Source organism: Callithrix jacchus, chromosome 20 (assembly GCF_049354715.1).
Source record: "Callithrix jacchus isolate 240 chromosome 20, calJac240_pri, whole genome shotgun sequence".
Taxonomy (NCBI): Eukaryota; Metazoa; Chordata; class Mammalia; order Primates; family Cebidae; genus Callithrix; species Callithrix jacchus.
The window spans coordinates 39,541,268-39,685,446 of record NC_133521.1 but is presented as its reverse complement, the minus strand read 5'-3'; the positions used below and the strand labels follow the sequence as shown (position 1 = coordinate 39,685,446).

The window sequence follows — 144,179 nt, the reverse complement described above, 5'->3', positions numbered from 1 at the left end:
TTTATTTGAAGTTTTTCTACTTTTTTGATGTAGGCACTTATCAAAAGAAGCTGTCACCTTCCCACTTAGTACTGCTTTTTCTATATCCAGTAGGTTTTGGCATGTTGTGATTCTATTTTAACTCGTTTCAAGAAATGTTTCAATTGTCTTCTAAATTTTTTAATTGGCCCATTGGTCATTCAGGAGCATATTGTTTAATTTCCATATGTTTGTATAGTTTCCGAAATTCCTCTTGTTGAATTCTAGTTTCATTCCATTGTGGTCAGAGAATATACTTAATATTATTTCAATTGTTTTAAATATTTTAAGACTTTTTTTTGGCCTAACATATATTCTATCCTTTAGAATAATCCATGTGCTGAGAAGAAGAATGAGTTTTCTGAAGCTGTTGGATAACATGTTCTATGAATATTTATCAGGTCCATTTGGTACATAATGCTGATTTAGCCTAATGTTTCTTTGATGATTTTCTGCCTGGATGATTTATCCAATATTTAAAACAGGGTGTTGAAGTCTCCAACTATTATTGCATTGTGGGGGGGTCCATCTCTCTCTTTAGCTCTAATGATATTTGTTTTATATATCTGGATGCTCCAGTGTTGGGTACATATATATTTACAATTGCTATTTCCTCTTGCTGAATTGACCCGTTCCTCATCATATAATGGCTTTCTTTGTTTCTTCTTACAGTTTTGGTCTTAAAATCTATTTTTTCTGACATAAGTATAGTCTGCCTCTGATTTTTTTGTTTCCTTTTTCATGGAATATTTTGTTCTATCCCTTCATTTTCAGTCTATTTGAGTCTTTATAGGTGAAGTGTGTTTCTTGTAGGCAACAGATTATTGGAACTTGCTTTTTTAAGGATTCAGCCACTCTGTGTATTTCAACTGGATCATTGAGTCTATTTGCATTCAAACTCATTATTGTTAAGTAACGACTTAACCCCTTCCATTTTGCTATTTGCTTTCTGTTTGTTTTGTGGTCTTCTCTTTCTTCTTTTTCCCTTCCTGTCTTTCTTTAGTGAAGATGACTTTCTCTGGTGATATGTCTTAATTTCTTGCTTTTTATTTTTTATGTATTTGTTTTATGTTTTTAAATTTGAGGTTATCATAGGACTTTCAAATAATATCTTTTAACCTGTTATTTTAGACTGAAGATAATTTAATACTGATTGCATAAACTCACAAAGAAGCAAAGAGAAGTCTAATAAAAACTCTTACACTTTAATTTCATCCCTTGCTTTTTAACTTTTTTTTCTCTTGAGATGGAGTCTCACTCTGTCACCCAGGCTGGAGTGCAGTGGCACAATCTTGGCTCACCACAACCACCACTTCCTGAGTTCAAGTGATTCTCCTGCCTCAGCCTCCCCTGTAGCTGGGATTACAGGCACCTGCCACTAATGCCCAGCTATTTTTTTGTATTTTTAGTAGAGATAAGGTTTCACCATGTTTCCCAGGTTGGTCTCAAACTTCTGACCTAAGGTCATCCACCTGCCTTGGCCTCCCAAAGTGCTGGAATTACAGGCGTGAGCCACCACGCCCAGGCTTTGACTTTTTATTGTTTCTATTTATGTCTTATTTTACTGTCTATGCCTTAAAAAGTTATTATGGTTATTATTTTTGATAGGTTGTCATAACAAAAATATATTACTTTATACACCACAATTACAGTGTTATAATATTGTGCTTCTCTGTAAGTACTATTAACAGTGGGTTTTGTACCTTCACATGGCTTTTTTTTTTTTGGAGATGGAGTTTCACTCTTGTTCCCCAGGCTGGAGTGCAATGGCGCGATCTCGGCTCACCACAACCTCCGCCTCCTGGGTTCAGGCAATTCTCCTGCCTCAGCCTCCTTCACATGGCTTTTTATTGCTCACAAACATCCTTTTCTTTCAGACTGAAGATCTCTCTTTAGCATTTCTTTTAAGACAGATCAGGTGTTGATGAAATGTCTTAGCTTTTGGTTTCTGGGGGAGTCTTTATTTCTTTTCTTTTCTTTTTTTTTTTTTTTTTGAGAAGGAGTCTTGCTCTGTTGCCCAGGCTGAAGTGCAATGGTACAATCTCAGCTCACTGCAACCTCCGCCTCCTGGGTTCAAGCAATTCTCCTGCCTCAGCCTCCCAAGTAGCTGGGATTACAGGTGTCCGCCACCACACCCAGCTAATTTTTGTATTTTTGGTAGAGATGGGGTTTTGCCATGTTGGCCAGACTGATCTCAAACCCCTGACCTCAGGTGATCCACCCACCTCAGCCTCCCAAAGTGCTGGGATTACAGGCGTGAGCAAACACTCCCGACCCTTCTTTTTCATATTTGAAGGATAGCTCTATTGGATATACTATTCTAGGATAAAAGGGTTTTTTCCATCAGCACGTTAAACATGTCATGCCTCTCTCTCCTGGACTGTCAGGTTTTCACTGAGAAGTCTGCTGCCAAAATATGTTGGAGCTCCTTTGTATGTTTCTTTTCTCTTGCTGATTTTAGGATCCTTCTTTATGCTTCACCTTAGGGGTTTTGATTATTAAATGCTATAAGATAGTCTTCTTTTGGTTAAATCAAATCTGCTTGGTATTCTATAACCTTCTTGTACCAGAATACTAATATCTTTCTCTAGATTTGGAAAGTTCTCTGACATTATTCTTTTGAATAAATTCCTATGCCAGTCTCTATCTCTACCTTCTCTTTAAGACCAATAACTCTGCTATTTGCTGTTTGAATCTGTCTTCTGGATCATATAGACATGCTTCTTTCTTTTTTATACTTAAATCTTCTTACTGTGTATTTTCAAATAGCCTGTCTTAAAGCTCACTAATTCTTCCATTATTATTATTATTATTTTATACTTTAAGTTCTGGGATATATGTGCAGAAGATGAAGGCTTGTTACATAGGTATACACATGCCATGGTGGTTACTGCACCCATCAACCCATCATCTACATTAGGTATGTGTCCTAATGCTATCCCCTCCCAGCTCCCCACCTCCCAACAGGCCCCAGTGTGTGATGTTGCACTCCCTGTCTCCATATGTGCTCATTGTTTACCTCCCACTTATAAGTGAAAACATGTGGTGTTTGGTTTTCTGTTCTTGTTTTAGTTTGCTGAGAATGGTATTTTCCAGCTTCATCCATGTCTGTGCAAATGACATGAACTCATCTTTCTGTATGGCTGCATAGTATTCCATCATGTATATGTGCCACATTTTCTTTATCCAGTCTGTCATTGATGGGCATTTGGGTTGGTTCCAAGTCTTTGCTATTGTGAACAGTGCTGCAATAAACACACGTATGCATGTGTCTTTATAGTAGAATCATTTATAATCCTTTAAGCATATGCCCAATAATGGGATTGCTAATTCTTTCTTTTTCTTGATTAATTCTGGTATTCAGAGACTCTGAAGCATTCTTCAGTTTGTCAGTTGCTTTTTTCAGCTCTAGGATTTCCTTTATTCTTTTTTTTATTTTTATTTTTGTTTGTTGGTTTATTTTTATTTCTTCATTGTCAGCTCTGGGATTTCTGCTTGATTCTCTTTAATTATTTTAATACCTTTGTTTAATTTATCACATAGGATTCACAATTCCTTCACTGTATATCTTGAATTTCACTGAGCTTCCTCAAAACAACTTTTTGAATTCTCTGCCTGAAAGGTCGCATATCTCTGTCTCTCTGGGATTAGTCACTGGTATCTTATTTAGTTCCTTTGGTGAGGTCATGTTTTCCTGAATGGCCTTGATGCTTGTGGATGTCTGTTGGTGTCTGGGCATTGAGAAGTTGGGTAGTTATTGTAGTCTTTGCAGTCCAGGCTTGTTTGTACCTATTCAACTTGAGAAAGTGTTCCTGTTGAAGGGACGTGGGTTTTGTGATCTATGTCTTTGGTCACTGCAGCCATATTTGCTTTAGGGGACACCCCAAGCCCAGTAACACTTTGTCTCTTGCAGACTCATAGAGGTAGCACCTTGATGGTCTTAGGTAAGATCTGGGAGAATTTCCTAGATTACCAGGCAAAGACTCTTGTTCTCTTCCCTTACTTTCCCCTAAGCATAGCCCCCTTCTCTCTCTCTCTCTTTCTTTCTCTCTCTCTCTGCATGCTGAGATGCTTGGAACTAAGAGAGGGGTGACATAAGTACCCCTGTGACCACTACCACTTGAACTGCCCTGGGTCAGACCCAAAGCCAGCACAGCACTTGGTCTCATCCAAGGCCCACCGTGACCATTGCCTAGCTTCTGCCTATGTTTACTCAAAGCCCAAGGACTCTACTATCAACAGGTGGCACATCCAGCCGGGCTTATGTCCTCTTCATGATGACAAGTTTCCCTAGTCCTGGGTGGGTTCAGAGATTCTATACAAGAGCCAGGTCCCAGAGTTGAGAACGTAATTAAGAATCTACCTGGTACTCTAGTCTAGTATAGCTGAGCTGTCACCCAAGCCTCAAGACAAAGCCCTTCCCACTCTTCCCTCCCCTTTCCCTAAACAGAGGGAGTCTCTCTCCATTTCCAGCACTACCCCAAGCCTGCAGCAGGTACTTCCTGGCTGATGTTCGCTCAAAGCCCAACCACTCTTCAGTCAGGTTGCGGTGAATACCTCCAGTCCTGAGTCTCTCTTCAGGGCATTTACCTCCCCTTTGGTGCACAGCAAGTCCAGAATGCCATCCAGGCATCAAGGCCTGCAATCAGGGACTGCGGAAGCCTACTTTGTGCTCTACCCACCTAGCCGAGCTGGTACCCATGCTGCAAGACAAAGTCACCTTTACTATTCTTTTTCCTTTCCTCAAGCAGAAGGGATCTCTTCCATACCCACCACAGCTGGGAATTTGCTGGATCACATCTGAAGCCAGCACAGCTCTGAGTATCACCCAAGACCTGTGGCAAATAATGCCTGGCTACCATTGCTGATTATTCAGAGCCCAAGCGCTCTTTAAACAGCAGGTAGTAAATTCTTCCAGGACTGGATCCTTCCCTTCAAGGTAACAGGTTCTCTTCTGGCTGAGGATGTGTTTAGAAATGTCTTCCAGGAGTTAGGGCCTGGCTGGACCTCAGAACTCTACCTGGTGCCCTACTTTACTGTAGTTGAGCTGCTATCCGAGTTGCAAGACAAAGTCATCTTTATTCTTCTCTCCCCTGTCCTCAAGCAGAAGGAAGGAGTCTTTCCTAAAGCTGTGAGCTGCACTTCCTAGGGTTGGGGGATAAGTGGTTCAAGCACTCACTTGGCCACTCTGGCTGGTGTCTCACTAGGTAAAGTGCCCCCAAACCCACTGGCTCTGAGTATAGCACAGCACCAGGACTTGCCCAGGAATGGCAGTTTTTGTGGCCTAGACTGGCTTTAAAGTTTATTTAGAACCCAAGAGCACTTAAGTCAGTAGTGGTGGTGGTTACCAGAAGTCAGGTTCCCGTTACCAGGATGGGCGATTTGCTTCTGTGTAGGGCTGATCTAAATGTTCCCTCCATGGGTGCCAGCTGAGTTCTGCCCTGCATTGCTTTCCACTGTGACAGGGCAGCCCTGAGTTCCAGTGCAGCATCCTATAATTACCACACTCTCCCTCCCTCAAGTGCACAGATTCTCTCTTTGCCACACAGTCACTGCCAGGGGTAGAGGGAAGGGTGGTGTAGGCAATTCTAGACTATCTTTCCTACCCTCTTTGGTGTCTCTTTCCTTAATAAACCAGATACTGTAGTAACCTGATTTTTGGTTGTTAGGAAAACGCTTTTTGTATGGATAGTTGTTAAATTTGATGTTTCTGTCAGGGACGGGGAATGATCACTGGAGGCTTCTGCTGGCTATCTTCTATGGTAAGTGTTTTTTAGAAAAGTTCAAATAATTACCATTTGCGCTCCAAACTTTTCTTTATGTAGTCTGTCAGTTTTTAAATGGGCATGAGAATAACAGAATGGGCCACAATACAGCCAAATGGAGCACCATAAAACCTAGCATGCTTTAACTTTCGAGAATCCCATTCCATTTCTAATTAATCCCCCAAGAGCAAAGCAAATCCTACAGATCCCGCCAGAGAATGTAGGGAGTTTGGCCCAGTGTTGTAAATGGTGACAACCACCCTACTAGCTTTTCACTAGCTATCCTGCACCCACCATTTAGACTGCTTGTTCTTGCCTTTGGAAGATTTGTAGACACAAGCAAGGGAAAAGAGCCAAATCATTTACAGACATACATAACCAAACCGAAATGAGAACAAGACCAGAGTACTCAAAAACATTTTTAACGCAGGCATACAGGTCAAACAAATGTTAAATAGGAACATAAAAAGAACCAAAAGTAAATTTGCCAGAGAGGACATGCTTCGCAGACAGACGTAAATTCTATAGAAACCAGAATACTGAAACCAGAAGGACACTTATCTTTATGCAAGAAAGGACATGCCGGAAAAGACAAAATGTCTTTTATAATCCCAGGAGTATTGTAAGGTCCTTGTAACTAAAGCAAATCCAAAATGAAGCCAAACAATCTCTACCAAAAAGAGGGAAGCTTGGCATGAAAGAAGACTCACCAGGGCAGGAGAGGCCAGCCATGAAGGGCAAACCATGGAAGTGGAACTCAAAGGGCTCGGCGACTGCTGAGTACTGACTCCACGAATTGCTAGTTCCTCCTGATAGTGACATTTCTTCAGATCCCACTTCCAACACCGCGTATGTCAACCTAAATCATTAACAGATGATTAGCCTCCCTACAGTAAAATTATATTTATTTGGAAATTGAGTGTTGCAATGGAAATAGGTATGTCATAGTAAACTATGAAGTTGGTGTGCAAAACTAATTCAAATTAATGGCAAAAACTGCGATTACTTTTGCATCAACCTAGTAATGTGTATATTCAGGGAGGAGAAGGAAGATAGATGTTTTTAAAGGAAAAATCAAGAGGATTACATAATTCTTTTGAGATAATTACTCTTGGCTAAAAGGATTAATAACAAGGGTGGTGCCAGTTCAGGACTGGGCAGGCAGTTGCTGGGTAGATGTCCTCACAAAAGGTTTTCTTTTGTTGTTGTTGTTGTTGTTGTAAGGTTTTTGCAAGGTTGCAATGGCCTTTGTGGAAGATTGTGGCTTTTTTACCAAGTGTTTTGTGATTGTTTATGCATGAGAACCTCCCTTCATGGCTTTTTAAAGCTCCACTTGTCAGATTTTTTGTTTTTTAACACAAGTGACTTTATATTTATTTACTATTTTATTCTGTTTTAATTTTTGAGACAAGGTCTCACTCTGTCACCCAGGCTGGAGTGCAGTGCTGTGATCTCGGCTAACTGCAACCTCCTCAGGTTCAAGCAATTCTCCTGAAGCCTCCTGAGAAGCTGGGACTACAGGCGCACACCACCATGCCCAGATAAGTTTTACAGTTTTAGTGGAGATAGGGTTTTGCCATACTGACCAGGCTTGTCTGGAACTCCTCAGCCCAAGCAATCCTCCTGCCAAAGTGCTAAGATTACAGGCATGAGCGGCCAGGTCTGGCCAAGTGATTATCTATCTATCTATCTATCTATCTATCTATCTATCTATCTATCTATCTATTTATTTATTCCAAGATGGAGTCTCACTCTGTCACCAGGCTGGAGTGCAATGGCTTGATCTGGGCTCATAGCAACCTCTGCCTACCGGGTTTAAGCAATTTTCCTGCGTTAGCCTCCAGCATAGCTGGGACTACAGGTGCGTGCCATTATGCCCATCTAATTTTTGTATTTTTAGTAGAGACTGGATTTCACCATGTTGGCCCCGATAGTCTTGATCTCTTGACCTCATGATCTACCTGCCTCAGCCTCCCAAAGTGCTGGATTACAGGTGTGAGGCACTGCACCTGGCCAACTTTATTTTTACACTGACAACTCTAACAGTACTGTCTTTATTGTAAAATTCTAATTTATCTTAGTTTAAAGAATCTAATGTTGCCTAGTTTACTCTTTATTTTCTTGCTGAAAAGTAAACAGAAAAATAAAGAAATGAATGGAAAAGGGAGGAAGACAGGAAGAAAGAAAAGAAGAAAGGGAGTGGAAGGAGGGAATAACAAAAATAAACCAAAAGAAAGAAAGGAGGAAGGAGCCATCAGAAGGAACAAAGAGGTTCTCATCCCTAATGTGCCCTCTCTAAATATCTGATCCACAGACTCATAGATGGCCAGAGACTTAACCTTTTCTGGGAATAGCCCTCAACCAATTACCAACCCAACTGGTAACAATACATCCCATCAGGTGGAGCAATTCTGAGATGTGTGTTTAACACCATTTCATAGGATTTTCCTAGCGATTAAGCTGCAGTTGCCCTCAGTGCTGACCTGCTTGATAAGGCAGCTTATAAGACTGCTTTCTATCCTCGTTACTCCCTTCCAGATTTTTCCTACACCTCCGTATAAACTGGTGACACTTAAATCCTCATCTCAGGGTCTGCTTCTTGGGGAACTCAAATCAAGACAGCAACTCTCAACCAGACATTTGAATAATTGTTATTGGGAATGTAAGAATGGATAGACAGACAGACAGATCAATAGACAAGTAAAAGCATGGACAGATGGATGAATAAATGGATGGATATTGGGGATGGATGATTAATACATGAAATCAAGAAGAGAATCATTGGAAAGGGGAAATATTACAGACATTTTTATCTGGAAGTTCAGATTAATAAAATTCATATTTTCTTACTGAATGCTTTAAAATTGCTTTTAATATTTAAAAATATATATCATTGAAAATTTTAAACCTGTAAAATAGTAGAAAAACTACTAGTATCATAAATTTCCATATATCCATTTTCTAGGCTTCAAAAATTACCTACTCATCTTCATCTTGTTACATTTCTACCTCCACCCACATATCCCACTCCATATTATTTTAAATAAAATCCCAGATGTCATATGGTTTTATCTGAAAATATTTTACTATATATGTCTAAAAGAGAAGGGCTCCTAAATAATCATCACAGTATTATTATCACATCTAAAGTAATTAACAATTTCTTATTATCAAAAAATATCCAATAAGCATGAATTTTTTTAATTATCTAACTTATTTATCAAATAAAGAAATACATAATAAAGAAAGAATGTTATTTCTTTACAGTTTTTTAAAATCATGATGCAAATAAGGTCTCTGCATTGTGACTGGTTGATGTTTCTTTTAATTCTCTTTTAATCTATGTATCTCTGCTCCATCTCTCTTTTTGTTCTTGTAGTACATTTCTTGAATAATTACTTGATATATTTTAATTTAACAAAAACTTGGCTGAATCAAATGCAAATTACATTTTTGTTTCCTATGAGTCATGCAATTTATAACCCAGGGTGAAGCCAGTGCTTTGACTTTATTTCTTACTGTCTGAAGACTAATAGTGGAAATTGTTATTTATATTGTGGAAAGCATTCTTGAAATGTAAATGCTTAGAGGCTGTGGAAACAGACATATGTATATGAAAGTAAAATTAGGGATTCTCAGAAGCTGGATAATTAAAGAGAATGAGAAAGCCAGCAGTAAATGCCAAATTACTGTGCTTTATAAATCTGGAAATTGATCATGCCATTTCTCTGCTTAAAATATTTCTGTGGGTTTCCATTACACTGAGAAGAAACTCCAAACTCCTCATCCTGACCCTGTGTGATCCTGGCCTGTCTCCCCATCTACAAGCTCTCCCTCTCCCTGACTATACTACAATCACATGGCCTTCTTTTAAAACCTTTGATAGCATATTGTTGTATCCTCGGCCTGGATAGTGTTGCTTCTAATTCTAAAAATACCTGCTCACAATGGAGAACTAAAAATGTGCAGAATACGTCTCAAGTTTAAAAATGTATAGCCAAATCTGAAAGCAACAGACAAGTGGCCATGGGGGATTTTAGCCATAGGAGTAAGCAGAAATAAAAATCTTGTGGACCATGTGAGTATCTAGACAAGTAAATCCTTTAGGAGCTGGACCTTGAACCCATGTTTTGAAATGGAATCACCCTTGATGATAGTTCATTTGGGTATAGAATTCTGGGTTGAAAGTTGTTTTCACAAACGCAGAGACCAAGACCTGTGACTCTTCACAGACTGTTTCTGTAAGAAGTATTAAAGAGTGGGCCTAGGAAAATTAAGACAGTCATGTCATGTAGGAAGCATTACTGAGAACAGAAACCAGCAAATATTGGTTGGAAAATCTAAATATACATCGATTGTAAATTGTGTAATTATTTGGAAAATCTAAATATGCATTGATTATAAACACTGTAATTATTTGGTTTTAAAAATAATACCAGAAAAAAATTGGAAGACAAGAGGGGAGCATTTTAAGGGGTTAAATTGTGCTAAGGTCCTCATTTTATTTAAGGGGAGACCTAAAATATATGTTTATGTAGATATAATTTTTAAAAATATAACATTAAGTGTACATGTTAAAATTTTGAGTGACCACTAAAGGAATTGAAATAGATTATGGTTAAATTAAAAGTAGAAGGTCAAAGAAAACTTAATTCATCCAATAAAAGAAAAAGAGGAAAAAATAAATAAATAAAAGCATATAGCATGGCATAGAATAGACAAATAGATAAATGGAATATTACGAGTCCAGAAATGCAACCACATGTATATGGTCAGTAATTTTTTAAAAAAGGTATCGCAGCAATTTGGCAGGTAAGTCTTTTTAACGAATGGTTCAGGAACAACTGAGTACCCTTATCTTAAAAAACAGTGAACCTTGACCCCTACTCTCACTTATGTAGGCCAGGCAGGTCTAAGCATTTCTCAAAACTTATTTAGCGATATGCTTAAAATGTGTGTGTGTGTATGTGTGTGTGTGTGTGTGTGTGTGTGTGTGTGTGTATTGTATCTAAAATATTACTTAATTTTTTTTAGATGGAGTCTTGCTCTGTTGCCCAGGCTAGAGTGCAGTGGCATGACCTTGGCTAACTACAACCTCTGCCTCCCGGGTTCAAGTGATTCTCCTGCCTCAGCCTCCCGAGTAGCTGGAATTACAGGTGCATGTCACCATGCCCAGATAATTTTTGTATTTTTAGTAGAGACAGAGTTTCACCATGTTGGCCAGGCTGGTCTCGAACTCCTGATCTCATGATCTGCCTGCCTCAGCCTCTCAAAGTGCTGAGATTACAGGTGTAAGCCACCACATCCAGCCAATATTACTTAATTTTAAAAATCTTTATTAGAAATGGTTACATCTGATTTCTTATCAACCTTTGTTCTCAGCCTAAATGTTACTTCCTCAAAGAGGTCCTCCACAACCATTCATGGTAGGTTAAATTTTAGGCCAGTTCTTTACCCCCTCCCTACCTCCACATCCTTGCTATGGGTGGAACTTACTTTCCTGTCTCTGGATTGGGGATTGGCCACATGACATGCTTTGGCTAATGGAATCTAGGTGGAAGTGACAGTGTGCAGGTTCTAACTTTAAGTCTTAGGAGGCATCATGTGTTTTCACTTTCCTTTTGTACTTATGCTCTTCCCATGAGAAGAGCTTCTGCTGGGTAGCCACTACACCTTTAGCCTACTCCCCAGAAGGAATCATAGGTGAGTGAAGCCACCCCAAACCCAATGAGCCCAACCCACAGCTTAAAGCAGAACTGCCAGACTGAACACATCCGCAACAACAGATATGCAGATATGTGAGAATAAATGGTTGTTTTTGAAGCTATTAAATTTTGGAATGGTTTGTCACACAGCATCGTGAAGGTCATAGGTACCCAACACACTACTCTAAACAAGCAAGTCTTCTTAGATTCTTTCTCATGTTTTCTGGTTTATTTCTTTGCCAGCAATTATTGAAAATGGTATGTACTTGTTAGTGTATTTGTTTCCTGTTTTACTGAGTATTCCCCTCTAGCCTGTAGACTCAAAAAGGGCAGAGACCTAGTCATTCTTATTCATTGTTTTATCATTCATGTAGAGCCTAGTTCCCAGCACATAGTAGATTCTCAGTGAACATTTATTATGCTGAATAGAACACTGCTCTTTCTAGGCTGGTGGAGGGAATGGCATCCACGGAAGTTTGTTTTACAGTGGGAGACCTGAGCATGTTTCAAGGTCGAGAGGCAGAATCCTATCATAACGGAAAGCCTGAAAAGTTAGTGAGAGATAAAGATAGAGATAGGGATGGAGATAGAGATAAAAACAGAGACACAGAGCTAGAAAGAGATAGCTAGGGATCGAGATACAGTCATGTACATGATAATAACGTTTTTGGTGAATAATGAACCCAAATATGACAATGGTCCCATAAGATCGCATTGAATCTGAAAAGTTCCTACTGCCTAATGATGTCATAGCTGTTGTAAAGTTGTAACGCGTTACCTTTTCTATGTTTAGATGCACAAATACTGACCAATGTATTACAGTTGCCCATAGTATTCAGTGTAGCAACATTCTGTACAGGTTTGTAGCTTAGCAGCAGCTGGCTATCCCATCCAGCCTAAGAATCTAGTTGGCTATTCCACCGAGGTTTGGGTAAGTGTACTCTACAATGTTTGCACAATAAAAAAGCCTAATGATGCATTTTTCAGAACATGTCCCTGTCATTAAGGGACTCATGACTGTATGTCAATAGCTGGCTGAATATTATCTCAGTGTCAGGAGTTTCCTGTCCTTTTCCTGGGTGTTTCATGAAACTCCGTTGCTTCCCACAACTTCAATATTCAAAGCTCTCGGGCTTAAGCCTAACTCCCTAACATGGCTTTCAAGCCTTTCATGGTATGACCTTTGCCAATCTCACACTTACCTCCTTAAATTCCAAGTTCCACCAAGCAATTTGTGGCTTACAACACACCAAAGCTTGTGTCTGAGGCTTTCCACACATGCTGTACCCTCAGCTTCCCTCTTCTCTTGCCCAGTAGCCTTCGTGCAGCTGGCACCTGTTCTTGCTTCAAGAGTCCCTCTATATTCACCTCCAGGAAGCCATCTCTGACTCACTGGTTGGATTAGATGGCCTGCCGCTTGCCACATCTTAGCACTGATTGCATTCTTAATAATAACTACCATGTACACGAGGCAGGCTCTGTTCTAACAATTTTACACGCATGCACTCATTTAAGATTTGTAACAGCTTTTATTATAAGGCAGGTATATTATAATTCAATTCTTCAGATAAGAACAATGAAGCACAGAGGGACTGAGTAACTTGCCTGAGATCACACAGCCAGCAAGCGGAACAACCAAGACTTAAAGCTTATCTCTGGGCAGTCTGGATTCAGAGTGTGGGCTTTTCACTGCTATGCTTACTGCCACACTGCATTGTCGAAGTTCTAGTACATTACTGTTCACTAGAAATATACCGTGAGCCACACATGTCATTTAAAATTTTCAAGTAGCCACAGATTTAAAAAGGAACAAGTGAAATTAATTTTGATAATATATTTCATTTAGCCCAATATATCCAAGATGCTGGCATTTCAATGAGCATGTGATGATAATTGGTGTATCATTATATTGAATTTTCAATATAAAAAGTTATTGAGCATTTTACGTCCTTCTTTATTTTTGTACTAAGTCAACCAAATCCAGGTTGTATTTTAGACTTTACAGCATATGTTAGTCTGCACCAGCCACACTGGAAGTGCCTCACAGCCACATGCAGCTGGTGGTTACTCTATCGGACAGTGCAGGTGTTGTTACTTACGTCTGCTATAATCCCTGAGAGTAAGGACTGTATCTAGTTAATTGTTATGACCTGTCCCCCACACCACCTTCCCAGCATTGTAACTAGCACATAGTGGGTTCTTTAAAATTTCAAATCAAATAAGTCATTATAGGAAAAAGGCACTTGCACACCCATGCTTATAGCAGCACAGTTTGCAATTGCAAAAATATGGAACCAGCCCAAATGCCTGTCACTCAAGTGGATGAAGAAAATGTGATATCTACGTGTGTGTGTGTGTGTATGTGTGTGTGTATGTGTGTGTATGTGTGTGTGTGTGTGTATGTGTGTGTGTGTATGTGTGTGTGTATGTGTGTGTGTGTCTGTGTGTGTGTATGTGTGTGTCTGTGTGTGTGTGTATGTGTGTGTATGTGTGTGTATGTGTGTGTGTATGTGTGTGTGTGTGTGTGTGTGTGTGTAATGGAATACTACTCAGCTATAAAAAAAATGATGACATTCACAGCAACCTGGAAGGAACTGGAGATCATTATTCTAAGTGAAGTAACTCGGGAATGGAAAACCAAACATTGTACGTTCTCACTTATAAGTGGGTAAACTGTGAGGATGTAAAGGCCTAAGAATGATACACCCACTACCCAACGTGTAATGTTTTATTCCTCACCTTCCTCCCACCTTTCCCTCTGACTTCGGGGACTCAGGGGGAAAGGTGGAAGGAGGATAAGTAATAAAATATTACACATTGGGTAAGGGATGCAGCAAAATCTCAGAAAAGCACCACTTATATGGAGAATTTATCCATATAAACAAACACCACTTGTTCCCAAAAATCTATTAAAATAAAAAATAATATAAAATAAAATTTCAAATCAATTCATTAGTGATGTGGGCCTCCTCACTGGCAAATGCTTGGGCTACTGACTAATCTCCACACCTTCAATTCCAAAATGCCATCATGTCTTTCCTTTCCTTTATTTCCTTCTCATTCAGGCCAAGTAACCTGCTGGGGCCACATGTGGGATAACTCCCCAAACCAGCAGGAAAACATTGAAGAACTTACAGAAATAGCCCTTGATTCCCTAAACCTATTTAGGGAATAGGTACTATTTAGGTACTATTGCCAAGGAGTTTATTGTCATAATGTCGGGAAGCTATCGAACGATGTGGTCACTCATTTGGCAAAGTGCCCATTCAGGAATTTCATTCTCTAAGCCATAGGAAAGTCAACCCACTAAACAATGGTAGACTGATTGAATTAGCCACCCCAGTTCTTCATCTTTCGCTGCATACATGCCCTTTGCCATGTGGTTTTGCAGCTCCTGTCACTGAAGAGGCAGAGTGTCTCTTGACTTGCTTTGAACAATAGAATATGATGATCATCTGGGAGTGCTGGCTGTCAGCCTAGACCCCAAGAGGCCTTGCATGAATCCACTTGTTCTCCCTCATGCCTCTGCCATTGCCATGATGTAATGCCCAGGCTGGACTTCTGGAAAATAAGAGCTATGAGAAGCAATACTGAGTCATCCCAGTTGTTCCCGCTGAGGCCAACCTGCCTCAGCCAACAACCAGTCTACCCTAGATATGCCAGTGAACCCAGCCAAGACCAACAGAGCCACCTAGCTGCCTAACCCCACAGACCTGTGAGCAGATGAGGCTTACTGTTGTGTGTTTGTTAGGAAGAAATAGTGTGTCAGTTGACAACCTAGTCAGCAGGAGAAGAAAATCACATTGATTAAGTGCCTGTGACATGCTGGACACTCTGAATGGATGCTTTCAATGTTTTCTCATTCAGTCCTCTGTCTTTTGTAGAGGAAGAGGTTTTGCAAACATTATTTGCCCCCGATCCACAGTTAATACATAGCCCAGCCAGATCTGAGCCTATATCTATCACCAAAGCTCAGACTTTTTATTTAGAAAAATCTACTGAGCACTGATCAGAAGTGCTCTCTTAAGATCAAGTTATTTGGTGTTTGAGGAAGTGTCCCCACACAAATGCACATGGACCCATATCCTGTGGATGTGACCTTATTTGGAAATGGGATCGTTGCAGATATAATTAAGTTAAAACGAAGGCATACTGGAGTAGGGTGGGTGTTAATCCAGTGATTGGACACAGAGCGGGGAAATCTGGACACAAAGACACACAGACACAGAGGAAAGAACATAATGTGAAAGCAGAGGTGGAGGCCGGGCATGGTGGCTCACACCTGTCATTACAGAACTTTGGGAGGCGGAGGCTGACGGATCACGTGAGGCCAGGAGTTCAAGACCAGCCTGGCCAACATGACAAAACTCTGTCTCTACTAAAAATACAAAAATTAACTGGGCGTCGTGGCACATGCCTGTAATCCTAGCTACTCAGGAGGCTGAGGCAGAGAATCATTGAGCCTGGAAGGCAGAGACTGCAGTGAGCTGAGATGTCCCGCTGCACTCCACCCTGGGAGACAGAGCGAGACTCCATCTCAAAAAAATAGAAAAAAAGAAAGAAAGCAGAGGTGGAGATTGGATAGATGCCACCGCAAGTCCGGGAATGACAAGGATGGCCAGTGTCCACCGCAGCTGGGTGGCAAGGAAGGATCCCACCCTAGAGATTTCCGATGGTGTGGCCCTGAGGACACCTTTATTTCAGACTTCTAACCTCCAGAAATAAATTTCTGTTGTTTTGAACCACCGGGTTTGTGGTGCTTTATTACAGCAGTCCTGGGAAACTGAGTGTCTTCAAAACTAGTAGCTTTAACACTTCCTTTTTTGTTTTGTTTTGTTTTGGTTTTGGTTTTTGACAGTTACCAATGGTAAGAAATATAAACAGTTGCAAAGAGGCAGAATAACAGAGTTGCTAAGAGCATGGTTCCGGCTCCAGAGATCTCTTGGGCTCAAATTTCAACTTCCCCACTTATTAATTATGTGACCTAAGGCAAGATACACAATCTCTTTGTGCCTCGATTTTCCTCACCATGAAATGGGACTGATGCAACAAATTGGATGAATCTCTAAGTATTCATGCTGAGCGAAAAATGCCAGTCCCATAGGCTCAGATACTCGATTGATTCCATTAATATAATATTCCAGAACTGATACAATTCTAAAACTGGAGGACAGATGAGTGGTTGCCAGGGCTAGAGACACAGAAACATGGTTGGTGTGAGTATAAAAGACCCTGAGGGATCCTTGTAGTGATGGAAATGTTCTATATCTTGATTGTATAAGTGCCAATTTCCTGGATGTGAGACTGTGCAGAGTTTTGCAAGACATTACCATTGGGGGAACTGCATCCTGGGCACAAGGGATCTCTCTGTATTATATTAAACTGCATGTGATCTGCACTGATTCCAAAGTAAGTACTTTACTTTTAAAAATAGGGCTAATTATAAAGTATCCACTTTATACTTTGTGTTAGTTTGTATCCTGACGAGTGAATGCGTTAATACATGAAAAACTGGTTGGACAGGGCCCTGCAGAAGTGCTCATGAGTCTTTACTATTATCAGTTATTGTTCAGTACCATGTCCTGTTTCAGAACCGTTTCAGTCTTGCATCTTGAAATGTACCTGTGCTTGTGACACCTGGGTTCAGTCTCTGTGTTCTCATTGCCCGGAGGCAATCTGAGTAAATGGCCATCCATACCAGTGAGTCAGACGTTATGACAATTGTCTACAGTGCATATGAGCCTTTCAAGTATCATTACATCTATGCAACTCTGGAACTCACACAGTGAGAAATCCAGCAGCCATGCGTGGATACTTGCAGCAAACAGTGAAGGGTACGTCAGCGTGGGCATGAACACACTTGACTCTCTTAGGTGTGAGATGGGGACACCCACCGCCTACCTCCTGGAGAGGCCCATGGGCTTACTGAGCCCAGAGCTTTGCAGGCAGCACATGGCACATGCCCTGTTAATGGCATTAGGAGTATTTAAGGCAATCTTCCAAGAATGGAAACACAGTTGTAGTTTGAGACGTTCCTTTTCTGCATTCATACAACCGTGTACATCCTTCTCTTTTCCCCTCCCCACTCCCAGCCCCAGTGTCTGAAAACTCTTTACACTTTAGGAGTATCCATATTACTGGCTGACCAAATCCGAGTGGGTTGGTGATATCTGAACTCAGCACTTGCTTATAATAGAGAACTAAGTCAAAATCTCCACTGGGGAAACAGATCTGATAATATTGCTGTCATGTCAGCACAGAGACCCTGAAAGTTTTAAATTCCATGAAATTCTATGGCCAGTGATTCCCTCCTTTATAAACCTTTTATTGAAGTATGTTAATCATAGTGTAAGCATCAATGAATTTTCACAAAGCAAGCACACTGGTGTAACCAACGTCTGTATTTGGAACAAAAAAAAAAAACCAGAACATGGCCAGCCTTCCTGAGACCCCCTCAAGTCTGCTTCTACTGAAGATTCCCCCCACCCAAAGTAACTACTGTTCTGACATTTATTTGTTTATTTATTTACTTACTTATTTATTTATTTGAGATGGAGTCTTGCTCTGTCACCCAAGTTGGAGCTCAGCGGCGCAATCTCAGGTTTAAGTGATTCTCCTGACTCAGCGTCCCATGTAGCTGGGGTTACAGGCATAGCAAAGTCATGAAATGCTTCATCCCTTAGCATTTATTTTGGCTGGTATGAGTATAGCTATGCCAATTTTTTTTCCTTTTTTTCAATTTTTCCTTTGTTTTCAATATTTATTTTAGGTTTGGGGATACATGTGAAGGTTTTACATAGATAAACACATGTCACGGTACATATTATTATATCACCCAGATATTAAGCTCAGTACCCAATAGCTATCTTGCTGCTCCTCTCCCTTCTCGCCCCCTCCCCCTCAAGTAGACCCCAGTGTCTGTTGTTTCCTTCCTTGTGTTTATAAGTTCTTACCAGCTAGCTCCCACTTATCAGTGAGAACATGCAGCCTTTGGTTTTCTGTTCCTACGTTAGTTTACTAAAGACGATAGCCCAGAATGATTTGCAACATGACAACAACAACAAAAAGAGAAAGACCATTTTGGTGAGCAAATATTGTGTGTACATATCCCCATCAAAATAAAGAAGTAATGAAGGCAAAGTACAAATAGGAACTTTTTTAAAATGAGTTTTGCATGGTATATCTTTTTAAAAACCTTTTTACCTCCAATCTTGGGATGTTTCCCTTGTTGACACGCACTTGTTCTCACTGTCGTAGTGGACACTGATCCTCAGGAGTTTGAGGAAAGTGCATTCCTGTCCACTACAGAGTGAGTTCTGGGAGGAAGGGATGGTGTTGTCTTTGTCCTGAACCCACTCTGACCTTCCCGAGTGTCTCACCCAGTGCTGCTGCTCTATGATTTACCCAAGTGGGGCTGTCTCCCATCTTTAACCAAGGCAGGAATGTCACTCTCAATTACAATGAAGCAGAAGTCACAGGACAGCATGATATAGGGATGGGTCAGGACATTGTACTCTTCTTTTCCTGTGCAGCAATTATGATGCCAGGTGTTATCTGCTCTGCCTCTTTGTGCTTTTCTTCGACTGCCCATTCTCTGCTGTCCTAAGAGGGAGAATGTTCTGTCCCTTTTATCATTTCACCCAGGGTAGAAAGAAAAGATTCATGATGACACTGAATTAGTGTACTTTTACCTTATTTAAAACACTGATGAACCATCTTTTCTCCAATTTTTCAGAAACATATAAATGTACACAGTAATTTTCAAACAGGAAAATTTGACAATTTCAACATTGCATTATTATAAGAAAGAGCATCTCAACAAAAGGCATTGACACACCACTTACGTCTTCTGCCTTTTGGCAGATGAACATGCCTTTATTAGAAGGGGCACACTGACCTTGCAAATTTAGGAAATTTTCTTACTTAGAAAATTTGATAAATGTGGCACCAGGAGGTTTTGTGATCCTTCTCAGGAGGAAAGACTTTCTGACACCTCCCAATAGATTTCAGTAAAGCTTGGTGCATAGTACATACCAATGAATACCTTGGAATGAATGGAGGATAATTTCTTCGCCTTGGTTCTCATCTTCCCATTTTTTCTTCAATAACGGGTCATTTACTGGGTGGATGGACCATATATCTCTACAAGGTCACTAGCAGCACCCGATGTAACTAAGAATAAATCTTGCCTCTCCTCCTGCTATGGTTTGGTTGTGTCGCCACCCAAATCTCACCTTGAATTGTAGCTCCCAAGATTCTCAAGTGTTGTGGGAAGAACCTAGTGGAGGATAACTGAATCATGGTGGTAGTTTCCCCCATGCTGTTGGTAGTGAGTAAGTTTCACGAGATGTGATGGTCTTATAAAGGGTTTCCCCTTTTGCTTGACTTTTATCTCTCTTCTTGCCTGCCAGCATGTTAGACATCCCTTTGCTCTTCCTTCATCTTCTGCCATGATTGTGAGGCCTCCCCAGCCATGTGGAACTGTGAGTTTATTGAACTCCTCTTTTTTTTTTTTTTTGAGACGAAGTTTCACTCTTGTTACCCGGGCTGGAGTGCAATGGCGCGATCTCGGCTCACCACAACCTCCTCCGCCTCCTGGGTTCAGGCAATTCTCCTGCCTCAGCCTCCTGAGTAGCTGGGATTACAGGCACGCGCCACCATGCCCAGCTAATTTTTTTGTATTTTTAGTAGAGACGGGGTTTCACCATGTTGACCAGGATGGTCTCTATCTCTTGACCTTGTGATCCACCCGCCTTGGCCTCCCAAAGTACTGGGATTACAGGCTGAACTTCTTTACCTTATAAATTATTCAGTCTCGGGCATGTTTTTATTAGCAGTCTGACTAATACACCTTCGAAGCTCCTCACACATTTAACATCAACCCCCTACACTTTTTAATTAAAAGAACCCATCAGCATGTGAGATAAAGGGCTCTGAAATCATGCAGCTTATATACGAAATCCTGACTTTGAAAGAGTGAACTTCCTTCTAGGATAGAAAAGAGAGAGCTCCCTTTGACCTCTGGCTGTTCTTCAACGAGAGCTGATGCTTCTGTTGGTCTTTTCTGATGGCTACGTTGGAGCTCTGACAGAGTCATCAGAATAGCCTCAGCCAGCCGTGAAAGAAGCTCTCTGGCACATGCACATGTATGTTTATTGTGGCACTGTTCACAGTAGCAAAGACTTGGAACCAGCCCAAATGCCCATCAATGATAGCCTGGATAAAGAAAATGTGGCACATATACACCATGGAATACTATGCAGCCATAAGAAAGGATTAGTTCACGTCCCTTGCAGGAACATGGATAAAGCTGGAAATCATCATTCTCAGCAAACTGACACAGAAACAGAAAACCAAACACTCCATGTTCTCACTCATAAGTGAGTGTTGAACAATGAGAACACATGGACACAGCGAGGGGCTGGGGAGCTAGCGGGGGAGAAAGCAGGGGGTGGAGGAATAGGGGAGGGAGAGCATTAGGAGAAATACCTAATGCAGATGACGGGGTGATGGATGCAGCAAACCGCTATGGCACGTGTATACTTATGTAACCTGCATGTTCTGCACATGTAACCCAGAACTTAAAGTATAATATAAATAAATAAATAAACAAACAAACAAACAAATAAAAAAAGCTGTCTGGAACTACTAAACCAATGCCCTCTTGTCATTAAGGGCTGGATGGCACATCAGTTTCCTTTCTCACATGAATTGTCAACAACTGCTGGTGGCCGTATGGTATACAATGCTGAAGGAGTCTGAGGCCGTATTTAGAGTCGGTAGAAAAGAGTTTCCTGGTTGCTTAGCAATCGCTACCCTGGTAATTATTATGAAAAAGTCAGCCAAAATTTGGAACCAAGGCAAAAAAAAAAATACGTGTAGGGTTTTTAGTATCATGTGAACAATGCCAGGACATTGTCTAAGAGCCCATGTAAGGACAGCCTGACTCTCAGAAAATGTGACTTTGCTTGCTGTGCAACTTACATATCGTCCCAGTTCTGCAAAGGTAGATATTAACTTGAAGAAAACTAATAGAGTGCCAACTACTTTTCAGTTTTGTTTTTTTTAATTTTTAAGTTCTAAGATACATGTACAGATGTGCAGGTTGTTACATAGGTAAACATGTAAAGGTGCCACGGTGGTTTGCTGCACCTATCAACCCGTCACCTCGGTATTAAGCCCAGCATGCATTAGCTACTTTTCCTGATGCCCTTCCTGTCCACACCCCACCTCCTGACAGGCCCCAGTATGTGTTGTTCCCTCCCTGCGTCCATGTGTTCTCATTGCTCAGCTCCCACTCATGAGTGAGAACATGTGGTGTTCGGTTTTCCGTTCCTGTGTTGGTTTGCTGAGGGTCATGGAGTGCCTGTTACTTTTAAGCAGTAGAGCTGCAAATAATTTCTGACCAGGATAGAGCCCAGATGATGATTACATTGGAACTTAAATCTTTTCTATAGTTTTGTGTCTAATTAAGCAATCTAATTCTAGCATTATTTTTTAAAGGACACTCTATTTTATATATCCCCTTCTCATTTCCTCTCCGAGACCAGCTTTGCCGTCCCGCTGGTTCTCTCATTAATGAGTTAAATGAAACTTGGATGTATGCTCATTGTATATTGGCATGAGATTTTAACATTTTCTGAAAATTATTTCTTGACCCTGCAGGAGGAGGAGGGAGGTAACATGAAAGTCATGAGTTTTCCCTTCCTGGCCTGGGGTCCAGTGGAAGAGAGGGGCCTGAGGATGTGGCCTACACAGGCTTGACCTGTGCGCCTCATCCCAGGCCCTCCATGCCAGGGACCCAACCCTGCAGAAAGAAATGCTTGTGTGTGATTAGTGCATGCTTGGACCACCCAGTTATCTACCGATCAGAAAGATCATGTTGCCTTTCAGAATCAATTAGTGACCTGATGAAACTCTGCTAGCATTATATAAGGAAATGATGTATTGCTTCAAGCCCAGCTCAAAAAAGTAAGCTTAAATAAAACTTGACATAGTCCAAAGCCTTCTCCACATTGCAACCTCTTCCCTAATGCTTTCTGCTCATATTTTAGTTTTTCTCCCATTATTACCATAGCACCTTATAATCAGCCATATGAATAACAATGTATTGCGTGACTTCTAGAGCCAAGTAAGTTCTAAGTATTTAATACAGATTGACTTATTTAAGATTATAACGGCTCCATGAGACAGCTACTATTAATAAGCATCCTCTTGGCCGGGTGTGGTGGCTCACACCTGGAATCCCAGCACTTTGGGAGGCCAAGGCAGGCAGATCCCTTGAGGTCAGGAGTTCGAGACCACCCTGGCCAAACATCTCTATTAAAAATACAAAAATTAGCTGAGCTTGGTGGCAGGCACCTATAATCCCAGCTACACCGGAGGCTGAGGTCGGAGAATCACTTGAACCTGGGAGAGGGAGGCTGCAGTGAGCCAAGATCACGCCACTGCACTCTAGCCTGTGTGACAAAGCAAGACTCCATCTCAAAAAAAAAAAGAAAAAAAAATCATTATCATCATCATCATCATTATCCTCTCCACTTTAAAAATGACGGTTCTAAGGCACTAGAAAAGAATCAAGTAAGATCCTCAAGATCTCATCGCTCATCAGTGGCAGAACTGGAACCTGAACCCAGGAAGCTGACTTCAAAAAGAAATTAACCACTGTGTAATTGCATAATTCCTGCTTGTTAAAAATTGAAGTTGAGGGCCGGGTGCGGTGGCTCAAGCCTGTAATCCCAGCACTTTGGGAGGCCGAGCTGGGTGGATCACGAGGTCAAGAGATCAAGACCATCTTGGTCAACTTGGTAAAACCCGTCTCTACTAAAAATACAAAAAATTAGCTGGGCATGGTGGCATGTGCCTGTAATCCCAGCTACTCAGGAGGCTGAGGCAGGAGAATTACCTGAACCCAGGAGGTGGAGGTTGCGGTGAGCCGAGATCATGCCATTGCACTCCAGCCTGGGTAACAAGAGCGAAACTCCGTCTCAAAAAAAAAAAAAATTGAAGTTGAATGAGTTCAGATGAAAAGTTTTGCTCAACTCCACTATGTCCTAGGTGTGTGACTTTGGATAAGTTACCTTTCTAAGTCTGTTCTGTTTTCTAAAAACTGAGATGAGAATAGTACCTACTTCACAGCGTCCTTATAAGGATTGGATTGGTACATCCAAGTACCGTTGCCCCTGTTATTTGCAGTTTCCGTTTCTGTGCTTTCAGGTACCTGAGGTCTACCATGGTCTGAAAGTATTAAATGGAACATTCCAGCAATAAACAATTCTTAAGTTTTAAATTGCACTCTATTCTGAGGAGTGTAATGAAGTCACTCTATCCTGCTCCGTTCTATCCTGCCCTGTGCAGGGGGGACTCATCCCTCTCTCTAGTGCTTTTACCCTGTCGACGTGCCCCACCCACTAGTCCCTTAGTAGGCATCTCACTGATGAGATCAATGCTTGCTGTATTGCAGAGCTCGTGTTCAAAACATCCCTTATTTTATTAACGATGGCCCCAGCATGCAACAACAAGAAAGAGTAGTGTTGGGGCAATTCGGACGTGCCACAGAGAAGCTGTAAAGTGCTTCCTCTGTGTAAAAAAATGAAAGTTCTCAATTAGGAAAGAAAAAAATTGTACGCCCAGGTTGCTGAGAGAGCAAACCTTCTGTTTGTGAAATGGTGAAGAAGGAAGAAGAAACTCATGCTAGTTTCGCTGTTGCACCTCCAACTTCAAAAAGTATATAGAGGTTCTGTCCTACTGCCTGTTTCAGGCATTCGCTGGCAATCTTGGAACATACTCCCCATGGATAAGGGGGGATGACTGGGAAATTGCTCAACAGAGTTCCTGGCATGTAGAAAGTCATCAATGATTGTTGTCTTAAAAAAAAAAAAAAAAAAAAAAAAAAAAACACAGGCCGGGCGCGGTGGCTCACGCCTGTAATCCCAGCACTTTGGGAGGCCGAGGCGAGTGGATCACGAGGTCAAGAGATCGAGACCATCCTGGTCAATATGGTGAAACCCCGTCTCTACTAAAAGTACAAAAAATTAGCTGGGCATGGTGGCGCGTGTCTGTAATCCCAGCTACTCAGGAGGCTGAGGCAGAATTGCCTGAATCCAGGAGGCAGAGGTTGCCGTGAGCCGAGATCGCGCCATTGTACTCCAGCCTGGGTAACAACAGCGAAACTCCGTCACAAAAAAAAAAAAAAACAGGCAGTAGGGATTTTTATCAGGAGGGATAGGAACTGCAAGCCTCATTGTTTGTTCATATTAGGTGGGTGAAAAAGTAATTGCAGTTTTAGCCATTAAAAAAAAAAAGTAATGGCCAAAACCACAGTAAATTTTGCACCAACCTAATAAAAGATTCTCCCGTGACCTAGTGGGAGGGAGAAGCCTCAGCCAACCAATGGTAAAAGGCCCCATTTGGATTAGGCTGTTGCTGAAGTCCTGGGTACAGATTCAGAGCCATGTCTACCGTCTCACAATCTGGCCTCAACCTGGAAAGGACGCACCAAAGTGACGTGGTCTTCATTCAGATACAAAAGAAGAAAAGCATGACTACCACTACCACATTCACGGAGCCCTTATTAAATGCCAGGCACTGGCTGAACCCTTAGTGTTATCATCATAGTTAATCCTCACAATCACTTTATGAGATTATCATTACCACTGCCTCTGTTTTTAGAATTTAAAAAAATAAAAGAAAGAAACCTTAAGATGCAGTGAAGTTGAGCAGCTTGCTTGCTTAAGGTCACCCAGCTGTTGAACAGCAAGCCCGAGATTTGAACCCAAGTCTTTGTGTCTTATTCAGTTCGCGCTTCTGTAACAAATTACCCTAGACTGAGTAGCTTCAATGACAGACACTTATTTCTTACACTTCTGGAACCTGGAAGTCTGAGATCAAGGTGCCTGCAGACCCAGTGTGCATTGAGAGCCCACGTCTTCGTTTACAGACAGCCTTCTTGTCATGTCCTCACACAGTGAAGGGAAAAATGCAAGCTCTTCCTTGTCTCCTCTTGTAACAGCACTAACCTCATCCCAACGACTGCATCCTCACAATAATCACCTCCCAACGGCCCCACCTCCTAAAACCATCACATTGAGGGTGAGGATTTTGACACATGGATTTTGGGGGGATGCATTCAGACCATAATAGCATGTGACTCCAAAATGCTCATGGAGTACTGTCTTGTTGATCTGCCACCAAGAATGTGACATTTGGAGCAATATTAACCAGGATTCAAAACACAAACACAAGGACAAAATTCATCTAGTATGCTTGGGGCCTGGGGAAGGGTGAGTAGTTCCTTGACCTGAAAATAAGGAGAGCCACCTTGGGTTCCCACAAGTTATGTTAGCACAGCACCGCAACCTACTTCATCCCAGCAGATGGGGCAGAGTCCTGGCCAGAGAGCGGGGAGGGAAGGGAAACTGGGAGGGTGCACAAAGGGAAATGCAGGTGCCATTGTTCTCACACGTAGGGCCTTTTAGAAAGAGTCCTTCTGGGAGCCATTCATCCTGAGGACCCCTGAAGGGGTGAGTGTTACACTAAGTATTTGAAAACACTGTGCCGATGACCATAACTATAATGATGATGCTGATATATGTGAGAATGCTGTGCTTGCAAGTGACGTAAACTGAATTCTGTGTTTTACCAAAAGAAGAGTATTTTTTAATGTATATATGATTCACATAATCGAGGCAAGCTTCGAGGACTGAGCTTAAAAAGTTGGATTGGGGAAGCCAAGTGTCTTTAAAGGACCAAGAAATGGGAGGCACACCTTCGATTTGTGGGAGATTGTCAGCCCCAGCCTTCATGTGGACTTTCCATTCCCTAAATGGGTCATATGTTTGTTCACATTTCCAAGTCCTAGAAACAAAATACTGGCAGAAGCTGGATATAGGCCTTGTGCCTTCTATGGTTGGATGAAAATCTCTGTTTCCCGTCAATATCTCACATCTGGGCAATGACCCCCAAGTAGGAAAGTAAGTGGATGCTGCATGGCCACACTCTCTCTAAAACATCCAGCATTGCCATGGCCTAGCTCTCATATAATTTTCAGACTTATTTTGCAACTCACCTTGGATTTTTCAGACCTATTTCAGACCTCATATACTTTTCAGACCTATTTTGCAACTCAACATGGAAGTGTGTGCTTTTGGTTTGTCAATCTAAATTTCTAAAAACCCGACCCAGACCAAGGAACACCATGTTTCTATTTAGGACCTTCTCTATGTGGAATTAGTTCATCTCTGACAATCAGGAGAGAGAGCACAGGGCAATGCCAAAAAAAGGGGTGATGTTGTGTCCAGCAGCGAATCATTACCTGTAATCAAGATAGGAGAAAGAACAGAAAATGAAGCTAAACAAAAGCTCTGTATAATAAAATTATCTGGGAAATTACCCGGCAGCCAGAACATCTTCACACAGATGGAACTACCTGAAAGGAACAAATAATTTACAACAAATCCCTTGAGTTTACTTGTTGATCATCCTGATTCCCATGGTAGACTGGGAGTCTCACTTTAGTCACCACTATATTTTGCAATATGGTAAATAAGTTTTACTGTCTTACTGGGCTAGACACAATGTGCCTTATGCTATTAACCTAGCCAAGCATGAGTCCAATTATCTAAGATTGCCAGTAGTCAGCTAAAATCTTTCATTTCCACCTTGAGGCTCAGTAAGGATCTTGTTTCATCTTGTTCCAGAGAGACTGTGATTATAGACTTTGGGGATGAGACCCCAAAGTAAATTTTAACAGAAAAGTTACTTTTCTATGGCAGAGGGCCACTAAATGGTAAAATCACCCACCCTAACCACTTTCTCTCTTTTCATGTTTAGTCTTGTCACTTTCTTTCTCCCCTAGGACATTGAAACATTGCCCATTTTCTCTGTTAAGCATCATCTTATTTCTCATTCTTTACTAAATCTGTTTCGAGAGTCTATATGTGTCAGAATTAATTTTGTTTCAAAAAAATAGAAGTTCAGCTTGAAATAGTTCAAAGAAAATGTATTGGTTCACGCAATTTAGAAATCAATCCAAAGGGTAGGTCTGCAGGTATCGCTATATCGAGGGGTTCAAACTATGTCATTAGACCTGGGTTTTTCTTCATTGTCCTGCTCCATTTTCCTCTGTCCTGGCTTCACTCTCTAATGGACTCTCTCTTCTTTGTGGGCTCTAGAAGCTTCAGCTGTTACCCTGGACATTACAGTTCAGCAGCTGTTCATTTCTCCCAGTGCCCATTAATAATCCTCCCACCAAAAATCTTTGATTGGCCCTTCCCAGGTCACATGCCTACCGTGAACTAATCACTGGAGCCAAGGATATAGGATGGTTGGTCACCCTGGTTACACCCTGTGGTGGTGGTAGTGGTGAATGACAGTCTCACCAAAACCCCAGAAGGAAGAAAGGAAGGCAAGAGAGTCAGCAACTTCACCCTACACACATATTGGGGTCTGCCTATCTTGAGCCTTCACATCTGTCCCCAAATTCTCTCTTCCTTTTGCTTCTATTTCGTGATGTGGAATTCTGAGCTGGCTATTGTATTGGGACTCAGAAACACCCATCGAGTTCTGCCGTGTCCACCAGTGATCTTGGAGATCTCAGAGGGATATATTGGCCTACAAATCAGTAGAGAAACACTTTATTTTGAGCCCCTCCAGAGCAAGTGTGTTCAGGAGTCCCTAAACCTCTGAGTGGAGTGTTGTATGTAGGCTGGTGTAAGGACTTCTGGCTAGGCGGGAATTACAATCACCCCATCAGAGCTGTTCGCATGGAATTTCTCTTTCTCAGAATTACATCATCCAGAATGGCATTCTGGATGGTCTTTATCACTCGTATAATGAAACTGATAAAATTTAATGTTCTATTCCAATAATATAATAGGATTTATTTGTAGGCCTTTTATCCACTCCCCATGTAATAAATCATTTTCACTGGATGCTTTTCCTAACTCCTCCCTCTTATCCTGGGTCTGCTGTGAGGATGGTCCATTTTTCTGCTGACATCATTGAGAAAACAGAGAAAGGGAAGAGAAAAAGAGGGGTGGGTGGGCTTTTGCGGTTGATGCCATATAGCCAGGTGTTAAAGCCACCTTGCATCCTATCCTTGAGCAGAACAGCAGGACAGCAGGACTGGGGAAGGGGAAATTCTTTTAGCCAGGAGTCCTGTTGTTGAACCACCGTTTCATCATGCCTTCCCCCAGGAATACAATGAGTTTTGCATGTATGGAGGGCTTCACTCTGCCCTTGGCTTTTGCTGGTTCCTATAGTAAATCAGGGACATCGATTGCTGTATAGACATGGCAAGCCATGGAGGCATTTTGTATGTAACACTTGTCCCTTTTGTTTTCTGAGAAACTGTATGTATTGCTCTAAAGTTAAATAGGTTGGAACCTTTATTAATGCTTTTAGGCAACCTTCTCTCTTCTAGTTTAAAACAGATACATTTGAAGCTAAGTTCAAGATTCTCTTCCCTTCCCCTTCTCTTTTCTTTGCTCTTTTCCTCAGGATCTAGATTTCTAGGGGCTGGTGTGTTTTCCTGGCATTCGGGGAAATGCCAGGAAACTTGTCTCATTTTCCAGTTGGGATTTCTCATCCTCACTTTGCTCTCCGGCTCAAGGCTGCCCACCCAGCACCTCTTCTATGGTGTTCCCCGACCTACATGCAGGCGCCCTGATTCTTCCAAGCTCTGTTCCCTACTCTCCTGAGGAGCTCCAGTGACTTTTCCAAGATGTTCTCACTCCCACCCAAAGCCAAAGGAGTCATGATGGGGACTAAGGTCTGAATGTTTGTGTCCCAACAAAATGAATATGTTAAAACCTAATCCTCAGTGCAGTAGAATTAAGAGGTGGGGCCTTTGGGAGGTTTGGCTTCATCAGTAGTCTAAGAGATCCCAGAGAGATCCTTCACCTGTTCCACCAACTGAGGGTACAAGGAGAAGATGAAAGTCTATGAACCAGGAAGCAGGCCCTTACCAAACACCAAATCTGCCAGCATCTTGATCTTGGACTCCCTGAAAATGGTGAGAAACAAATCTCTGTTTTTTGAAGCTGTCCTGTTGATGGTGTTTTGTTACAGCAGCCCAAATGGACTCTGACAGTGAAGGTGGCATGAGAGGTTGTCAATCTTTCTCTGGCTAAATAGACCACCCTGTGGTTTAATTTGCTCCCAGATAACTCCAAAATCATATGGAAGCCCTTCTTAGGGGAACCCAATATAAGCCTCTCTGATACAGAGTTCTCAGATCTATGGGGGTCTCTATTGAGCACCTTCTCCTGATGGCTCAGAGTTTTCAATGGTTGGAAAGCTGTAGAATAGAATAGATCCCACACTCTCAATCAGTTCTCTTGATGTTTCTCACTGTCTTCAAGGAGTCTTCCCCACTTCTCCTGTAGCCTGAACACACCCCACAGCCTGGTCACTCCATGGTTTGGAGAAAAGTTTCTCAAATGTGGGTGTGTGTCCCCTGGAGAGCTCATTACAACACAGGTTGCTGGCTCCCACCCTGTTTCTGATTCAGTAGCTGTGCTCAGTAGGACGATGGTCTTTGATATGACTTGGGTCTGCATCCTCAACCAAATTTTATGTCAGATTGTAACCTCCAGTGTTGGAGGAGGGACCTGGTCGGAGGTGATTCGATTATGGGAGTGGATGTCCTCTTTGGTGCTGTTCTAGTGATAGTGAGTGAGTTATAGTGAGATCTGGTCGTTTAAAGAGTGTGTATCGCCTCCACACTGCTCTCTCTTCCTCCTGCTCGGGCCAGGTGAAGATATGCCTGCTTCCCCTTTACCTTCTACTGTGATTGTAAGTTTCCTGAGGCCTTCCTATCCATGCTTCCTGTACAGCCTGTGAAACCATGAGCCAATGAAACCTCTTTTCTTTATAAGTTACCCGGACTCAGGTATTTCTTTATAGCAGTGTGAAAATGGACTAATACAGTCCTTAACAATGATAATGGTGCATGACTCCTCAAAGCCTGAGAATGTTTTCTTACATGGCAAAAAGGACTTTGCAGTTGTGATTAAATTAAGGATCTTGAGATTGAGAGATTCCCCTGGAATATCTGGGTAGGCTCAGTATAATCAGGAAGGCCTTATGAGCGGGAGGCAGGAGAGTCCATCAGAGAAGAGGTGACAATGGAAGAGGAGATTGGAGTGGTGCTGCCATAAGCAAAGGAATGCAGGCCTTTGGATGCTGGAAAAGGCAACAGATGGATTCTCTCCTGGAGTCTCCAGGATGAACACAGCTCTGCTGACCACTTGATTCTAGCATTGTAAGACCCATTTCAGAATTCTGACCTCCAGAACTGTGAGGTCATATACCTTTATGCTGCTTTGAACTGCTACATATGTGATAATTTGTTACAGCAGCCATAGGAACATAATACAGATTTGGGGTACCTCCTGAGAATCTGCATTTCTGATATAGTCTTGGGCAATGCTAATGCTTCAGGTCCACGGATCACTCTTTGAGGATCGCTGGCTTTTAGGGAAGCATACTATCCTCAGAGCTCTCCCAAATTTTGGACTACACGCTTAACAAGTTGCTTGTTCTCTGAACAACGCTGGAGTCATGCAAATAGAAGTGTTGGCTTCAACAACACTTATCCCCAAAAAGTGCCTATTAGGGACATCAACACTTAGACTAATTGTTTTTCTTTCCATTCTGCTCTGAAGCAATGGTGGAGAGCCACTGGGCTGTTGGTACGACTACCCATTAAAAATATATCATGTTAGTATTTTATAAGCATTTATCTTACTATAGGGCTATTTATTATTTTATCTGGGAGAAAACTGCAGAGCACTGTCATAGTATATTCAGTCACGAAATCACCAAGGAAAATAGAAAAAGGGCCTCCACATTCTAGAAAGGAAATGGAACAGAGAGGTTTGCAGTGAGCAAGGTGTTCTCGTTTTCTTCATGCACCCTCTGCTCACCAACCCCTTCCCTTTTGTCACACCCGACTGACCTTGACCATACCTCTGTCATCATTTGACATTGCTCCCTTCCACTAAGCTCTTCCAGGTGATAAAACTGGCTTTTCCATGCCAGTATGCTCAGATGGGGGAAACGTGGTAACAGTGGTGGTTACTGTGGACACTAAACCGGTCCACATTCCCTGGATCTGCCAAGAAGTCTCCAGGGTTCTGTTTGAGATGGGAGACCTCATCTATCATCTCCAGAGCTCCTGGTAGAGGAAAGAAGAGAACAAAGCTCTGATAATTTACAGTGAATCCAATACCTTGGTTGTAGTAGTTACGGAAGATCAATGCACAATGAGGAAGACATTGAGGATCCACTGGACCGCTGCCCCTGCCATTTCTGCCTCCTCTCTCCCTTCCCTCTCTCTTTCTCTTCATCCCTCTCTTTCTTTTTCTCTTCTCTTGGCAGGCAGGGGTGTCCAACCCAGGATTGGAATGCTGGTTCTGCCTTTTGCTAGCGTGTGACAAGAAACCTCTCTGATTATATTAAGTAGGGTCAAAGATACCCACTTCAATTCTCTGATGAGAACTAGATGAAGGAATATCTGTAATGTATCTGTTTCATAGTAGGGACTCAATTAACACTCTCCATGAGGCTGTTGCTAATCTCCAGCCTTCTCACTACAAAGTAGTATTCAATCAAAACATTTCACAGAGAATGCAGAGTAGGAAAAAACTTTAATGAGAAACCCACAGTTTCCTTTTCATTCCAAGACTATGACATTCCCACTGCCTTAAGTTCTTCCACTGCCTAGGTGGCCTTCTTCTCATAGTTAGGCATGCTTAGAGCTCTGGGCATGGGCCCATTTTTGCCAATATTTCTTTCGGTAAGGTAATCATATATGCCCGCAGGCAGAAAGGAAGCAAAGCAGACCCACATGTAAGCGGCTTTCCCCGGTGTGTAAAAGGTAAAGGGGCTCTTCGCGGAGATAGCATGCTGGATGTCCCGCAGCACCGGAGAGAAGTCCGTGCTGGCCCTCAAGTTGATGAGGTGGAGGAAATTCCGCTGTGCTAGTATGTAGTCCTGGCCATAGTCTTCCTGTACCTCACGGGGGAGTTGTTCCAGAATGTTCTTCTCCAGCTTTTCCCACTTGTCACTTGAGCCTGCAATACCTGGAGCGAAAGGAAAGAGTCAGGTCCTGGGAAGGCCAAGTCAGGGAGCAGGTGCTCATCTCTGTTGGAAAGGACAGGCCTTTGTAAATGCCTTTTATTTGTATATATGTATGTATGTATTTATTTATTTATTTATTTTTGTGAGACAGAGTCTTGCTCTGTCATCCAGGCTGGAGTGCAGTGGTGCGATCTCAGCTCAGTGCAACCTCTGCCTCCAAAGTTCATGCGATTCTCCTACCTCAGCCTCCCGAGTAGTGGGGATTACAGGCAATCACTACTACGCCTGGCTGATTTTTGTATTTTTAGTAGAGATGGAGTTTCACCATATTGGTCAAGCCGGTCTGGAACTCCTCACCTCAAATGATCTCCCTGCCTTGGCCTCCCAAAGTGCTGGAATTATGGGCATGAACCACTGCACCTGGCCTGCAAATGCCTTTTAAAACATATGCTTTATAATGGCATTTATTATGATTTCTAACTCCACATACACAAAAGTGCACACGTGATTGCGATTTTCCAAACTGATAGCCCATGTGACCAGCAAACAGAATCAAGGAACAAAACAAGGGCTGGGCACAGTGGCTCATACGTGTAATGTCAGCTCTTTGGGAGGCCCAGGAAGGAGGATCACTTGAGCCTAGGAGTTCAAAATCAGCCTGGGCAACAGACATAGTGAGATCCCATCTCTAAAATATATATATGTACATGTACACAGAAATTTAGCTGGAAACAATGGTGCTCCCCTATAGTCCCAACTATTCACAGACTGAGGTGCGAGGACCCCTTGAGCCTACAGGTTGGAGGATGTAGTGAGCTATTATATGATTGCACCACTGCACTCCAGCCTGGGCAACAGAGCTAGACTCCAATTTTAAGAAAAGAAAAAGGAAATTAAAAAAAAAAAAAAAAACAGGACAGGACCAGCCTTTAAAGTCTCTCCTCTCAGCCCCCTTCTCAGTAACCACTGTCCCGATGAACAGGATAGATTCATTTTGCCTGGGTTTGAACATTATATAAACCTAATCGTGTGAATAGTACTCATTCTTTTGCATCAGCTTCTTTATTCAACATTTTGTTTGTAAGAGTCATCCATGCACTGTGTGTTCATTCTCCTTTCGGCTAAGTATTCCATTGTGCATATGCCATGAATTATTTATCCACTATACTGTGATGGGCACTGGCTTGTTTTCAACTGGGCTTTTACAAGTGCTGCTGCCACAAACACTGATGTATGTGGGTGACTATCACACATATAATATATTATGTAATGTCTATAATATATATTCTATATAATATAGTATATATACATTCATATGAACATACACACATATAATATTTTTTAAATATAGAAGTAATCCCTACCTCTATATTTAAAATTAGATACAGGATTTTAGGCTGGGCATAGTGGCTCATGCCTGTAATCCCAGCACTTTGGGAGGCCCATGTGCATGGATCACTTGAGGTCAGGAGTTCAAGACCAGCCTGGCCAACATGACAAAACCCTGTGACTACTAAAAAATACAAAAGTTAGCTGGGCATGGTGATGGGTACCTGTAATCCCAGGTACTTGGGAGGCTGAGGCAAGAAGAATTGCTTGAACCCGGGGGGCAGAGGTTTCAGTGAGCTGAGATTGTACCACTGCACTCCAGCCTGGGTGACAGAGCAAGACTCCATCTCAAAAAAAGTAAAAATAGGGCTGGGCACGGTGGCTCACACCTGTAATCCCAGCACTTTGGGAGGCCGAGGCGGGTGGATCACGAGGTCAACAGATCGAGACCATCCTGGTCAACATGGTGAAACCCTGTCTCTACTAAAAATACAAAAAATTACCTGGGCATGGTGGCATGTGCCTGTAATCCCAGCTACTCAGGAGGCTGAGGCAGGAGAATTGCCTGAACCCAGGGGGCGGAGGTTGTGGTGAGCCGAGACGGCGCCATTGCACTCCAGCCTGGGTAACAAGAGCAAAACTCCGTCTCAAAAAAAAAAGTAAAAATAAAAATACAGGATTTTAAATATTTAATCTATTTAATAGATACACTTTTCATTTATATTTTAAAAATAGATATGAAATATAATTTTAATATAATTTGCACATATATTTAAATTTAATATACACATTGTATACGATTAAGTATAAATATATTTTTAAAATAAAGGCAATATATACTTACATAAAATTAAATATTATATATTTACTTTAACATATAGCAGCTGTGCCTGCTCATTATATAAAGTGAATAATAAGGAGATGTGCATATTTTTTAAATTAATCTCTGCTAAGGTAACTAACAGTCTTATGTTCTCTTCTGCATTCCTTCCTTGTTCATACAAATGGACATACACATAGAAGAATTTCGTTTAATTTTTTTTTGACCAGGAAATAACAAAAATAAGAAGGATTATAATATTTCTATTTTCCATGAATTTTTTTTTTTGGCTTAGTAATAAATCACAGACCTCCCTTCTTGTCAATGTCTCTGAATTAAACCAAAGCAACAGAATTTCCCATTGAACAGCTTTAGCCAACCACTTCCCGAGCCAGTGACCTTCCAGTTTTTCCTATAGGTTTCAGCGTTCCGCGCACTGCTGAAGTAAATAGACTTTCACAACCTATTTGTTTGTTCTGGCTTTGATTCTGTAGGCAAGAGTCCTCAAGGTGCCGCCTGGTCTGAATTTTATTAGCTACTGCCGGGTGACTCTACAGAAAGGTTGCAGTCTCCCACGCTCCCTCCTGCAAAGTGCTTGGTTGCTCAGATAGCTGTGGGGATGAGCCCTTGCTAGCCTAGGTGACTGCTGGATATCAGGACTACAGAGAAGGAGGGGTGCTCCCTCGGAAATGTAGGCCAGTGCAATCCAATTATAGTCATGAAAATACAAACAAAGTTTCAATTGCTCCTTTCTTTTCAGGAAGGCACATACCATGCTTAAAGAAATGATTATCCTGGCCAGGCGCAGTGGCTCAAGCCTGTAATCCCAGCACTTTGGGAGGCCGAGGCGGGTGGATCACAAGGTCAAGAGATCGAGACCATCCTGGTCAACATGGTGAAACCCCATCTCTACTAAAAATACAAAAAATTAGCTGGGCATGGTGGCGCGTGCCTGTAATCCCAGCTACTCGGGAGGCTGAGGCAGGAGAATTGCCTGAACCCAGGAGGCGGAGGTTGCGGTGAGCCGAGATGGCGCCATTGCACTCCAGCCTGGGTAACAAGAGCGAAACGTCGTCTCAAAAAAAAAAGAAAGAAAGAAATGATTATCCTGACAATTACTCTGGAGGCTTCTAGGTCCTGAAAAACATGTTTGCCTGAGCTACTATTCCTCCTGCTACCTCTCCCCTGTCCCTGTCTCACAGGCTGGGGGTTCCTTTTCCTTTCTACCTCCTCATTCTTTAAACACCTCATGGACTTTCTGGCCACTCTTGTGGGTACCCTATCCAGAGTCCCCAAAGCTTTCCTTGTGAGTGACATAGGTATCAGTCTTTTGCCATCAGTCCATCATCATCTGCCACTTTTGACACAATCGTCCCACCCATCCATTCCGTGCCACTTTGGTGCTACACACAATGAGGTTATTGCTATGACCTGGATCGAAATCCCATCTCTGACTCCTATCAGCTCTATGGCTTTGGAACTTCCTTAACTTTGCTGAGCCCCCGCCCCCGTTCTCACTGCAAGATGGGACTATTATGATGCCTACTTCATAGGTGGGGATTACGAGAGATCATGCACATAAAGCACTTAAAATATGCTAGGCATGTAGTATTATTTAGCTATCTTTATTGCAGGCCAAAAAAATCGGGAATGTCTCTTAGAATGTCTTCAGAAGCTCCTTGTCTGTGTCCCTAAAGATTCCTTTTCTTGGCCAGGCACGGTGGCTCACACCTGTAATCCCAGCACTGGAGGCTGAGGCGGACAGATCACAAGGCCAGGAGATCTAAACCATCCTGGCTAACACGGTGAACCACCGTCTCTACTAAAAATACAAAAAAAGTTAGCCGAGCATGGTGGCACATGCCAGTAGTCCCAGCTAGTCAGAAGGCTGAGACAGGAGAATTGCATTAACCTGGGAGGTAGAGGTTGCGGTGAGCTAAGATCATGCCACTGTACTCCAGCCCGGGTGACAGAGCAAGACTCCATCTCAAAAGAAAAAAAAAAAGATTTCTTTTCTTGCCCCCACCTTCAAATAAATATAAGTATGTCATTCTCCAAACATGAGATGTCTGCCTTCTTCTCTTGGGTTTCTTGCCTTCAGAGAGCTCATCAGATAGCTTTAAACCTGATATAAAAGGAAGAACCTAGGCACTGCATCTTAGGATCTGATCTCAAATTCCCAACCATCATGTCCATGGTGTACCAGATCCCCACCCTAGGGCATGTTATGCACCCCAGCACAGCACTATCACCTGGAGAATTATGTGAAACCTGCTCCTCTAAGTCGTGGTGATTGGGGTATGCGTAGAAAGGGTGGAGGTGTAAACCAGAGCACTATTTTAGAAAACAGATTGGTATGATTCAGTAAAGCTGAAGACAGGAAAACCCTATGATCTAGTTATTCTTGCAGAGGCATTCCAACCGGAGTAACTCCAGTCTGAATAGGGGCTGGGTAAAACGAAAATAAGACCTGCTGTGCTGCATTCCCAGGAGCTTAGGCAGTCTTAATCACGGAATTAGACAAGAGGTTGGCAGGATTGGTATCACAAGATACAAGTCATAATAACCCTGCTGACAAAACAGGGTGCAGTAAAGAAGCTGCCAAAACCCACCAAAATCAAGATGGCAACAACAGTGATCTCTGGTCATCCTCACTGTTTGTTATATGCTACTTATAATGCATTCGCATGCTAAAAGACACTCCCACCAGCACCATGGCAGTTTACAAATGCCGTGGCAACATCCAGAAGTTACTCCGTATTGCCTAAAAGGAGGAGGTACCCACAGTTTCGAGTCGCCCCTCCCACTTTCCCAGAAAACTCATGAATAATCCACTCCACCCTTGTCTAGAATATAATCAAGAAATAAATATAAGTATACTCAGTCAAGCAGTCCATGCTGCTGCTCTGCCTAAGAAGTAGCCATTCTTTTATTGCTTTACTTTCTTAATAAACTTGCTTTCAAGGCCAGGAGCAATAGCTCACGCCTGTAATCCCAGCACTTTGGGAGGCCAAGGCAAGCAGATCATGAGGTCAAGAGATCGAGAATACCTGAGTCAACATGATGAAACCCCATCTCTATTAAAAATACAAAAATTAGTTGGGCGTGGTGGTGTGTCCCTGTAGTCCTAGCTACTCAGGAGGCTGAGACAGGAGAATTGCTTGAAGTCAGGAGGCAGAGGTTGCAGTGAGCCGAGATCATGCCACTGCATTCCAGCCTGGTGACAGAGTGAGACTCTGTCTCAAAAAATATATATATAAATAAAAACTTGCTTTCACTTTACTCTGTGGACTCACCCCAAATTCTTTCTCATGCAAGATCCAAAAATCCTCTCTTGGGTTCAGGATCAGGACCCTTTCTGGTAACAATTTCACTCCAGAGCGTGTGTCATAGGAAAATCAAGCACACGAAAACCGAAGAACATGTGCTAGAAAGTTCATAGCTGCATTGTTCACACACGTTCAAACTAGGAGGGACTCAAACATCCCATCAACAGTAGAAAAATTGTAGCATATTCACAAAATACTACACAGCAATGAAATGCGTGGACTGCAGCTACACACAATGTAGATAAATTATCAAATCAGAATGTTGAGTGAAAGAGGCCAGAGAGAAAAGGATACATACTTATTGATTCCACTCAAAGTGCAAAAGCAGTTAAAGTCAAATGCTATTGATTGAAATGGATGTAACACTGCAAAGAAAAGCAAATGAATGATCATCACAAAAAGTAAGAGGTGTCCCTACTGGGAGGTTGCGAGGGCTGTGATGGTAGAGGATCATATAGGGGCTTCTGGGTGTCGGTAATGTTTTATGTTTTGATATGGGTGTTAAGTACAGGAGTATTTAAAATAATTTGTTGAACTATGTGTGTATAATGCTTTTTTCTGTATATATATTTCTTGATTTTAAAAAATCAGATCAACATCAGTAGAGAGTGTATAGAAAGTGGGGAGCCCATCGCCTGGTAAGAACAGCTCCCCAGAAATACTCTGCATAGCGACTATACTGAATCTCCAGAACCGTAACTTAACTGAAGGGTTGCTCTCTCGTCCAAATAGAATTTTACATCTGTGTGTTGGAATTCTCTTTGGGCTGTGTCACTAAACCCTCAATCCTCCTGCCAGGTTTACCTTTTCCCTCTTCCACTAGCTCTCAACCAGCTTTCCTCTCTCTGTATCCCAGTCTCTCAGTCCACCCAGCGCATTTGGCTTTACCTCTGACCCATGTCTCTTCTCCATCACCTCCCCACAATTCTCCTCCCTACTCAGGGAGTCTCCAAGTTGGAAACCCCTCTCAAGACTTCATCTCCTGTGTCTTTCTATTGCCCCGGTCCTGCCTCTCATCCTGGTGACCCATATTCCTCTCTCTGGGTCTCCGTCCCTTTCTCTGAGTCCTGTGCCCCCTCCACAACCTTAGGAGGTTCTCAGCTATTGAGTGTTTCAAGGCAAAATTTCAATATTTCTGTTTAGATTTTATCTTTTGCATGTGAGTTAACATTCGAACCTTTAGGGTTTGTTCTTTAGTGCGTTTAGCGATACCTACCAGGTTGTGGTCATTTATTAGACATACTTTTTGCGTCTTCACTTAAATCACCAATTAAATGTTTGATGGCCCAGAATGAAAGTCAGAGCCTTTGGGTAGGCTGCCTCTGCCCAGAGTTCAGATATTCAGGGAGGGGAGAGGAGAGAATAGCCATCTCCTCTTGGGGTGGAGGGAAGGTGGGTCATATTCTTCAGAGGGAAGGAGAAAAATATTGTTTCTGAAATATGAAGAAGCTGGGGAAAGAAATCTTCTTAGCCAATGGGAACAAAAGACTAATAAATGTTACTCGGAGTGTCTGGTCAAACTTTTAGATGAAAATAAGCTCTTGATCTAAATAAAGAAACCTAGTATGAAACGAATGGATTGTATTTTGTTAGACAGGTTTGGGTGGGGCAACGAAAATAATCAAAATTGGTGAGAGTCAATTAGGGACATTTTTGAGCTGCACTTCCGCAGACCAAATACAACCCTACCATCAAGGGAGGGAGTGTGAGTCCCAGAAAGGTCCTGCTCAGAGCAGGCACCAGGGTCCAGGGTTCTAAACCAGTGGGCCTCTGCTTGCTTATGATTAGGGAGCCACTGCAATTCCTTTGTTAAAGGAAGCAGGGATGACACCGTACGTGGAGAGCCTGGCACTTAGAAGAGGCCCACCCGTCCCAAGTCCTGCTGGGTGGACACTGAGAGCTGAAGAACTCTGGACACATGACAGCCTCATCCAAACTCCTGCACTAAGAGGCTTAACCAAACCCCAGCACAGTTTCTAGCAGTGTGAGGCCCTGTCCCTTGGATGACACCAGTCGCTCACTGAAACGCCTGCCTAAAGAAGGCTCAACTTTACCAGAAAAATTTACTATTTGTTCTAGCCAACACATCCCTGAGAGGTCCCTGACTTCCCTTTCCTGAAATACTTCCTAAAAAGAACTTTAAATTGTAAATATATAGCTCTTGCAACGCAGAAGATCACACCTCTGCTTCTCAGTCTCTGTGGGAAGAATCTGGACTTCTTTGATTGTAAAGTAGCAGACACAGCTGAACCCCCTGTATAAACACTGACGGACCCTTGTACCTTTTCACTTATCTGACTTACTGACCCCCGCTCTCCCTTCTCGTTCATTCTTCTTTTAAAATGTTTAAATTGCGGCCGGGTACGGTGGCTCAAGCCTGTAATCCCAGCACTTTGGGAGGCCGAGGCGGGTGGATCACGAGGTCAAGAGATCAAGACCATCCTGGTCAACATGGTGAAACCCCTTCTCTACTAAAAATACAAAAAATTAGCTGGGCATGGTGGCGCGTGCCTGTAATCCCAGCTACTCGGGAGGCCGAGGCAGGAGAATTGCCTGAACCCAGGAGGCGGAGGTTGCGGTGAGCCGAGATCGCGCCATTGCACTCCAGCCTGGGTAACAAGAGCGAAACTCTGTCTCAAAAAAAAAAAAAAAAAATGTTTAAATTGCCTTTGCACAAATCAGAATGCAGCTTAGCTCTTTCCCCTACTGTCAGCAGTTACTGAATCAAGCCCGTTTTCACCACTTTAACCGATGTCTGGCTGTGTTCATCTCTGACAACACTGAGGGGTTCCATTGTTCTCTGCCAGACCAAGAGGACCTTCAGGGTTCCTTCCAGGATGAACATCACAGGGTTCTTGGGCTCAGAAACCTACCCGTTCGGAAGCCTCCAGGTTGGATGGAAACAACTTTAACTCCCCACTTGGAAAGCTCGATTCTCATAACTGATGAGAACATGATCACAGCTGCCTTTGTTGAGCCGTAAGATGCCAGCTTCGCCATTGGGGCCCCTCCTGTGGGAAAAATGGGAGAAAAAGAAGTCAAGTTAGATATATTCATTTGTTCATCCAATAAATATTTAATCAGCATCTACTGTATGCTAGGAGCTGGTATCAGTCACTCAGGCAGACAAAGGCAGGCAAGGGCCCCTGTGCCCAGGTGAGCAATGTTCTTGCTCATTCCCACAGTGTGGCTTCATTTGCTTCTGCCTTCTTTGGCACCCCATTGCAGCTGGTATGACAACAAACCAAGTCGAAGGATCACTCTTGCCCAACTCCTAAGCAAAATGGAATTTAGGGCCGGGTGCAGTGTCTTATACCTGTAATCTCAACTCTTTGGGAAGCCGAGGTGAGCAGATCACCTGAGGTCAGGAGTTCAAGACCCACCTGGCCAACATGGTTAAACTCTGTCTCTACTAAACATACAAAAATTAGCCAAGCATGGTAGCACATGCCTGTAATCCCAGCTACATGGGAGGCTGAGACATAAGAATAGCTTGGACCCCAGGAGGCAGAGGTTGCAGTGAGCTGGGATCACACCACTGCACTCCAGCCTGGTAATAGAGTGAAACTTCGTCTCAAAAAACAAACAAAAAATTGATTTAGGTAAGATGAAGAGCATCCACCCACCAGGCCCTGATCTTCTATGCTGATCAACCTACCTTCTGAGGTTCCTGATGAATATATCTTTTAGCGGGGAGGAGGGTTCACTATTCAACCCACTACAGCACCTATAATCAAATGGATTGGGCTCCAACTAGAAATAACGCATATGATGGGGAATGGTGGGGCATTTCTGTAAGAGGGTGTGAGAAAAGATATATTCTAGGGCTAGGGCAGATGCTCTGTATCCCACCTAAATCACATTTAGCTTAGAACCTGGTGAGATTCAGCCTTAAACTGAGTTGGTCACTAAACCAGCTGTAAGGAAGTAATGGAAGGCAAGATAAACGGAAGCCAGGAAAGAGGGTGATCTACTTGGAATGACAGTCTGTGCAGATGTAACTGAGGCAGGGATCTCTAGATAAGATCATCCTGGATTAGGATGGGCCCTGAATCTAATTAATGATGGGTGTCATCAAGACAAAAAAAGAGAAGACACAAGGAAGAAGGCCACATGAAGATGGAAGCAGAGATTGGGGTTGTGTTGCACAAGCCAAGAACACCTGGGGCCACCAGAAGCTGGAAGAGGCAGGGATGGACCTTTCCCAGAGCGTTGAGAAGATGCACAGCCCTGCTAACGCTTGGTTTAGACATCTGACCTCCAGAACTATGAAAGAATAATTTTCAGATGTTTTCGACCACTCCGTTTGTGGTAGTTTGTTACAGCTTCCCTAGAAAATGAATTGAGTTGCATTCCTGGTGGTCTTCTGCAGGAAGACACTGACATTATGAAGGGGTGAAGGCAGTGAGGGCTCACAGTGCCTCAAGGAGTCTCACAGGAAGACTAGACCTGTAACAACAGGGCTCCCAGTCTTGGCAAAGATTTCCCAGGTCAAAGAAGCATCCACTGGGTGCATGAATAAGCAAACTGTGGCCCAGCCATGTGATGGAACACCACTCCGCCATCAGAGGGAATGAACCTGATATATGTAACAACATGGATGTCTCAAAACAATTATGGGCAGTGAGAGAGCCAAACAAAAAAGAGCATGTAGTCTTTGGTATAATTCCCTTTATGTAGAGTTCTGGGAAATGCAAATTAATCTCTAGTGAAACACATCAGTGGTTACTTGAAGGGTGGGGGTGCTATGAACACCGTGCCCACCCCCATCAAAATTCATATTTTGAAGCCCTAATCCCTAGCGTGATGGTATTTGGAGATTGAGCCTTTGGGAGGTAATTAAGTCATGAGGATGGAGCCCTCAGGATGAGAGGGATGAGTACCCTTTTAAGAAGAGATACCAGAGAGCTTATTTGTTCTTTCTCTGTACCACATGAGCACACAGTGAGAAGATGGCCATCTGCAAGCCAGGAAGAGAGTCTTCACCAGAACCTGACCATGCCAGCACCCTGATCTTGGACTTCCAGTCTCCAGAACTTTGAGAAATAAATTTTGGTTGTTGAAATTACCCAATCTGTGCTATTTTGTTATGGCAGCTCCAGCATTAATATGGGGGAGGGTGCAGGGAGGGATTAGAAAGGGGGACAAGGAAGCTTTGGAGAACGATGAACATATACACTGCGGTTGATTGTTGGTTGTGGTGATGCTTTTATGGATATATATATGTCTAAACTTATTAAACATACATAATACGTGTCTAAACTTATTAAATTGTATACTTTAAATCTGAGGAGTTTAGTGTATGTCAATTATATCTCATTTTTTTTAATTAAAAAAAAAAGAAGCCACTCTACTTCAAGAGACCATGTATATCTCAGCAAAACCCAGGGATGCCTTCAGGAATATTTTTCTCTGCCTAAAACCCCCAGGACATTTGCACGACTGTTCAGGGGTGGGAGAAGGAACTCAGGGTCCCTTGGTCTTATCTTTCCATGCACCCTGGTTTCACCAGCTCTTAATCCATGGTAAGTTTCAGCAAATCAAACATAGCTCTAGTTTTGCAAATGTACTCGTCTTTGTTCTCTTGATGCCAGCATTTTGCAATTAATCCCTTTTCCTTGCCTAGGTCTCTTTTGTTCTTCTACCTTGGCATGTTTTATCCATGGGAGAATAGCTTCTTAGCTGTGATTTATCCTGCCTGAGCCCTGTCTCCACCCAAAAAGTAAAGCTATACGGTTAGGTAGCTACAGTCATCCCACTGCACTCCAACCTGGGCAACAGAGGGCACCTGTTTTAGAGGGGTTTATTTTCACCCCTTCTTACTCAAGCATAGCATGCAATTGTACACAGGTGTGTACTCTGTGATTTCTGGAGGAAAACTGGCCCAAAAAAGGTTTTAGATCTCAAACAGAATGCTCTTCCAACTGCCCTTTGTACAATCAGAGTTGTTTCCCACTTCCTCTAATCCTGGGTTTTAAAATATAAAAAATAAAAATAAAAACAAAAACCCAGCTTGATGCGGCAGACAACTATGATTACCATGTCTCATTAGAGAGGTCCCTTTCACTCGGGACCTGGTATACTTACCATATACCAGTAACTGTGCTATGCACTCAGAACTCATAGTGCATTTAAATTAGCAGCCAAGATCAGAGGTTTTCAACTGGGGGTGATTTTGTATCCCAATGATCATGGGAAATATCTGAACATGTGTCACAACTAGGGGTAGGTGCTTCTATTATCTAATGGGTCAAGGACATAGGTTGTTAAACACCCATAATGCATGGGACAGGCCCTCTGCAGAAAGAATTTTCCCCCACCAAAAGGCCAGTAGTGCCAAGTCTGAGAAATATTACCCTGGACTCAGGTGCTACTCAGGTGCCTCATTTGAAGATAGAGGCAGACAAGATGACCTGGGTCAGGTCACCTAGCTAATGACCCAAGACCAAGGTTCAAGCCACAACGACATAAAATCTCTGAGGCCTGAGTCATTTTAGAGGGTCTTGTTTTCAAGCATAGCATGCAATTGCACACAAGTGTTTATGCAGACATTTCTGAAGAGGAAAACTGGCCAGGAGGTGCTTTTAGGCCTCTCAAACAGAAAGATTTTCCAACTGCCCTTTATACCATAGAGTTGCCTCCCAGTCAGTGCTTTAGATCCTTGGTTAAATATTTATCCAACTGCCTTGCTGGGATTTGGGTTAAAGAGCTATGCTGTTTGTGTGGGAAGGATGGTCAACATGTTATTACAGTGGGGAAAAGTGTCCTGCAGTAGATGTCATCAAATCTGGAGAGAATGACCTGTTGGGGTCATCTACTCAAGTGCTAGTGAGTGACGGGGCAGAGGATGGAGGGTAATTCGGTGTCAGAGTCAAAGGCAGTGATGCCAGCAGCTGGCAGGATAAGAAGGCACAAGCACACAGACTGTCAGCTGCTCCCCCAGACCCTCAAGGGGGATGGCTTTTGGATCGCAAATGCTACTGGACCATTCACTGCATGCCAAGTGCAAGGCTGATGCTTAAACACGTGTTATTTCATCTCATCTCTCCACGACCCCCAGAGGAAACAATTACAATGATCGTTGTCTTCTAATGGGGAAGCTGCAACTCAGAGGTTTACAATTGTGCCCAATGTCATGCATTTGTCACTGGTAGAGACAGGATTAAAACCCAGGCGGTCTGTCTTCATTCTGCGTGCCTGGCATCCTAGAAGATTCTTCCCTGTATACCTATGTGATGTCTCTCACTCTTTCGTGTTCCCTTCTTCAGGGATGGAAGATGTAGGAGAGAAGGACATTGGAGGTTGACTCTAGATGGCATTTCTTAGAGAAGAGCTTAAAGAAGAAATGTTTCTCCCCATCCCAGTCCTGAAACTTCTCACCCTTAGGAGTATATTTAGAAGACATGGGTTGTGTTGACTTTATTCCCACGTGAGAATGGGAGTTAGGTTGGAACAAGCATCTAACAGTGGAGCTAGTAGAAAACCAAACAAATGGCCAAGAAGTTACCACTGGGAAGAGCATCTTCGACCCTTTGGCCTGGTGTTTGATGTCATGGTAACATAAGGTTACACTGAGTCACTGGGGGAGGAGGTGGCTTGGTGAATCTGACTAAAGTTCAGATTCAAGTTCTACCTTATAGTCCAGTCACTGAACCCTTCTGACCTTGGTTTTTATAACTGCAAAATGAGGATAGCCACATTACATAGGCTATTGGGATCATATACCTGAGAGCATTCAACAAATGCCTGAATTGTAATGGATGCTTTGTAATAACTCTTAATATTTACTAGGTGTCTACTATATGCCAAGCACTGTCCTGAGTGTTTTAACATCAACCCTAAATGTATTTAATGATCACCACTGTCATAGGAGGCAGATTCTAGTATTATCCTCATGAACCTCATTTCAAAAAATGAAAACACTGAAGTGTAGAGAGTTTAAGTGACTTTCCCAAGGACACAGAAAGTGATAGAAATATTAGCTAACCTTTACAAAAAATTTACAGTGTCCACACAAAACGTTATTCAAAAAATATCCAGAGAAGCATTATTCATAATAGCCAAAAATGGGAAAGAACCTAAATGTCCATCAGCTAACGAATGGATTTTTTAAATGTGGTATATTCACATGCACATTAAAAAAGCTGCAAAGACTCCTACCGAGGAGGACATTTTGGAAGTTTGAACTTTCAGACAAACATCCTTTTAAGCAATGCATACGTTCCAATACTGACTGTCTCTGCCCAAATGAGAGGCACATGGATCTTCTCACTGAGGCTGGACAGGAGGTAGAAGGTCAGGGGAAGGTATGGAAATCCTGCCCGATAGAGACAGCAAGGAGAGAACAAGTGGCCAGCGGGTACAGGTAACTGAGCAGTCTTTAACGGAAAACAAAGGAGCCAAACTTTAATGGGTTAATGAGGTTGTCAAGAAATAGATGCTGAAAGTCACCTGGCTTTTGAAGGAACTCAGGGGAAAAGGGGAAAAGAAGTCCTTACTGTTCAGCTCCCACTTACAATGAGGACATGTGGGGTTTGGTTTTCTGTTCCTGTGTTAGGTTGCTGAGGATAATGGTTTCCACCTCCATCCATGTCCCTGCAAAGGACATGATCTCATTCCTTTTGTAGCCTGCATGGTACTCCATGGCATATATGTACCACATTTTCTTTATCTAGTCTATCATCGATGGGCATTTGGGTTGATTCCGTGTCTTTGCTATTGTGAATAGTGCGGCAGTGAACAAACATGTACCCTGGAACTTAAAATTAATTTAAAAAACAAAAAACAAAGAAGTGCAGGGCAGTGTCCATTAATAAAAATAATAATAACTCAAAATCTTCAGGGAAGACATAACTACACATGAGCAGCTATGGGAAGAACTTTATGGGGATTTTTTTTATGAAAGCCTGAGAACACCCTATGTGGTCGTATTACCTCTGCTTGTTCATCCACTCTTATTGCCTCCACTTTATGGGGGAAAAAGTGGAGCTTAGAGAGGCTATAGGGCCTCAGGGTTTCCAGGAGTGTCACCCAACCAGGAAGTGGAGGGGAGAGTTCCACCCTCCTGGCTCCCAGCCCAGCTCAAAGACGAAAAGATTGAGAGCCTGAAGAGGAATGATCCTTAAAGCATAGCCAGGGGCGGAATGAAAGGCCCAGGGAGAGAGAGAGGTTAGTAGAAGGGAGGAAGGAGGCAAGGATGAAGAGGAGGATGAGTGACAACAGAAGGAGAGAGAAGTTAGGGAAGTTCATGTGGGAAAACTTCAGTTTGCTGTGAGAGTTCCAGAGAGGAAGTGAATGGAGCAGACAAATCAACAGCAAACACGATTTGCAATATTTTTCTCTCCTACTCTGCATACCTCTTGCCTTCCAAGGAGGGCATATCCCATGGAAGTGTTCAGTTTATTGAGCAGCTAAGAGTAGGTGGATGTGATATGAATGTGCTGGTCATGGGGAAAGGAAGGGGCGGGGAAAGACGAGGAAAGAAACAAGGGGGATTTGGGAGCCAGGAAGGACAGGGATGGGGAGGTAACCAGAGGGGAGGCAGCTGGCAACTGAAGACCTTTGGAAGGAGAGAAAAAAAAACATCGAAAGGGAAATTTCATTAAATTGTGCTTTGTGGTATATAAAATCTCTAATAAAATCTGTTTTCTGGAGTCAGTCCTGCCGTTTGGGAACGTGATAAAGTGCTAAGTGTTCATTCAACATGGTGTGAAGAGTGAGGAGAAAGTGTCCACGGTGACCTGAATTATGTAAGACTGGGAGGAATGAAGTCTAAATTTGAGGGTAAAAAAAAGACAAATGTTTGGAATCGGCTTTTAGGTGCATGTGATTTGTTGTAAATCAGAGCTTGTTTAAGATTGGCCTGTAGAGAGAGCCAAACGAGGATTGTAAAACATGCACTTATCATTACAGCAAGTACTAATACCTTGCTAAGAAGGACATGTGCCTGGATGTCCTCCAGAAGGGCATAGAAAGCCTGGGTCAGGGTGAACCTTGATCCTTGATTTGATAGTCATTGTTGGGTACTGGAAAGGAAGGCCAGCCTCCACAAGTTTTTTCTGTGGGGAAAGAGACTAGACATGGAGGAAGGGTACACAACCTTTAAAGGAAATGGGATAGGCCCAAAGGCATTTGATCTGATACCCAGCTCAAACCAGACACATTAGTTTCCCATGGCTGCTGTAACAAATTACGACAAACCTAGTTGCCTAAACATTACAAATTTATTACGATAAAATCAAGGACTCAGCAGTGTCCTTGATTTTATCGTAATAAATTTGTAATGTTTAGGCAACTAGGTTTAACTCTAGGAGGCTCTAGGGGAGAACTAGTTCACTTGACTTTTCCAGCTTCTAGAAGTCACCTGCATTCCTTGGTTCCTGGTCCCTTCCTCCATCTTCAAAGTCAGCTGGGTACCATCTTCCAATTTCTCTCTGGCTCTGACCCTCATGCCTCTTTCTTACAAGGACCCTTGTAATTGCATCAGATCCACCCAGATCATCCAGGATAACCTCCTCATCTCAAGATCCTTCACTCAATCACATGTGCACAGTCCCATTTCCCACGTGAGGTAACGGGCTCATAGTTTGCAGCCTTTGGGACGTGTATGTCACTGGGGACCCATTATTCTGCCTCCCAGACCAGCTGCTTACTCACAGCAGCCTGAGATGGTTTCTTCAGGGTTATTTACTCTGCAGCAACAAATAACTGGAATAGAATCATCAATTCCAGCTCTGTTTTTCCTGGCTGGTACACAGCTCCATGATAAATCTGTGCCACCAAAATTCTTGTTATTCAGAAAGTGACAGAGCTGCCAGACAGAAGACAATGTGGTGGGTCAGGGCAACCACGTGCCTCTTCTGGAGCCCTTATTAGTGACTGACTGCCTCTCCTTCTCCATGCACTTTGCTTCAAAATGAAAACAACAGCTGTGAACTCCCAAATAAGCATGCTTTACAAAATTGCTATTACATTAATTTTGCCAAAGATACATCAACAAGTCAGCATTACATTGAATGTTAATTTCTGTGGATTTATTGATTATAGATAGCCTTTTAGACATACTTTGACTTTTCTAATTCTTGTATTACATTCTAGCTTTTTCTTTACTGGCTCAAAGCCTTTCCTATTGTTTCACAAAACTCCAGTAAGTCCTAGGGAGTCCCTCATTGTGTTCTCTGCTGAATTCCCCTGTTCCTTATCAATGAAGGTGTTATGGACTGAATTGTTCTCCCCAGTTCCAAGAAAAGTTCACATGTTGCAGTCCTAATCTCCAGTATCTTAGAACATGACTGTATTTGGAGACAGAACCTTCAAAAAGATGGTTATGGTTAAACGGGATCATAAGAGTAGGGCCCTAATTGGGTATGACTGCCATTCTTTTAAGAAGAGGAAGAGGCACCAGGGGTGCAACAGACAGAGAGATGACCAAGTCAGGACACAGCAAGAAGGTGATCATCTGAAAGCCAAGGAGACAGGGCTCAGGAGAAACCAACCCTACCGACACCTTGGTCTTGGACTTCCAGCCTACAGAACTGTGAGAAAAGAAATTTCTGTTTTTTTAAGACACTTTGTCTGTGGTACTTACTTATGGTAGCCCTAGCAAACTAACACAGAGGAAAATTTATCATTTAAGAGCTTTGTTTATTTTTTTAAATTTTTAATGTTTTGTGGTTACATAGGAGATGTTTATATTTATGAGCAACATGAGATATTTTTATATAAGCATGCAATGCATAATAATTAGATCAGGGTAAATGGGATATCCATCACCTTAAGCATTTATCCTTTGTGTTACACACAATCTAGTTATACTCTTTTAGTTATTTTTAAACATACAATTCAATTATTATTGACTATTGGGCTATCCATACTCTGTTGTGCTATTAAATACTATATCTTATTCATTCTTTCTATTTTTTGTACCCATTAATCATTCCTACTCCCCACTTTTTAGTCCCCTCCACTACTCTTCCCAGCATCTGGTAACCATCATTCTCTACCTCCATGAGTTTTAGCGCTTTAACTTTTAGCTCCCACAAATGAGTGAGAACATGAGAAGTTTGTCTTTATGCTTATTACATTATTTCATTTAACATAATGACTTCCAGTTCCATCCATGTTATTGCAAATAACAATATCTCATTCTTTTTTATGACTGCATAGTATTCCATTGTGTGACTATGTACCACATTTTCTTCATTCATTCATCTGTTGATGGACACTCAGGTTACTTCCAAATCTTGGCTATTTTAACAGTACTGCAACACACATGGAACTGCAGATATCTCTTTGATATACTGATTTCCTCTCTTTTGGGTACATACACAGCAGTGTGATTGCTGTATTTTTAGAGCTGTTCTCCCTAGCAGCTGTACTCATTTACATCCCCACCAACAGTGTACAAAGGTTATCTCTCTCCACATCCTTGCCAGCATTTGTTATTGCCTGACTTTTGGATGAAAGCCATTTTACCTGGGGGGAGATACTATCTCACTGTAGTTTTGATTTGCATTTCTCTAATGATCAATGATACCGAGCCCATTTTCATATACCTATTTGCCATTTTTATGTCTTGTCTTCTTTTGAAAACTGCCTATTCAGATCTTTTGTACATTTTAAATCACATTATTAGATTCTTTCCTATAGAGTTGTTTGAGCTTCTTATATTTTCTGATTATTAGCCCCTGTCAAATGTGTAGTTTGCAAATATTTTCTACCACTGTGTGGGTTGTCTCCTCACTCTGTTGATTGTATACTTTACTGTGGAGAAGCTTTTTAACTTTATGTGATCTCATTTGCCTGTGCTTGTTGGGTGTTACTTAAGAAATCTTTGCCAGTTGCAATGTCTTGGAGAGTTTCCCCAATGTTTTCTTACAGTATAATAGTTTCATAGTTTTAGGTCTTAGATTTAAGTATCTAATCCATTTTGATTTGATTTTTTTTATATGGTGAGAGACATGGATCTAGTTTCATTCTTCTGCATATAGATATCCAGTTTTCTTTCTTTCTTCCTTCCTTTCTTTTCTTTCCTTTCCTTCCCCTTCCTTCCTTCCTTCCTTGCTTCCTTCCTTCCTTCCTTCCTTCCTTCCTTCCTTCCTTCCTTCCTTCCTTCCTTCCTTCCTTTCTCTCTCTCTCTCTGTCTGTCTCTCTCTCTCTTTCTTTTCAGGGTCTCATTCTGTCACTGAGGCTGGAGTGCAATGGTGTGATCAAAGCTCACTGCAGCCTTTGCCCCCACCGATCTCAAGTGATCCACCCACCCTAGCCTCCCCTGTAGCTGGGACTACAGGCACATGCCCACGCCTGGCTATTATTTTGCATTTTTTGTAGAGACAGGATTTTGCCATGTTGCCCAGGCTGGTTTCAAACTCCTGGGCTCAAGTGATCCACCCAGCCTCCCTAAGTGTTGGCATTACAGACATGAGCCACAGCGCCTGACTGAATTTTCTCATTACCATTTATTGAAGACACTGTCTTTCCCTGGTGTATGTTGTTGGCATTTGTTGAAAATGAGTTCATCATAGATGTGTATATTTATTTGTGGATTCTCTCTATCCTGTTCTTTTGGCCTATATGTCTGTTTTTATGCCAGTAACATACTGTCTTGGTTACTACAGCTCTGTAGTACAATTTGAAGTCACGTAATGTGATTCCTCCAGTTTTATTCTTTTTGCTCGGTATAGCTTTGGGTCTTCTGAGTCTTTTGTGCTTCCATATAAATTTTTGGATTTCTTTTTCTATGTCTATGAAGAATGTAATTAGTATTTGGATAGGGATTGCACTGAATCTATAGATTTCTTTGAGTAGTGTAGACATTTTAATAATATTGATTTTTCCAATATATGGATCTGGAATATCTTTCAATTTTTTGTGTCATCTTCAATTTCTTTCATCAGTATTATGTAATTTTCATTGTAGAGAGTTTTCACTTCTCTGATTAGGCTGATTTCCAGATGTTTCATTTTATTTATAGCGATTGTAAGTGGGGTTACTTTCTTGACATCTCTTTCAGATTGTTTGCTGTTGGCATATAGAAATGCTACTGATTTTTGTATGTTGATTTTGTATCTTGCAACTTGACTGAATTTATGTATTAGTTTTAATTGTTTTTTGATGGAGTCTTTAGGTTTTTCATCAAATATAATATTATATCATCTGCAAACGAGAATAATTCAACTTCTTCCTTTCCAACTTGGATGTTCCTTATTTCTTTGTTTGTCTGCTTACACTAGCCAGGACTTCCAGTAGTATGTGGCATAACAGGAGTGGAAGTGAGCGTCCGTGTCCTGTTCTAGATCTTAGAGGAAAGGATTTCAGTTTGTTCCCATTCATCATGACACTAGCTATAGACCTATTGTATATGGCTTTTGTTATGTCGAGGGATGTTCCTTCTATGCATAGGTTTTTTTTTTCATTGAAGGTTTTTATCATGAAAAGATACTGAATTTTATCAGATGATTTTTTTTTTTTTGCATCAGTTGAAATGATCATATGGTTTTGTCCTTCGTTCTGTCGAGATACTGTATCACACTGATTTGTGTAAGAAACATCCCTGTATCCCTAGGATAAATCCCACTTAGTCATGATGAATGGTCTTTTTAATGTGCTATTGAATTCCATTGCCAGTATTTTGTTATGGATTTTTACATCAACATTCAGGAAGTATTTTGGCCTGTAGTTTTCTTCCTTTTTTTTTTTTTTTTTTTAACGTATCTTTTCCGGTTTTACTGTCAGAACAATACAGGCCTTGTAGGATAAATTTGGAAATATTCCCATTAGTTATTCTTTAGAAGTCAGTAATATTGGGCTGGCCATGTTGGGTCAAGTCTGTAATTCCAGCACTTTGGGAGGCCGAGGCAGGTGGATCACCTGAGGTCAGGAGTTCAAAACCAGCTTGGCCAACATGGTGAAGTCCTGTATCTACGAAAAACACAAAACTTAGCTGGGCGTGGTGGCTGGTACCTGTAATCCAAGCTACTAGGGAGGCTGAGGCAGGAGAATCACTTGAACCCGGGAGGCAGAGCTTGCAGTAAGCTGAGATTGTGCCACTGCATTTCAGCCTGGGTGACAAAACAAAACCCCATCTCAAAAAAAAAAAAAAAAAAAGGCCGGGCATGGTGGCTCATGTCTGTAATCCCAGCATTTTGGGAGGCCAAGGCGGGTGGATCACCTGAGGTCAGGAGTTGGAGACCAGCCTGGCCAACATGGTGAAACCCTAACTCTACTAAAAATACAAAAATTAACTGGGCATGGTGGCAGGCACCTGTAATCCCAGCTACTCAGGAGGTTGAGGTAGGAGAACTGCTTGAACCTGGAGGTGGAGGTTGCAATGAGCCAAGATCATGCCACTGCACTCCAGCCTAGGTGACAGAGCAAGACTTCATCTCAAAAAAAAAAAAAAAAAGAAAAGAAAGGTTGGTAAAATTCAGCAGCGAAACCATGAGGTCCCAGCCTTTTCTTTGCTTGGAGACTTTTTACTGTGGCTTCAAACTCGTTACTTGTTATTGGTCCATTCAGGTTTTGGGTTTCTTCATCGTTCAATCTTGGTGGGCTGTCTGTAAGAAATTAACCATCTCTTCTAGGTTCTCCAATTCATTGACATACAGTTAGTTACTCATAGTAGCCTCTAATGATCCTTTGAATTTTTGCAGTATTGGTTGTAATGTCTCCTTTGTCCTCTCTGATTTTATTTGGTCTTCTCTCTTTTGTTCTTAGTCTCATTAAAAGTTTGTCGATTTTGTTTATCTTTTCCGGAAACCAACTTTTCATTTTGTTGATCTTTTATGTTGTTTTCTTCTTTTCAATTTTATTTATTTCTGCTCTGATGTTTATTATTTCTTCTACTAGTTTTGAGGTTGGTTTGCTCTTGCTTTCCTAGTTTTTCGAGGTGCATTGCTAGGTTGCTTACTTGAAATTTTTCTGCTTTTTGGATGTAGGCATTTACAGCTATCAACTTCCCTCTTAGTATTACTTTCGCCATATCCCATAGGTTTTGGTGTATTTGATTCCCATTATCACTTGATTTGAGAAATTTTTAAAAATTTTTCCTTGACCTACTGGTTATTCAGGAGCATCTTGTTTAATTTCCATGTGTTTGTATAGTTTCCAAAATTCCTCTTGTTTTTGATTTCTAGTTTTGGTCCATTGTGGTCAGAGAAGATGCTTGATGTTATTTTTTTTTTAATGTTTTAAGACTTGTTTCGTGTCCTAACATATGGTTTCTCCATGAGGATGAGCCTCTGCTGATGCTCAGCAGAAGAATGTGTATTCTGCAGCCTTTGGATGAAATGTTATTCTGAAAATAACAATTAGGTCCAGTTGGTCTATAGTGCAGATTAACTGATATTTCTTTGTTGATTTTCTATCTGGATGATCTATACAAAGCTGAAAGTGGAGTACTTAAGTCTCCAGCTATTAATGTCATGGGATCCATCTATCTGTTTAGGTCTAATAATATTCGCTTTATATATCTGAGTGGTCTGGTGTTGGGTGCATGTATATTTACAATGGTTATATCCTCATGCTGAATTAACACCTTTATCACCATATAATAACCTTCTTAGTCTCTTTTTATGGTTTTTGTCTTGAAATCTATTTTCCTTGATAAAAGTATAGCTACTCCTGATCTCTCTGGTTTTGATTTGCATGAAATATCTTTTTCCTGTCTTTATAATGCATTGTTTCTGTCTTTAAACGAACTCCCTGCCCTGTTGGGTACATATGCCTCCCATCTCTTCTGATTCCTTGCAACTGTTTTAACAGCTTTATAAAGTACTTTGGGTGGTTTCTGAGTCCTACAAATAAACTCATTTCTAAAGTTTCTCTGGGACATAAAGATTCAAAGCTGGATATGATGAAGGAAAACTTCACACATCCTGGTGAGTAGGTGGAAGAAAGAAGAGAGAGGCATGGGGAAAAATAAATCCAAGATGACTCAAAGTTCTGAAACTCAAAAGACTAGGGCAAAAAGAAGTCAGGGTCTAGTTTCAACATTCTGCCTATGGCTAGCCAGTTGCCTCCGCATCATTTATTGAATAGGGAATACTTACCCCATTGCTTGTTTTCTCAGGTTTGTCAAAGATCAGATAGCTGTAGGTGTGTGGTCTTATTTCTGGGTTCTCTAGTCTGTTCCATTGATCTATGTATCTGCTTTTGTACCAAGACCATGCTGTTTTGGTTACTGTTGCCCGGTGGTATAGTTTGAAGTTGAGTAGTCTGATGCCTCCAGCTTTTTTCCTTTTGATTAATAGTGCTTTGGCTAGTCATGCTCTTTTTTTGGTTCCACATGAATTTTTAAATCATTTTTTTCTAGTTCTGTGAAGAGCCTCAATGGTAGCTTAATAGGAATAGCATTCAATCTACAAATTGCTTTGGGCAGTATGGCCATTTTACCTACATTGATTCTTCTTATCCATGAGAATGAGCTATTTTTTCCATTTGTTTGTGTCATCTCAGATTTCTTTGAGCAGTGTTTTGTAGTTTTCCTTGTAGAGATCTTAGCTGTAGTCCTAGGCATTTTGGAGGGCTGACAGTAAGTTTTGTTTCAGACAAGTTAACTTGGTGATGATTTGAAGAAAATAGAATGGACATAGTAAGCCTGGCTATAAAGAATTTGCACAATCAGAGAATGAGAATAAAAGTGAGATATGTGATTTATTTTCACACTCATTCAGTTTCCCTTCAATGAAAATACGTAACAACAGAATAAGAAGTTTGGGCTTGGAAAGAGCTTTAGAGGCCAAGTTGAAAATATGTGGAAGCCATGCTCTCTATTGTAAGTTCTGTTTTTGAGACAGAGTCTCTCTCTGTCACCCAGGCTGGAGTGCAGTGGCATGAACCCAGCTCACTGCAGCCTCAATCTCCCAGGCTCAAGTGATTCATCTCAGCCTCCTGAGTAGCTGGGACTACAGGCACATGCCACCATGTCTCATTAGTTTTTAAAAAATTTTTTTGTTGAGACAAGGTCTCAGTATGTTGCCCAGGCTGCTCTCAAACTCCTGGATTCAAGTGATCCTCCTGCCTTGGCTTCCCAAAATGCTGGAGTTCCATGCTTGAGCCATCACACCTGGCCTTGTATTGTAAGCTCCTCACTTATCCGTTTATTCATCCATTTTCCGTGTTCCACTCATTCACACACTTGCATTTCTTCATTGATTAATTGAGCTGCTGCTGCATGCCAGACACTGGACACACAGCACATACTCCACATTTTGGCAATAACTAAAGCAAACTCATATGCATGAAGGTATTGCTCCAACTTGAGAACAGAGAAAACAAGAGAAACACCCTTGTCAGTGTGCCAAGGAGGAGACAGTACTCTGTTATTTCAGTAAATATTTATTATACGAGTGAGGCGAAGTGTCTTTCAGACTTTCCCAGAAGTACCAGACTGTTCCAGGGTACTGAGAAAGGTGAGGCTTCCACACAGGCCAAAATTGTAAAGGCTAAGTTCAGAACAAAGATTGGGAAAATACTGCTGTGTGTTTTCTCAGGATTCATTTGCTTCGGCAAGGTGGCAGGAAACTAGGAATACTTTGGGGTTCTCACACAAGCTAAAATACAGTACTCATCGCTCCTAACCATCCTAGAGGAATCTCTGTCTCCTCCAACTCTTTTTTATTTTCTCTCTCTCTCTCTCTCCCCACCATCTTCTTTGCTTATGCCTCAGGCCAACCAATGACTCTAGTCAAAGACACATTTAGTTTTAAGTTTTAAGACAGTTAGTTTTAAGAAAGTTACTGAGTTAAAGTCAGGAAAGGGAATGTGATGGACAACAATATTTGTCTAGGAAATACAAAGAACCCCCTCCTACCGTAAAATTATTCTAGAACTGATGGTCATATTATCAAAAAAAAAAAAAAAAAGGCACAAAACACAAAAATCAAGTGAACAAACAAAAAGAGCCTAGTGTGCCCTTTATCTTAAGAAATTTTACTTAGAATTAATTGATCCAACAGTGAAGAGTGGTACGCCTCTTTTTGAAGGCAGGGTCCTAGAGTTCAGTGTCACTCCCTTTGGCTTCCTCTCACCTATGCAGTCGCCCTAAAGTCAGCTCTATGGATCTCCAAACTGGGTAAGAGCCTGAGGAACCCCAGCTTGAAAATGTCTGTCCCAGAAAAGGGAAAAACAGTCTTGCTTTTTAAAAACAATGCTATCACACACATGGGCATTGTTTATGAAAAGGCAAGACTGTTCAACCCTTGACTCAAGTTGCTGACTATCTGTTCTTGGAAACAGAGAGAGACAAACCATCCAATGTCATCATGTTCTGACCCAGCTGGGTTGAGGCTGCTCAGCACTGAGGATAATCTTCGGATTAACAATAGCAGGCAGCTTGTGTTGGATAGCATGAACAGAGGGAAGGTATTGCCTACTCAGCTTACAGGGAACTGAACACAGTGTATTAAGTTGATGAAGTGTTGAAAACAGGTTGCCTGCAATGCTGACATTACTTGTAATGTGAGATTTCTTGTACAGATCTAGCAAGTTTGTGTGTTGGCAGTCGCATTATGAAGATATACAGGAACCCGGCAATAAATGAATGAGTTAAAAGGTAGATAAGAGTTTGCACATGAAAGAATTTGAAAGAAGAGAAAGGTTTTGTTGTGTTAAGGTCAACAGAGGATATGCAATTTGACTAGTCCTGCCCCAGCCCTGCCTTTGCGTGCCCTGTGTTTTTGTTCAGCCCACAGAAAATGCTGGGAGCCATGTCATGTGACAAGCACCCCGTGACCACGTGTGAAAATGCCAACTCACCTCCCATGCTGCTGACATTCACCAGCCTCCCCTTGGATTTCCTAAGAAGAGGCAAAAATGTCTTTGTGACCTCCACAGTTCCAAAGAAGTTCACAGCCATGCATTGCTTGTAGTCCGTCATAGGAATAAGCTCCCCATCACATGGAAAGCCAAGCACCCCGGCATTGTTGATCACAGCCCACAGTCCTGGAGACAGAAATGCATAATGAGTGAGTGTCTGGAGGAGGAAGTGAATAATGCAACCTGGAATACCTGGAAGGCCATGCAAGAGATGTTATGTGTGAGCCAGGTCTCCAAGGGGATTAGAGTCTGCCATTGGACAAAGGCAAGAGTCTCAGGAAAAGGGAGCAAGAGTGGGAGGGAAATTCCTGTAACAGGAAGGTAGATGAGCAGAGGTGTAAATTAGCACATTCTGTTCCAGAAACTCGTCAGTGTTTACGAAGTGAAGCAACAGGCATTGCAGATTAAGGGTTTGGCAGGAGCCATTATCCTGAAAGGAACTCTAATCCTTGTTAAGATGTTTTTTGTTTTTTTGTTTTTTGTTTTTTTGTGACGGAGTTTCACTCCTTACCCAGGCTGGAGTGCAATGGCGCAATCTCGGCTCACAGCAACCTCCGCCTCCTGGGTTCAGGCAATTCTGCCTCAGCCTCCTGAGTAGCTGGGATTACAGGCACGCGCCACCATGCCCAGCTATTTTTTTTTTTTTTTGTATTTTTAGTAGAGACGGGGTTTCACCATGTAGACCAGGATGGTCTTGATCTCTTGACTTCGTGATCCACCCGCCTTGGCCTCCCAAAGTGCTGGGATTATAGGCTTGAGCCACCGCGCACGGCCTAAGATGTTTAGATAGGGAACAACTGATAAGGAACCGACAAATCATTGAGGAAACAAATCGCGAATCACAGGCATGCCACATGGGAGGACCCCGGTACATGGCGGCTCTGTATGTCTAAAGAGATGGATGGCACTGTAAAATGTGAATACTGTGCAGATTTGTTTCTGGAAAGTAATAGGGACGTAAAGATGGGTTGCAAGGAGGCCACTGGGATAGCCCAGGTGGTAGATGATGCGGGTCTGTGCTAAGTCATAGCTGCTATGCAATGGTAGGAAAGGGCTGGATGGTACCTATCCAGGAGGCAGAATTGATGGGACCTAAGTCAATAAGATACAGGGATGGAGGATAAGCTAAGGGTCTCAGTGACCTGCACGTTGCTGGCTTCAGTGACTGGTTAGGTGGCAGTGCCAGTGTCTGAGCTGTAGGATGCAGAAGAGCAAACTGATGTGCAGAATGGCAGCAGGAAAAAAAATGATGAGGTAAGTTTTTGATATGCTGAGGCTAAAACTCCTGGAGTATAAGGGGAGGTGTCTGGGAGACAACTTTGTATACATGGAGAAGAAGAATTTGCTTAGGAATATACTAAAAGATTTGGGAGTTATTGGCGTAAACTAGTGATTCCTCAGCCCTGCCCTAACATTAGCATCACATGGGGAGCTTTAAAAACTAATTATACCTGAGATCCCATCCTAGGGACTGATTTAATTGGATGGGGAGTATCACACCCTGGAGCCTGTCAGAGAGAGGGAAGGTAGAGCATCAGGAAGTATCAGGAAGAATAGCTGAAGAATCCTGGGCTCAATACCTACAGGATGGGTGGATCTGTGCAGCAAACCACCATGGCACAGGTTTACCTATGTTACAAACCTGCACATCCTGCACATGTAACCCAGAATTTAAAATAAACATTGAAAAAAAAAAGAGCTGGGTTTTCAGGCTAATCATGAATAGCTTTGTCAGACCAGTTGGGGAGGCAGAGTGAGATCCGACATCACATGGAAGGTGAGGAAGGGAGTCAGAAAGCTACAGGGTTTCATGGAGCTTGGCCATGATGGAAAGAGAAGAGAAAGGGTAATGGGTAAAGGAGGACAGTGACCATGAAGGCATTTTTTTTCTGAGCTGGGGACTTTAAAGCAATGAGGTGGGACTGGGGGAGTCATTCAAGGGGAGAGTGACTGAGAAGTTGGAGAGAATGAGATAGAGGTTTCTTTTTTTTTTAGACAGAGTTTCGCTCGTTACCCAGGCTGGAGTGCAATGGCGCGATCTCGGCTCACTGCAACCTCCGCCTCCTGGGTTCAGGCAATTCTCCTGCCTCAGCCTCCTGAGTAGCTGGGATTACAGGCATGCGCCACCATGCCCAGCTAATTTTTTGTATTTTTTTTTTTTTAGTAGAGATGGGGTTTCACCATGTTGACCAGGATGGTCTCGATCTCTTGACCTTGTGATCCACCCACCTCGGCCTCCCAAAGTGCTGGGATTACAGGTGTGAGCCACCGCGCCCGGCCGAGATAGAGGTTTCTTTAAGTTCTGTGTGGGTGGGCCCATGTCTGAGTTACTCTGAAGGTTTTCATGTTGATGGAGACCCACAAACATGGTAGGGATTCAGCACAGGTGTGCTCCAGTGCAAGCAGTGGCCAGAGAGGAGTTTGGGGCATGGTCAGCCCAAGCTGGAACCAGAGCTGGGCATTCGGGAGGAGAGTAAAGGCACTGAGGGTGCTGGCGGCAGTACCTCTGTCCTGCAGCGTCGCTACAACCTTGCTGTAAGCATCTTTTATCTGTACTGGGTTCGTGACGTCCATTTGGAGCACTGAGAGGCGCGGGGAACAGCTTCTTCTCAATTCTGCAGCTCCTGGGCCATTTTCATTCAAAACTCCAGCGAATACCGTGAAGCCCAGCTCATCCAGATACTTGCACAAAGCATGGCCAAGCCCACAATCACCACCTGCATAGGGTCAAGGGAGTAGGGAATGAGCTCAAACCACAGTGACGGGAGAAATTATTTCACAAGGAAAACATATTATGTTGTTTAAGATTCCCCATGCTCTCTGAAGAGAGGGGTTCCTCAGGAATTTTCTTTATGTGCTAAGTAGGGAGGTGGGAGGAGAGGCCAAGCCAGGCAGATACATTCTCCATATGAAGATAGGGACTTAACGTAGAATTGAGGAGTTGTGATTGAGCATAGGTGGAAAGAGAAAGGCTTGGGGGAAATGTATTCAAGGAGTGGCTGCTGGCCAAAGAAATTGGGAAGGAAAACCAAGACGTCTAATGGAAATAGTTTTAATAATCTGTAATGTGTAGTGTTTGATGTAACTTCAGTCACTGTATAAAACTTTCAGTCAAACATTCATTCCAAACTCATACTTTGGACTTGGTTTTGCTTTATGGAGACACAGGGCAATAACACAGGCTGCCTACAGGGACCAGTTCATGCTGGATTATAAAAGTTAAATGTTCATGGCAGGTGTTTCTCACCCTCCTGGGCCTTTTTCCTTATCCAGGGCCTGCCCTGAGCCACAGAATAGACATCATCAACCCTAGGAAGTTACAACAGAAACCAAATAGAAAGCCCTAATTGCATTGCTCTGTAAAAACAGAGAGTAAATGTAATACATAAAATACGATTTAATCTTTTCAGAATTTGAGATGGAAGTGTACCCAACCCAGCCAAAAGGATATTAGAAACCCTAGAAAGAGTGTTTTATACCCACAAGTATAAAACGTAGATGTCTGAAATTCCCAAGTTGACAACAATATGACCATTAAATCACCCTTTGAGCTACATACACCATGATAAACGTATAACAGTTACCGTCTCTCTCATTTTAATGATAAGAAATTATTTCAGATTGGCTGTGTCATGTGATCTTTCCTGGATGCCTGCAGGGATCTCTTGTATCAGTAGTTAGACATCCCCGCCAAGAATCGGGAAATAAGGAAAATCAGAGTGCATGCAGAGAATCAACTCAAAGATCAGTAGTGAGTAGGCAGAAAAGAGATCTCGCTTCCAAGCTAACAAAAGGGGCCTGAAATCTACCGTCCCCAAGGAGAGGACAGGCGTTCACATATGCTGTTGATATACATGTGCAGGGCTAAAATCCACCAATGTGAATCCGCAAATCTTTGGACCCAAAATGTCTCAGCATTTATCCTAGAGAAACGCTTGCAGGCACATAAATGATGTTCTTTATAGCACTGTGTAAGAGCACAAGAAGGAACTGACTTAAATGTCCATTAATAGGAGAATGGTTATATAAATTACAGTACCTAAAATGGAATACGACACAGCAGTTTTAAAGATGGAATAGAACTATACAAACGGACATGGATATTGCTCCAAGATGCTTTGTTAAGGGAAATAAAATAATTCGAAGTATAACACATTAATAAATTCCAATTAAATGCAAAAAAGGAGGAGACTTGATTCTATACCTACCTAGGTATGGAAAAAAAAAAGAGAATTTGGAAGGAGAGATTACTAAGTTTCCCTTAGGAGGACAGGCAGAATGAAGGGGACCTTATCTTGCAATGTTTATCATTTTTGCTATAAGAAAGTACTTACTTTTCTTGTGTAATTTTTAAAAATATATATATTATTTTATCGCATTTTAGGTTCTGGGGTACATGGGAAGACCATGCAGTATTGTTGCATAGGTACATACATGGCAATGTGGTCTGCTGCCTCCATCCACATCACCTATATCTGGCATTTCTCTCCATGTTATCCTTCCCCAACTCCCTACCTGCCACTGTCCCTCCCTAGTCCCCCCAATAGATTTCAGTGTGTGATGCTCCCCTCCCTGTGTCCATGTGTCTCATTGTTCAACACCCGCCTATGAGTGAGAACATGCGGTGTTTGATTTTCTGCTCTTGTGTTAGTTTGCTGAGAATGATGGTTTCCAGCTTTATCCATATCCCTACAAAGGACATGAACTCATCGTTTTTTATGGCTGCATGGTATGCCATGGTGTATATGTACCACATTTTCCCTGTCCAGTCTATCATCGATGGGCATTTGGGTTGGTTCCAAGTCTTTGCTATTGTAAACAGTGCTATAGTGAACCAAACATCCATCAACTAATGAATAGCTAAAAAAACAGTATACCCAACCGTGGGGTGTTATTAAGCCATAGAAATGAAGTTTATATGCCTGCTGCAGCGTGAACACTGAAAACATTATACTGAGTGACAGAAGCAGTATGGTAGGTAAAGGGATGAGAGCGAGGAGGAGACATTGCAATCTTGACTCTTTTCTCTGAGTAGAGGATAGTTTGTCACATTTTGGAAAGTAGTGCCTTTGAGCAGCTTCATAAACCCAGGATCTGACTCTCTTGGGAATGTTCCTAGAAAGAGCCTACAGGTGACAACAGTGTTGAACTTGACACAAGCCCTGTGACCCTGAACATTTGCAAAGGTTAAGAAATGTCCCCACCTTTTTGTGTTCTGGGAAACAGCTCCCTTCCCCTTATGCCTTAGATGAGACTCACAGGTACCCCCACTTGTTTACCTATGACAAGGCCAGAAGTAGACTCCAAAATCCCTTTCTTTGTTTTTGTGGTTAGCTGAACTGCTTGTTTCCACTGGTTGGTTAAAACGAAACGTTCCTTAACCTAACTTTGATGTAGATTCTCTCCTTTCCCTGGGTGCTGGCTCACCCTCAGCCTGAGCCAGCAAACAAGTCCTCTTTATAGGTCCTCCTGATCAGCTGCCAAGCACTGTCTGATTGTGCCATGCTGGTCATCCCAGCCCCCAACACCCACTTCCTTCTAGCCTTGTTTATTGTATCTTTAGCAGTGCAAAACCTTTATTCCTCATCTTGAGACACCTGCAGATCATATGGTCAGAACATTCTGTGTACTGCAATATTCCTTTGGAATAAAGTCTCTCCTAACTAAATCTGAGTTTGTTATTGTTTGGCAGTGAATTAATAAAGCCAAAGGTCGCAGGAGACCATCTGCTGGTGTTTACCTGTGAGGCAGTATAGCATAGGAGCATGGGTGTGAGTCTAGCCCTGCTAATTCCTGCATGTGCTGCCTGTGTAACCCTAGAGAGGTTTTTTTTTTCTTGCAACAAGTCTCGCTGTTGTTGCCCAGGCTGCAGTGCAATGGCAAGATCTCGGCTCACTGCAACCCCAGCCTCCCAGGTTCAAGCGATTCTCTTGCCTTGGCCTCCCGAGTAGCTGGGATTACAGGCACACACTACCATGCCTGGCTAATTTTGTATTTTCAGTAGAGATGGAGTTTCACTATGTTGATCAGGCTGGTCTTGAACAACTGACTTCAGGCGATCCACCCACTTTAGCCTCCCAAAGTGCTGGGATTACACGGGTGAGCCACCATAACCCTAGAGAGGCTTACTAACTGCTCTCTGCCTCCACTTCCTTATCTGTAAAATGAGCTTAATAATGGTACCTGTGTCAGTTAACATTTGTGAAGTACTTAATAGAGCCTATTCCAAACAATTGCTATATAGGTCTTTTTAAAAATTAAGACTGTGTCTTTATTTTAATTCTCAGGCCTTTACACGTACAATATTGGTAAATGTAGAGTTTGCCTCTGCTGGCGGTCAGCTACGCATCTTGGTTAAGACTCAGACTGCCTGATTCTCCTCTTCCACTTATCAGCCTTGGGAAAGTCACATAAAATCATGTGGAGCCTCCACTTCCTCCTGTAGAATGTAGGGTTATCATAATACCCCTCCTAGGCTAACACGGGAAGTCAGTAAGACAGCATTTCGCACAGGCGCAGCATGTTGTGAATGGCTGTCATCGGGCTCTAACCCCTAAAGCATTTCTGACTTACAATGTTAGAGGTCAGGCTGTGCTATCCCGTGGTGTCTATGAAGGCTTGAGGCAGGCCAGGGATCAGAGGGCCTTGAAAAAGCTTGTAGCTTAGGAATCACTCCCTGAGAAGATGGGAAAACAATCATGTACTCTGGAAACACAGAGGCAAGGCCAGGGCTTTCATGAGAAGGTAGAAGGGTTTCATAAGAATTACCCAACAGTGGGATTTGAAAATAAGCACACCAAGTATGGATTGCATGTTTACCAAGTTCCAGCTAGTTCAGATGCATTTACTACTGAATCCTCCCACCTGCCCTGGGAGGTAAGTGATGTTACCATCTTCAGTTTATAGAGGCGGAAATTGATGGATGGAAGGATTAAGTCATTCAGCTAAGACATAGCAGAGGTAGTTTGGAGCCAGGCAGACATTGGGATATAAACAACTGGGGCATAAAATATTCAAATCCTCCAAAGCACAAGGCTTAGCCCACAGTAGATGCTTAATAAAAAGCACATGTGGGATAATAGCACTGAAGAGGGCACTAGAATACGAGTGCCTTACAAACTGAAAGAGGATCCTTTGTCACTAGTGCTAAGGGCACCTGACTCATAGTTAAGTGCTCAACAGGGCAGAGAAAATGCTGAGGTTGTTGTTAAGCTATGTCCATGGGGATCATTCTGTCTCTAGCAGCCTGGAAACCCATCAACTTGGAATAGCTAATGAGTACTCGAGGCCCATTTGTGCAAGATTGGAGTGCATTTGAAAGAGCAGTTAATTCTAAAAATATTAATAAAGTCTCTTATGTGCAAACTGGAAATAATGTGAATCACCTTAAATTTTAGAGTGTTAGAAATGTTATCATGTAGTTGTAAAGAATGTTTATGCTACTGCCACATGGGGGCACCGTATTAGCTGGTGAACGGAAACACCCCTTCATTTGTCGGTTCAAGTCTTAAACTGAACAAATTGTGAATAATGCATGTTTGCGAGTTCTTCAGGCCAAGCCCCTTGAATGAAATGCATCCACCCTGTAAATACAGGACTGAGCGATGGGATGCGTGTGCTCTGGAACGAACACAAGCACTGTCCTTCGGAAGCTACATTCAGAGAGAAGGGTGAGGGGGGAAGGATTTACAAACCTGTAAATGGTTTTTAGTCATTAATAAAACATCTCACAAGTAATAAAACCTCACAGTCAATACTGAGATCAATAAAAGAAGACATTCTCCACAATCTCACCAGTACTGCATAAGACTCATAATGTTCATGTTCTTTTTCTTCTAGTCTTTTCTCCTACATATCATTCTTTAGCAGCTATAGCACGTGTACAATTTGACAGCTGATTTTTAAATTAATATGATTTAGACCGGTTTTACATATTTCTACGTAGTCTTCAAAACCATAATTTTTCATTGCTACAGATAAAATCCTCCCTATTAAAATGCAGCCAAGAGAAGTGAGGAGAACCTGGATTCTGGAGTTGGGATCCCTGGGTTCAAATCCCAGCTCTGTCACTTAACCGCTGTGTGACTTTGGCTGTCACTAACTGCTCTGTACCTCAGTTTCTCCATCTTTAAAAAGGAGTGACACTAGGACCCGGCTCATAGAGTTGTTAGAAGGATGAAATAATTTGATAAAGTAACTGGAACAAGATCTGGCACAAAGCCACTGCTCTCCGGGTGTTTATTAAATAAATGGTAACTTACACACGCATAGACACACACACACACGTGCGCACACACACACATGCACACACACACACACACACACACACACTACACTACTCCTTTCATTGGCTACTTCTAGTTTCTGGAACCAAACGGGTTTTCAGTTCAGTTTTCCTCTCAGAAGGCCATCACCGCTGTTCTAGCCACAGTGATGAATCGGCCAAAGACCACAGCTCTGCTTTCTGTGTCCTTGCCCCTAAAGTTCCTCCAAGCACCCCCTTTGCCAATGATATTTTCAACCAACAGCAGGTTAAAGCAGAGATGCTTACACGGTTGGTATCTTCAGAGGCACCAAGACCCTTTCTCATAGTGGAACCCCACTTTAATAGTAGAATGGATAAACACAAATTGAAGACCTACTATGTATCAGTAAAAGGATGTGATCTGAATAGGCATTTCATTGGTCCCACACAATGAATTTTGCAAAAATTTGAACTAAGACTCAGAATCGGGAGATCATACCTGAAAACCCAGACCAATGGTTTCTCTTAATTAACTAGTAGATGAGCCAGCTCAGACTGCATTCTGACAAGGGACCCATCAGTTGAGGCTAAGAATCCCCGGGGTTCCCCCTCTGATGAGGTATGCACTCTAAGGAACAAGATTCCTGACTCAAGAGCTCACACACATATTCCCATCACCAGCTTCCCTCAGTAATGCAGCCTGCGCTGATCCCACAGCCTTTTGAGCTGGAGACCCCTGACATGCATTTTCCCACTTACAAAGTCATCTGAATCTAAGCTGTTTATCTGGTTGAAAGCCTGTGGGAAATTAGTGAGAAATGCACTTTCCCCTCCCTTTTGTTTAAGACTTAGGCAATCCATCAGATTGCCACTCTTTTGTTGACATTGCCTGTTCCCGTAAAATAGATTAAGGTGTAATAAAATGTTAGGCAAATACAATAAAACTCTAGCATACTTAGGACTGCCCTAAGGCCAAAATAAAGCTCAACTCAACCCAGGAAGAGCAAATACCTGACATCCCACCTCTTTTGCCCTCAACACTCTTCAAGGATAATAGTTGCTGGGTGAGGAGGCCTTGGGAAATAGCTAGATCTTTCATGTCATTTTTTTTTTTAATGGAAACGAACAAATTTTTTTTCTGGGACATAATCTTTATAAGAATTCTCCCATTTTCTTGTCATTCCTGTGTTAAGATGGACAACTGAAATGCCTGGGAAATTAAATACTTCCCCAAGGATACAGAGGGGGAATGTGGTGGAGAACCAGGGTTTCAGGTTTGTTCTTTGCAAAACACATTCCTTTACTGTTCCATGCCACTTTTAACTTCTGACACTTCTTCCTACCTCTCCTCGCCCTCATTCTTTTGTTCGCTCATTCATTCAGAGATCATTGTGTTGGGTCCTAGCAACACCCACCCACAGAACACTTGCTGGCTTTACAAAACTTACTGCTTAGTGAGGAGGTTCTCACTCCTGAGTCCCACTGCAATCTAAAAAAAAAGTCAATGCCCAGGGTCCATCCCCAGAGACTCTCCTTTAGTTGGCCTCGATGGGATCAGTACCCACTGGCAACAGTTCCTGAGACCTCTCCAGGAGATTCCAAAGTTTAGCCAGGATTGAGAGCTACCAATGCAGGGTAGTGATTCTCAACCACAGACAACTTTGTCCCCTGGAGGGTATCTGGCAGTATCTGGAAATGTGTTTGGTTGTCACAACACAGAGTACTACTGAGGCCAGGGTTGCGTCTGAACATCTACTGGCCAACATCCAGCCTCAAATGTCAACAGTGCTAAGGCTGAGAAACCCTGGTCTAGAGAGAAGACGCATGTTGGATAAATAACTACAATACTGGTGAATGTTATTGACAGGAAAGTTATAGGAAGATGAGTCATAGTCTACATTTACAGAGAACGCCAGATTCCTCCTCAAGGGAACACTCACTGGAAAATAATACGGGCAGGAAAGAGAAAAAAACTAGGTGATCTCCATCATGGTAGGGACTCTCCTGGTTGTCTGGTTCACTGCTCTAGACCCCACACCTACTGAGCGACTGTAGTAAATATTTACCGAATGACAAAATAACGAATTGAGTAAATGAAGAAGTATCACAGTCGAGGCACCACCCGTCACCTTCTCACAGATTCAGGTTCTTGCCCTGTACTCGCTCCCTGGACCCACTCATCCTCCTGCCTGACCTCTGCCATCTGTCCGCAGGACCTGAAACTCAGATTCTTTCTTTAAATGACCTTCATTTTTTAAATAGGAACATAACTTATGAAAGGTTTCTCAAATTCTACATTCACAAAGGAAACTGAACTATACAGATGACTCTAATTCAGCATTCAACTAAGATCTGGCCACCGTGAAAATTCGCACTACCCTTAGGGCACATGTGAGCCAACACAAAGCTGAGGTGGGAATGGATGGGCTAGGTGGGCGGTGATGACTTTTGCCCATGTAAGGGGACTAGGTCCAAAAAAGTTTGAGAGCCTTCTGTTTATATATGTTTTCTCACTTTATGCTTGCAACTTAAGGTAAGGTGCTTGTTTAAAAAAATAGATTTTATGTTTTAGAGCAAATTTAGATTTGCAGAAAAATCTGAAAGCTAGTACTGAGAGTTCCCAAATACCTCACATACCAGCTCCTCTATTATGAACATCTTATGGCTGGGTGCAGTAGCTCACACCTGTAATTCCAGCATTTTGGGAAGCTGACACAGGAGAATTGCTTGAGCCCAGGAGTTTGAGACCAGCCTGTGTAACAAAGGGAGACCCTGCCTCTACAAGTAATTTGAAAATTAGCCAGATGTGCTGGCACATGCCCCTGGCCCCAGCTACTCAGAAGGCTGAGGTGGGAGGATCACTTGAGCCCAGGAGGTTGAGGCTGCAGTGAGCATCATCACACTGCTGCACTCCACCCTGGGTGACAGAGCGAGACCCTGTCTCAAAAAACAAACAAAAATTAACGACAACAACAAGAATCTTACTTGAGTATGATGCAGTTACATCTTCTACCATTAATGACCCAATATTGATACATCCTTATTAACTAAATTCTATGCTTTATTCAGATTGTATTACTTTTACCTAATGTCCTTTTTCTGCTATAGGCTCCTGTTCGGGGCATCAGGTTACATTTAGTCGTTGTGTCTGCTTAGGCTCCTCTGGGCTATGACAGGTTCTCAGACTTCCTGTTTTTGACATAGTTGATGGTTTTAAGGAGCACTCATCAAGTATTTTGTAGAATGCTCCTCTATTTGAATCTGTCTGATGCTTTTCTCCTGATTAGACTGGGATTATAGGTTTGGGGGAATAAGATTGCCGAGGTAAAGTACCATTTCATCACATCACATCACATTAAGGGTATAGTGCCCGCGTGGTTTGTGACTGCTGCGGATGTTGACCTGCGAGATGCTGACCTGGATGAAGTAGTGTTTATCAGTTTTCTGCATTGCACAGTTGCTTTTTCCCCTTCGCAGGCTGTATTCTTTGAAAGGAAGCAATTGTGCACAGGCCACACTTAAAATGGGGGGAGTTATGTGCCTCCTCCTTTAGCGTGGAATAGCTACATACATTATTTGGAATTCTGCATAGGAGATTCATCTCTTCTCCCTTGCTTATTGATTTGTTCAATCATTTGTTTGTATCAATTTGGACTCATGAATATTGATTCGATACTTTGGGTTACAGCTTATTACGTTATTTATTGTGTTGCTCTAATTCTTCCCGCTTTGGCTATTTGGAGCTTTCAGTTGGCTCCCACAAAAATGTGTATTTTTTTCCCATTTTACAAATGAGGAAACTAAGCTTCAGAAAGAATACAAAAAGTTTCTAGCCTCATCCAAGCAAAAAAGCAGAGGTGAAAGCCGGGCGCGGTAGCTCGCAACTGTGATCCCAGCACTTTGGGAGGCCAAGGCGGGTGGATCACAAGATCAGGCGTTTGAGACCAGTCTGGCCAACATACTGAAACCTGGTCTCTACTAAAAAGACAAAAAATTATCCAGATGTGGTGCTGTGTGCCTGTAATGCTAGCTCACATGAACCTAGGAAGCAGAGGTTGCAGTGAGTCGAGATCACACCATTCCACTCCAACTCCAGGTGACAGTTTGAGACTTGCTCTCAAAAACAAAACAAAAAAAAAGGTGCAATTTGAACCTAAGTCTATAAGATTCTAAGGCACCTATTTGGTCAGTTGCTTGGTTGTTTTTGTTTGTCTGCCTTTCCTGCCTAACAGTCTCGCTGAATATAGTCAACTTCCGTGAATCAATGACTGGTGTATACTTCACTTGTCATTGTGAGGAAGCATATTTGAGGTGACCAATTTGCTATGTATTATATATTATAGAAAATTTTAATCAGCACCCAGATTAATAAACAGAACATCACCAGCTCACTAGAGATCTCCTTTGTGCCTTTCAGTTGTCCCCACCCCTTGTAGGTTACCATGATCCTGGCTTATGACAGCATAGATCCGTTTTACCTTATTTTTACTTTAAATAAATGGAATTAGGTATGGGTCCTCTTTGTGGGTGGTTTCTTTTGCTCATTCTCCTGTGTTTTCCTGTGGTTCCGTTGGTGGAATTTTTTGTAAGGGTTTCAACCCTGTATTTCACAAGAATGGTTACAAGTAAAGTAACACTCATAAAAGCACGTTAAGCAACTACATAAAAAGTAAATTTACTCAAGATTAGCATAACACAAAGAAGAGAAAACTAAGCAGAGAAAGAACTAAATTGCCCCATTTTCCAAAGGTGTTTTAGTTCATCCTTTTTATCATTATCTCAGGTTTTATCTACGTAGGGCAGCCTTACTAATGTCCCTGAGGGTCTTTTTTTCCTGGGAAAGATGCTTCCTGACCAACAGGTTGTCATTCTTGCCAACACATGACCAAAAACTCACTCAGCCACTTCTAAAATATAATGGTACAAGATGCAACTTGCCAAACTTGAATAAAATCCAAGATGTCTGTCAGTTACAGTTTTCTATTTTCTGTTTCATTACTAATTACCACCATTGACCTAGTTATTTACAACAGAGATGAAAAACCCTTGATGCCCGGGCCAGCTTACCCTTCTCATGCCACCATGGAAACTGTTCAATCAAATCACCTCTCCCTTAGAATCTACTCGCCGCAGTACTCCTCACCAACAGCAGAGGAAAGCAGTTTGCCACTCTCACTCACACCAGAGCACTGTGTTATTCTCTAGCTGGATCCACGCTTTCATTACATGGTTTTCTAGTTGAACCCAGGCTTCTCGTTTCCGCTCCTTTCTCACACATCTCTCCCCAACTCGTGAACCTGCTCTGACACCCACATGCTTGATAGATAATGATTGTGGTACCCTGCCTGGATGTTAATAACTCCTATCATTTGCCAACTACAATGAAGTTTTCCGCATTTCCCAACCCCAGGACATACCTTCCATTCTAGTTGAGATGATTTCTTCATCATCTCACCTGTGTCCTGCTTATTCCATCCTGTGTGTTCCTGCTATTCATTACCTCATTCTTTCAGTAGCTCTTTGTTAAGCATGTGCCATGTACTCTTCTACATCATGGGGACATGGCGACATGTAAAAACCATCCAAGTCCCCATCCATGGAGCTTAGCTTGTAGGGGGTGATGCTAGACATTTGGTAAGCAAACGCGTTGGTGTCAGGTGGGAATGGGTGTTTGCAACAGCAGTGACTGGGGACCAGGATGCCATGTTCTGTATGGAGGTCGAGGACTGCCAACTCTGAGCGGGTAGCAATGGAACAACTATCCCAGGAAAGGGTCCATCAGGCATAGGGCAGAGCAGGGGCGAGGGCTCTCAGACAGGATCACAATTCTCAGACGAAGAGCAGAGAGGCCATTTTAACCAGAGCAGAACAAGCAAAGAGGAGAATAAAAGGAGCTAAATGAGAGCAGCAGTTCAAGGCCAGTTCATGTGGACTTTAAGTCATGGTTTTCAGTCCCCGCCTCCCCACCCCATGCCCACCCAGGGAACATGTGACAATGTCTGGAGACATTTTTGGTTATAAAAACAGGGCTGGGCTACTGACATCTGGTGAGGCCAGGGAGTGGCTAACCATCCAAACTGCATAGAACAGACCCCGCCACAAAGAACCATCCGGCCTTAAATGTTAAGAGAGCTGAGGTTGAGAAACCCTGCTTTCAGCCACAGGGAAGACTGAGTTTTATTGTAAAGCATGACGAGAGACATCATCAGAGAGTTTTGAACCAAGGTGTGACTTGCGTTGAATTAGGTTTTTAAAAAGTCAGTTTAGATACTGTGTAATCAATCACAATTCGAATAGCAAAAGTGATATCAAAGGTTACCACTTGCTGAGCACTTATATTTGAGGCTCTGCACTGACTACGTTACCTAAAGTATCTCGGCATTTTTTTTTTCATGGTTCCTACCCTCACCTCTCATCGTATTACATCTCTGCCCATCAATTTTTAACTGTTTGCCTCCCCCCGTAAAGGACAAGATCAATGAGAACAAGAGCTTTGTCTCGTTACCTGTTGAATCTCTAACACCCAGGACAGTGCCTGGTATACTCTGGGTATCCTGTACTGGTTGAGAGAACAAACAATTCATAAAGCCACTCTGTTTATTCCCACTTCCAGCAAGAGAACTAAGTCCCCGTGTCTGTTGCCTCAACCACAGCTATGAGAATATCAGAGTTTTATGGCCATTTCCAAGAAAATAATCTCTAAGCTTAGTGGCAATCCTCAGAAGGAAAATTCCCAGGGGATAATATTCTAGGTGAGTTGTCTAAGTGGTCATTGCTACATCTTGCTCATCTTAGACCTCCACGTATATTCATTCCTTTACCAGATGTTGATTGAGCTCCTTCTACGTGCCATGCACGGTGCTAGGCACCGGGAGTACACTAATGAGGAAGAAGATGTGGTCCCCATCTGTATCAGTCTGCTCGGGCTGTCCTAACAAAATACTGCAGACTAGGTCACTTAAACAACAGAAAGCTCTTCTCCCACAAATCTGTAATCTGGAAGGTACCAGCATGCTTGGGTTCAGGTGAGGGCTATCTTCTTGGCCTGCACGTGGCCCCCATCTCACTGTGTCCTCACATGGCAGTGGGGGGTGGTGGGTAGAGAGGGAAAAGGAAACAGAGTGAGAAGGGTGAGAAGAGGGAGAAAGTGTGTTCTCTGGTGTCTCCTCTTTTCTTTGAGATGGAGTCTTACTCTGTTGCCCAGGCTGGAGTGTAGTGGCATGATCTCAGCTCACTGTAATCTCCACTTCTTGGGTTCAAGCGATTCTCCTGCCTCCCAAGTAGCTGGGATTACAGGTGCACACCACACGGCCCAGCTAATTTTGTTGTTGTTGTTGTTGTTGTATTTTTAGTAGAGATGGGATTTCACCATGTTAGCCAGGCTGGTCTTGAACTCCTAACCTCATGATCCACCCACCTTGGCCTCCCAAAGTACTGGGATTACAGGCATGAGTCACCGTACCCAGCCTGGCGTCTCCTCTTATAAGGGCACAAACCCTATTATGAAGGCCCCACCCTCATTATCTCACTTAAACCTAATTAGCCCCCACAGGCCCCACTTCCTAATACCATGGTAATGGGGGCTAGGACTGCAGCATCTTAATTTAGGGGTCACGCAGTTCAGTCCATAGCACCATCCTCATGAAGTTCACAGTCCAGCATGGGCGCCAGACACTGCATGTGTGTTAGAAACAAGAACGTTACATATGGTGGGAAGTACCAGGAAACTGACATCAGTGCTGTCATGAATCCTCCAGTGTCTGCCTTGAGGAGGCTTCTCTAAGGGAGTAATGTGCAAATATAAAAAATGTAGCACCATAAAAAGAATTTCAAAACCTCACTAATCCTGTTTATACTGCTTACAATTTGAAAGGACACTATATTTGATATTCTACATTAAATACAATAGTATTAAAATTAATTTCACCTAACTTTTTTATTTTTTAAAACATGATTTCTTGAAAAAATTTAAACTGTGGCTAACATTATATTTCTTTTTTTTTTTAACTTTTAAGTTCAGGGGTTCATGTGCAGATTCGTTATACAGGTAAACGTATGTCCTGGGGGTTTGTTGTACAGATTATTTCACCACCCAGGTATTAAGCCTAGTGCCTGTTAGTTCTTTTTCCTGATTCTCTCCCTCCTCCCACCCTCCACTCTTGGATAGGCCCTACTGTGCGTTGTTCCCTCTATGTGTCCATGTGTTCTCATCATTTAGCTCCCACTTATCAGTGGGAACATGCAGTATTTGGTTTTCTGTTTCTGTGTGAGTTTGCTAAGGATAATAACCTCCAGCTCCATCCATGTTTCCACAGAGGACATGGTATCATTCTTTTTTATGGCTACATAGTATTCCACGGTATGCATGTACCACATTTTCTTTATCCAGTCCAAAGTCATCAAGGAGAAGGGGCTCTTGCTGGACCTAGGTTGATTCCATGTCTTTGCTATGATTACATTACATTTGTATTTAAATATGTGGCTCGCTGAAGTAACACAGAAGTGGAAAACCCAAAACCATCTGTTCTCACAAGTAGGAGCTAACCTATGAGTAAGCAAAGGCATCCAGAGAGATATAATGGACCTTAGAGACTCAGAAGTGGGAGGATGGGGAGACCAGGGATTAAAAAAACCTACATGTAGGATACAATGTGTACATTATTTTTTAAAACATGATTGCTTGACAGAAGCACTGAAATCTCAGAATTCACTGCTATATAACTCAGCATGTAACCAAAAAAATGGTATCCCAAAGGTAATGGAATAAAATTTTTAAATAAATAAATAGGTGCCTCATGTTATATTTCTATCGGACAGCACTGCCCTACACCCTTCCCTTTCTGCTTAAGACACTACTGGGGAAAGAGGAAGAAAAGATACCCCAAAGATATGAACTGGGAGTGGGGACAGAAAGCAACATTTCTGGAGGTTGGGAAATAAAGTTGGCAGAAATGGCTAATTAGTACTTTAAGAATAGGGCAGGGCTGGGCGCAGTGGCTCACGCCTGCAATCCCAACACTTTGGGAAGCTGAGGTGGGTGGATGACTTGAGGTCAGAAGTTTGAGGCCAGCCTGGGCAACATGGCAAAAACCCAGCTCTGCTAAAAATACAAAAATTAGCTGGCCATGGTGGCACATGCCTGTAGTCCCAGCTACTTGGGATGCTGAGGCAGGAGAATCACTTGAACTGGGAGGCAGAGGTTGCAGTGAGCCAAGATTGTGCCACTGCACTTTAGCCTGGTCAACAGAGTGAGACTCTGTCAAAAAAAAATGAGTAAATTTTATAGTATGTCAATTATATCTCAATAAAAAGTTAGATTAAGCCACGCATGGTGGCTCATGTCTGTAATCCCAGCGCTTTGAGGTGCCGAGCTGGCAGATCACTTGAGGCCAGGAGTTTGAGCCCAACCTGGGCAACATGGTGAAACCCCATGTCCACTAAAAATGCAAAACTTAGCTGAGCGTGCTAGTGCACATCTGGAATCCCAGCTACTCAAGAGGCTGAGGCATGAGAATCACTTGAACCCAGGAGGCGGAGGTTGCAATGAGCCAAGATCGCACCACTATACTCCTGCCTGGGTGACAGAGGGAGTCTCTGTCTCAAAAAAAAAAAAAAAAAAAAGTTGGATTTAAAAAAGAATGGGGCGGTCTAATATTTACAACGTCTGTGATGACAGAAGGGCCCTGAATTTTCTGGAAAGTATATTTCTTTCATCTGATCTATGTGCTTGGCTCTTCTTTCCTTTTTTCGGTATGCAGGTAATGGGTACGTGTTTAAGAGAAAGAGCTCTTGCATGTCTGGACTGATGGCAGAGTAAAGAGTGAGATGAGAGTTTATCTTCACTAGAAATCACAGCCAGAGGTGATTTGGAAATAGACAAGCTTGGTAATTTGTAAACATGCCGTGGAAGGCATGGAGAGACCTCCCCTGGGTTATCATGTAAGGACTCAAGCACGTGATCTCTTGCCTTTTTTTTTTTTTTTTTTTTTGAGACGGGTTTTTTCGCTCTTGTTACCCTGGCTGGAGTGCAATGGCACGATCTCGGCTCACCGCAACCTCCACCCCCTGGGTTCAGGCAATTCTCCTGCCTCAGCCTCCTGAGTAGCTGGGATTACAGGCATGCGCCACCATGCCCAGCTAATTTTTTGTAATTTTTAGTAGAGACGGGGTTTCACCATGTTGACCAGGATGGTCTCAATCTGTTGACCTCATGATCCACCCACCTCGGCCTCCCAAAGTGCTGGGATTACAGGCTTGAGCCACCACACCCGGCCGTGATCGCTTGACTTAATGAGCATGGTGACCTTAGTTGATATCTGAATCACTTTGATTGTCAGGAACAACTGCTTATTAGATTAAAATGATAATGAATTTCTATCTATGGCTATGTATTCTATGTTGGAACTTCTTTACATGATACAAGACGGAGATTTTCTACCAGTCCAGTACCGTCCACGTGTGTGTTGTGTGATCTCTCCAGCAGCAATGCAAGGTGAAGCTTTCTTTCCATGGACAGAAGCACACAAAGTCTTCTCTGTGCACAGTCTTAGAGTTGATATAACATGTTTCGAGGCCAGCCACAGCCAAACAGACTAAATCAGTTCACTCAGCTTCTCTCTGCCCTCCATACTGGGCTGCGTGCTACAGGTACGGTGGTGGCCAAGATGAACACAGTTCTTGGTCTGTAGATCTTATAGACTAGTGGGGAACTCAGAATCCATGGCTAGTGCTATGGACTTTCCCCAGTCCTGCTAAACTTATCATTGTTTATGTTGGGGTTTGTTTGTTTTGTTTTGTTTTTGGAGATGGAGTTGAGCTCTTGTTGCCCAAGCTGGAGTACAATGGCATGATCTCAGCTCACCACAACCTCTGCCTCCTGGGTTCAAGAAATTCTCCTGCCTTAGCCTCCCAAGTAGCTGGTATTACAGGCATGCACCACCACACCCAGATAATTTTGTATTTTTAATTACAGACGGGGTTTCACCATGTTGGTCAGGCTGGTCTCAAACTCCTGACCTCAGGTGATTCACGTGCCTCGGCCTCCCAAAGTGCTGGGATTACGGGCATGAGCCACCACACCTGGCCTATGTTGGTATTTTTTTTGTTTTAGTTTGCAATCTCTGAAAAAAAAAAAAACTCAGGAGAATGAAAAATGATGATATTTCAACTTTCTCTTTTCATCTCTGTAGACTCTGCAACAGTGTCCCAGTTATAGTGTGCTTGGGATGTGTGCCTCTTCCAAATCTCTGCCTGTAAGCCTCTGGGTTTGGCTTTCTCCCCTGCAGTCCAGGTGACTCTGATCGCTAATTCCCTCATGTACCTGAGCTCCCTCTGTTGACTTCTGCATTTGCCATGCAGCCAAAGCCTGTGCTACCGGGAAAAGGGTTCTTAGAAAGCAATTTTTAGCTGATGAGTGTTCTGGTTTGAATGTGTTCCCCAAATTTCACGCGTAAGAAACTTAATCCCCAAATTCGTATGTTGACAGCATTTAGAGGAGGGGTCTTTGCGAGGTAATTAGGACTAGATGAGGTCATCAGTGGGGCCCTCATGAGGGCATTGGTGGCTTTATAAGAAGAAGAAGAGAGATCTAGCTGGCATGCTCTTGCCCTCTCACCATATGATGCCTTCCACCATGTTATGATACAGCAAGAAGGTCCTCACGCAATGCCAGTGCCATGCTCTTGGATTTCTCAGCCTCCCGAACTGTGAATGAATACATTTCTCTGGTTTTAAGGCACCCAGTTTGTTATATTTTGTTACAGCAGCTCCAGGAGACTAATAAAGTTAACTACCCCTCGCCTACTACATGTGGTCTTCAGTAGACTGCCCAGCCCTGCCCAAGCTAACAGAAAGGATGTTTTTTTCCTCTGGATTGTGAGTTTTGAGCATGAAAAATAGAGAGATGGGCAAGACTTAGAGTCAGGGCCTGGCTTTGTCACTTTCTCTCCCAGTAGGACTAGGAAGAGCTAGTCCAGGGGAAACGCATGCCCAGGGTCTAATCTTCTCTAGAGAGTTTCGAGCAGGAGAAGACCTCAAGGGGCACCCCCTGAAGGAGTCTCATCTTCTGAGCACACTAGAACTCACTGCCAAGTCTATTCACGACAATCTCTCACTAGAACCATTTGGATTCATGATAGTTCCCTTGCTCTGTCCAAGGAGGAATAGTTGCCTGTACTCAGTTCCCTGGGCCTAGGAGACAGTCAGGCAGTATCTTTGTTAACTGTATTGTTTGCAAATACCTGGGCAGAAGACCAAAACAGAAAAAGAGGTAAGAGGATCCCGGCCTAGCTTATCCATTTTTGGCAAGCCAGAACACCTGCCTGAATAACAGAGAGGGGCGCAGCCTTCCCTGTTCCACAGTTCACCAAGGAGGGACCTGATATTGCTCATTTTTCTAGGGGCCAGCCCCTGTGAGAATAGTCTCAGCAGACTACCTGCAAAGCTGTCATCAAATCTGGGATACAAGTTGATCCCTGGTCATAGACCGCACAGATATTATTTTCTGAGCACCTATGACATGTTTGGCTCTGTATAAGGCACTGAGGGTACAGTGTGATCCTATCCTTGGTGATGGTGAGCCCTTGATGGAGACCTGCACCAGGTGCCAAGGGCACAGGGAGAAGCATCCAAAGTCCGTGGGGTCTGGAAGAGAGCAAGGAAGACTACACAGTTAAGCAAACTCTCAAAAGTAGTATTCCCATTTTACAGAGAAGTAACTGAGGCTCTGAGATGTTAATTATCTATCCCAGGTCACATACCACACAGCTGGAAGAGCTGAGAAGCTGCAATTAACTGATTCCAAAGTCCGTGCTCTTTTCCTTAATTTTACTTCAAGTTCCAGGATGCACGTGCAGAATGTGCAGGTTTGTTACATAGGTATATGTGTGCCACAGTGGTTTGAAGCACCTATCAACCCGTCACCCAGGTGTTAAGCCCTGCGTGCATTAGCTATTTGTCCTGTTGCTTTCCCTCCCCTTGCTCCCACCCCAACAGGCTCCAGTGTGTGTCGTTCCCTTCCCTGTGTCCATGTGTTCTCATAGTTCAGCTCCCAGTTACAAGTGAGAACACTGCACCCCAACAGGCTCCAGTGTGTGTCGTTCCCTTCCCTGTGTCCGTGTGTTCTCATAGTTCAGCTCCCAGTTACAAGTGAGAACACTGCACCCCAACAGGCTCCAGTGTGTGTCGTTCCCTTCCCTGCGTCCGTGTGTTCTCATAGTTCAGCTCCCAGTTACAAGTGAGAACACTGCACCCCAACAGGCTCCAGTGTGTGTCGTTCCCTTCCCTGTGTCCGTGTGTTCTCATAGTTCAGCTCCCAGTTACAAGTGAGAACACTGCACCCCAACAGGCTCCAGTGTGTGTCGTTCCCTTCCCTGTGTCCATGTGTTCTCATAGTTCAGCTCCCAGTTACAAGTGAGAACACTGCACCCCAACAGGCTCCAGTGTGTGTCGTTCCCTTCCCTGTGTCCATGTGTTCTCATAGTTCAGCTCCCACTTACAAGTGAGAACAGGCAGTGTTTGGTTTTCTGTTCCTGTGTTAGTTTGCTGAGGATGATGCCTTCCAGCTTCATTCATGTTCCTGCAAAGGCCATGATCTCATTCCTTTTTAGTTTGTGCTCTTTTTGCACTGCTAGATAATCTCTCTCACCCTGGGGGGAAGGCATTTGCCTGCCTAGCAGTCTTCATTTGCTCTACATTCATTCATGCATGCACGCATTTCTTCAATACATGTTTCTTGAGTATCTACTGAATACCAGGAGCTGTACGCAATGCTGCTATTACAGAACTGAGTGAAATAGTCAAGATAGTCTAGTGGGATTGGAACCCAGATATTTACTAGATAAATAATTATTCAATTTCAAGGTGAGAAACGTTCTATGAAAGTAATAAATAGGATATGAAGATTGAGAAATACACCTGGAGACATAAAGTCTGGAGACCAGGGAACAGCTGTCAAGAAGTTAATATTTAAGCTAGTAGTTCTCAACGGGCAGTAATTTTGTCCTCATGGGGCATTTGGCATTGTCTAGACATTTTTTGTTATCACGACTGGGGAGCAGATTATTGTGGCATCCAGTGAATAGAGACTAAATGTCCTACAATGCACGGAAAAGCCCCAACGACAAAGAAATTTTCCAGCCTCAAATGTCAATAGTGCCGTGATTTTTTTAAAATAGTTCTAAAAACCATGTCTATAAGCAGTTCATTGTCATGTCTTAGACTAAGACATGAAGCTGAAGAAGAAGCCAGCCTGTAAAGCATGGAGGAGAAAGCATTCCAGGTAAAAAGCACAGTGCATGCAAAGGCTTTAAAGCTTGGTGCTTCAAGCTAACGAGCAGGGGAGAGAGGGGTGGGATATGGGGGCTCAGATACCACAGGGCCCTCTCGTCTTGGGCAAAAGCTCAGGTTTGAATTTTCTACAGCTGAAAGCCAAAAACAGACACTCAGGATACTCTGCAGAGAACAGGTTAAAGGAACAAAAGCAGAATACCAAAGGCCGGGAGTAGCCCTAGAAGAAATGACGGTGGCTTTGACTACAGCAGAAGCAGGGGAGGTGAAGAGCCACGGACGTATCGAGGTGTTCTTTGGAAGTTATAGTCTCAGCACTGAGAATGAATTGTCTATGGGTGGGCAGGGGCAGAGAAATGAGCATGAAGGGGAACCCTTGGGACTCTGGTCTCTACAGGGTGCTGGGTAGTGCAGCTCACCAAGATGGGGGACCCTGAGCAAGGGCCACGTAGGGGAAGGTCCCAAATTAATAACTCAGTTTCAAGCATGTAAAGCCTGAGACACCCAATGGACCTGGATACATAAGGTATTAGAGAGAGAAATGGTTTATGTGAGATTTCGAGAGGTGGTGCATTCATAAAGTGGGTCTGACTATCCATTAGTTTCACCTGGGTTGGAGGCTCTCTAAAGAAACACCAACACCCAGGCACATGCCTTAGATCAGGTAAACTTGAGCTCTGGGAGTAGGTGCCTAAGCAACATTACTTTTTAAAAACCCCAGGTGATTGTGACACGCAGTAATAATTGACATCCACCAGATTCAAGAAGCTGTCCCAAGATGGAGCCCTTCTGTGTATGCATGCAGCCCCACCGTGGGGCTGAGAAGCCTCACCTTTGTGCCTTACCCAAGAAACTGTCTTTAGTTTGTGTCTATTTAAAAATTCCATCTCTGCTGCTTCAGTGGTTGGCTGAAGTCTGTCAAAACAATGAACCGTTTGTAGTCTTGGGTGTTCTCATGTTACCTGCAGTTCCAGACCTTTTGTTCCAAGACTCTCTCATTTATGGCAATGTCAATCTCCTGGTAAAGCCCCAAGGCTGTTTCCTCTCTTTCATTCCTTGGGGGACAGAATGTTTGTAATCTCTTTTGTGAACTTTCTTTCCAAAATACTCACAGCATCTTCTGACACCGTGTACTCAAAGCAGAAGGAGATACATTCAGACCTGTCCTGTTCTTCAAGGTCCAGTTAAATCTCCATTTTCTTTTATCATTATGGGGCATCCACCATGTGACTTGCTTTGTACTTGGCACTAGGGGACACCATGAGACACGTGAATGACATGACCCCCTGTCTAGGACAAAATGTCTCAACCTCAGAGCTATTGACATTTGAGGTCAGGTAATTTCTCTGTGGCGGGGGCTGTCCTTTGCACCACAGGATGTTCAGGGGCATCCTGAACACTCAATACGTGTAGTATGTTGACATTCCTCCCTACCCTATAGGTTTGGACAACCAATAATATCCCCAGAATTGCCACATGTTCCCCTGGGTAGCCAAATTGCTCCCAGTCAAGAACAACTGCTCAAGAGGGAAAAGTACATTAAATAAACACGCACAGAGAATGCTGATCAGGAATATGAAAGGGTCACAAACAGGAGATGTGTAATTGAACAGAATGATATAAGCTCAACATGGGACTACCTGTTCCAGCCCAGAAAATAGCTAAGATTATTTTCATCAAAATGCATTCTCTGATGACTTTATTGTCCTTTGTCTTCTTTAATTTCCTACAGCAGCATTCACTGGTCATGTCCTCTGCAGCCAGGCATAGTGCTAAGCCTTTGGCATGCTCGTATCATTTCATTCTCATAATTATCCTACTGACTATAAGCAGTTCATTGTCATGTCTTACGTAACGACCCTATAACCAATACGGGCACCACAAACAGTGGAAGATTTGCTATAGAAGTAAATTGCCTTTGTAACCAATAGCATTGCATATTAGTCTTGCAAACGAGAAGAAAAGCTGAGACAGCTGTAGTGTCCACTTTTTCTTTATCTCTTAAACAACAGCCTGCTAGTTCGTCAGTTATCACAATCCTTTCTGTACTGCCAATGTCTCTTCTTCAAATCTTTCCTTCTGGATCTCCAAATCACTCCCCAAATTTCTCTCTTCCCCCAAATTTCTTCTTTCTGTCTTCCTGTTTCCTGGAGCTAATTCCCCATCTGCTCCTTCCCTCTTCCACCAAAATTCTCAAATTTTCAGTTGCCTGCTAACATCATCTCCTTGCTGTTCTTGCACTGAGATTCCTTCCTATTCCCTTTCCTGAAAGAATTATCTCTAATCAGTACCAGCAAGGCAGTGAATGCAGAGCTCTCATCTCTTCTCATTCACTCTCTCTTCCATATTGGATGTTGTTTATAACTGTTTACCTTGGAACCCTAGAGCAGCCAGGTCCCCCTTCTACCTCCTATTCTATAGGGAAGAGTGGACCCCACTGCCCAGTGCCCTGTCCTAATCTCTGTCTACTCTCTTCTCTCAGATACGTTTTAAGTTTTCAGAGCTTCATTTTTCCTGCCTACGTGGAAGATTAACCCAATGTTACCTTCCATCCTGGGCTGTTTCTTGGATTTTAGCCTCATTTCTCCAATTTAATTTGGACATCACCACCTGAATACAACCTTGGCGCGTCTAATTCAACATATCTCAAGCAGAGGATATTATATTTTTCTCAAAGACGGCCTTCTTTTCCTCAGTCTCACAAGGCCTATTGTTTCTCTTCATTGTAATGCTCACCCTCAGACCCTCAGGATCATTCCCTACATTCCTTTGTTTATGCATTTCTTCTTTGAGCCTGCTGTGGGCACCATGCTTTTCACATGCTTTGTAATGCTATTGGTTACAAAGGCAATTTCCATAGTGCCTCCCTGCATGGTGCTCATAGTCCATCTGAAAAGCCAGGCAGCCAAAAGAGGAATTAGAAAGGGTATTGATGAGAGCCATGATAGGGAGGGTCCAATGTGCAGGGTGTCTCTCCTTTTCTTCTCTGCCTAGGTCCAATAAGCCAGCAAGTCCTATAAGTCTTCCTTCATTAGGTTCCTCCAGTTGGGTGCTTGCTCTTGCAATGCATGGCCTCTGCCCCAGCCTCCTGCCTGCTTTTGCCTCTTCTCCCTTCTGCCCACTTCTTTGAACTCTCACACATGACACTGCCTTATAATACCCTGGTTTCTTGCCTACCTGCTGCTCTACACTACAAGTTGATTCAATGTCATGAATGTATGCTATTTGCCACTGTATTCCCTGTACCAGGCACAGAGGTGCTCAACAAATGTTGGTGGAATAATGAATGAATGGATTCTAATCCCCTTTACACACTAGCAATCAGAGTTTTTTCTAAAAAACCCTCCTATGCCATTGTCTTCTTCTCTAGCTCTTCCCAAAACTTCATACTTTAACAAGATACCAGGCAGGTTCTGAAGTAGTAATCTAGAGGCAGCCAGATAGCAACCCCCTGGCATGACTGGGAATATTTGGAAAACAGTAACAAGCTTCATGAGCACAGGGCATTCATGATTGCTCTGGAGAAGAGCCACCCCTGCTAATGGAGGGAGAGCCCAGAAAGTTCCTGGCTTTTCAGTCTCCAGTGTTCTCTGGTGCTATGGGGTAAGGAGCTCTCTTTCCTAAGGAAAGAAAGCCAGCTTTACCATAAGATTCGTTATCTGGATGTGGAAGGTACTTGGATAGGCCAAGCAGGTCTGAAAAAGTTGGCAGCCATTACCCTTTTCCCTCAAGGGGGGCACACTCGCCATCTACCTATCTGCACTGCTTATGTTATCTCCTTGAGCTGAAGACCTGCATCTGAATTTCAGCACTGTCTTTTACTTACTTGTCAAGTGGCCTTAGTTACATAAACTCTCGAAAACCCCAATTTCTTCACCATTGAGTGGGGCTAAAAATAAAAACTATTTCATCAATATTTAGATCATGATCACTCTAGGATATGGGTATTGGGTATATTGTGTATATTTGCTTCTCTTGTGTACACTTAAAGCTTTTCTTTTTCTTTTTTTTTTTTTTCTTTTTTTGACATCTCATCTCACTGCGAACTCCGACTCCCAGGTTCAAGCTATCCTCCTGCCACAGCCTCCCGAGTAGCTGGGATTACAGGTCCCCGCTACCACACCCGGCTAGTTTTTGTTTTTTTTTTTTTTTTGAGACGGAGTTTCGCTCTTGTTACCCAGGCTGGAGTGCAATGGCGCAATCTCGGCTCACCGCAACCTCTGCCTCCTGGGTTCAGGCAATTCTCCTGCCTCAGCCTCCTGAGTAGCTGGGATTACAGGCACGCGCCACCATGCCCAGCTAATTTTTTTTTTTTTGTATTTGTAGATATGGGATTTCACCATGTTGACCAGGATGGTCTCGATCTGTTGACCTCGTGATCCACCCGCCCCGGCCTCCCAAAGTGCTGGGATTACAGGCTTGAGCCACCACGCCCAGCCTGATTTTTGTATTTTTGATAGAGATGGGGTTTCACCATGTTGCTCAGGTTGGTGTCAAACTCCTGGGCTCAAGTGATCCAGTGAATAATGATAACATTCAATCAATAATGATAACATTCATTCATTATTCCATTATTCATTCACTTCAGCCTCCCAAAGTGCTGGGATTACAGGCGTGAATTATCTTATAAGGCATGTCAAATTCAACATGTCTCAAGGAAAAGATATTCTTATAAGGCATGTTTGTGAGAATTAAATGAAATTAGGCATGGAAAGTTCTCCTTACAGTGCCTGACATATAGGAAGCCTCTGATACATGGTGGCTCTCAGTAGCATAGTCACACCACAGTCCTGGCCATGGGGGTCTTGCAGCGCTGAGCTCTTCTTATCCATTCACTGGTTTGTTTGCATTCTGTCTTTCTCCACTAGAATTAAGCTTCATGGGGGCAGGGCCCTATTCTGTCTTTGCTCCACACTGTATCTTGAGCGTGCAGAATAGGCAGTTGGCACATGTTACTGAAAACAACCAGCTTCAGCCCGAGCCGCAGCTCACATCAATCACACATCCTGCTCCCAGTCAGCACCCTTCACTCCCCGCCTAAGAGGTAATGCCTTGAGTCATAGACAGATGGGGACTCAGGAGGAAATGCAACAGCTAACCAGTTTGCCTAGAGCAAAGGTCTTCACAGTGCAGCGCCTCCCAAAGACTCTAACAGATGAAGCGAAAAGACAACTCAGGGTAAATTATCAGATCTGAGAAGAATCAGGAGAGAAAACCCAAGAGGCTAGAGTGGTCCCAGCAGGAGCTCTCGAATGAGGTCAAAGCTTCAAAGGGCAAGAACCATAGGTAGACAGCACAGAGACAAGGGTCTCGACACTGGAGAAGCATCAGTCAGTGAAAACCTGGGTTAAGCTGAGACTTGCAAAGCAAGTATATTACAAAAAGAGGGTTTGCCAGGCAAGGAACAGTCTGAATGCAAAAGAACAGCGGGAAGGGCACCGTTATATAAGGCTGATGAGGCGCATTCATAAATGGCCCAGAAGGCAGGACTCCATCAGCTATTTTCCTTTTGTCTCCTCTGCCTAGGGGATTACTGGACTGGAAAAGATAGGAAAAAGGTAAAAATCACTATGTTTTATGAGGCAGCTACTATGTATCAGGCAGCAATATATATTCGAAATCTTGCTTAATATTTAGAAGAGATATCAACCATGATTCCATTTTATATGTGAGAAAAATTAACCTCAGAGAGGTGAAGCAGCTTGCGCACGAGTGCAGATCTAGTGAGTAGTCTAATATCTTCATTTAGATATTGTATATCTTAAGAGAGAAGCTTAAGATGGATGGAGGCCTCACTGAGGGTAAACAGCCCAGCACTGACCCCATTTGAGTTCACTGTCAACCCTCCCTGGGCCATTTTTACACCAGCTGCAGTGTTTAGAGACAGCATCTGCTATTTAGAGAATTGGTTTTCTTTTCTTTTTTTTTTTCCTCTCTCTCTTTTTTTTTTTTTTTTTTTTTTTTTTTTTACAGAGTCTTGCTCTGTCACCCAGGCTGGTTCAAGAGATTCTCCTGGCTCAGCCTCCTGAGTAGAGTAGCTGGGATTACATGTGCACACCACCACTCCCTGCTAATTTTTGTATTTTTAGTAGAGATGAGGTTTTGCCATGTTGGCCAGGCTGGTCTAGAACTCCTTACCTCTGATGATCTGCCCACCTTGGCCTCCAAAAGTGCTGAGATTACAGATGTGAGCCACCACACCCAGCCCAGAAGAGCTGGTATTCTGAACATAGTGTGAGAGGGGGACCCTTCTTCCCCACTTCCTATGCTGTCTGCAATTTGGAGAGATATCTTTCAGTGTGACGTTCCTGGTCACTCTGGCTCCCTGACCTCCCCACAGAGAAATAAAACAAAATATCTGATTGGTGAGTTAGGCAGAAAGAACTGGACATGAACATTTTGCCTGGTGCAGAGGTCTTTTCTCTCTCTAGCAGGAGAACCAAATGAAAAAATGACAAATCAGAGGAAATGATCAGGACTGAGAGGGAGAGGAGAACACCCAAGAGGCCAGGGCGTCACATGGACACTGTCTCTTGCTTCCAGCCTTCCAGCTTATAGAATGCCTGTGCTAAGCCCAGAAGCCCAGTGCAGGCCCCATCTGTGGGTGAGGCCTGAGGGTTTCGGACCTTGCCTTGGCTGGGTGCACCATCACCACGTGCCTAAGACCCATGCTCCAATGCATCTATCAGGAATAAAACTGGTTTACGTTTTAAGCCCCCTGCCTTATTTCTCCATTGGTTCAGAACGAAGGTAAAACGAGGTTTGGGCATTGACACCACCAAACAAAGCAACGGCATCTGGTGAAGAGCCCTGCATTTGTTCTGATTTAATTTCACCTCATTTAGTTCCAGTTGGGTTTGCATCGCTCATACCAGGATGGTATGTGATATTAACTCTGAGTCAACAGCTCAGAGGAATGTCAAGAAACTGGAAATGGTTCAGAGGAGGCTAAATAGAATGATGAACATTCTGGAAACTAGGCCATGGGAGGAATGGTAAAAGGAACAAGAAGATTTAGTTCAAAGAAGATTTGGCTTTGATATGATACAGTACACATGTTTCAAGGGCAGTCATGCAAAAGAATGATTAGATTATGTGACTTTCAAGAGCAGAGTTAAGTTCCAGGGAGGAATATTTTGCTCATTATAAGAAAGATATTTACAACTATTAGCATTGTATGAAAATGCAGTAAGTTCCACCAATAAGGGGTCAACTCCCTGTCGCTGGGCTTATTCAAAATTCACCAGTAGATGAAATGGGACGATCCTGAAAAGGGTGTTCTGCTGTTGGGAGATGGTTGGGTCTGAAATAAAGTTTATCTATATGATTTTTATAAGCCCTAAAGCAGCTGAATGAGCGAATTTAGCTCCTCACCCCTTTGTTCCTCCAATATCGCAAGTGACCTATAACAAGGAGGGCAGGCCAGGGAAGACCCCTTGCATCTGGCCAGATCCTGCCTGGGGAGCACCTGTCCCCACACCACACTTGCTAATGGGAGGTGCCATGGAAGGCTCAGAGCTCTATGTGCTCCACGAGGGAAAAGCCTGGCCCAAGAGGAACTTCTTCCTGCCTTCATCCTTCCTTGAAGGAGTCTGTGGTAGCCTGAGTAAGAAGACAGAGGCCCAGATAGCAAAGTAACCCACAGAAATGAGGCCAAGAGATACAAGTGCATAAGCAAGAGAAAAGTTTATTCTCTACCTGCTCCTCTCTGCAGGAACCAAAGCAGAAGTTGAAAGTTAACATTTGGCCACAAGAAGGTGTTCTGTCTGACCTATAGGGTTGTTTAAAAGAAGGAGGCTAGGCACAGTGGCTCACACCTGTAATCCCAGCACTTTGGGAGGCCAAGGCCGAGGGATCAGCTGAGGTCAGGAGTTCGAGACCGAACTGACTGACATGGTGAAAGCCCATCTCTACTAAAAATATAAAATTAGCCAGGTGTGGTGGCAGATGCCCGTAATTCCAGCTACTTGGGAGGCTGAGGCAGGAGAATTGCTTGAACCTGGGAAGATGAGGTTGCAGTGAGCTGTGATCATGCTGTTGCACTCCAGCCTGTGTAACAAGACTGAGACTCCTTCTAAAAAAATAATGAATAATTAAAATAAAATATAAGAAAGAAATCATTGCCAACTTGTTTTAAGTGGGAGATTTCACACACAAAGATCCACAATTTTTTGTTTCTTCTGAAATACCACAAAAGTGGCAAGGTGGGAATAGTTGACTGGAAGTAGGAAGCAGCTGCCTTCTCTAGTCAGGGGGTATGTGCTCCAGTTTGTATGGGAATTACCACCCTCTGCCAAGTTCTAGACCCTGAGGCCAAGTGCAATTGTTCCTTAGTGTTCATGGATACCGGTTATTCTGGCTACTGGGTGAGGATGGAGAAATGAGAGACAGAGAGAACAACCAAGACACTATTGCAAGCGTCCAACTGAAAAACAGTGAAGTATTGTTGAACACAGCGAGTAGCAGTAGGGATGAAAAGGAGAGAGATCCAAGAGGTAATAAAAGGTCATTGACTTACAGATAAACAACTAGATGCATGAGGCAATGCAAGAAGACAGAGTCAAGGGAGACGCTGAAATTTCTGATTTGAGCAGATGCATAGGAGAATTCACAGGTGACTATGAACTTTCTGACTTGGCCAGATGGGAGGATGGTGGTAAAGCCATCAAATGGGTGGAGAATACTGGACTGATGGCAGGACTTAGGGGAAGGCTGGTAGTGCAGGCTGGGGCATGACGGCTCTGGGACCTTCAGGCGGAGGTATTCAGCAAGCAGTGGGTACGTGTCCAGAGTACAGGAGACAAGTGTAGGCAAGATATAGAGATTCTGTTATCAGAAACCATACATGCAAATGAAATTCCCATAGGAAGTGTAAATAGAGCTTGCAGGAGAATGCAGAGAATTTGAGGGTAAAGGGAATGCTGGCATATAGGAGGTTAGGTAGAGAATAATAAAGAAATCATCAAAAAGGGAGGAAAGGGACTTAGAGCAAGTGGCCGACATAAGAAGAAGCTGAAAGGGAAAAAGGTGGAAGAGACAGAATTAGGGGAAAGAGGGGAACCAGAGAAGGTAAGAAGAAAAGCGGGACTCTGTGGCTCACGCATATAATCCCAGTACTTTGGGAGGCCCAGGAAGGCAGATCACTTGAGATCAGGAGTTCAAGACCAGCCTGGTAAACATGGTAAACCCCATGTCTACTAAAAAATACAAAAATTAATGGGGCATGGTGGTGCATGCCTGTAATCCTGGCTACTCGGGAGGCTGAAACAGGAGAATTGCTTGAACCTGCGAAGTGGAGGTTGCAGTGAGCTGAGATCAAGCCATTACACTCCAACCTGGGTGTCAGAGTGAAACTCTCACACACACACACACAAAAAGGGAAAAGATCAGGAGAAGGGATGATAAAAAAAGAAAAAAGGGAAAAGATCAGGAGAAGGGATGATAAATATGTTTTCTTTCAAAACATGCCAAATTTAAAGTTTAAGGCTGAAATTCTAGAAATATGAGTCAGGAGTTCGTAAGAATGTCAGGCAGACATAACCGCGATCTGCCAAGCCTCACACAGAGGAGACGATTAATACCACTGAAGCAGGTATGACTTTGGCTACAGAGGCAGCCAAATAAGAAGGTGAAGTGAGGACAGAGTCAGAGGTTACCTTGGAGGAAGGGTAGGAAGAAGAACCTGGAGGAGTCAAGGACACAGAAATGGGGAGAAGGATGGAAATGCAGTATCCTGTAAGGCTAACTAGTCTATAAGAGGGAAAATACGGTCAGCAATCCTAGAGCAGAAGTCAAACTCTGGTGATTAGAAGGACACCAGTGATCCTGAGAGAGCAGTTTCAGCAGCCTGGTGGAAGCCATTGGATGTCCAATTTGTACCACATCCTGGGTAAGCAGTAGGGCAGTTAGAACTAAGTCAGCACCAAGCCCTGACCAGAGCAAGTCAACAATTAAGTCATTATGGAACAAAGGAGCTTCCAACAGCTCAGCCATGTCACTCTGCCCTTTCTATGCAAATGACCCCAGCAAAAAGAACGGCAAAGTTAAGTACCTAAGAGAGTAGGCAGATTGGGACAATCCTATTGTGTCCAACTACTGGCCACGAAAAGGAGAGGACATTTGACCCACACGGTTAGTTCACGCATGGCTCATTCACTCATTAACATTGTGTTAGGCCTGACGTGCTCAGAGACCGAGAAGAGGCACGTGGTCATGAACAGAGACGTGGTTCCTGCCTTCAAGCCGCTTGCAGTATAGTTGGGGTGGATTTCCATGCCATCAGAATACTCCCCAGTCAAAACACTCCATCTATAACACCTGATGCAATCACTGTTCAAACTTTCACAAAATTATGTGCCCACTTTTTACATCAGCAAATGTCCCCACTTATCATGCGGTTTTAATTTTACCTTTACCTACTACAGGGAAGTATAAGAAACACAGTACCTTTTTATACTTCCCTGTAGTAGGTAAAGATAAAACTAAAACCGCATGATAAGGGGTGACATTTGCTGATGTAAAAAGCATCTGGTAGACTGGAGTATAGGCTCATGAAGGACCGTCCTTTCAACGTCAACCATCATTTCATTGCTCGTGCTTCTCCAGCATCTATCTACAATTCTAACCAAGTTCTATTTCATTATTTTCAACTTCCAGTGACAGTTCTCTTGAACTACCTTCCAGACTCCGTTCTGAAGTCAAACTTAGCACACGGTATCTCTCAAATCATCACCCGCTGCAAACATCCCTATCCCTGTCTATGGTGCCCTTATTTCATCACCCCTCATAAGCATCTTCTACACCCAATCAATTTCCAAGCTGTGTATCAAGCAGAGTCGTGGGCACATCACAGACATTCAATATTTACTTGTGGATTCAGTGGACACGTTTTATACCCTGAGTAACCTCTGTGGGCTAATACCAACTATGGATCTAACACACACGTCTAATGACAGTGGTTAAGAGGACGGCTTTTGGTGAGAGATGGATCTGATCTGGGTTTGCTCCAATCTATGCTACTCAGGATCTCGGTGACGTTGGACACATTTCCTTGTTTACAAATGCAGTTTATGAAGCTTGTGAGAATCAAATATAAAATGCACGTAAAGCTCAGAGCACAAAGATGTTATTTGTCTTAGTCTCTTAGTTCACTATCAATGTTTATCCATCTAAATAATCGAACGTGAAATCCAAATGAGTCCAAATCCAAAGATGATACCAGTGGTATTCAACTTGAGAACTTTAGCTGGACTATTTAATAATTGCAAGAAGGGAGCATAAAATATTTTCAATGAAAACTGATCTCACTTCTTGTCCTAGATCCATCCTCCAGTGTATTCAGTTTTGAAAATTTCAAATAAAAATGATCGAATGCAGCAAGCTTCACTGAGTGCTAGCTGCTTTCATATTAGCTACTTAGCCAATTAGGCTGGATTATTTTCCCAGTTTCCCTCTGGAAAGCTACTTTTAGATTCTTAATGGTTCCTCGTTTTTGTCAAGCTTTCCCCAGCCCCACACACAAGATCTATTCCCAACTGGGATCCACTTTGGGAATTAACCACAAAAGATGTTTCTTCTCTGCCCCATCCCACAGCCACAGTTAGGTGTGGCCATGTCTTCCCCAGTGGTCCATGAAGCCCCGAGCTGTCTGCCCTGTACACAGTAGATGCTGAATCAGTACTCCGTATTTGAGATGGTTGAGAAAGACTGGAGGGGGCAAGATGAAAGGCCAGAGGATAGAAAATTAAAGTTACTTGTGCATCTCCTACCAAACTTAGAGGGTGGTCTCAGAAGGACAATGCATAACCTCAGAGGAGGGGGAAGGAACTCCAGTGAATGTGCATCCAAGGTCAAAGAAAAGTAGAAATTTTGGTCCCATCACTTGACAATAATTGCACAGTCTCAACATTTTCTTCCTCCTTTGCTTCTGGAAAATGCATGGCACATACTGGGCCCTCAATGAGTAGGTACTGAATGAATGAATGAGTGCTGCTTCTCTCTTGTTCTTTCTGTTCCTTCATGTTCTTCCTAACTACTCAAGATTTCCCCTCACCACCCCAATACAGTCATTCTCTCTCTGTCTGTCTGTCTCTCTCTCTCATCTGCTATCTGCTAACTCCATCTGTAGTAGTATAAGGTATGTATGTCTGTGTGTGTGTGTGCGTGCACGCGCGTGCGCACATGTGTATCATTTTTCGTTTACAAAGGAGAAAACAGAAGTTCCAAAGTCAAAAACTGAGCACCAAAGTTTACACAGCTGTCCATACAGCTAGTAATAAAGTTGGAGCGGATAAGGTCCTGTTCCTCAGAATCCTTCCACTTCTGTGTGCATCAGTCTATGGTGCACTTTGACTCCCCGCAGCCAGCAGCTGCGACTCTTTACCCAAAGGACACTCAGTGGGCCAGAACTCATTTGCCAGTCAGTGCCCATGTGGTACCAGAAGTACATGGAGTTAAGTCTCCCTCCAACCCACCATCAAGGGGAACCAGGGGTGGCTGCTCTTAACTAATGATTGACAGGTGGGAAGGCATAAAGACTACCACTCTCTAGGGCCCAGTCAGCACAGCTCTGATGTGTGAGGCACACTACTCCACATCAACCGGGGGTGATTAAGCCCAAGTGACCTTCAGAGGACTTCTCAATGTCACACCCTTGCCCAGCCTCTTCCTTTTCCCTGTCCATCTTCTCTGGAAACCCTGGTAATAAATCTTTCACACAAATCCTCGCAGAAACCACCACCTCTTGGGACCCAGCCTAAGGCAAGGGAGATGTAGAATTCAAACCCAAGCCTGTCTGTCTCAAAGTTTTTTCCCACTATGCTGTGGTTGTTATTGCAATCACACCAGTCTGCTCTTTGTTCATTTTACAGTTACACATTTAAAATGCATGACACAACCCCGTCTCTACTAAAAATACAAAAATTAGCTGGGTGTGGTGCTGTGTGTCTGTAATCCCAGGTACTTGGGAGGCTGAGCCAGGAGAATCACTTGAACCCGGGAGGTGGAGGTTGCAGTGAGCTGAGATCATGCCACTGCACTCCAGCCTGGGCAGCAGAGAGGGACTCCATCTCAAAAAATCAAATAAAATAAAATGCATCACACGTACATTTAAAAAATTCGAATGGCCATTCTGACTTCAGGCATCTTGAAGACAAATATGTATTCAAACACTCTATGCTTGCTTGCTTTTTCTTACTGTAATTATATCGTCGCTGAGGCAAAACACCTTTGAATATTTTAGCAAAATAAAATAAAGGGCTCAAAGGGGAGAGAAAAAGGTTATTTTTGAACTTGTCTTTGTAATTGCCTCTCGCCTGGGTCCATAATTAAATGTAAACTAAAAGGAACTTTAGTTATTGAATGTTCTCTTTTAAGTATTTTTGTTATATGAGTAATGTAATGACACTAGAGAAATTTGAAATCCAGGGGAGAAAAAAGCACCCAAATACTCTAATCCAACCATTTACCAACTATTTCCTTTATAAACGATTTCCTTTCATTTAGAAACTATTTCCGGTACACTAATCCAACCATATACCAGCTGTTTTCTTCCAGCTGTTATCCCAGCTTTCCACGCAGCCCAGGGATCCATGCATTTGATGTGGCTGCCGTCCTGCTTCCACCCTGGGGTTTCCCGTGTGTTTGCCTTTGGCCCAAGCGGTTTCCATGTAACACAGTTCTTGTGGCTGTCATTTTTAATGGTTGCCCATTGTTATACCCAGAGGATGTACCATATATTATCACCCTATGGGCTGCTCTGGATGTTTAATATTAATCTTATTAAGTAATAAGATTGCGTTGAACGTGCCATTTTGTTTTTGCTTCTATGTCAGATCATACCTTTAAAAGAAATTTCCAAGACTTGAATTATCAGATGAAGGAATAATGTTTATAGCTTTTGATATACACTGCCACCTTTTACTCCGGTCCTGCCCCATCAAAATATATACTAATCTGTGTTATCATAAGCCAACATGAAACAAAGGTATTCCAAACTCAGCATGGTTTCTCATTCTTTCACCAGTTCTGGTCTAACAAAATGAATTCATTTTAAATTTCTCGATTTCATACAAAGGTCTTGAAATTTTCTCTAGACTGCTATGAGCCCATAGCATCCCTCATAAAAATGATGCGGAACTTGAAAATGAGACAGAATGTGAAAGTGACATTTCAGTCATCCTTAAATATATGTAGCGCTCATTTTAATTCTAAGCTTTGTTAATTACTAAGCATTTCATGTAGGGATTAGCCCTCGAGCTTGAGTTGCCTAATTGATTCAGTCATCCTCACTCGACACTAAGTAGGGCACCTTTCAATGGCTGATGTGGGCTCACTGAGTTGGGTGCATATTTTGTGAGCATTAATTTATGCCTGTACCTTGAAACACAGAGGATAAGGAATGTTGACAAGAAAAACAAGCAAGACGGGATTCCCATTTTCTCAGTTATCCTGTGGTTTGCCTGAGTTCATCCTAAGATTTCATAACAGAACAGGACACAGAACAAGACAATTGAGACTGTCTTACAATTTTTACCAAGCCAAAAAGCCATTTGAGAGTTCTAGCAAACAAAGTGGAAAACCCAGCCAGACTCCCAGAAACATCATTCAGGTGACACCAGACATGCTTGCAGATAAACATTCCATTGATTGAATTTTCTCCCTTTAAACTTTCAAAAATTAATTTCAAGAAGCTCATCTTCTGTGGCACTTCAAACTCAACGAGCACCAACTTGCATTTTGTTTCAAGAAAGCATTTTACTTTAACCCAAAACATATTCTGTTTCTCTGTAAACTGTCAAAACTCCTGATTTTCTTACAACCACATCCCATTCTTGCCTTCACCCTGAGGATCATAGGCAGAGGGCTGATGATCTCCCACAGATAATTCCACAGCCGATTTTTTTTTTAATTTGGCAGGGCTTTCTGGGTTAGGATAACTCTGGGTAATCCTAATTAGAGCCCAACCAAGCTTAAACTCCATAACCCAACAAACCAGTTTTACAACTCAAAGGAATTTCATTTGGCCTCACACTTGCAGTGGGGAAATACACACACACACACACACACACACACACACACAGAAAAACTGGCAGCTAAGCTAACAGGCAACTGAATGTTGGACACACTGCCAGCTTGGTCCAATTAAGAAACATTAGAGGTCTAATGACTTAAAAAGGAACGGTTCAGACAGGACACAAGGTTCTTGACAGCAGCCAAGCAAACTGCAAAGTCTCCAGCTCAGGTAAGTGAATCCCTTCAATATTTCAAAAGAGCCGGGGACCAGGAGAACCTGGCTTGTACACTTCCTTGCATACCTAGGGAAGAAGAATCCAGGTGGAGAACCTGGCCAAACATTGATCTCAGAACAAAACTCCATTTAAGCCTAACAAAAAAAAAATCTGTGGGACATTCCTGGGTACAACAGAACACATGAAATATTGCCATTTTGCCTATTAACAAAAATTTAATATTTATTCCTGGGAAATTAACAAAAATCATTGCCTGGGTGCACTTCATCCTCTCCTTCCCTCCCACGACCAGCCCTTTCAAATGCACCTCCTGGAAAAAAACGGAACCAAAACAATGTCATGAAAAGCACTTGGGCAAGGGTTTTCATTTACTCCATGCCAAGTATTTTATTTTTAAGCCTGATTTGACCAAGTCCGGCTCAGGCAAAGCAAGTTTCAGATTCTGCTGTCAGTGAAAACTGCAGCGCCGCGGTCTGCTTACCTGTCACCAGGACTGCCTTTTGATCCACAGGTAACAACTCTTGGCCAGATAAGTAAGTATACATGAGGAAACATGACAGAGAGAAGAGGATCAAGCCCCACCAAGGGGACAGGACGAGCAGGCAGACTGCACAGAGGCCTGCCAGGCAGACCATCCAGCTCGGCACCGGCCTCGGGCTCTTCTTGTATTTGCAAAGAACTGTCCCACACAGTACCATGGGGATAGCCAGGCAGATCCATGCTGTCTCCGAGAAGAAAGTGCTCATTCTCAGCGACTTGCTGCACCTTCAAGTGTTCAGGACCAGTGAGTCTAGTGGGCAAAGGCTGGCTGGAGGCAGCCTGAGTTATATGAACAGAGAGGCAAGAAGGGAGGGGAGAAAGCAGCCCCAGCCCCTTTTGACTGAGCATAGATTAAGCATAATCATACAGGCACATATTCCCAGTGGGCAATTTAAAGCAGTGTGCACTTCAACATAAATACCAAGGCACTTCCTATTTGACCGCTCTCCCCCCTCCCCACCCCTGCACACACAACACGTGCACATACTCACCCACAAACACACACCTTCTATTTGTTTTTTAATGACAGTCCACCTTTGGAGAGATGACTAATTGGATAATAATTGACAGAATTCAAACTGCACGGAGAACAACAGGAAAATCCTCTAGCTGACAGGAAAATACTGTCTTTTTCAAGAGACTGCAGTGTGTCTGGGTGTTGAGTTCTTTTTCTGACTCAGGAGTGAGTGTGTGTGTGTGCATGTGTGCGTGTGTGTGTGTGTGTGTGTAAATCCAGGCAATCCATGAAGTTTGGAAGATAGATTCTGGAAGAGAAGGCATCTCTGATCTGGTCCATGGCTTCAGGACTCCTACAAATCCCAAGTGAGGCAGGCTGAAGGGCTGGATGGAGAGGGAACATGGAAGTAGAGGAAGATATTCCTTGGCAGAGGAAAGTGCTTTGGTCTGGCCAGAAAGGGAAGCTGCCAGGGAGAGATAATAATGACAATTAACTAATAGCGGCTAATACCTATTGGTGCTTGTTTGTGGCAGAGGCTGTGTGTAGCTGCTCATTTGTTCGTTCTCTTTATTGCAAGCGTATTCTATGCCAGCCTCCATTCACTGGGGCTCGCCTCATTCTCCTTGAATATAATATCCTTATAAAGTTGGTTCTAGTATTATAGTAATTGTACGGGCGAGCAAACCAGGGCATAGAGAGGATAAGAGACTTAGTGAAGATCACACAGCAGTGGAGTCCTATAGCCTGATCTCAGAGCTTTATGCTCTTAAGCACTCTATTCCACTGCCTGCTTTAGGCAAAGAATTAAAAAAAAATCAGTACGTTATGTGCTAGCTGTTTCCTACATTCACCCCATTTCAACCTTATAAAACCCTTTGAGGCGGGTATTATTATTATGGTCAGTTTACAGAGAGAAAAACTGAGGCTGGGAAAAAATAAGTCCCTTACTCACAAGTGGCTTAAAAGCCAGCACTCTGCAGCTGCAGCACCACCGACCAGTGCTGAGCCCAAGGGAGCCACTGCACATGGGCTCAAGGTGTGTCCCACGTGGGCCACGCACCCACCTGGAGGGAGGCAGGGTTCTGATAAAGGCTGGGTGTTGACAAAGCTGGAGAGAAACATTCTCTATTTGAGGTCAGTTTCCCTGTATTCAAATCTAATCTTAGCTCCACCACTTAATAATTAAGTAGTCTTGGGCGGGTCACTTCACCTCCCTAGACTTTCATCCCTTCACCTATAAAATAATATCATATCCTGCCTGGAACAGTAGAAGGAACCTCATAAATGCTAGTGATTCATGCTTTTTTTAAACAGGGGGAGAATGAAGAATAAGAGGAAGTCTCATAAAACAAAGTGTCTATTGGAATAAAGACTTGTCCCAAAACATTTGCTGGAGTTAAACGAGGGGCAGGAAGAGGCAGAGAGATAATGCCTTTTGTGGATGATGTTGGGGAGGCACGTCTTGGGAAGGAATGAACCCAGCAGCATATCCCCTGTAAAGGGAGGTGAGGCAGAGCCCACTTGGGCTGAGAGCCCACTCAAGACCCAAGGGAGAAGGGGTGGGAAGCAATGTCGGGAACCATTACTGTGCTGTGGTATTGTGGGGCTGGAGAACACGGCAGTTATGAGGGTCTACATGGAGTGATGGCAACTCTTGTCCGCCCTCCCAGGCACATGGACATTTGAGTCAGTGAGATGTTACCAGCTCCTGGCCGGGAAGCTTAGGGGTGGGGATCTGGAATTGTCTTTGGCTAGCCCTGAACTCTCCCCTGCCTCCACAGACCCCATTCCTTTCTGGGGTCTGCCATCTGAGCCACGGAGAGCCTCACAATCCTTGTGGCCTCACCAGCCCGGAGCATCCTGGCTGTTAGTTCTGGTCCAAAAATAACTTCCAGGTGGGAAGGCAGGACTATTTGTGACTCTTTGCTGAGAGTCTTGGTATTTTGTCAATGGCTCCCACATCTGGGCTGGACCAAACACCTGTGCAGGTTTCCTACCAAGTGCATGCCCACCTGAAAGGAGGTGACTTTTCTCCAGGAGGAGCCCCTGTGACTTGTCAGACTTGCTCTGTCCTGGGGCTCCCACTGTGCTATTTCCTACTACCAGCAGAGGGACCATTTTGAAATTGTCTTCTGAAAACAAAACATCCTACCCAAAAGGAAGGATTGCCCAATCTGACCCCCTCCCAAAAAATGCTGAGAATCCTCCAGCGCACAGATTCTTTTGCTTAAGAATTTGTGAGCCAAAGCCACCCTCAGGCCACACAGAAGTCCTAAGAAGGATGCTCCCAGAGACCTGATAGTGAAGGTGCTGAACAGCATTAAGAACATGAGCTTTCAAGTGTCACAGCCTTTTAACTTGAGTTCAAATCCTGGCTTAGCTGTGAGGCATGGGGCAAGTTACCTGTCCTTCCTAAGCCTCAGTTTCCTTCCCTGTGAAATGGGGGTAGGAGGAATCCTTCTTCCAAGGGCTGTTTCGAAAAGTGAATGGCATCATTCTTGCATTGTCCCTGGCACTGACAGGCATGCCTAGATGGTAGGCACCTTTGTCATTGTTGGGAGTACCCACTGCTTCTTAGCCTTTTTCCTCTGGGCAGAGAGAGAAATTCTGGCCAGTCACCTCCTCACTCATTTATTTCTTCTTTGGGTTCAGCACACAGCTGTTTCCCTTGTCATCCTTCAGATACCTGCCTAAACATCACCTCCTGTCACTCACCTGAATATCTTCTATCAGCCCACCTTATTCATTCCCTTTATTGCACTTAGCTCAATCCACAATTATATATTTCCTTTGCTCATTTTAAGAATATTTTCCATCTCCCCTACTAGACCACAAACTTCTTGAGGGCAGGAACCTTATCTGTTTATTGTTTTTCCTTTACTGTTCACCAAATGCCCAGTCCAGTGCCTGACACATCACATGTACATAATTACTATTTGTGGGATGAAGATAGGAAGGAACACATCTGTATTTAGAGCCTTCTAGGTGGCTAGTTCTGCGCCGGCTGTGGAGGGATTCAGCAGTGAATACTATAGACCTGGCCTTGCAGAGTTGAGGACCCAGTGCTTCCAGGATGCCTGCTGCAGGAGCAGGGACAAGTGGGGGTGCAAGGTGGTAGAAAGGAAGGCTATTTACCAGTAGGGGAACCTATGGAATGCTAGACTCTCCAGGTGAGAACGAGCCCAATCCTTTCTGAGCCCTGAATGTCCTCATCCTAACCTCAGGGTCAGTCCATGTGAGAGCTACAATTGAATGATGATGTTCTCCATCCTACTGAGCTAAATCATTCTCCTTATTTGTCCTTGCCATTTTGTCCTGAAGCTATTCTCGAGGCCATCATGGCTTGACTAGTGTCCCATTTATGGCAAGTTGGCTCTCAGCCTTCCAGGGAATAGGAGCTGTTGGACCAACTCATTCTTGCTAATGATGCCAATGGGTCATTGTGCCATTTCCTACTACCACCAGAGGGGCCTTTTTGAAATTGCCTTCTGAAAACAAAACATCTTACCCAAAAGAAAGGATTGCCCAACCTGGGCCAAGAAAAAAAAATGCCGAGAACCCTCCAATGTACACTTTCTTAGAATCCGTGGATCTTGAGTTTAGAAGTTGAAGAAGGAACTTCCCATCTAAAATGGGGATTGTCTCTGTAACATCCCCACCATGTGGTCATCTTGTCTATTGCCAGAGCATCTCTGAGGCACCTCACTGCCTCTGAAGGCTGGTTTTCCCATTCGAAGTTGCTCGGGATATTAGAACATTCTCCTCTAGGCAAGATTCATCTTGACATTTGTCTTCCCTCTCCACGTGGAGTCAGAGAACGTCTTGTTCTATTTCTTTCAGATATTTGAAAGATATTTCAGAGCTCAAACGTTTTTAAAATCACACTGCTACAATAACTGAAGAACATTTTGCTATGGTGAGGGTTACATAATGATGGCATGATTTGCCAAGCAGAGAATGACTGTGTGTTGATGTCATAGTGACACAAAGTTCAGGATATAGACAAGGTGGTACAAGCCGTAACAGATCATCTCAGGGAAATCACAGAGACCTTGTTGGTGACGTGAGTTTTTTTGTTTGTCTTTTTTTTTTTTTTTTGCTTTTTGAGCATCAGGGTGATAACTAACGTTTTAAGTGTTTGTGACTGTGCAAATATCACGTGTTATATATTTGTCTATTTCATACAGTGGGCAGGATGGAGAGACCAAGAGAAGATGACCAGAAGTCGGGGCTGTACCATGTCTTTTTTCTGTTTTTGAAATAGTATGTGGTCAAGATGTCTAAACTCCTCAATTATCATAAATTCCAAGTAAGTCAGACCTCCTTTTTTTAGGTATAGTGTTTCCAGGATCTTCAGCTGCTTCTTAGAATGGCTTTCAATTATTTAACATCTCCCCTGAACGATAGGCCTGGAACTGGGCACAATATTTTCAGTACAGTGCAAAGAACATAGAATGGAATAAGATTATCACCTCTCCTAGCCTTGAAGCTATGTTTTTGCTTCTGTGACCCAAGACTTATTTGCTTTTTTAACAAAATCAACCTATTATTGATGGCCACGGTGTTTGTTATCAACTAAAATTCTAGTTTTTATGGTTTCTGTGTCACTTTAACTTTTTATAGTAAAATATAGTACACATGTGGAGAAATTATCCAAAATATAAGTAAATATTCATTCATCCATAGTGATATAAATACATGATCAGCTCGGTGGATGAGAAGAGACAGATCTCACATGCTGAAGGATTCTAAGTAATTGACATAAATAGTTTTTGCCTCAAGGACTTGGAGTGTAACTCTCAATTCAGTTTGAGCTACACATGGTAACTTTCTTCCAGAGCGCAGTATGAAAACAGGGAAACAAATCACCTTTACCAAGGACAAACCTGAGTAGCACTACCTCAGCCAGGTAGCGAAGGTCAGCAATGGCAAAAGGTTAAAAATGGCACCTTTATCATCGCAGAACATTCTGCAAAATACCCAACAAGTATTGGGTCAAGGTCATCAAAAAACAAGGAAATTCTGAGAAATAGGCACAGCCAAAAAGAGCCCAAGGAGACATGACGACTACATGTAATGTGGGAACCTGGGACAGAAAAGGGACATCAGGTAAAAACCAAGGAAATCTGAATACAGTATAGACTTTTGATAATAAGAGTTTATCAGTGTTGGTTCATTCATTGTGACAAATGCCTCACTATGAGATCAGATGGTAATTTACATTTTAATTTGGTATGTAACCAGGGCTTTTGGAGAGTGGGGTGTGTGTGTGTGTCTGTCTGTCTTGGGGCGTGTATATGTGTATATACCTGTATGTGTGTACATGTGTACAGGTGTATATTGTGTAGGTGTACCTGTATATGTCTGTGGGGGGAGGGAGTGTTTGTGTGTGTATGTATGCATAGACATGTGGGTATGTTGGTGTGTGTTTACATGTGTACATGTATGTTTGTGTGAACATGTGTAGAGGTGTGTATCACTAGGTGTATGTGTGGGGTATGGGGAGCATGTGGAGAGCGTGTGGGGGTGTCTCCATTCATATGTGGGTACACGTTTGAGTGTGTGCACATGCATGTGTAGATATGTGTAAGGGTGTTGTATATGTGCATGCATGCATAGGTGTGTGGATGTGCATGTGCACAGGTATATCTGTATATTCATGTGTGTCGTGGGGTGAATATATGTGTATTATGTGCATGTGTGTATGTATATGTAGATATGTCTGTCTCTGTAACTGTGTCAGTATATGTATGTCTGTGTATGAGTGTATACATGTAGATGTGTATATCTCTGTGTGTAGCTATATGTGTGTATGTATATATGCACGTAGATGTGTACATGTGTCTTTCTGTATGCATGTGTAGGTATATGTGTGTGCGCATGTGTATACAGATATAGATAGATGTGTACATCTCTATATCTGTGTGTCGGTATACGTGTGTGTGCATGTGTATATATAGATAGATGTGTACATCTCTGTATCTGTGTGTAGGTATATGTATGTGTTTGCATGTGTATATATGTGTGTGTGTGCATGGGTACATCTCTGTATCTGTGGGTAGGTATATGTGTGTATGTACATGTGTGTATATATATATAGATGTGTACATCTCTGTATCTTTGTGTAGGTATATGTGTGTATGTGCACATATGTATATATATATATATATGGATGTGTACATCTCTGTGTGTAGGTGTATGTGTGCATATGTGTATATATATAGATGGGCACATCTCTGTATCTGTGTGCAGGTATATGTGTATATGTGCATGTGTGTATATACATAGATGTCTATGTGTGTCTCTCTGTATCTGTATGTAGGTATGTATTTGTGTGTGTATATGTAGATGTATACATGTATCTCTGTGTCTGTGTAAGTATATGTGTGTATGTGCATGTGTATATATGTAGATGTGTATGTGTATCTCTCTGTAACTTTGTGTAGGGATGTGTGTGTGCACGTGTGTATGTGTTTGCATGTGTCTCTGCACACACATGCACTGCCAGTGAGTAAACCAGTCAGTCCACTTCCAACAAGTAGGCCTGCTCCCAGCTGCTGGACCTGAGGAAGGCTGTTGAAGGTGGATGTGGGTTCCCTCCTTGCTCCTTTACGGCTCTCAATCCCAGTTGCTAAGCATATCTTTGGGCTTTGCAGTCTGTAAACTGGGAATAATATTAATAGTTTCTCCCTCGTTGTGTACTTAGGAAGGTCATGTGAGATACACACTGGTCAAATGTTAAGTACAGTGTCTGGTCCAGAGTTCTCATTCAGTAACACTTGACTTCAGGAACCTCCTCCAGACCAATGTATCAGAAATTATCCTGACTTGCACATTCTTTACTCTTCCTATGACCTTTCTATTTGTGGAGATCACTCTGAAGCCAACTTTGCCTTTATCTGCAACTTTTGATTGTAGATCCAAGAATGAAGCAATGAGGGTAGGGTGAGACAATCTACTGAAATTAAACAGTAACAGATTTTTCTGGTGGTTGGCTTTTAGTCCACTCCCTGATTCATCAGTTATTTACGAAAAGTTTATTCTGGGCCAATAGATAGAGATACAGACCCCTCTTTGCCCTTGAGGCTTACACATGCGTGAGGAGTAAGGCACGCACCTGCATGCACTGTCCTTGCATTTCATACACAGTGAATCAGTGAATTCTGTTAGTAAAAAACAGATTGAAAGATCCCCGAGCTCTATTTCAATTTATTCACTTGGATATTGACAATGTTTCTCCATCTACACAGCTTTATTTCTCCTAAATACATTAAGAGATCAACATGTATAAAAATATGTCTGCCCATGTGTCCCAGTATTTCTCTCTCTCTCTCTCTCTCTCTCTCTCTCTCTCTCTCTTCCCCCCTCTCTCTCCCCTCCCCTCTCTCCTGTTTCTCTTTTTTTAATTGCATTTTAGGTTGTGGGGTACATGTGAAGAACATGCAAGATTGTTGCATAGGTACACACATGGCAGTGTGATGTGCTGCCTTCCTCCCCATCACCTACATCTGGCATTTCTCCCCATGCTATCTCTCCCCATCTCCCCACCCGCCGCTGTCCCTCCACTATTTCCCCCGACAGACCCCGGTGTGTGATGCTCCCCTCCCTGTGTCCATGTGTTCTCATTGTTCAACACCCACCTATGAGTGAGAACATGTGGTGTTTGATTTTCTGTTCTTGTGTCAGTTTGCTGAGAATTATGGTATCCAGGTTCATCCATGTCCCTACAAAGGACACAAACTCATTGTTTTTGATGGCTGCATAGTATTCCATGGTGTATACATGCCACATTTTCCCTGTCCAGTCTATCATCAATGGGCATTTGAGTTGGTTCCAGGTCTTTGCTATTGTAAACAGTGCTGCAATGAACAGTCATGTGCATGTGTCCTTATAGTAGAATGATTTATATTCCTTTGGATATATACCCAGTAATGGGATTGCTGGATCAAATGGAATGTCTATTTCTAGGTCCTTGAAGAATCGCCACACTGTCTTCCACAATGGTTGAACTAATTTACACTCCCACCAACAGTGTAAAAGTGTTTCTATTTCTCCACATCCTCTCCAGCATCTGTTGTCTCCAGATTTTTTAATGATCGTCATTCTAACTGGCATGAGATGGTATCTCAATGTGGTTTTGATTTGCATCTCTCTAATGACCAGTGATGATGAGCATTTTTTAATATGTTTGTTGGCCTCATGTATGTCTTCTTTTGTAAAGTGTCTGTTCATGTCCTTTGCCCACTTTTGAATGAACTTGTTTTTTTCTTGTAAATCTGTTTTAGTTCTTTGTAGATTTTGAATATCAGTCCTTTTTCAGATGGGTAGATTGCAAAATTTTTTCCCATTCTGTTGGTTGTCAATTCACTCTAATGACTGCTTCTTTTGCTGTGCAGAAGCTGTAGAGTTTGATTAGGTCCCATTTGTCTATTTTGGCTTTTGTTGCCAATGCTTTTGGTGTTTTGGTCATGAAGTCCTTGCCTATGCCTATGTCCTGAATGGTTTTCCTAGGTTTTCTTCTAGGGTTTTTATGATGTTAAGTCTTATGTTTAAGTCTTTAATCCATTGGGAGTTAATTTTAGTGAAACGTGTCAGGAAGGGGTCCAGTTCCTGCTTTCTGCACGTGGCTAGCCAGTTTTCCCAACACCATTTATTAAACAGGGACTCCTTTCCCCATTGCTTGTTTTTGTCAGGTTTGTCAAAGATTGTAGATGTGTGGTGTTGCCTCTGAAGCCTCCGTTCTGTTCCATTGGTCTATATCTCTGTTTTGGTACCAGTACCATGCTGTTTTGATTACCGTAGCCTTGTAATATAGTTTGAAGTCTGGTAGTGTTATGCCTCCCGCTTTTTTTTCTTCTTCTTCTTAGAATTGACTTGGCTATGTGGGCTCTCTTTTGGTTCCATATGAAGTTTAAGGTGGTTTTTTCAAGTTCTGTGAAGAAGGTCATTGATAGCTTGAAGGGGATTGCATTGAATCTGTAAATTACTTTGGGTAGTATGGCTATTTTCACGATATTGATTCTTCCTAACCATGAACATCGAATGTTTCTCCATCTGTTTCTATCCTCTCTTAATTTGTTGAGCAGTGGTTTGTAGTTCTCCTTGAAGAGGTCCTTTACATACTTTGTTATTGTATTCCCAGGTATTTTATTCTCTTTGTAGCAACTGTGAATGACAGTTCGTTCTTGATGTGGCTCTCTTTAAGTCTGTTATTGGTGTATAGGAATGCTTGTGATTTTTGCACACTGATTTTGTATCCTGACACTTAGCTGAAGTTGCTTATCAGTTTCAGGAGATTTTGGGCTGAGACGAAGGGGTCTTCTAGATATACAATCATGTCATCTGCAAATAGAGACAATTTGACTTCCTCCTTTCCTATTTGAATACCCTTTATTTCTTTTTCTTTCCTGATTGCTCTGGCTAGAAATTCCAATACTATATTGAATAGGAGTGGTGAGAGAGGGCATCCTTGTCTAGTGCCAGATTTCAAAGGGAATGCTTCCAGTTTTTGCCAGTTCAGTATGATATTGGCTGTTGGTTTGTCATAAATAGCTTTTATTATTTTGAGATACATTCCATCAATATCTAATTTATTGAGGGTTTTTAGCATAAAGGCTGTTGAATTTTGTCAAAAGCCTTCTCTGCATCAATTGAGATTATTATGTGGTTTTTGCCTTTGGTTCTGTTTATGTGGTGAATTACATTTATAGACGTGTATGTTGAACCAGCCTTGCATCCCGGGATAAAGCCTACTTGATCATGGTGGATAAGCTTTTTGATGTGCTGTTGCAATTGGTTTGCCAGTATTTTATTGAAGATTTTTGCATCTATGTTCATCATGGATATTGGCCTGAAGTTTTCTTTTCTTGCTGAGTCTCTGCCAGGTTTTGGTATCAGGATGATGTTGGTCTCATGAAATGATTTGGGAAGGATTCCCTCTTTTTGGATTATTTGGAATAGTTTCAGAAGGAATGGTAACAGTTCCTTTTTGTGTGTCTGGTAGAATTTGGCTGTGAACCCATCTGGACCTGGGCTTTTTTTGGTTGGTAAGCTCTTAATTGCTGCCTCAACTTCAGACATTGTTATTGGTCTATTCAGGGTTTCAGCGTCTTCCTGGTTTAGGCTTGGGAGGATGCAAGTGTCCAGGAATTTATCCATTTCTTCCAGGTTTACTAGTTAATGTGCATAGAGTTGTTTGTAATAATCTCTGATGATGGTTTGTATTTCTGTAGAATCTGTACCGATATCCCCTTTATCATTTTTTATTGCATGTATTTGATTATTCTCTCTTTTCTTTTTTATTAATCTGGGTAGTGGTCTGTCTATTTTGTTGATCTTTTTGAAAAACCAGCTCTTGGATTTATTGATTTTTTGAAGGGTTTTTTGTGTCTCTATCTCCTTTATTTCTTCTCTGATCTTAATTATTTCTTGTCTTCTGCTAGCTTTTGGGTTTTTTTGGTCTTGCTCCACTAGCTCTTTCAATTTTGATGATAGGGTGTCAATTTTAGATCTTTCCATGCTTCTCATGTGGGCATTTATTGCTATATATTTTTCTCTAGACACTGCTTTAAATGTGTCCCAGAGATTCTGGGACATTGTGTCTTTGTTCTCATTGGTTTCGAAGAACATCTTTATTTCAGCCTTCATTTCATTGTTTATCCAGTCAACATTCAAGAACCAGTCGTTCAGTTACCATGAAACTGTGAGGTTCTGAGTTAGTTTCTCAATTCTGAATTCTAACTTGATTGCACTGTGGTCTGAGAGATGGTTTGTTGTGATTTTCATTCTTTTGCATTTGCTGAGGAGTGATTTACTTCCAATTATGTGGTCAATTTTAGAGTAGGGGTGATGTGGTGCTGAGAAGAATGTATATTCTCTGGATTTGGGGTGGAGAGTTCTGTAAATGTCCGTTAGGTTTGCTTGTTCCAAGTCTGAGTTCAAGTCCTGGATATCCTTGTTAATTTTCTGTCTTGTTGATCTAATATGGACAATGGGGTGTTAAAGTCTCCCACTATTATTGTGTGAGAGTCTAAGTCTCTTTGTAAGTCATTAAGAACTTGCTTTATGTATCTGGGTGCTCCTGTATTGGGTCCATATGTATTTGGAATCATTAGCTCTTCTTGTTGCATTGATCCTTTTACCATTATGTAATGTCCTTCTTTGTCTCTTTTGATGTTTGTTGCTTTAAAGTCTATTTTATCTGAGCTGAGAATTGCAACTCCTGCTTTTCTCCCTCTCTCTCTCTCTCTCTCTCTCTCTCTCTCTCTCTCTCTCTCTCTCTCTCTCTCTTTGCTTGGTAAATCTTCCTCCATCCCTTTATTTTGAGACTTTGTGTATCCTTGCATGTGATATGGGTTTCCTGGACACAGCACACCGATGGGTTTTGGCTTTTTATCCAATTTGCCAGTCTGTGTCTTTTGATTGGGGCATGTAGCCCATTTACATTTAGGGCTAATATTGTTATGTGTGAATTTGATCCTGCCATTTTGATGCTAGCTGGCTGTTTTCCCATTAGTTGATGCAGATTCTTACTTGTGTTGATGTTCTTTACCATTTAGTATGTTTTTGGAGTGGCTGGTACTGGTTGTTCCTTTCTATGTTTAGTGCTTCATTCAGGAGCTCTTGTAAAGCAGGCCTGGTGGTGACAAAATCTCTGAGTACTTGCTCGTTTGTAAAGGATTTTGTTTTTCTTCACTTATGAAGCTTAGTTTGGCTAGATATGAAATTCTGGGTTGAAAGTTCTTTTCTTTAAGGATGTTGAATATTGGCCCCCACACTCTTCTGGCTTGTAGGGTTTCTGCTGAGAGATCTGCTGTGAGTCTGCTGGGCTTCCCTTTGTGGTTAACCTAACCTTTCTCTCTCTCTAGCTGCCCTTAGCATTTTTCCTTCACTTCAACCGTGGTGAATCTGACAATTATGTGCCTTGGGGTTGCTCTTCTTGAGGAATATCTTTGTCGTGTTCTTCGTATTTCCTGGCGTTGGATATTGGCCTGCCTTGCTAGGTTGGGGAAGTTTTCCTGGATAATATCCTGAAGAGTGTTTTCCAGCTTGGATTCATTCTCTCCATCACATTCAGATACTCCTATCAAACGTAGGTTAGGTCTTTTCACATAGTCCCATATTTCTTGAAGACTTTGTTCATTCCTTTTTACCCTTTTTCCTCTCATCTTGCCTTCTCGTTTTATTTCATTGAGTTGATCTTTGACATCTGATATCCTTTCTTCTGCTTGGTCAATTCAGCTCTTGAAACTTGTGTGTGCTTCACAAAATTCTCATGTTGTGTTTTTCAGCTCTATCAATTCACTTATATTCCTAAGGTGTCTATTCTCGTTAGCATTTCGTCAAATCTTTTTTTCAAAGTTCTTAGTTTCTTTGCATTGGCTTAGAACATGTTCCTTTAGCTCACAGAAATTTCTTATTACCCACCTTCAGAAGCCTAATTCTGTCAATTCATCACACTCATTCTCCATCCAGCCTTGTTCCCTTGCTGGTGAGGAGTTGAGATCCCTTGTAGGAGGTGAGGCATTCTGGTTTCAGGTGTTTTCATCCTTTTTGCGCTGGTTTTTTCCCATCTTTGTGGATTTACCCACCTGTCATCTTTGTAGTTGTTGACTTTCAGATTGGGTCTCTCAGCGGATGTCCAGTTTGTTGATGATGAAGTTATTTCTTTCTGTTTCTTAGTTTTTCTTCTAACAATCTGGCCCCTCTGCTGTAGGACTGCTGAGGTCCACTCCAGGCCCTGCTTGCCTGGGGATCACCTGCAGCAGCTGCAGAACAGTAAGGGTTGCTGCCAGTTTCTTCTTATGCTATCTTTGTCCCAGAAGGATACCCACCAAATGTCAGTCTGAGCTCTCATTTATGAGGTTACTCTTTGGATATATGGGGGTCAGGGAGCTGCTTGAGGTCTATCCTTTATAGGAGCTCAGGTGCTGAGCTGTGAGCTCCATTGTTCATTTAGAGCTGCTGGGCAGGTACATTTAAGTCTGCTGCAGCAGAACTCATAACCCCCCTTTTTTCCCCCCAGTCCTCTGTCCTGGGGAGTTAGGGCTTTATTTATGAGTATCCATTGTGCTGCATCCTTTTTACAGGGCTGCCCTGCCCAGCGAGGAGGCAGCCTAGTCACTGTCTGCCTGCAGAGGCTTTGCTGAGCTGCTGTGGGCTCTGCCCAGCTGCCATGTGAACTTCCCTGCAGTTCTGTTTATATGGGTATGGTTAAAACTGCCTTGGCAATGGTGGCCCACCTCTGTAATGGTGGACTCTCTCTGTAGTGGCAGGTTGCCTCAACAATGGCAGGCTGCCTCAGCTATGGCAGACTACCTCCTTAGTGGTGGAGTGCCTCGGTAATGGCAGACACCCCTCCTCCACAGATCTGGACCTTCCTGGGTTCAGCTGTGCTTGCTGTGAAACTCTCAACCCAGAGAAACCATCTGTTGGGGTAGTGATGATAGCATGACCTCCGGAAGTGATTCTTAGAAGGCATCTGGAGAGAGTGTCCACTTGCCCTGGTCCATAGTGAGAGGATGTTCACGAGGAAGGATAACATATTGAATGTCCATAAGATCTGATTCACCTCCGGGCTGGGTGCAGTGGCTCAAGCCTGAAATCCCAGCACTTTGGGAGGCTGAGGTGGGTGGATCACGAGGTCAAGAGATTGAGACCATCCTGGTCAACATGGTGAAACCCCATCTCTACTAAAAATTACAAAAAAAATTTAGCTGGGCATGGTGGCGCGTGCCTGTAATCCCAGCTACTCAGGAGGCTGAGGCAGGAGAATTGCCTGAACCCAGGAGGCGGAGGTTGCAGTGAGCCGAGATCGCACCATTGCACTCCAGCCTGGATAACAAGAGCAAAACTCCGCCTCAAAAAAAAAAAAAAAAAAAACAGAAAAAAAAAGATCTGATTCACCTCACTGAAGGTCCTGTCTTTGGAGTTGATAGACTTCCTCCTCTTTCAGGCATTAAAATACCTTTTTGTGTATGAGGCCACTGTGGTAGGTGATCACACTTAGTGGTTGTTGTTGTTTGATGCCCTTACTTGGCAAAATTAAAAGTTGGCAAGCCTACATGACTTCTACAATTCTGGTGAGAAATCTTAACCAGCATTCAAAGTTCAAAGATATGGAAGCCCCACTAATGTATAACGTGTCGGCTTCAAGTTAGACCAAACTGGGTTGGAATTCCAAGTCTGCCACTTAATTGACAGTGAGACCTGCTCTCTGCTCAAAGCCACTACCTGCTCACCAATACTGTAGATAATAATACCTAACTTATATTGGTTATGAGACAGTCTATATAAATGATCTGGCATGTCACAGTTTTCCATGGCAGCCATTATCACAAGAGACTTTTTGGTCCCAACAAAAATTCCTGCAGTCTAATTCTTTCTGGTTTCTGTCCTTTCTTCTTGGGTCTTACAATTCAAGATATAGAAGCTGAAGGCAACGAATATGCAACTTTGGCACCAATAGTCATGGCCAACGTTCACAGAAGGAAACACACTTATATCTGTGCCTCCAGAAGGAACATTAAACCTAGGATGAGACTATTAGAAAGAAGACATTTCAATATTTGAGAGTACAGATGAATAGCAAAAGTAAATTACATCATAAGCCAGATGTTCCAGGAACTTCATTTCTCTTTTTTTTTCTTTTTTTCTTTTCTTTTTTTTTTTGCCTGAAGGAAAAGTTTTGGGTCATAAAGAAAACAATGAGCAGAAATTGCCATCACAAAATAGCAATTCATGGTTCATGGTTATTTAAAATGGGCTCATTTGAAAATAATCAAAGATGTGCACGATGATTTATAAAGACGGTTGTTCATTTCAGTGTTATTTATCATATGTAAAGTGTAGAAACATCCTGAACAGCTTACCATCAAGGATTTGTTATATAAATTACAGCACTTTCATTTGATGGACTGCTATACAGCCATTAAAAATCATGTTGTTGAAAAATATTTAACGACTTGAGAAAATGTTTGCAGTATTTTATAAGCAAGGAGAGCAGGTTACAAAGTAGAATGTATAGTATGATCATATTTTATGTCATTATAACACAGATATATGCTGATAGCTTCTAAACTTTAGGATCCAGTTAAGATTGGCTCAAATGCCCAGTTCTATGGTCTTGGGAAGCCTTGCCAAGACTTCTTCAGTTTGCTGGGGACCTGCCTTCTCACAGGTCCTTCTGCCTCTTGTCAGCCACTGTCTCACTATGCCATTCTGACTTCAATGTGAAACTCAACCTTGCTTATCCACTTGCGAAACAAAATTTATAGCAGCAAAGCTGTTTTTTATGGCACTGATGTTTGGATAGGTAAGATGGAAGGGATAGAAGAAGTATTCATATTCCTGTGGTGGCATGACTAGTGGTCTCCCAAAAGATATGTCCATATTCTAACTCCAAGAAGCTGTGAATATGATCCTTGGATAAAGAGGGTCTTTGCAGATGTAACAAGTTAAGGACATGGAGATGAGATCATCTTGGATTCACATAGGCTTTAAATCCAGTGACACATATCTTTATAAGAGAAAGAAGAGAAGATGACAGAGACAGACACAGGACAAAGGCCATGTGAAGACAGGGTGGAGATTACAGCTATAGCGCCACAGCCAGGGGATGCCTGGAGCTGAAAGAGGCAGGACGGAGCCTCCCTTAGAGCCTCTAGAGGGGCAATGGCTCTACCAACATGTAGATTTTATAATCCTGTCCTCCAGAACTGTAAGCAAACAAATTTTGATTTTTTTTTTAATTTAAGCCAGGGATTCCATCCTCTGGGCCATAGACTGGTAGCAGTCTGTGGCCTGTTAGGAACCAGCCTACACAGCAGGAGGTGAGCAGTGAGCAAGCCAGTGAAGCTTCATCTGTATTTACAGCTGCGTCCCAATGCTCACATTACTTCCTGAGCTCTGCCTCCTGTCAGATCAGTGGTGGTGTTAGATTCTCATAGGCGCACAAACCCTACTGTGAACCGCACATGTGAGGGATCTAGGTTGTGTGCTCCTTATCAGAATCTAACACCTGATGATGTGTCACTGTCTCCACCCCCAGATGGGACTGTCTTATTGCAGGAAAACAAGCTCAGGGTTCCCACTGACTCTACATTATGAGGAGTTGTGTAAATATTTTATTATATATTACAATGTAATAATAATAGAAATACAAAGTGCACAATAAATGTCATACACTTGAATCATCCCCAAACCATCCCCTCTCCCCACAACCCCACAAAGACCTGGGGAAAAATTGCCATCTATGAAACCAGTCACTGGCACCACAAAAGGTTGTGGACTGCTATTTAAGCCACTGGGTTTGTGGTCATCTGTTATGGCAGCCCTAGGAAACTACCACAATCACCAAAGGACATACGACAGTGTTGATAACTCTACTTACTAAAGGATCCTCTGTCTCCTTTCACCACCACCAGGGAGCTTCACTCACCTTCTAGATACTTTCTTGAGCTTCTCTTCATTCTCTCACGCTTTCTCTGACCTCCTCCCCTTCCTCCCACCCATATTGTTCCACAGACTCAACTTCTCCCTCTATCCTACAGGGCTGTCATCTCACTTGTCATCTCACAGCCCACTCTAACTCCTACTCCCAAAATTACATGTGCCAAATTTACTTTATTTGAAGCCTTTCCTGGCTCAGTGAGGGCAACTTCATTCTTTCGGCAGCACAGCGTGCAAGCGCTGGACTGCCCTTGACTCTGCTCTTGGGATCAACCCACATCCAATCCATCAAGAAATCTTGCTGGCTTTACCTTCAGAATGTATCCACTACTTGAGCACTTCTGACTCCCTCCACTGTGGCTAACCTAGTCGAAGCCATCATCACCCCCTGCCAACATTGCAACAGCCTCCAGTAGATACCTCTGCTTCCACCCTTGTCTCCCAAAGGTCCGTTTTCAACACAGCACAAGAAAATAATTCCTTTTATAACTTTAGCCCAATCTTATCACTCATCTACTGAAAACCTGGCAAAGGCTTCCTTCTCACCTAGAGTAAAAGCCAAAATCCTTAAATGGCTACAAGGATAATATGGCCCCCATATTTCTTAGACCACGTCTGACTTCTGTCCCTCATTCACTCCATTCTAGTCCCAAGGATCTACATACTGCTCATCAAACACATGGGACACCCTCCTTGCTCCAGCAGTTTCCTCTGCCTGGAATGTTCTCGTCCAGTTGCCTAATTCCCTCCACTCCTGTGATTCCTTTCTCAAATGTTTCTGTCAGGGCAATTGACCCCCTCAACATGCTCTGAAATGGCTTAAATAATAAAAGCATGGCAACAACAACAACCTTCATATTCTGCTGACAATGGACGGATGTTTGTGTCACCTCCACTCCCAAATTCCTATGTTGAAACCCTAACCCCCAATGTGATGGTATTTGGAGATAGAGCCTTGGGGAGGTAATTAGGCTATGGCGGTAGAGCCCTCATGAATGGGATTAGTGCCCTTATAACCTGGAGAGCTCTCTTGCCTTCTTTCGCCAGGGAGAATAAAGGAAGCCAGCAGCCCGCAGAACCAGCAGTTCTGCAACCTCACCAGAACCCAATCATGCTGACACCCTGATCTCAGACTTCCTGCCTCTAGAACTGTGAAAAAAAAAAGTATGTTGTTGGTAAGCCACTCAGTCTCTGGTACTTTGGAATAGGAGCCCAAACTGACTAAGACACTGTCTATCTATCTATCAAAAATAAAATGGTTGTCATAAGTATACTGTTAACATGTTTATTTGAACTGAAATATGAAGTCAATTATTTTTTCTAACAGCTGATCATTAAATATCATTTGGACCATAAAACTCAAAAGTAATTTAAATGCTTTGATTTGACTGATCAACTTGACAATGTGAAATGGCTTTGCCAATTATAGGATGAATATTTTCCAGAAGTTAAATGAGTTAGATCTTCAGTTATAAAGTTGTTCTAAAATACATTTAAGATATATAAGATAAAAGCATTTTGTCAAAAATATTGCATTGTACTGAAATTAACATTAGCACTGTTGTGATTACTCAATTCTGAGTATACTTAGATAAACACAATGCCTCAGAGAAAAAGAGTAACGAGTATAATTAATATTCATTTGATACAGGTTTAAACCCACTTTGGTCTAATTTCTAGAAACTGAAGATTAAATTATAAATTATTTTGCAAGTAATTTTGTTTCCAAGTCTCAGCTTTCAGCAAAACTGAAGAAGAACCTCACCTGGTTGTCGGTTAATCACAAAATTTAATTTGGGGCATATAATTCAAAAGGAGGTTTAAAAATAAAGTGTCCCATCTATTCTTAACTCACTGAGCATTTTGTCATAACAGGATGTTGAATTCTGTCAATTATTTACTCTTCATCTGTGGATATGATCATATGGTTTAGCCTATTTAATATGTTAATATTGACAAATATGTTGATCAATTATTTTTTTAATTGAGTAAACTTACTATTCAAGTCTGGTTCCATCCCCATCCACTCACTTCTGTGAATGAAAATTCTCAGTGATACATCTATAAAATTTTTTAAAACGACAATATAATTCATGCTGAAACCTGTTTTTCTATTTTTTTTTTAATTTTTTATTGGATTTTAGGTTTTGGGGTACATGAGCAGAGCATGCAAGACAGTTGCATAGGTACACACATGGCAGTGTGCTTTGCTTTCCTTCTCCCCTTCACCCACATTTGGCATTTCTCCCTGTTTTTCTATTAATAAGTAGCATTCATCTTAAGATATCTGAAAAGAATTGGAAAAAGCCACACCCACCGAATTTGTACTTTATTTTTATATTTAAAAATTAACAAATTTTATAATAATATCTTATTTGTTATCTATGGCTAATAATTAAAATGTTAACTCAATCCTGATGATATTTGATACTGAAGTCTATAGTAACTATGTTACTATATGTGTAAAAGTGTATGTGTGTGTGTGTATATATATATATATACATTTAGCCTTTATCCTCATATATTTTCATATATATTTATTCAATATATTTATACTCATATATTAATGTACATTCATTATAGAGAAATAGGAAGATAAATCAATAAGGAACTTTCAAGTATAAACTATATTATAGTGAAGAAAATTCTTTGAAGGAAGTAAAACAGAACTGCAGATACAAGAAGAAAAAAATACGTAAAATTTCCAGCTGCTAACGAAAGGACATGTTTGTGTGTTTTGAAAATGTTGTAAGATGTTGAAAGTATTGAACTGCCCAGATATTTTTATTGTTCTGGATACATTTAAAAGAAAGATATCATAGTTTATCTTAAAATGTCAATATAGTATATGTTAAGTATCCATTATTTATAGCCATTTAGACATAAGACAAAAATTTTAGACAACCGCTTTAAAATGTGCCAGAAAGAGCATAATTTTTTTTAAAAAATTTCTTTACAGGTAATAAGCAAAAATGTCTGAAGACCTCTGATTTCAAATACCTTATGACAAGATATCCCCTTTGTTAGTGAAAAATTCAACACAATATTTTTCTAAGTAAGCAGCTAGAGTTATCCTGGCCAAAAACGGTCTGGCTCAGCATTCAAGGTCTCTTCCAGGAGATCATAGGGAGCATCAGACTTACCCCATGTACCAACTAACTGTGATAATGGTCATGTCAGCTGGGGTCTCCCAATTTCTTTCACCGTACATGATTAGGTCCCTATTTACCTGCCCCATCTCTTCTGTTGCTCCAAGTCACACTCCTCTGTGTCCCAACTTCATAGAAACATTCATGGGTCTCTGACACACCAGCCCCATCATGCTTCATGCCCCATGGCTCCCTCTACCTTTCCTGTCTTCTGCTACTACCCCTTGTCCTCCAATATTCAACTCAGGTACCACTTCCAAAAGCAAGCCTTCTATGATCCTTCCACAGTTCCCAGGTTGGAGTAGGGGTCACATTTTAGGTCCCACAGTCCCCTGGGTTCTCTCCATCACAGCACACTAAACTTATGGGACTGCAACTCTAAAAATATCAGGGAAAGCAGCTCACCTGGGGTGTCTGCTAGGAATGCTCATTCCTGGCCTCACTGCAGGGAAGTCTGTTCCAGTGTTTGAGCAGTGGAGCTCAGGAAGCTGCACATTTAAGACACTCCCCAGGTAATCTGTTGCAAGTGTTACGATTAACATATCTTGAGAAATTCTGTTGTCATGCCATTGCTCACTTACTTGACTGAGCCACACTAGCCTCTGAACTTTTTGAAGGCAGAGAGTGTTTTATTCACCACCATCTCTGCCTATAGTGCCTAGAACACTGCCTGGCATGTAGAAGGCACTCCACAAATGCTTGTTGAATGCAGGAACAGGTGAATTAATTAATTAGCCAATATTCCCATTTTCACAATCTTGTGTATCGAGCCATGCATTAACTCGTGTCCACTAAGCCATAACGTTCCTTGGTTGGGGTTGATCTTTAGGTCCATTCAGTGAGGCTCCTTAGGTTTTCTCATATTAATCAGAAGTTTCATGTATCTCTGATAATATAACATATAAATAAATCTAACTTCATCAGCAATTTTTTTTAGTTGGCACACACTTTGAGTCCAGAGTCCTTGGTGTGCCATAAAGGGTTTAAAGTTCTTGCCCTAAACAGCCTGCTGCAGCCTACAAACTTCACTTATCTGCCATAGTTTATGTGACCACTCCCTCAGCCAAGGAGTAAGAGCAATGCAACCTTTTTTACTTTATTTTGGCAGGGGGAGGCACAGTCTATAATCCCAATTGTACAATAAACTGACCGACATTTGTATGGAATCGAAAGAATATGTAACGAGTCTATGTCGGGTGTCATGTACTAAGCCTTAGCATCCACGGGGGCCATTCTGAAATAACTTCCCTCCCCTCCTCAGCTCATTCCTCCCCCATCTCTCCCTGGCTACGGCATCCCAATTGTCATCAATTGTTCCACAGTGTCACCCTACTGATAGACAGGAAACCTTTCTGCTGGCATTTTTTCTCTCTCTCTCCTTCCACATTCCCAAGGCCCTGTGGTCTGTGCTGTGCTTGGTCCCATGCCCTCCCCTACATTGCCCCATTTCTTGTCCTGCTCTCTTACCCCAGGCTTTCTCTTAGCATCATCTCATCCCACAGGCCTTTGGAGAGTGGTGCAGGGAAGAGATGGCTCTGGACCCTGGGAGTGGATAGAGGGAGTGAGAAGGCACCACTGAGACCTGGCCTCTGGATGATTCCCTGAGAGATTCTCAAACCTCGTAGATTGTCCATATTAACACGCTTACCCTCTGGGGTGTCACTCTAGTTAGGAGGCCATGAGGAAAACAGAAGGGGCAGAAGGAACAAAAAGAGGGAGCGGGTCCAGGAGATTCTGCAAAGTGAAATTAAACCCACCCGAGAATGAAGGGAAAGAGAGAGGCGTGTTGAAATGGTACTGCCAGTGACAAGTATTCCAAGAGATAAAGAATTCACTTTTGGACATTAGGTCAAGATAAACTGAGTCATCCTCATTAAATACTTTCCAGAGTCAAATTCATATATACTGGGGAATCATCAGCCCAAGATTCAGAGTTGAAACCAAGAGAATTGAAGGGAAATGATGTAGATGTCAAAAGAAAGGCTGGTTTTACCCAGTTGGTAGCTAGGAAGAAAATACAATGGGGTCAAAAAAAGAGAGAGAAAATAGAGAAGGAGGGAGAGAGGAGAATGAAGTAGGAGTAAGAGGAAGAGAGGGCCGGGCAGAGAGTAAGTAGGAGAATGTCCGTTGAAGGAGAAAGAATCCCAGCACTTTGGGAGACCAAGGCAGGCAGATCACTTGAGGTCAGGAGTTTGAGACCAGCCTGGCCAACATGGTGAAACCCCTTCTCTACTAAAAATGCAAAAAATTAGCCGGGTGTGGTGGCGCACACCTGTAGTCCCAGCTACTCAGGATGCTGAGGAAGGAGAATTGCTTGAACCTCAGGGGTGGAGGCTGCAGTCAGCTGAGATCATGCCTCTGCACTCCAGCCTTGGGGACAGAGTGAGACTCCATCTCAAAAATAAAATAAATAAAAAGGAAAAGAGGAGAAGAAATACTGTCAGTGACAGAAAAATGCAAACACAAGACAGACAGGAAAGGCTTTTTGCAAAAAGAACATTCTAAACAAATGGTAAATTTTGATTTGTCTTACGTGACTGAATCCCTAATGAGACATCTGCGCTGGAATTGCATGCAGTACCCTTTAATGAACCCATAGCATCCACAGTACTGCTGTTAGTTTTGTAGATGCATCTAAACAGCACACACGTTGCTTTCCAAGAAACACCACCTGAACATTCTTTACAAACGAGGACGAAGAAATAAAGGAAACGTCGTCTCCATACTGTGCACCACCTATTAATATTTTATTGCACTGCTGTGGTCTCTGGGGGAGCAAAAACATTTGGGTGTGCTGTGGGTTAGGTAAACACCCACTAAATATTGATGCATGCATAATTAGAATGACTAAAATAATTCTGGCATAAAATTACCCTAGCAGTCAGGGGAGAGAGAAAATGAAGTAATTTGATCGTGAAAATTAATACAAGTCGACTCTCAATTTTCACTGCAGCTAATTGAAAACCACTTATTATTCAAACCTCATTTTCCCTCCTGGTTTGTACCTTTTGTGCCTTGCCCTAAGAGAAAAGAAGGTGAGAGGAGGGTCCCAGGGGCAAAGCTGTCATATGGAGATAGTGAATCAAGAGACTGATGCTTATTTTTCTAAGGCGGTGGCTCCTCAACTTTTAGTCACATTGATGTCACCACCTATGACACACATCCATGGACATGTCCAAGGGGACAGGCCGTTCTGTCCTCTCCCATTCAAACAGCACTGAAATTACAATGAGATTGACATTATTGTAGGTGTGATCTTTTTTATGATAGCCTTCTCAATACCTAATTCACATGTCACGCAATTTGCCAATTTAAAGTCTACAAATTGGGCCAGGTGCCTGGGCCTCACGCCTGTAATCCCAGCGCTTTGGGAGGCAGAGTTGAGCAGATCAAGACCACGATCAAGAGGTCAGGAGATCAAGACCAGCCTGGCCAACGTGGTGAAACCTTGCTCTACTAAAAATACAAAAAATAGCCAGGTGTGGTGGTAGGTGGCTGTAATCCCAGCTACTTGGGAGGCTGAGGCAGGAGAATGGCTTGAGCCTGGGAGGCAGAGCTTGCAGTGAGCTGAGATCAAACCACTGCACTCCAACCGGGGTGACAGAGCAAAACTCCATCTCAAAAAAAAAAAAAAAAGGTGTACAAATCAGGGCTTTTTACTATTCAGACTTGTGCAACCATCATTACATTTCACCTTAAAAAGTAGCTCATTAGCAGTCACTCCCCATTTCACCCCAAACCCCCTAGTTTTCAGCAACCACCAATCAGTTTTCTGTCTCTGTGGGTTTGCTTATTCTAGACATTGCCTACAAGTAAAATCATACAATATGTGGTCTTCTGTGACTTGCCTCTGCAGCTGGCTAAGGAAAACATGAGTGGAATGTTTTTCATGGTTCATCTATGTTGTAGCATGCATCAGGGTTTCATTGCTCTTTCTGACTGAATCATATTCTGTTGCATGGGTATATCACATTTTATTTATCCATTCAACAGTTGATAGATATTTGGGCTGTTTCCACTTTGGCCACCATTATGAATAATGTTGCTGTGAACATTCCTGTGCAGGTTCTGTGCATGTGCTCTTGAATGTGAGCTCTAACAAGAGCAGCTAACACTGCCCAGTGAGTGTCTGTGGGGAATACAGGCACCATCTCATTTCATCAGCTCAGGACGCCAACGTGCAGATCCAGGATCCAAATCTCCATCACTCTGCCTCTAAAGTCCATGTTTCTAGTCTCCTTGCTTTGCTTCCTCCTAAATCTGAAGATTAGAAAAGGCAAGTCATTCATTACTTCAAGAGAATTACTATCCTATAAGTAAGACATTAGTTATGACTCTTAGCTGGTCACAACCATCCTGCTTGAAAACCACCTCCCTTGAGCACATGGCTCCCTGGAGAAATTATTTTGAGGGATAAAAGGAGGCCCTTCACTGTCTGTCAGGACAGCATTGTCAGATGCTCATGCTTTAAAAGAGCTCTAGAGGCAGTCAAGAGGTTTATTCTGAAAAACAGGATGCTATGGTCTGAACGTTTGTGTCAACCCAAATTCCTATGTTGAAATCCTTCCCCTCAAGGTGATGGTATTAGGAAGTGGGGCCTTTGGGAGGTGAATAAGTCAGAAGGGTCCAGTCCATTTCAATGGGATTTGTGTCTGATACAGTTAAGCTTTGTATTCCTACCCGAATCTCATCTTGAATGATAATCCCCAGGTGCTGAGGGAGATACCTGCTGAGAGGTGATTTGATCAAAAGGGTGGTTTCCTCCATGCTGTTTTTGTGATAGTGAATGAATTCACGTGAGATCTGAGGGTTTTATGAGGCAGTTTTCACTGCTCTTGCACATTATCTCTCTCCTGCCACCACGTAAGTGTGACTGCTTTCCCTTCTGCCATGATTGTAAGTTTCCTGAAGCCTCCCCACACATGTGGAATTGTGAGTCAATTAGACATTTTTTTATAAATTACCCAGCCTGGGGTAGTTCTTTCTAGCCTTGTGAAAATGGACTAATAACAGTGTCTTTGGCAGAAAATGCCAGAAAGCTGCCTTGCTTTCTTTCTGCCATATGAGAACACAGAAAGAAGATGACAGAGAGCCCTACTCAGAACATTACCATGCTGGCACCCTGATCTCGAACTCTATCCTCCAGAACTGTGAGAAGTAAATGTTCCTTATTTATGTTTAGTGTTGCAGTCTATGGTAATTTGTTCTTGTAGCCTGAACTAAGACAGACAGTATGCCAGGGAAAGGTGGAATATGGGCATCTGGCTCAAGCCTCCTCCTTCCTCTGGAGGAAGGTCCAGTGGACCATCTGCACGCATGAGCAAGGCCTTTCCCTTCAGATTAATTACTCGGAATCATATACAAAGTAGTATTTATGTTTTCCTCCCAACACAGACACAGCCGGCACCTTTTCATTCTTCAAACACAGGCCACACAGCCTTGGCTCTACGTCTTGGCCTCCTTATTTTTCACACCAAAATTTCCCTTGTTTCTCTTCTCTTTGGACAAACTTCTGCTTATCATTTAGGATTCACGTCACATGTCTCTTTCTCAATTGGCATGTCAGGAGCTGTGTCCAGAGAAACCATAGGGATGGGAGAGACACTTGTATTAGTCAGGGCTCCCTAGAAGGACAGAACTAACAGCATAGCTATATACATATATAAAGGGGAGTTTATTAAGTATTAACTTACGTGATCACAAGGTCCCACCATAGGCTGTCTGCAAGCTTGAGGATCAAGGAGAGACAGTTTGAGTCTCAAAACTGAAGAACATGGAGTCCGACGTTTGAGGGCAGGAAACATCCAGCACAGGAGAAAGATGTAGGCTGGGAGCCTAGGCCAGTTTCAGCTTTTCACATTTTTCTGCCTGCTTATATTCACTGGCAGCTAATGAGAATGTGTCCACCAGATTAAGGGTGGGTCTGCCTTTCCCAGCCCACTGACTTAAATGTTATTCTTCTTTGGCAAGACCCTCACAGACATACCCAGGATCGATACTTTGCATTAACCATCACAACCCTGAATAGCAGCTCAATGCAGAATGCCCTGGCATGGCCCAGCAATTTAGGATTCTGGTGGGTAGAAGATTCCACGGGTGCCCCACTGCCTTTCCCCTACACTTACCTCATCCGTACATGCCTGCTGGACTTCCAAATGTTAGAACCTGCATGGTTTTATGTTGCCTTGTTATGGAGAAACTGGAAGTGATGGGGAAGAAATACACCTGACGCATGCTTTCAACCAATTACCAAATGAGTGTTAGTGAATAAATACTGAACGACCTCAGCCAACAGGTAGAATAACACAGAGAAAGGTGTTTACTGCATTTCGGAGTTTCTCCAGAAGGATTAAGTTTATGGAGGAATTAAGCCCCCAGCAGGAATGAGCTCGGTTCTTCTCAGTGATAAGTGGCATCCTTCTCTTCCCTGTCTCAGGTCTCCATTCTCCTACTGGCAGTTTCTGGGATCACCTCCACAACAAACTACTTGTACTTGAATCATCATCTCAAGGTCTGTTTCTGGGAAAACGGAAACTAAGACATGGCGGCTATCTCTCTTTGCAGAGACTATTCTGAGACACGCCACTCCCTCCTAAGCGGAGGTCTTAGATACAAGAAGGAAGTATTAACAGGTTTGGGCATCATTTTCTGAGAGGGTTCAAAAGAAGCAGGTTGGGAGCAGATGTCTTTGAAGGATCCAGTCATTATGGAATAAATATCTTTTTTATTCAGGTTGCTGCACAGCAACAGGGTGTAGGTGATAGAGTTGATGATACACATAACCACTGCAGTTGTCTTTGCTAGGGCTGTCTTAACTCTTACTGCATTGTCCCAGCACTTAACATGATGCTTGATATACAGCATGTGCCCAATACATGCTATCATTTAATAAAGTTATTCTTTGTAGACCAGTGAGAAGAATACATTTTCTGAGTCTTCTGCCTTTGAATACATCATTCTTTTCTGGCACACGTTGTTCTACTATATTGTATTAGGATAAAGCCTAAAATGCTATTTAAAAACCCTCAAAACATAGTGGCTTAATACAGAAACCAACACATGTAATAAAATTGTAAAGAACTAAACACACATACAAGTGAGTTCAAGTAAAACAGGAAATCAATAAGATCTATTGACTGTATCAATGTTAATATCTTGGTTGTGATATTATACTATAGTTTTGCCAAATGTTATTATTGGGGGGAGCTGAGCAAGCAGCATGCAGGAGCGCTCTATTATTTCTTACAATGGCATATAAATCTACAATGATCTCAATAAAATATTTTATTAAAAATATATAGTATCATAAATAGCAGTATAGGTAATGGCTTCCTTCTTTTTTTCCAGAAAAACAGAAAAACCATTGACCCAAATAGTATGCTTGGTAATTCTTAATAAATGCATCTAAAAGGCTATTAAGCTGCTTAATTGCCAAATAAATGGAAACTAAACATTATGTTACTTGGAGAGTTCTTTAATATGTAATGGGAAAACCATTTTTCTACTCCAGAAGATCATTGAAAGACCCAAGGTTCTTCTATCTTGTTGCTCCAATATCTCCTAGGGGTACTGGCTTCACCTACAGAGCCAAAGCTGAGTCAAAGCTCAGTGTCAGTCTGTAGGAGGGGGAAAAAGAGGGAAATGAATTTTTTAAGCATGTGATGCATAAATTGCACACATCACTTCCATTCACTTTATATTGGCAAAAACTTAGCCTCATGGGCACATCTAGCTGTAAGGGGAGCTGGTAAGTGGAGCTTTTATTCTGGATGATCATGTGCAAGTGAAACACTATTATTAAGGAAGAAGGGAAAGACATTTTGAGCAGCAACTGGCAATCTTCCTCAAAACACAAACTGATTTTGTTAATTGGCATGGTGTGATGTTCTTCTGTGTGTGCCAAAAGTCCCTTCTTTGGGGAAAACCACATCTCACATGTTCTATAATAATCTCTCTCTATCCACAGCCAAGAGATAAGGAGACAGAACTCTGATAATGTCTGAGCCTCAACAGCTAGATGCACCTTTTGAGCTTCCAGTTACAGGAGCCAAGCCTCCCTACTTTTCATCTGTATTGGGATGGATTTCTATGATTTGGAACCCAAAGAGACATGATGAACCTAGTTGGTATCCAGAATCCTCAATTCCTGAAAACACGGAGACATCACAGTGGCAAACATAAGCTTTACTATCCCAAGGGGTCCTTTGTGTCCTTCTAGGAGAGCCTCAAATGCTTGATCACTGAACACAGAACCCTTGGCCAGGACACTCACAATAACATGTAGGTTTAACCAGCACCATTTAAATGCTTAATCAGTACTGAAAGAGGCATGAGTAATAATAATGAGTTATTTCAAAAGTTTTTAATGGGAAAAAAAGAAAAACCATTGACCCAAATAGTATGCTTGATAATTCTTAATAAGTGCTATAAATGCTTCTAAAAGAATATTAAGTTGCTTAATTGCTGAATAAATGAAAAATAAACATTATGTTACTTGGAGAGTTACTTAATATGAGACAGGAAAAATCATTTTCTGAAATGTACTGCATGTGATAAATGCTTATTTTCTTTTCTCAAATCAATTATTGAAACCATTAACCACCATTTAAATATAGCTCAATCTTTTTTCTGTTTATTCCCCTTTTTATTTTTATTTTTTCATTAGTGAAAGAAAATAGATTTACCTAGGAAATAGAGCTGCATAGTGAAAGAGATGGAATGTGGAGGATTTCAGAGTCAGAAGCCTTGACTTTTAACCCCAGCTCTGTCATTTCCTAGTTCTGTGACCTTGACCAAGTAACTTAAACTCACCTGCTTTCCAGGAGCAGTGTGGAACTATTACAAAGACTCTCTTACCTGCCTCAGAGAGTTGTAGTGCTACTAATACTAAGTCATAGCACTTTTAGGTCAGTGCTTATCGGCCTTGACTATACATGGGAATTACCTAGGGATTTTGCTAAAATGCAGATTTGTATTTATTAAGCCTAGATTGGGACCCAAGATCCAACATTTCTAATAAGCTCCCAGGTGAAGTTGATGCTACTGATCCGTACTTTCGGATAGAAAGGTTCTAGTATGCCTGCCAAAGTCACAATAATTTCCATCATTTGGAAACGATCACACTTTATAGCAGTTCTTGTGCCCTTTTGCCAGAGCTGACAATGGTAGAGGCTATTTCTGATCCGAGCTGGGCCAGAAGAAGGTCTCGTCTGCAAGCCTGGGACTTTGAACAGGGACAACCAGAAACGTGACATCTATTCACTTGCTCATTCCTTCGCCAATAAAAAGAATTCTGTCTCTATGCCAGACACTGTAATAGGCAGTGCAGATACACCAGTCAATCAAGCAGGTCTCTGTACTCAGGGAACTTTTCTTATAGTAATATGCAAGATAATTTCAGATAAGCTAAATGCCATGAAGAGGTTGAAGAATTTCAAGAGGATGCAGGGGACTTTCAGTGAAAGTGTTGGGGAAAGCCAAGCTCTTACTTTCCCTTCTGTAGTGACCTTGGCAGCCAAGCGCTAAACACTGTGGCATAATAAATGGGGGAAGCCTCGGTCCCTAAGTGGTTACGTGGAGCACAGCACTCTTCCCCTTCCCTGCAGCCTGAATTGGGTTGTGATCAGAGTGAGAAATAAAATACTGTACCCCTGTAAGGAACTGTGACAGCAAATTGATCTTTCTGAGATGCACCCACTGCCTAGATATATTATTGGGGGAAGACAATACTGAACAAGCACTGACATGCAAACTCACATTGAAGTCACTTTCTTTCTCCAGTCATTTCTATCTTAGATTTCTTGGTCAGACCTTTATAAAATCAATTCACTGAATTATAATGGAAGCAAAGGAAGCAATTCTAAAGTTTGTAATTTTCCTTTAAAACATGCATGCTTCACTGCCATGTGTGTTCCTACGCAACTGTCTTGCATGCTCTGCTCATGTACCCCAAAACCTAAAATCCAATAAAAACTTAAAAAAAAAAAACATGCATGCTTATATTTTAAAACAGTCCTTGGTGGCACAAGAATATTAACATTTAAATTCACCAGTTTATCAACACCCTATAAATCTAGGTATCCCTCAGAGGATCCTGCAATCCCTTGAAGGAACTCTGTCTTCTTTACTGCATCCTCAGTGGGTCTTTTCTTCCTTGGCTGCTGGTCTCAAGAGCATGTAGCTGGTCTTTCAGCCCCCGGAATACTCTTCCTCTCTTCTCTTCATTTTTGTGTATCCTAAGCAGTCACTTCAAAGCTGTTCCTTAAGACTGCTTAGTGCAGTAAGTCTCCTCTAACTTAAGCCTGGGTAACAGCTGAGAACAAGACAGGCAGCAAAGCCAGAGGGTCCTATGAGAGAGGCCAGTCTTGTTGCTTTTTTCACTGGCCTTCATTAATTTTTATATCCTAGGACTTGAGTTTGTCCTCCTGACTGTGTGTGCTTCGTGAATCCTGAGCAGTAAATCATGCAACTGATATGAGCCTCTCTGAGTCTGCGCGTGGTACCAGTTCTATCAGCAAGAGCAGCATATGAAGTCAAAACCTCCATCCTCTAAGACACTAAAATGAAATCCTCCCCAGCCAGGGCTCCATTCTATGACACATGTCCATACACGTGTACAGTCTGCAACTGTCCACAGAACCACACTCATGATGGGACAAAAGATGGACCTCAAAGGGAGACCTTTGAGTAAGGATGCCAGCTTTCCTTTTTGTGTTCCTTGGTTCCTTCAGCAACAAAGATTAGTCTTGGCATCACTGCCTGCTCGGTGACCAGAACAAAGGGAAATAAGGAAAATCAAGGACACAGGAAAAAATATAAGTACACATAGATGTGGAAACTCAGAGTTCATAGAGACTTAAAGAGATACATGGAGAGTGAATATTTTGTCACCTTATAGAGCTTTATCCATCATCCATCCACCCAAGCAATGCTGAGCTGAGTGCTTGTGTATCAGGCATTGTGCTTGGCCTTGAGGATAAAGATAGAAGTAAAAGTCTAAAAGCAGACATTGGAGGTGGGCAGAGCAGTTGACGTGGCCCTAAAAGAGGTCCCACCATGGCGAAACACACAGACAGGGGACGTGGGGGAATTCGTGGCGCCAATCTCCTGCTGCCCCAGCGCAGGTGAAGGTAAAGGAGACACCTGCGCATCATAGAGACGCGGAGACCTCCAGGATTCCTAGAGAGGCCCGGAAGTGTCTCCAAGAGGCCGGTCCGACGGCTCCGGCGCCCGAGCGGGGGCGGTGGGCAGCTGGGGAGGCCTGGGCCGCCCTGTCTCCGGTAGTCGGCTTGTCCCGCCTTTCTTCCTACCGCTGTGAGTGGGCCTTGACTGGGCCTGGGGTTAGGGGAGTCGCTGCCCTTCCACGAGGTCCCTGGGCCTCAGGTCTCGGACTGGATCGCGGCTGGTGGCGGTCTCAGGGATGGGGGACGGTGGTGAGGACTGAGCAGGGTGGCGGGAAGGAGCATCCCTGATCCAAGCGGGCCGGGCGCAACTTGGCTTTCTAGAATGTTGCCAAGGCGCCAAACCCTGGCTCTCCTCTTTTTTGGGGGGGGGCGGACATGAGGCCTCAAGCTCAGAGCTTTCTGCAGGTGTCTGTCTATACTTGATTCCTGTTTTTTGTTTTCTGCACACTTTGTGGAAACGACTACCTCCTCTTTATGACGTGGTTCAGGTTTCCCGCTTAAAGTGGCAATGAGAGGGTCCCATTTAAACTGCATGTAGTTGTTGGGAAAAGGTAAGCACGTTTAAACAAAACCTAATAGACTAGTCATAGTACCAGATGAACTAGATGTGATAGAAATTATGAAGGTGGAGTGAACTCTGAAAATCTGAGACAGGTTTATTTAGAAAGTTTACTTTGCCAGGGTTGAGGACATGTGCCCGTGACACAGCCTCACGTGGTCCTACTGACATGTGCCCAAGGTGGTCAGAGCACAGTTTGGTTTTATACATTTTAGGGAGACGTGAGACATCAGCTGACATAAGGTGAACATTTTTTTCAGTCTGGAAAGGCAGGACAACCTGAAGCGGGGAGGGAGCTTCCAGGTCATAGATGGATAAGAGACAAATGGTTGCATTCTTTTGAGTTTGATTAGCCTCTCCAAAGGAAGCAATCAGATATGCATTTATTTCGTTGAGCAGAGATATGTGAATAGAATGGCAGGCAGGGTTGAAAAGACCGGTAGGCAGGTTTGCCCTAAGCAGTTCTCAGCTTGACTTTTCGCTTTAGATCTTGGGGTGCCAAGATTTATTTTCCTTTCACAGTGGTAAGAGAATGACGTAAGTGAACCTGCGTTGTCCCATCCTTAGTGTGCAGCATTACATATGGTGGTTAAGAGTCATACAGACCCGGGTTCAAGCCCTGGATCCTGCTCAGCCACTTATGACCTGCATAATTTGTGGGTAAAGTTCTTAAACTTTGATTTATTTTCCTCATTTCTGAAAGCTGATGATAATAGTAGTAACTATCTCAGAAGATTGTCCTGAGGCTTAAATGCTAAACCTTTAAACTGCCTGTATTAATCCGTTCTCATGCTGCTAATAAAGACATACCCGAGACTGGGTAATTTATGAAGTAAAAAGGTTTAAAGGACTTACAGTTCCATATGGCTGGGGAAGCCCCATAATTATGGCGGAAGGCAAAGGAGGAGCGAAGTTACATCTTACATCTTATGTGGTGGCAGACGAGAGCTTGTGTAGGGGAACTCCGCTTTATAAACCATCAGATCTTGTGAGACTTACTCATTATCATGAGAACAGCGTGGGGAAAAAATCCAACCCCATGATTCAGTTACGTCTGATCGGGCCCCTCCCAGGACACGTGGGACTTATGAGAGCTACAATTCAAGGTGAGATTTGGGTGGAGACACAGCCAAACTGTATCATTCTGCCCCTGGCCCCTCCCAAATCTCATGTCCTCCCATTTCAAAACCAATCATACCTTCCCAACAGTCTCCCAAAGTCTTAAGTCATTTCAGAATTAACTCAAAAGTCCACAGTCCAAAGTCTCATCTGAGACAAGGCAAGTCCCTTGCACCTATGACCCTATAAAATCAAAAGCAAGTTAGTTACTTCCTAGAGTGGGGGTACAGGTATTGGGTAAATATACCCATTCCAAATGGGAGAAATTGTCCACAACAAAGGGGCTACAGGCTCCATCCAAGTCTAAAATCCAGCGGGGCAGTCAAATCTTGAAGCTCCAAAATGATCTTTGACTCCCTGTCTCACATTCAGGTCACATTGATGCAAGAGGTAGGTTCTCATAGTCTTGGGCAGTCCCATCCCTGTGATTTTGCAGGGTACAGCCCCACTTCTGGCTGCTTTCACAGGCTGGTGTTGAGTGTCTGATGCTTTTCTAGGAGCACAATGCAAGCTGCTGGTGGATCTCCCATTCTGGGGTCTGGAGGATGGTAGTTCTCTTCTCATAGCTCCACTAGGCAGTGTCCCAGTGGGGACTCTTTTGGCATGACTCCAACCCCACATTTGCCTTCCGCACTGCCCTAGCAGTGGTTCTCCATGAAGGCCCCACCCTTGCAGCAAACTTCTGCTTAGACATCCAGGAGTTTCCATACATCCTTCATATCTAGGTAGAGGTTCCCAAACCTCAATTCTTGACTTCAGTGCACCCACAGGCTCAGCACCACATGGAAGTTGCCAAGGCTTGGGGCTTGCACCCTCTGAAGCCACAGCCTGAGCTGTAGCTTGGTCTGTTGTAGCCACAGCTGAAGCAGCCAGGACACAGAGCACCAAGTCCCTAGGGTGCACAGAGCAGGGGGGCTCTGGACCCTAGGGACCAGGAAACCATTTTTGCCTCCTAGGCGTCTGGGCCTGTGATGGGAGGGGCGGCCGTGAAGGTCTCTGACAAGTCCTGGAGACATTTTCCCCATTGTCTTGGTAATTAGCATTTGGCTCCTCTTTACTTATGCAAATTTCTGCAGCCAGCATAAGTTTTTCCCCAGAAAATTGGTTTTTCTTTTCTGTTTCATCATTAGGCTGCAAATTTTCCAAACTTTTTTGCTTTGCTTCCTCTTGAATACTTAGCAGCTTAGAAATTTCTTACCCCAGATACCCTAAATCATCTCTCTGAAGTTGAAAGTTACATGGATCTCTAGGGCAAGGGCAAAATGCCACCAGTTTCTTTGCTAAAACGTAGCAAGAGTCACTTTTACTCCAGTTCCCAACAAGTTCCTCATCTCCATCTGAGACCGCCTCAGCCTGGGCTTTATTGTCCATACCACTATCAGCATTTTGGTCAAAGCCATTCAACAAGTCTCTAGGAAGTTCCAGACTTTCCCACATCTTCCTATCGTTTTCTGAACCCTCCAAACTGTTCCAACCTTTGCCTGTTACCCAGTTCCAAAATCACTTCCACATTTTCAGGTATCTTTACAGTAGCACCCCGTTACCCAGTACCCAGTACCCCGGTACCCAGTACCAATTTACTGTATTAGTCCATTGTCATGCTGCTAATAAAGACATACCCAAGACTGGGTAATTTATAAAGGAAAGAGGTTTAGTGGACTCACAGTTCCACATGACTGGGGAGGCCTCATAATCATGGCAGAAGGCAAAGGAGGAGCAAAGTCACAGCTTACATGGCAGCAGGCAACAAAGTTTGTGTAGGGGAACATTCCTTTATAAAACCATCAGATCTTGTGAGACTATCATGAGAACAGCATGGGAAAGACCCACCCCCATGATTCAGTTACCTCCCACCAGGTCCCTCCAAGGACATGTGGGACTCATGGGAGCTACAATTCTTTTTCTTTTTTTTTAAGATGGGGTTTCCACCGTGATGGCTAGGCTGGTCTTGAACTGCTGACCTCAGGTGATCCACCTGCCTCGGACTCCCAAAGTGCTAGGATTACAGGCTTGAGCCACCGAGCCCAGCCCAGGAGCTACAATTCAAAAGGAGACTTGGGTGGAGACATAACCAGACCATATCACTGCCTAAACCATAATAAATAATAAGCATAGCCAGGGTTGTTGCTGTTTTTATTTTAGGGAGGAGGAAACATGATAAGAGAGATTCAGTGAATTGCCCAGGGTCACACAGAGAATTGGAAGAGCCAAGTCTAATGCCCAGATTTCCAACCTGGGAGTCTTAACCATTCATCACTGCTACCTCTGCCACATGGCAGAATATGGGGCACCTCCATTTGTTTTCACTAGGAATTGCAGGGGCCCCAGTGAGGTTGCAGAATGTGTTAACAGTGAAAGCCCTCGCAGGACTCAGGTCAGTACCCAGCGCTTCACACCAGGGGCTCTGCACAGCCACAAGTGCTACTGCAGTTAAGATGAGCTGTACAGTCAGATGCACCTGGGTTATTGGTACAGATCCCTGCTCTACCATTTGCTAGCTATAGGACTTGGAGTTAGGCACTTTTTTGTCTCTGAGCCTCCGTATTCTCATCTGTAAACTTGGATCAACAAATGAGTACTCACCTCAGAGGGCTATTTTGAGCATCAAGTGAAATAATCCATGGACAGAGTATTACACAATGCCTGGCACAGAGTAAGTGCTTAATAAGTGGGAGTTGATATTACTTCAATTTGTAGAAGTGGCAGTTTGCTGACCTAGTGAAGAAGAAAGTGCAAGTGTAGTACTCCTTGCAGATAGGACAGAAAGAGGCATTCGAAGAGCTTGCAAAATGTTCACCCCATTTAGATGTACTGGGTGTACAATCTGCTAGATATTCCTTGTCCCTAGAGTTATTGCCAGTCTGTGTTCACATGACATTTATACAGTACCTTGGGAAACAGATGGTAAATAGCAATTATACAATTATTTCATTTATTTTGTCATGAGCATTGTGAGGAATTGCAAGGCTCTTGTGCAACAAACATCTAGGTAGAAGTGTAGGTAGCTGAACAAGATTTGAAACAGCTCAGGTGATGATGCTGAATTACAGACAGCTGTCCTGATACCTAGTTGTATTCAAAACTCTGTATAAATACCCATATCTATTATAAGTGTACTGGTTTTTACTCTACGCCCTTAAGTAGTTTTCTTCCCAAGTGTGTTTGGCCTTTTGGAGGTTTTGTTTTTGTTTTTGTTTTTGTTTTAAAGAGGAATGTCACTCTGTCTTCCAGGCTGAAAGGTAGTGGCACAGTCTCCACTCACTGCAACCTCCATCTCCCAGGTTCAAGCAGTTCTCCTGCCTCACCTTCGTAGTAGCTGAGATTACAGGTGTGTGCCATGACATCCTGCTAATTTTTTGTGTTTTCAGTAGAGACGGGGTTTCACCATTTTGGCCAGGCTGATCTCGAACTCCCAACCTCAAGTGATCTGCCCACCTTGGCCTTCCAAAATGCTGGAATTACAGGTGTGAGCCACTGCACCCCTACCCCCACCCTCTTACGGATTTCATATACCACCTCTCTTTCAACTGTATCAGGCTTCTCCTTATCAGCTCTACATATTTACCTTTATTGTTCTGACTGCCTTATATTAAACACAAGTAGATAATTTTCAGATCATGTATGAAATTTGAACAGCACCATTTCAAGAGCCTCTAGCATCAATATATTTGCCAGATCTCAGTATAATAAGAATTCAGTTACCTTTTACCTCTGGTCAGCACTTATACAGTGATTTAAAACACCTAATCTCAGGGTTATACTACTTGGAGATATTTTTATTTCTCTTAAAGTAAATATCACAATTTTTTATTTTTATGGGGACAGTCTTAATTCTCTCTGTGCCATACTTTCTGTTGGCGAAATGCTAATGACACCCCATTTCTATATTGCATTATAATACCAGAGGGTTAGTAACACAATCAACTTGAATTCATAGGGATGAAGGAACTGTGTGCATAATCTAAGGTTCTTATTTCTGATCCTTAGCATTTAATTAGGTCTTTTAAAATGTCAAGCACTCCCAGTCATCTTTTATTAGTTTCTTCACATAACTTACCTTGAGATGTCAATTTTATTACCCTTACTTTACCTTAGTATTCTCTAGAGGTTAGATGAATTTTTTTTTTAATTTACATTTTTTTTCCTGTTTGTAATTAAGCTTTTTTTTTTTTCCTTGATCATGTGCTTAACTTTAACCTGTATCCATCAAAATGACTGCTTAGGTCAGATGTGGCCGTCCCAACCAGGGGAGAGCAATTACTGAACAAAGCCAGGTTTTGGAAGAGCCTTCAAGCAGTTGCCTTTGTAAAAGCAGGTCTGAGTGCCCAGCCCTAGGAGGAGTCAGATGGAAACTAATTAATAAAACAGAAGCCACAGAGTAGATGAAAATCGGGCAGCTGGCTGAAGAACAACTGTATATTTTCTTTTCTCCCTACTGGCTTAGCATTCTTGAGAATTTTGGGTGTGGGGGTGGTGGTTTCTGCAAAATGTGTTTGCTGAGATTTTTTCCGTGCTTATCCATCTTGGGGATCAGGAAGGGAGGAGGCGGCTCCCCAGCAGTGCAGCGGATGGCTGCCATCCTGTGAAGGTTTTACTGGCCTGGTGGATAAGATTTTTCCTTGCTGTTTATCATGTTAAATTATTGAGTTGTCCTTACGTTTCTCTCCTGAGCCTCCTGATCAGGTCAGTCGTACAGGTTTTTGCCTCAGATTATTCTGAAGCTGGTTGGAAAGTACTGGGGTAGCATCAGTAGGCCTGGCAGATTTCCGAAGCATTAATAATCCGAAGCTGTGTGTTCCTCACTTGATGAATGTGCACTTGAACCATGATTGACCTGTGATCTTGTGACTGGACTGGAATGCATCATTTTAAAACCAGACACTAATTAGAGATAGGAGGTGTTTCATTGGAATTTTTTAATTGGGCTTTTGAAGGCCTGTACATTTCCAGGATTCCTTATGGTGGAATTCTTACAGAAATAATAAGAATATCATAAATTGTTACCTGGCATCCTGTTTATCAAAACTTTCAACCAGACAAGAACATTTCCAAAGCCTGGCGTTTTGGTTAATGGCATCGCCCTCCTCAGAACTTCATCTGGGTGCCGCGCACTGCCGCCTCCTGCAGTTGTTCACCTGCCCTCACCCTCATTTCACCTGAGCACACTGGCCTTCTGTCCTCACTGGTAACTCTCTAGTCTAGGGCCTCATCTCTCTTCCCTAGACCCTGGCCCATTTCCTCCTCCAGGGGAAGCCTCCTCTTTCACAAGTTCCTTGCTCTAATCCTACAGAGGCTGTTGTTGTCTGTGGAGTGGAATTCAGTTAGCCATGCGTGATGGTGCATGCCTGTAGTCCCAGCTACTCAGGATGCTGAGGTAGGAGGATCTCTTGAGGCCGGGAAATCCAGGCTGCAATGAGCCATGGTCACACCTCTGCACTCCCGCGTGGGTACCAGAGTGAGACCTTGTCTCAGAAATAAATAAAGAAATAAAAGAATGGGATTCAAACTCCTTGGAAGGGAACAGAAGCCTGTCTCCAGGCTCACCCCGGGCTATCTTTTCACCCTCAAGCACCAGCTCCACGTGAGTTTGCATACCAGCCATGGAGGACTCACCGAGTTAGCTGCCCAGCACAGCCTTTCCTGCCTCTGTTCCATTTATTCGAGGTGCATCCTCACCTGTGATAACCCTCCTCTCGGCCTACCTAGATCTTCCCATGGTCCCTGTAGCTCTAAAGCTCACTCTGCCATGAACTCTTCCTGATTTGCCCTGTTAGAACCAGCCTCTGCCCCCTCACCTTGGTGTTCCCCCAGCACTTTGTTTATACCAACATTAAAACAGTCATCTTATTTTCACCCTCTTGCCTTTTCCTGTTGTATCTGCAGAAGCCTCTTTCTCATGTGTAAGCTCTGGAATGCAGGGCCTCTATCTCATTTGGGTTTGCATCTTCCATTCCATAACCCAGCACTTTTTAGGAGATCTGCTGTTGTTAAAATTACAGCACAATATCATGCAGAACAGCGACTCTTAGACACTGCAGGGCCCTGGGCAATTTCTGCCCATCAGACTTTTGCTTAATTGGATATATTTTCGGGTACTCTGAATAATCTGTAGATTCAAATGTTTATTGAGCATCTACTATGTTCTGGATTGTAGTAGGGACACCCCAGAAGGCAGAAGACCTCAGTTCTCATAGAACTTAACATTCTATGGGAAAGAGGTCAATAAAAAAAAAATAGTTGTAGATAAATAGTGAAATGTACCATGAAGAAGACAAAGCAACAATCTGGGGACAGGCAGCTCTGTTAGCTGGGGTGATCACAGAAGCCTCTCTGAGGACATGTGAGCAGACCTAAATATTGAGAAACATGCAGTCTAAAAAGACCTCAGCATCATGCGTCACACTGAAGTGAACAGGAGGCACTAATGAGCTCCACATCTTCAAGCAAAGAAAGGAAAATCTGTCTGGTTGGAGTATAGAGTTTCAGTAGCAGAAGAGTGGGAGGCTGTGACCAGGTCATGGAGGTGAACGTGGGAACTCTGTATTGAAATATCAGTATCTGATGTCTACTGTGTTGGGAAACAGGGTTCGTCATAAAATGTTGTGATTACACTAAATAATAGAAGTGATGGCATTTGGTGTTGTGAGTACTCTAAATCTAAATGGGAGTGTTCTGCACTCAGAAAACAATAGAATCACAAGGTCGCTGTTAGGTACATTGAGGGAGTGCTGGCATGTTCATTCTTCCTGAATTTTCTTGAAAGCATAACCATGGCAGTTGCTTACCGGAACCTTGGGAACTCATCAGCTGTCCTCTGCACCATTTTTGCTCAGTTTCCCTGATATTTCTCCTTCTTCTCCACACCCTCAAGCCACTGAGACAGTCACTTGCTGAACCTTGTCTTCACTTGTCACATTGGCTTATTCTGCATGAGTGATCTGATTCGCTTCCTTGGCAGTCTGATAAACTCACACAGGTATTCATACCTTACAAAACTCTTTGTAACCTTGTGCTTTCGAGAGATCTAATTATGATATGTGGAAATGTGATAAAATAGTTGAATCCCTAAACTCTAGAGTGTGGAAAAAGGCAGCCTGAGGAATGATATTTGTGGAGTGCCCATATGGTGTTTTGTTGGACATTTTATGCAAGCTTATTATCAGCTCCACTTTTTAGATGAAGCAACAGGTTCAGAGAGTTTAACACGTGGTAAACACACAGTCCAAAATCACACAACTGGTAAGTGGACTCCAAAGTCCATTCTCTTTCCATTTAAAACTGTGTTTTAGTGGTTAAGAGTGCAGACTCCTGGAGCCAAACTGCCATTGGGTGTGAATCCAGGTAAGCTTGGGCAAGTTACTTACTGTCTCTGTGGTTTATTTTTCTCAGGTGAAAACCAGGATACCAATAGTACTTTCCTGGTAAGATTATTAAAAGGATGAAATGGCTAACATATACATAAAGCACTTAGCATACTGCCTGGCCCTAGTAGTAAGCACTAGGTATGCGTTTGTCATTATTTCCACTGTACCAGGCTGCCTTTTTTAGAAACCTTAGCATTCCTGTAACATAACACAACACAACCAGATGGAAAAGTGAAATCTAGAGACGTTAAGTGTCTTGGCCAAAATCACATAACCATTTAAGGGCGGAGGCAAAACATCTTCACTGTGTATTCCTGTCCCCCATGTTTTTTCTTGCCTGTGTGTGTACACTGACTTCACACTCACAGCCTCTCTGCCATGCAAGCTCTTCATCCTGCATGGCCCAACCTCTGCTGCCCCCGCTTCCACCCATCTCCATGCTGTTCCATGTTGAAGTCCCCTTACATGGTGCGGTGGCTGCAGTCATGGGTACCCGGCTGAGAGAGACAAATGGTAGGGCTCTTGGTTACTTGCAGTCTTCATGCCTAACCACAGCTCTGAGCATCTCCACTGATGCGCGCACGTGTGTGTGTGTGTGTGTGTGTGTGTGTGTCCAGTGCCTTTGAGGATCTGTGTGCCTCCTGTTCCATTTCTTTCCCCCTTACATGGAGGGAGTTGAGTGGCTTACCTATTGCTTATTTTGTTTTGTTTTTGAGACAAGGGGGTCTGGGAGCCTTGAAAGGAATGCAGGGAGAGCCACAGAAGAAGAGAGAGAGAAAGTGGGACCCCAAAGGCACTGAGCACTTGTACTTTAAGCACTTGCAAGATTTGTAGTCGGGGAGGTGGGGCATGGTTTGCTACATAAAGGAGATTTTCCCCATATTTTTTTTAAGTACAGGATTAATAAAACAGTATTAAACCATGCTTCAGTGTGCTATTTTAAAGGAAAGATGCTGGGAGCTTCCTTTAGAGTTCTAATTTTCTGATGCATAGGGGGAAATGCCTCTTCTTACCAAATTTGAATCAAGTATTTTCAAAAAGGCTCTAATCATTTTCAAAAATTAACAATAATGCCTTACATTTGAATCTTTTTTTGTGGTTCTCAAAGCACTTCCAAGTACATTCTCTTATTTAACCTTCACATTAACCTTTTCGGGTGGGCAGAGCAAATATTCCTGTCCCCATGTTACACAGGGAGAAATCTGAAGCCTAGGAACTGAAGGGAAGGTAGCTAACGTGACACAGCTGTGACTAGACCCAGGCCTGACCTTTTCATCCTTCTACAGTATACTGACTTTTTGTTTTTGTTAGCTCAAAATTAGGGAGATTCACATTTGCATTTTCATCAGTAACAGTGATGCACGCGTCTTTCTTTCTTATAGGTCCAGTTATCTTTTGACTGCCACATATGGACCCCAAAAGATCTCCAAAGGAAACTGTCCTCATTACAGGAGGAGGTGGCTATTTTGGTTTTCGGTAAGTGTGTCTATAAAATATACTCATGGAATTATTTTACTGGTAGTTTCCAGAAGCTTTCAACTCTGACATCAGAGTAGACTTTTCCTTATTTGTATAATGGCAAACCAGAAATGAACTGGGTAGCCCACTGCTCAGATGCTGCAGTTGAGAAGTAGAGGTATATTTCACTTCAATAAAAATTCTTTATGAAGCCATTCAATTGGGAGAGGTGACTACTGACATCACCAAAACCAATTTTAAATCATAGCTAGTCTTTCACAGTTATGTTATTCACAAATATTCCAGAGAATAGATAGTGGGCCCTAGAACCGAGAGGGGAAAGATGCCACTGTTCTTTGAAGATAAAGCCTCTCTCTTTGTAATTTAAGTAAATGAGAGGATTTTCATTTTTGAAAATTTGAAGAAGTGAGCCTTGGACCAAGGAACACACACAGTGAGGGACTCAGGATGAGCCAAGAAGACTTGGATCAGCCCCTCCTTGATTTGTAAATTGCTTTATACCCTTCTCCCAGGCACAGCCTAAGAGTGACTTGTTTCAACGTTTACTGTTTCTCATTCCAGCCTGGGCTGTGCTCTGAACCAAAAGGGAGTCCATGTGATTCTGTTTGACATCAACAGCCCTGCTCAAACCGTTCCAGAAGGAATCAAGTTTATACAAGGAGACATCCGCCATGTGTCTGATGTAGAGAAAGCCTTCCAGGATGCAGATGTCACTTGTGTGTTCCATATTGCCTCTTATGGTATGTCAGGGTGGGAGCAACTCAGTCGAAACCCAATCGAAGAAGTCAACATCGGGGGCACAGATAACATCCTCCAGGCTTGCCAAAGGAGAATGGTGCCCAGGTTAGTTTACACCAGCACTTTCAATGTCATCTTCGGAGGTCAAGTTATCAGAAATGGGGATGAATCTCTGCCCTACCTGCCTCTTCACCTCCACCCTGATCACTACTCTCGGACCAAATCTATTGCAGAGAAGAAGGTGCTGGAGGCAAATGGTACACCCCTGAACGGAGGTGGTGATGTCTTAAGAACCTGTGCTCTGAGGCCAGCTGGCATCTATGGGCCTGGAGAACAAAGACACCTTCCCAGAATAGTCAGCTACATCGAGAAGGGTCTGTTCAAGTTTGTCTACGGGGACCCTGGGAGTCTGGTTGAGTTTGTCCACGTGGATAACTTGGTGCAGGCTCACATTCTGGCCTTGGAAGCCCTGAGAGCTGACAAGGGCCATATTGCCTCTGGACAGTCCTACTTCATCTCAGATGGCAGACCCGTGAACAACTTTGAGTTCTTCCGGCCTCTGGTTGAGGGCCTGGGCTACACGTTCCCATCTACCCGCCTGCCATTGACCTTGGTCTACTGCTTTGCTTTTCTAACAGAGATGGTCCACTTCATTCTGGGTCGACTCTACAACTTCCAGCCCTTCCTCACTCGCACTGAAGTTTACAAAACTGGTGTGACACATTATTTTAGCTTAGAGAAAGCCAAGAAAGAGCTAGGTTATAAGGCTCAGCCATTTGACCTCCAGGAAGTCGTGGAGTGGTTTAAAGCCCATGGTCATGGCAGAAGTTCTGGAAGTCGTGACTCGGACTGTTTTGTTTGGGATGGGCTGTTGGTCTTCCTCCTGATTATAGCAACTCTCACTTGGCTGCTTTCTGTGATTCTGTTGCTTTGAAGGAGGGGTCAGACATAAGCTGATCACAATTGGCTGAGGTGGTTCTCAAGAAACATGGGTTTTAAAATGTGTACAGTGATATCTGGTGCCAAACATTGGCTCTTCAAATTGCCACTTAAGAACAGGTTCTTGGATTGAATCTTTATGGCTTACTTCCTTGCACTAATCCAGATGGGAATGAAAAAAAAGAAGGAAAGATTAGTTTGAAATTTGATTTCTTATGTCCTTCTGTTTTAGATGGGTACAAGAGAGGTCAGTTGGGAGCCATAGAAGTTGGGTTAGAAGAGTTTGTCTTGAATTTCTCAGAGCAAGATGTGCTTATTTCCATTTTATGCACTCTGCATCTACCTAAACCTCTGAGTGATGTGGGAATGGCACACTGCTTCCAAGTGTGTGAAAAACACCAAATTGGCCCAGATCCCTAGCAGAGCAGTCCTCCAAGGGGATGGTGGCTGTTGCTGGGGAGCATCCGCTATTCACAGTGTAAGTTTTAGGTGTTACCACTTGCCCTTGGTGATATCAGGGCATTATGCCTTTGTGAACACATGGTAATGTTTCCTGTTTGGGCCTTTATCCTACCTCATGGGATTCTTTTGAGGATTAATTAGACAAAGCATACAAAGTGCTCCTCAACACACAAAGCCATTCCTTTTATCAGAATTGTGATGTTCTCTTTAGAGGGCTGTTGCTGCTGGACTTTCTGGAATGTCTTTAGGTGTGCCCTCAGAGCCTGCAACAAGTATTTTTGGACATACTCTATTTGTAAAGTTTTGGCCTCTGCGAAGGCCAAAAGGAAGCAGCTGAAAATCTGATGATTAAAGGAGGCAATCATGCTGATGCCATTTTCAATTTAAAAATGAAGCATAACTCTAAACTCATAGATGGGTTTTCTTACTGGGAAGAAGTTTGGCTCACTGAAGACAGCTTCCAGTGAGGAAAGTATTGAACAATGGCAGCACTGTCTGGCCACCCCGAACTGTTACAGACATTCCAGTTACACTGTTGCATAGAGACCCAAGTGGAAAGACAGAGTCCATCTCCCTCCAGGGCTCCAGCTACAGGAAGGATAGTAAGGAAGCATTACAAGGGGGACACACATTGCCGTGGAAAGTTCTGCTAGAGAGTGTCTGTAAAATACAAATAGAATGTGCAATCCCTGTTGAATGCTGCCTGGATGTTTTCAGAAAAGCTCTGAACTTGATGTCAGGAGACCTACACCGTGAATATCATGTGTGGCCTTACCAAGGAACAGAAGCCCCTTTGAACTCAGCCTCCTCACTTGGGAGCTGGGACCGACTGGATTTGCCCTTTCTATAGACCCACCCACCTCATAGGGTTCACTGGGAGCATAAAGCAAGATGTGGTTTAATATAAATTGCAACATCGATATGAGTTGATGGTGATTGTTTTTAGGAAAATGTTGGGAGTCTTTTCGGTCATAAAGAAGCTTTTGCATTAGCCTGAGGTTAACGCATATGAGCACCTGCAGCGTATCGCTCTAGATCTGTATCCTGATATGGCAAGCAATTCTCCCAGAGCAGGTCATCCAAGACAGCAGGGTGAAAGCTGCATTTTCCTTTATGACTTGGCCTCAAATGTCACAGTGTCATTCCACAGCATATTGGTTATGGAGGTCAATCCTATTCACTGGGGGGGGGGGGTGAAAATACACAAAAGTGTGACTACCAGAAGATGGAGACGGTCATAGGCAATCTTGGAGGCTGAGCTCTTGACCCCACATGAATTATCCTTCCCTTTCCATGAAAGGTAGCTGACATTTCCAGCCACATAGCTTTCTCTGCCTGCTTCCTGCCGGAAGGATTTTAGGGGTCCAACAGCTGTGTTAACATTTTGCACTATATCCCTTTCCATTCTAGCAATAGTTACCATGAAAATTATTTTGAATTTGTCACCTGAGTCTTACTGAAGTTCACACACTAAAATCACACCCACAAATCTCTGAGATAAGTTTGCACTAAAGCCACACCCACAAATCTCCCAGAAGTCCTGGCAGAAGCCACCCAGCACTGCTACCTCATCCATGGCTTCTGAGAACTGTGGGAGGTTATTCATATGCTTGATGGAGGGTCACAATGGAGGAAGCATGTGTGAGCAACAAGGGGCCCTGTACTGGAACCCAAAGATCATGGCCAAACTGCTCCTAGCTGCAAAAAGGAAGAGGGGTCTGGAAGGCCCGTTGGAAATACTTGTTGGAGTCCTTAGTGCTGTTTGTGTTTCTTACCGCTATACTCCTAATGCCTAGCATAGTGCAGGAGTTCAGTGAGTCCACCTTGAGCCTCTGCTCAGACTCCCAAGGAACAATGTGCTTGTTAGAAGCCTTATTATCTGAAGAGCTCTCTGGGGTGCCACATCAGGCCTTTCTGAGATCTTAAAAAGATTTTATACTCACAGCCTCAGGCTTGCACTTTCATTTCCACAGTCTCATGTTTTCATGCAGGTTAGCCTCATTCAGTTTGGAAGGAGACTACACAAGGACATGGATACCAGGAGGTGGTGTCACTGGAGGCCAACATGGAACCTGGCTACCACATTCCTGCTTCCATATCTCCCCAGTTCTATAACTATCTCCCATTCCATCTTGAAATGGCAGATTTTCTCAGTGCTCAGTCGTCGGCCCAGTTCTAATACCATACTTTCTCCCTTGGTGAGCTCATCTAAGCCCATGGCCTCCATTTCTGTCTCTAACCCAAATAGATACTACTAGCTTTACAGTTCAGACCACTCATGGGCTCCAGACTCATATATAAGTACTTCTGCAACTCCTCGTGGATGTCTTCCATGCACTTGTCAGCCAATGTAGCCAAAGGGGAATTCATAGTCCTCCCACCCCAAATTTTTACAGGGCTCCTTTCCTTAGTAAATATTTTCACGACCCACTGAATTTCCCATCCCAGAGATCTGGGATCATTCTTGACCCCTGCCTCTCCTAAACTTGACACTCTTAACTCACGTTTAAGCCAGTTGATATTTACTTATAATCATGCCTTAAAACTGCCCAAGGTATAGGTGTATCTTCTCTCCCATAGATTCCAATAGCAGCCCATTTGCTCTTCCACCCACATCCACACCTGCCTTCCTTCAGTCCGTTCTCCACATGCCTAGCAGAGGAAGTCTATAAAGGTGCATATCTTTTGTTGCTTCTCTCCTGAAAACTTTACTTACATTGAGAATCTTTAACATGACCAACACTTGTCTGCACTGGCCCCTTGCCTGTCTCTCTGCTATCATCTCACATTATTCTGCCTTCTCTGCCCCAATTACACCGACTTTCGTAGGTTCCTGGGCTCCAAGCTTCTCAGGCTCCCTGCTCTTCCTTTTGGCCTGAATAATGTTTATTTCATGCCTCTTTTTAAGTCTTCTAGAAGCCTTCCGTGATCCCAGCAATTTAGGTTTGGTCTGCCTGCCCCAAGCTCTCGTAGCTTCCTGTCTTTCTTTCATAGCATTGCTCATAACCATAAACACTTGTACAATTATTTGTTTAATGCCTGTTAGCTCCACTAGGGTGAGAACTTTGTCTTTCTTACTGCTATACTCCTAATGCCAGCACAGTGCAGTTCAATGCGTATTTGTCCAATGAATGCTATTTTCCCTTCTGCTGTGGATGAACAGTCTCTTCTAGCACACAGATAATTCACTGTTTCTAATCTTTTGGAGACAGGGGAAGATAGCCAGCCTACACTAGAATTGTGTTAACTAAGTCAGTGCTAGATGAGGTCTAGTAAGTAAGTGAAGTTATTGCCTATATGATCTCGTGGAGTAGTAATGCCATAAGATGGTCAGGGAACAGGGAGGGAATGTGGGCCAAGTGATTTGTGCTCCCTCCACATGTCAGCTAAAAACTCACCACTTTAAAGGACTTAGTCTGTTCCCTGAGAAGGAGCTCCCCTTCCCTCCTGTGGTCAGAAAATGTGGCAGTTAAGAAATTCCATTAGTTCTAGGGTTCCCAGCTGCCCTCGCCTTGCCTCAACCTTAGATTGAATCACTCAACCCTGCCTAATGCAATAAAATTATGCTCACACCTGTGCACTTGGGGATGCTCCCCGAGGTCCTGGCAGAAGCCACCCAGCACTGCTACCTCATCCATGGCTTCTGAGGTCTGTGGGAGGTTATTCACATGCTTGATGGAGGGTCGCAATGGAGGAAGCATGTGTGAGCAACAAGGGGCCCTGTACTGGAACCCAAAGATCATGGCCAAACTGCTCGCAGCTGCAAAAAGGAAGAGGGGCCTGGAAGGCCCGTTGGAAATACTTGTTGGAGTCCTTAGTGCCTTTTCTGGCGACAGAGGCAGAAAGTGCCATATCATGAGTGGTAACAGTTACTGGAGGGTCAAACAGCTCATTCTGAGACCAAATTACCTATGCTATGGTATTTCTCAAGCCTAGGGAATAGGCCTAGTGGTTCAAGAAAATATCTTATTTTCCTCAACCACCTAACATGGTGTATAAAAGAGGCAAGCAGCCGGGCGCGGTGGCTCACGCCTATAATCCCAGCACTTTGGGAGGCTGAGGTGGGTGGATCAGGAGGTCAAGAGATCGAGACCATC

The 144,179-nt window shown here is 42.8% G+C and overlaps 2 protein-coding genes and 2 long non-coding RNA genes across 9 annotated transcripts; 2 read left to right on the top strand and 2 right to left on the bottom strand.

The window, feature by feature from the left end:
- Window positions 1-32,122: 32,122 nt before the first annotated feature.
- On the bottom strand, window positions 32,123-96,443 carry HSD17B2 (hydroxysteroid 17-beta dehydrogenase 2). Its single transcript, XM_002761202.6, has 5 exons — window positions 96,126-96,443; window positions 60,370-60,582; window positions 57,806-57,991; window positions 40,924-41,061; window positions 32,123-32,574 (listed from the first exon to the last, which is right to left on the bottom strand). Exons 1-5 carry the CDS (start codon window positions 96,388-96,390, stop codon window positions 32,213-32,215), a joined length of 1,164 nt encoding a protein of 387 aa, XP_002761248.1. The 5' UTR covers window positions 96,391-96,443; the 3' UTR covers window positions 32,123-32,212.
- On the top strand, window positions 95,587-114,362 carry LOC103789529 (uncharacterized). The gene is made up of 3 exons (XR_615737.5): window positions 95,587-95,637; window positions 100,829-100,950; window positions 114,138-114,362. It is a non-coding gene; the product is annotated as an uncharacterized LOC103789529 (long non-coding RNA).
- A 4,608-nt stretch (window positions 114,363-118,970) lies between these two features.
- Window positions 118,971-128,927, bottom strand: LOC118149691 (uncharacterized). Its single transcript, XR_004737294.3, has 3 exons — window positions 128,837-128,927; window positions 121,647-121,808; window positions 118,971-120,499 (listed from the first exon to the last, which is right to left on the bottom strand). It is a non-coding gene; the product is annotated as an uncharacterized LOC118149691 (long non-coding RNA).
- On the top strand, window positions 127,471-141,007 carry SDR42E1 (short chain dehydrogenase/reductase family 42E, member 1). 6 transcript variants are annotated; one of them, XM_054248446.2, is made up of 4 exons: window positions 127,471-127,552; window positions 132,472-132,564; window positions 137,847-137,940; window positions 138,505-141,007. In XM_054248446.2, exons 3-4 carry the CDS (start codon window positions 137,873-137,875, stop codon window positions 139,613-139,615), a joined length of 1,179 nt encoding a protein of 392 aa, XP_054104421.2. In that variant the 5' UTR covers window positions 127,471-127,552; window positions 132,472-132,564; window positions 137,847-137,872; the 3' UTR covers window positions 139,616-141,007. The 6 variants fall into 6 exon arrangements, with proteins under 6 accessions (XP_054104421.2, XP_054104420.2, XP_035137734.3 ...); XM_054248445.2 differs by having other exon boundaries at window positions 132,469-132,564; XM_035281843.3 differs by lacking the exon at window positions 132,472-132,564 and adding an exon at window positions 132,332-132,428.
- Window positions 141,008-144,179: the final 3,172 nt, after the last annotated feature.

Excerpts from the sequence above, each read along its gene's own strand:
- HSD17B2 (XM_002761202.6), bottom strand. The coding sequence starts at position 96,390 with ATGAGCACTTTCTTCTCGGAGACAGCATGGATCTGCCTGGCTATCCCC. Across the intron at positions 57,992-60,369 it reads AGCGACGCTGCAGGACAGAG|GACTGTGGGCTGTGATCAAC; the intron begins GTACTGCCGCCA and ends TTCTGTCTCCAG. Across the intron at positions 32,575-40,923 it reads ACCTGGAGGCTTCCGAACGG|GTATTGCAGGCTCAAGTGAC; the intron begins GTAGGTTTCTGA and ends CTTTCGCTCCAG.
- SDR42E1 (XM_008986274.5), top strand. The coding sequence starts at position 137,873 with ATGGACCCCAAAAGATCTCCAAAGGAAACTGTCCTCATTACAGGAGGA. Across the intron at positions 137,941-138,504 it reads GGTGGCTATTTTGGTTTTCG|CCTGGGCTGTGCTCTGAACC; the intron begins GTAAGTGTGTCT and ends TTCTCATTCCAG.